At 39.2% G+C, this 144179-nt stretch overlaps 2 protein-coding genes across 4 annotated transcripts; both read right to left on the bottom strand.

Moving 5' to 3' along the window:
* Positions 1-42151: 42151 nt before the first annotated feature.
* TMEM245 (transmembrane protein 245) lies at positions 42152-120632 on the bottom strand. Of its 3 annotated transcripts, XM_031052826.2 has the most exons (19): positions 119540-120632; positions 109865-109982; positions 108514-108615; positions 107529-107636; positions 103410-103631; positions 98564-98733; positions 93665-93688; positions 86915-87019; positions 85465-85547; positions 84239-84329; positions 83372-83470; positions 79974-80105; positions 78813-78896; positions 73758-73880; positions 68326-68471; positions 54270-54370; positions 52718-52892; positions 49980-50174; positions 42152-49023 (listed from the first exon to the last, which is right to left on the bottom strand). In XM_031052826.2, the coding sequence occupies exons 1-19, from the start codon at positions 120161-120163 to the stop codon at positions 48978-48980; spliced, it is 2748 nt and encodes a 915-aa protein (XP_030908686.2). In that variant the 5' UTR covers positions 120164-120632; the 3' UTR covers positions 42152-48977. The 3 variants fall into 3 exon arrangements, with proteins under 3 accessions (XP_030908686.2, XP_033916851.1, XP_030908687.2); XM_034060960.1 differs by lacking the exon at positions 78813-78896; XM_031052827.2 differs by lacking the exon at positions 93665-93688.
* Positions 120633-132631: 11999 nt separating this feature from the next.
* FRRS1L (ferric chelate reductase 1 like) lies at positions 132632-138893 on the bottom strand. Its single transcript, XM_034065284.1, has 5 exons — positions 138686-138893; positions 136756-136840; positions 135929-136067; positions 133260-133506; positions 132632-132804 (listed from the first exon to the last, which is right to left on the bottom strand). The coding sequence occupies exons 1-5, from the start codon at positions 138891-138893 to the stop codon at positions 132632-132634; spliced, it is 852 nt and encodes a 283-aa protein (XP_033921175.1).
* Between the last annotated feature and the right edge of the window lie 5286 nt (positions 138894-144179).

Raw genomic sequence — 144179 nt, 5'->3', positions numbered from 1 at the left:
AAGAACCAAAAATAAGAATGCTCAGCTGGAAGCATTCAAGCAATAACTGGTACTTTTAAATAGAAACATCAACCATTAGGGAAACTAATCTCTAACTCTTATTACTAAATTATTTACTCCTATCCACTAAAGCTATTCACTAGTCCAAGCACTGTTTAGTCTCAAAGGGAAGACTCATAGGAACCTGACCTACTCCTATGATAAGGTGACCCATCTGGTTGATGAGGGAAAGACTGTGGACATTGTCTATTTGGAGTTTCATAAAGCATTTGACATTGTCTCCCACAGCATTCTGCTGGAGAAACTGGCTGCTCATGGCCTGGATAGGAGGATTCTTTGCTGGTTGGAAACCAGCTGTATGGCAGAGTCCAAAGAGTGGTGGTAAATGGCATCATATCTACTTGGTGACAAGTCGCTAGTGATGTTCTTCAAGGCTTGGTGTTAGGGCCAGTGTTGTCTAACATCTTCAGTGATGGTCTGAATGAGGAAATCAAGTGCACCCTCAGTAAATTTGCAGATGACACCAAGTTGGGCAGGAGTGCTGATCTGCTGAAGGATAGGAAGGCTCTGCAGAGGGATCTGGACAGGCTGGGTCAATGGACTGTGGCCAATGGTATGCATGTTCAGAAACCCTATAGAAGAGGCTCTCAGTGACACAATTTAGTGGTGGTCTTGGCAGTCCTGAGGTAATGGTAGGACTTGACGACCTTAAAGGACTTTTCCAACCTAGCCGATTCTACCATTCTAGGTCTTTGCTATTAAGATGATTTCTCTTTACTCACAGTATCTTTTAATGAGTTTCAAAATATTTCAAAACCAGTAACAGAGGTAGAAATGTGCTACACCAGTACTGTCCATAATTCCTTTGAAGTATTTTTCTCATTGTCCCTCCATAGCACATTCACAGGTTACACAAAGTACATGCGCTTTGTCCTTTGCACTGTCCTTCCTCTGCCAACTCCAACACAACCGAGATTGAAGGGGAAAAAAATAAATCCCAAACTAAACAACTTTGATTTCAGAGAAACAAAACTGGGCATCTGATGCTAACAGAGAATCTTGAGATCAGTACCATTCTAATTTTACCACCATATTTTAATGGGACTAAGCAGGCCCCCAGCAATGTCCACAAAATTCTCTACCTAGAAAATTTTAGCTCGTATGTGTACCATTCCCATTCTTCAGCTAGAGAACTGAAGTAACAAGGCAGATTAAATAGCATTGATAGCTCTCATGATCTTTTTCAGGTATTTTTAAAACACCCTCCCTACCAGCTTCAATACCCTGGCAATTATATAAGAACCACATCTCGCTTCATAGCTACTGAGGCCTGGAAAATGTGGATGTAAAGCTTGTACATGTTTGTGAATATTAAAATGTTTCATAACCCCAGAGAAACCAGTTAGAGGATTTGACTGCAGCAAAAAGTGATTTGCCTAAAGTTATACCACAGATCCATGCAAGGTCCCAAGGGCATCTAGCTAGTGCTTTGTCTAGTGGTTCTCCTGATCTGCTCAAAAAGGAAAGCCACTCCAAGACTGGGAACTCAACCTGACTAGTAGTGAGAGCTCAAAATCCCAGTCAAAGGATCAACAGAAAGAGTAGACTAAATTGGATGTGATTTAGGAGGAACCCCTTGAATAATAAGAAAAAAAAAAAACAAACAATAGCTCTAGGGGTTTTTATCACTCCATCACCTACAGGCTATGTTAAAAATGTATAACACTCCCTTTAAAGGTGCTATGCCACACACTGAAGTAGTTTTATAACACAATGAACGCCACAGTTTTCCTCCCAGGCACCTAGTTGAATTTATAATTGCTACTTCAAAGAGCAGACAGCAAGACACCTTAACTACTACAGCCATATTCATGCAAGACAAAAAACATCCTAAAAAGCTGAAGAAAATTAAGCATAATGTTGTGAAACTGTCACAGTAATAGCAAATGCTCTCACAAGGATCAGTAAGAACTGTCTGATTGTTTGTCATGAAAAGTTCCCCTCTCCTCCCACTCTTCTTTATCCACTGGTTGTAATAAAAACTTAACACCCCCTTCCCCCCCCAACCAACAGATAAATGGATGTTATTCAACAACTGAATATTATCTATGCATTTTTACAGTGATGCAAAAACACTTTATCCTAGGTGTGCAATGTCTGAAGTGCTAACCATAGACATGTGAAAACAGAGCTTCATGATCCCAGATCTTCCTTTTCCTTCCATTATGACAGTGACCAGCAAGTACTGCCTGTACCCAATATGGAACATCAGTATTACCCTTCCATAGACTTAAAAAAGCCCAGGCTTATAGACTAGGAAATGAAATTCAATCTCCTACCATCACTTTCTTAAATGGTTTCTGAAGTGATCAATGGGACAAGGCTAATAAAAATGAGTTAACCAAACCACTGTTCCTGAAAAAGCAGCTGGCAGAACTGGAGACAGTGCTCTCAGCACTTACAGATTTTTACTTCACACAAGCACTGGTGTCAAGTAAGGCTGTCAAGGCAGATTCCCCCAAGCTACTGCACATAACTTGAAAGGTTTCCCAGAAATTATGTTGGGTATTTCAGTCTAGATGTCAGAGGGATCAAGTTGCTAGAAAAAGTCACTCCAAATGCGGCTGCTTCTAATACATAATGAATACTTTGGTTTTTAAATCAATCCAAACCAAGGGAAGCTCTTTTTAATACCCTGGTTGACCATACATAAACTCTAAGCTGTAAAACTGATCCAAGAACACACAGCAGCCTCAGAAGCAGCAGCCCTGTTCTACCCCAGATCAATGCACAGCACCCCTCACCCCAACAGTCTAACGCCAGCACTTCAGTTTTCAGGGTCAGCGGCTAGAAGCTGACTTGACTTAAAATTATCACTTCAGGTTTGGTTCGCTTATTTTCGGGTAGGGCTATTTTTTGTTTTCAGCATTGTTACCTTGTATCTATGAGAGAAACAATTCTCTTCAGCAGGCACTGTTGCTGCTAGCTAAATTTCACTGACAGCTAGACAGGAAACTCCACTGGGTTCCAGAGCAACCACATGAGAAGGATATTACCCATACCTATTAAAACTTCATGACTACTAAGAAAGAGAGTAGGAATAGGTGCATACCTTTGACTGGGATGAATTTCACTCTGGAAATTGCCTTTTATTTCCATTTGCTGTAAAAAGAGGAGAGAGCGAGCAGCTCAAACATGCATGTTTAACTTTGAAAACCCACTTTCCCTAGGCTGGCAAATGAACAGACAGTGGGGTTGGTATGTCTCTTCTCTCATAGTATTCTGCTTTGTTCTGCTTCCCAGTTATACTTCAAATATTTTTGGGTTGGATCTATCTGTCCCCATCTTTTTTAGGTGCCCACACTGAGCAAAAGTTAAACATGTGACCAATTAAAAGTTAGATATGCAAGTTAAGTTGCTCACCCTCACCTCCTTTTACAGCAAAGTCTTCACAAAGATGAAAAAAACAACTCAAAATGTATTCAAGCAACATGTTTCTTAAAACAAAGGTTGTTGTAATGCAAAAATGCCTAAGAAACAAAGAAAGATCACAGTGTCAGGTAGGACTTTCAGTTCTTACTTATTGGAACAAAGTAGTATCTAGCTAGGCTGGGAAGTGAAGTCTGTGGATGTTGATGTAGGCATTTGGTTTTTCTGTGGAATTAATGTAAGATGTTTACTAGATTGATGGACAAATTAACACAAAAATAACAACAATTTGCAATAGAAATACTCCCCCCTCTAGCTATGGAAAGTAAAATAAAACTAAATTTGGCTCAGTAGCCAACTGAGGACTGTGTGAGGCCAGATAAAAACAAACTGGGTCGAACGGAGTGGTGGATTTACACAACTCAAACACAGGCCAGGCAGACAGAACAACTGGAAATTATCAGTAACATTTTCAAAAGCACTTTTGGAGCAGACACACACTCTTCAGTTATTTGCATGCTCCTGTGGCCTGAATATAAAGCAGCAACTTCAGCTAGAGACAGAAACAGTGCAAGCCAAGGATTCTGGCACATCATGTATAATAAAGGCAATACACAAGCCAGTCTACTTTTTCTTTAGAGCAGGCAGATATTTATGCAATGTGCTGAAAGAAATGCTGTAGGACCTGAATTAACCAGGTACAAGAGAGTTTTCAATCAATGTGCTCTCTCTGAATCTTCCAAAGGAAACTGCAGGGACACTTTTTAATGTGTTCTTCCAATATGCCAAAGGAAAGAAAAACCCCAGAAGACTTCAACTGAGTAAATCTGAGGCTACACAAATGAAGGAAATAAATCAGAGAACCTCTTCCTACAACATGTGAAATCTCTATAAAACCAAATTGCTGATGACTAGAAATAAGACCAAGACAGTAACTGTAAGTCTGTAGAGTGTTGCATTGCCTAGCAAACACACAGGAACACCGTAAAACAGAAGGATTCTTGGGGGCCTGAAGAACACTGCAGCATTTACAGCATTCAAGCAGCAAGGCAGACCTTTGGAGACTCAGGTACAGTGGCATCTCCAAACAAATTCACCCTCAGCTGGCCATAGTTAGCTCCTCAGTCAAAGAGCTGACTAAGGACAGAAAACCTTGACAAAGAGGAAAACAGTTTGGAACTTAAGACAGAAAAGCTGTACACATCAATAATCTGAAAGCTGGATCTGGCAACAGGTTTGGGGGTGCATGTACTATAAGTTACAATCTCTAACTTCTAGCACCTGGTTCTCAAACTGGGAATGAGAGCTAGATTGAGATTTGACAATGCATTTACAGACCACAGTGCTGCAAAATGGCCTGCCCCTCTATCACCCTTCCAGAGCTTTTCCTCTATACAATCACATGTTCACTATTCCTACCTGATCTCACAATAGAATTAATAAACCTGTGAACACAGTGCAATAAAAATGTATTCCTACTACCATCTCCCATTTGATTTCCAATCAAAACAAGGAGACAACACTAATCCTCACACATTAATATCACTAACTATACTAATAGAAGGAAACAAAAACCTACCTAAACAGAAGTATCAGGCAGGCAGCATCCTCACCAACCAGGGCCACATTCCCACAGCATCTGAACACATCAAGCAGAGAGCCAGGTTCTGAACAGATTCCCCTGACAGCCCCAGACACACTGAGGAAGCAAACCAGGTGTAAAGTCTGTATAGGGATCCAGACAAAACCCAAAAGGTAAGGCACAACCAGTCAGGTACACCAACAACATAGCTTAAAACAAGAGTAAAAGCCCAGGCCTGAGCTTAAATAGAGTCTTGGGTGGAGGTCCCAGCTGAGGCAGGTGAGGCTAATTAATGCCTGGTGATGCCCTGAAGGCCCTGATAAGGGCTTGTACAGCAAAGTCTAAACACCTGTACTGTATCTAGGTGGCAAGACATTGATAGAGGGAATGCTGCAGAGGTGGCCTCTATCAAAAGATGTCAGGGGCTGCCCTTGTGCTGAACACAGCCAGATCTGTCATAGCCTCACTCCTGGACAAAGCTGAACCTACCAGCTGCATGTGTGGTGCTGGGAAAACATATTTAACTAAAGGAAGAAAACATCAGGCAGGCAGGACAGCAAAAACAAACCAACAAAATAAAAGTGAGAAAGGAGAGAGGGAACACCAAGGTCAGAAAAGAAGGGGGAATAGGTGCTCCATGGTGCTGGAGCAAGTACCATGGCATCTGTGGAGGAGAGCCCACCAGCACAGGCATCCACACTGCAGACCACGGAGGGCCCCACATCAGAGCAGGTGGATACTTCCTGAAGGGAATTTACACCTGGAGATAGCCCATGCTGGAGCAGGTTTTTCTGGAAGGACTTCAGCCCATGGAAAGACCAGTGTTTGAACAGGTGAACAGTGTGAGGAGGAAGGAATATTAGAGATAAAGTGTTATGCATTGAATGCAACGTCCACACACATACACCCTGCACTGATCAGGGTGGAGGGAACAGGAGCTGGAAATGAAAGATTGAAGTCGAGCCTGTGAAAAGGAGGGGGAAGGTGTTGTTTTAATGCTTGTTTCTTGTTTTTCACTACCCAAATCTGTTTTAACTGGAATGAATTAATGTTCCCCAAGTTCAACCTGATTTGCCTGCAACTGTAACTAGTAGGTAGTCTACCTGTCTTTAACTCTACCCATTAGCTTTCTCATCTTATTTTCTCCTACAACCTGCTGAGGAGGAGCAGTGAGTGAGCAGCTGGCAGAAATTTGGCTAAGCCACCACAACACCAGAAATCAATTGTCTCCTCATCCCCAAATGCTTTCCAAATTTACCAGCCCCCTTCCCCAAATCCTACAAAGATTTGTGCAAAGAGCTAAAAAGAACGAGTTTACACGTAATAGTGAGCAAAACAGTTACTCTCCTGGGAAATGGAAATAAAATGTAATTAATTGAAATAATTAGCTAATGTCATTTAATGTGTTAAAGAGAATAAAATAAGGCAACAGGATAAAGAGCTCTGAGCAACCATCTCTCTCCTCAATCAAGAGTCCCAAATCCTCTCCTACAAATGACATATAGATACAATTTGAGAAAAGAAAAAAGAACACTGAGCAAGGTTCGCTGGTTTCTTTGGAGAAACAAGAGAGAAAGATGTCACAGTGGGCTTTAATTGCCTCCTTCTGAAAACAGTAAGCCAGCAAGTAGGAGACCTGAGGTCAATGCTTCACTGAGCCCAATGGGATTCAAATTGAAGTGTTCTGCCTCCTCAAGGCAAATCTTACCCATTTGATGACTATAGCTAAATGGGGGAAACTGTCCAGGAACTCTAGGCCACAGTGCAGAGGAGAAAGAAATAATCAGCCTCTTAAGTCCTGCTGGTGATCATGAGCTCTGCTTTTTCCTCCTGCTGCAAAGTCACTGAAGCAAACAGAAGCATAGTCCAAAGCACAGAGTTTAGGATTTTTCTCTCAGCTGTATGCCCCAGTCACTACAGAAATGCTCCCCTTGTGTTCTCCCTCTTCTCGTCTAAGACTTTACATTCTCATTTATATACTAGTCTTGTTTATGGGAAGGCAGCCTGATTCAGGCTGGGAAACAGCTTCAACTCAGGACTTCCTCTACTCTGGTAGGAGAGTAACAAAAGTTAAAGCTTCCCCAGACTGAGGAAGGAATTTATCCTGGTCATGCACTCTCTCAGTATGTGTTCTAGCCTGTTAGGCTATAACAAAAGAGATGTGTAGCTGGACAGTCACAGCACTCTTGCAGCTTTGGAAAGGATGTGCTCAAATCTGCTTCTTCTGAAAGATTCTCTGTAAGCCGGCATTAACTGAAATCTGTTTGATTTCATTAGGCTCCTGCAAGTTGGAAGAATGACTGCCCATCTTCTGAATCTTATTACACATAAGGGACCTTGGTTCTAGCAGATTCAGGTTGCCGACAGCAAAGCTCAAAAACAACTCTATGTCCCTAAAAGTGGCGCATCAATGGGGAGCTACCTGTAGGGAAAGATGCTTAAACACTTAGCTCTGGTGGGTTGTGCTTTTGAAAAGGAACTGGCCCTTATGATCCATGCTTCTCTACCACTGATCTGGATGATCCTGTTCAGTTTTCTAGCTGAAAAACACAAACTAAACTCTTTGACTGGTTTATTAACCAATTTGCTTGCAGCTTTATCCAAGTATGGAGATAGTTTATCAGCTTTCTTGTATGTCGTGTATTAACCTTTCTGCCAGGCAGTTTGACTTTCAAAGCTCTTTAAAAAATGCATAGTCCTAATTCAGAAATTAAATTGTACAATGTGAGCATTCATGATAAGCAGTATACCCACCTGCATGCAAAAAACATCCCAGGGTTAAATAAACAGCTCTCTAAATCAAAGAAAAGAGCAAACAGTGGAAACTCAGAATGTCCAAATAATGGATTAGATACTTCAGCAGCAGGCCTGACCCTAGCCATTCCCTCAACATCTGTTGAGGGAAGTTGCTGCTAGGTCAGAATTAGTAGTTCATTAAAAGTTTTCTTCTTATAATATCCCATTGACCAGGTTTGAAAGAGTTTAATTGCAGGCAGCCCTTTCCTTTGATGCAGGGGAAGCCCACACTTTTTAAGTATTCTACTACTTATCCCAGCAGAAGCAATCACAGCTCTGACACTGACCGAGAAGGCCCTGGTCTGCAGAATGGTCTTAATGATGACGGTGTAGGCAGCAGGCTCAAGGTCTTCATGGTAATACCAGTGTCTTCATGCTATCCTCCACTTGAATCAGAGTCCTTTTACTTCAGCATATGCCTGTGACTTTCAAGTGATTGTCCCTGAACTGTGGGAGAGGTGCATTCCTTTGGTATTTCCAGCAGTTTTAACCTTCCACAGCTGCCTTCTCTGCCCATATCCCCATAGTACATCAGGATGAGACGAGGATGCAGATCCTTTCCTCTAGTTCCCTGGTATCCCTCAAAGAAATTCAGGGGCATAAACCAGGAAGGAGCCATGTGTACTCAAAGAACTCTCACTTGATCCCCCGTGGGGTGTTTAGGGATCTGTGTTCAACCATAATTGCAGTGCAGAAGACAGTCCAGGACAGTGTATTTAACATGCCTACTGGCTCTCAAAGCATCTTCATCCCACCATCTCAGCCTGTAGCACAATGAAAGAGCTCTCCTCTTGGGTATGTAAGGAAATCCCAGACTTGGACCAACCTTACCTTCTAAACCAATGTTTGAACAAGACTGTCCCAACTATTTAGATCTACCAGAATCCTAAAGGGCATTTGATACACTCCCTCTGCTCCCCAAGCTGCTTCTTCATCTGTGTTCATCTGGAAATGTCACTACTTCTTGTCCATACTCATTATCAAATCTCAACATTGGATTCCCCATTTTTTTTAACCAAGTCAAAGTTTGCTGAGGGTCTGTTGCCCATGTATTTGTCATCATTTTACTTGGAATAGCTGCTGTTCTCTGCATAAGTGTTTAGTTTAAACTAGCCAGTAGGTTCACATGTGTCCAAAGTCTAACAACCAAAGGCCAAGCTGCTTGTGAGCTAAACTGCCAATTCATTATTAAAACTGGGATGAATGATGATGCTTGCCTCACTTCAGGTTATCTTTTCATGCAATTGCAGTCTACCATGCATCAATTCGGAAACTAGTATATGGATATCAAAGATAGCGGTAATACCTGCAGAGCATGGGTACTGTGAAACACAGAAGAGAACATGGTGCAGGCACCTTGGTGGCTGTACACAAAGCCAGTTTGGGGTCAGCAGAGTTTGTCAGTCTAAGCTCTGCATTGACCCTCTCAGACCTGGTTTATCTCTGCAAGCCAAAGTGTTGCCTCTGCCCCGGACTACTGAACTTCTCCATGTTCTAGCAAGATCCATTAGCTTATGCATGGCACTGGGTGAGCCCCTTAGCTAACAGGCAAACCAGATAGTATATGCAGAAAGAACGAAGACTTTCAAAAGCTTCAATAGGGAGCTACCTGTAGGGAAAGATGCTTGAACACTTTTGTGTTAGCTAGCTTTTATGCTAGTAGGCAAGCAATTATGGTAACCAAAGAGTTAACCTGGACAGTAACTTGCTGAAACTTTAGGCTGCTTGCAGACAGCTAAAGAGCAATATGCTGGCTTATTTCTGTTTTCTCGAGCTTCCTCTTTTTAATATATAATTCACTGCTTGGACAGTGTTCAGCAGAAATTAGTCTTTAATTAGGATTTAACAAAATACATTCCTTATGCTGGCTGGCCTTCGCTAAACAGTCTCATTATCCTTCCTTGATGGAGTAAACAGCACAGTACAATTTGCAGGACCAATTTCATATTTTTGCTTTTACTACTAAAGGTGCCTTCATGTTCATTTCCTAGCATGGAATCAATGCCTGCACCACGAAGACAATGCAACTTTCCTGTAATAAGGTTAGTTGTCCCTGTGATGAATTACTTTTGGCTCTTAATGATTCTCAGCATGGTGTTTCTTTTCCTCCTGCTTCACCACTTGGAATATTTGAATAGGGCTTTTTTTCCCCTTTCAACTGATGTCAAATATCACTGCTTTGGATCTTAATTAAAGCACTTAATTGTTGAGCTGATTTTGTTCCCTTCTAAGGTGGGACAAGGCAATGTTGGTCTGTTATTATTTCTGTCTTTCTTTTTCTTTTCTTTTTTTTTTTTTCTCTCTATCTTTTCCCTTTTAAGAAAGAACTTTCTTATTGCAGATATTTAAGTGATGCTTTTTCCTACTGGGGGTGGTTTTTATCACATACTCTTTTCAATCATTCCAAATATTTTGTCTCTAATCTGCCATTTGGCATGTCTCAATCCTCTGTCTGAATCACTTCAAAAAGGATTCCAAGCAGAATATTCAATTAGAATGACATGACTGAAAAATAAAAATGAAACGATCTAGTTATAGCCCATGGCTAGCTCAGCTAGGTTATCTTCAGTCCTCCTTTTATGAGCCCAACTGTATTCAGTCATCTGGGACACCAACTGCTCCTGGTATCATCAGTTCATTAGTTTAAAAATAGAAATAAAAAAGACAGAATAAAGAAAATAAGAAGCAAGATGTCTGATCAATGATCTAGAAAAAGCTGTCCTGTTGAAGCAGCACATCCAGTCATAAGAAATAACAACAACATGGGAAAGGGATTTTACATTGATCAGTGTTTACGAGACCATATTGGCTCTTTTAAATCGGCACAAATTAATCGCTCAATAATCCCCGTCCTAGCACATGACACAAGTCACTGCATGGATTCCAGTTATGCTTAAGAAAGCAGAGGACTGAAACACTGCTCACCAAAATTAAAACAGATGGACCCCTTCATGCAGATTATTTCTTTTTTGTAACTTGCAACCTCAAATGATGCAGTACACAGACACCCTGACCTGCTTATCACACAGACAGTTGACTTTCATCTTGCAAGGTGGTTATGATTATCTACCAGATTACACTCTGACAAGAAACTAGGATTCTCCATCCCTGGAAGTGTTCAAGGCCAGGTTTAGAACAACCTGATTCAGTGGAAGGTGTCCCTGCCCACAGCAGGGTAATTTAAAATAGATGATGTTTAAGGTCCCTGCCAACCCAAACCGTTCTATGATTCTATGACAATGCAGAGCTGCTCACTTACAAGGCTTCTGGCAACAGTTTGCAATGCGATCACCAGAAAGAACAGAAGCACACAGAAATAGAACAAGAGGACTTTCTCCCATGACTAACAGCATATCTTACAAATACCCAGCCATCATTAAAAGTTATAAACATGACTACTCAAAACAAAAGCGGAAAGGTTCAGTGTAAACCAGAAAAAAAAACCTATCTATCTGTTCAATGTGTTGATAGAAAATAGACCAAATCACAAAAAATCAAATACTGGGTAAGAGAAAATTCATTAAGTGTTTAAGACAACCGAATCATCAAGTCTGTGCTGTGATCCTGAGCTTTCCTGAATAAGGTGGAAAAATCTCAGCTGAAATAAAAGTACCACCAGTGTTTCCTGCCAAATATAACAAACAGTGAAGGCAACAGTGGGAAAATCACTCTTCAACAACAGGATACGTGCAAAATGTCCAGGGCATGATACCAAAAAAGCTGTACGCAACCAGGAAAACCACAGGAAAAACAATCTACCTTGCTAGAAAATGTTAAAATGTCAGAATTTCTGTCAATTAAATTGACAGAAACTGAAGGATAACAATTATTATTAAGGACACAAGAAATAGCCTGACACCATCTTTCCCACTGTACAAGAAAAATACCGAGCCTAGCTTGCTTCTGACTTTTATGCACACTGGTTATTCACAGAAAACTGGTTAAAGTGATAACTGGGGCATTGCACAGATAAGAGTTCAAGTGATGGGACATGGGTATGTATGCCAAGTCAAAGCAATGATGTTGCCAGAAGGGGTTTGGGACCACAGTGAGGATCACTGAAGACGTAGTAGGTAAGGAGAAAGTACAAGTGTATGTCATAGGCATTAGCAGCTCTCACTACAACTCTGTTTGATGTAAGCTCACATGGGCTCCCAAAGAATTTACATCAAGGAGGTGAAACTCAGGACAGAAGGAAGAATTGGATGATAAGGCTATGGTAAGCAAGAACTTCCTGGAAATCTTTCATTTTAGCACTACAGTGGCAGAACACATCATACATGCTATGGCAGAATCAGTTTATAAGCTCAGGAACTTAATGGGATGAAAGTAAGAAGAACCTGCAACAAAATAAATCCCAAAACATTATTTTGCTGAGTGGCAGTGAAGTGATGGACTTTTATTACAGACGCTTGTGTAGATGAACATAGGACAGCAACATCACTAAAGTGGGGGAGAGGAAATAAGAAACAACTTGAAGGCCCTGGCATTCAGTCATTAGGGTTCAACTACATGTTTCTGCCAGAATATAATCCATGTTGCAGTCAATATAGAAACTTATACCATCTGATTCAACAGCCAGACACTGACCGGGGCAATTCACCAGCAGTTTCAGGCTGCACTATGCAACAGTATGTAGTATGCATTTGTCTTTTTTTGCTATACAGATTTTGTCCATTTGGGGTTTTTTAACCAGAAAAGTGCAGTTTAGAAGAGGAGAGCAAAATAATTTTAAAGAACTCCTATTGAATATGGGAACAGTTTTGGCAGGGAGAGGGGCAGAAGTACATTCTGAGCTCAGTTTCCCATGGGAGATTTAAGAAATCACAGCACAGACAGACTTGTTCAGAATGGTTCCAGTTTTGCCTCCCAGCAAGGTTTTGTGCTTTCCCCTTTACTGACACTCTGAAATCAGTCGTGCCTTCAGAGATGAGCCTTTGTCATGTTAAGACCTAGGCTATTTCTATTTCTTTTAAAATACGGGATTTGAAATACACGTTTGACTTCTCTGGCTGTAAATTCTGTTCTTGGCATCTTCTTTCACATTGCTGCAGAGCATAAGAAGCTCTCAGCCTGAGTGGCAAAATATCTATATTTTCCCTAATCCTTGTGTTTAGAGGGGATAGGTCACACTATAATGATGCAAACGTGCTGATATGTAGGAAGCCAGCTATGCTGGAACTAAATTAGAATTCATGCTCATCCTCTCTGGAACAACCTGACAGCTCCTCTTCTCCTTCATTAGCAGAAAGACACTGAAAAAGGAATGTAAGTATGTAACAGTAGAATTTCAATAGCAAAGTTGAAGAGGAAGGAAAGTGATAAACAAAAGTAACCATGATAAAAGGTGACCATACTGAAAATGCCAGCACACAGCTGTTTCATACAACAGCAGAAGTATTCCGACATTAGCTTTCAAATTTCACGTTGTCTGCACAGAGGGGAAACCTGAAAAAATAATAGTAGACTTCTTCCTGTCTAAACCACCTACTTAGAAACCAAGATATACAGCAAGGGATGTCTAGGGAACACAACCACACACAATATTTATACATGATCTGTTAATGAGAACTTATCCTTAGGGAAAAGGGCACATTTCTACATCATATTTTATTGTGAACTTTTGGCATCTCTGATCCCTTACAATGTATGAGAGGTTGTTTGCTGGGAATACAGAAGTTTGCCTTCAAACAGAGAAAAATGATTTTGCACACAGATCTGAAAATAAAATGGTGAAGCCCAACATGGAACATACCCTGAAGAAATTTTTGGGAGTCTATTAAGAAGCCAACACACCTGACCCCTTCAAAACCCTCTTCTTCTTGATCTCTATAGGAAACCCAGAAGTCTGCCGGTAAGTACCTCTGAAGGCCTTACTACCATGTGTCACAGTTGGCAGCTGTGGGCTTCCTACAGGTCCATTAGAATTTGAGCCCAAGCTTGCTAAATGCTGCTTAAAGGGCCGTTATCAGCTGTCTGACCAGCACATGGGTCACAGGGCTTCTCATCTGGGAACCAAAGAATTAAATTACATTTTAAAATGTGATCTGCCACAGGCTTTTGAGGAAACAGCTTCTCTGATGTGCAAAGCAGAACTAACAGGTTAGTCCTCATATGTTCTTTTCCTGTTGTATTTGTTCAGTGAGAGGACAGATCTGTGTCTTGTGAAAGGAAGTGGGAGAGCTTTGTAAAGTATCAGTGTATTCCTGTCTGTCACTAGTTTTCAATACCAGTGCCCTGGGTTAACCAAGGGAAAGAACTACTTAATAAGGGATATTTACATACAGTTTTCAGGTATGAGTATGCATCATTTCCCGCTGGAAGGATGACCACTTCCTTCAGAAACGTCATCAATGCAGCAAATTGAAACCTCTTACGAGCTGAATAGTCCTGTTGTGTGCTTTCCCTTTTCACACATACATATATATACATATATATCATAGAATGGTTCTGGTTGTAAGTGACCTTAAAGCTCATCCAGTTCCAACCCTCCTGCCATGGTCAGGGACACCTTCCACTAGACCAGGTTGCTCCAAGCCCCATCTGATATGGCCTTAAACACTTCCAGGGATGGGCAGACACAGCTTTTCTGGGCAACCTGTGCTAGAGCCTCACCACTTTCACAGGAGGGATTTTTTTTTTTTTGCTAATATCTAACGTAAAATCTATCCTTTTTCCATTGAAAGACATTCCCCCTTGTCCTGTCACTCCATGTCCTTGTAAAAAGTCCCTCTCCAGATTTCTTGTAGACCCCCTTTAGGTATTGAAAGACTGTATACATGCACTATGTATGTGCTATATGTGTTTTTAAAACATATATATATATGTGTATATATATATATGTTGCTTTGTTGTTGAACTGCTACAGTTGATTTAGCTCAATAGTACTACTTGGACAGCAGACAGGATCATTATCTGTATTTCACAGTCAAGCTAAGCATCTGCTCAAGGTCATGCACAAAGTCAGGGCTAAGAACTCAACCTGGGCATAAAAATACCCTTTGCCTATTGAGGGAAACCCCAAAACGTTCATTTTCTACCTGTTAGTGAAGAACAGGTGTTTCACTAATGTAGATTTGATAGAGCAATCTATGCCAGGAATTACAATAAGATTCAGATCTGGGCCAGGACAAATCATGTCCTGCTTACAGTTGTCAAGGTAACAGTAGCCTTAGGCATTCTAGCTACAGAGGAGCATTAGTAACTCCAAATTCTTCCCTTCAGGAAGTACTTCTTGGCTGGTTTACTGTCACTGTCCCAAGTGAGTGGCTGTGTGGTATTTAGTTGCCAGCTGGGCTTAAATCACAACAGTCACCCTGGGATGAGCTCAGTGATCCTGCTCTGAAGACACTAAGTATGTTCAATATGCCAAAGAAAAGCAGCCCTGCTGTAAAACAGATCACAGAACCTATAGCATAACTCAAACGTCTGAACATGCTGAAGTGAAGAGTTGCACGTATATTTGAGAAGCAACACAAATGAGTGCTGAAACTTCAGAGCAGAGAAACCTCTCTTAGTCTTAGTGCTGCCCTGTGCTTCATTCCTCATCCCGTGACACAGACTCAGCAGGGCACAGATCAAACAGCAGCTAGGACAGAGCTGGGCTACAGCACTGCTATCAACCCTGCAGCAAGATAAAACAAGGCCAGGGCTGACTGTGAGATGATGGTGCTCATGTATAACATCTTGCTCATTCAAACCACATGGAGTATGGGAGAGGTCTACATCACAGATAGGGCAGTTCATAAGAAACAGGTTTTATTCAGAAACTGCCATATCCCACATTCCCTGACACCCATACAGTGAGACAGGACAGTGATGCTACTGCAGAAGAGCAGTGGGTTTCTAGGTCTGTTACTCCCCAGTGGGTAGTGTTTTCTTATTTTTATATTTCTTTTTTTTAATTATTATTATTTTTTATTTTCAAGCTAACTGCATTCATCAGACACAGAAAATTAATTTTGCTTCTGTTTCCATCTACAGTCAACATGCAGTCAGCCCCCTTTGTGCTTTGTGCTTTGGGTTTTCACACAGTCCAGGGACATGCCTGCATACTTTGTTTATTTTAAAATGAGAAGATCATTTTTTCCCCCATCAGGCTCAATATTTTTTACAGCTTATTTATACAAGATGTTAACGATGGGTGAGATCTAAGCTGACAATGTCTCCTTAAGTTAAGGCTAGTTAATTCTACAGTCTAATAAACTTCAGCATTCCTATAAATATATGAAATTCTCCTTCATGCCAAGACTAGCTTGACTTTGACAGTCTTTGAGAGAAGGTCATTGAGTCCCTTCACAAAGATGATACAGGAATGAAGAGCCATACAAAAGCTGGACCAGACTTTGAGGGGGATCTCACTAATATGATGAAAAGGAGCTACTTTCCAACTCACACCAGTATGAATGTCTCCTCCTCTCTCGAAAATACAATGGCAGTAATACTAGTAACATAATTCTTTAAATGGAGATAGCTCAGCAGACCAACAGGGAAACAATGCTGAAACAAAACTGGCTTAAGATCTAGCAAGATGATGACTGATTAGGCATACAGTTACTAAGATAGAGCTGCTGTTTAAATATGCCTAAAGACAAACTTTCTGGGAAATACCTTTATGCTTCTTTCTGTTAACAGACTCCTCGTTTACTGCCATCATCACTAGCAATGGCATTATTGCATTCATCCTTCATCCTCGCACCTTTGACAGAGGAAGCAACTGAAACAGATGAGTCATGCAAAGCCAGCATTAGCAACATAAACAGCCTCAGTACCTTGTGTCTTCACTCTATTCTCCATCTGCCTGGTACACTCTATGCCTCAGGTAAGAGCAAATAGGAGCCTGATTAAGGTGGAGGGTGCATTGTCTTTCTTTGCATCCAGTCACAAAGAGCAGAAAAGCTACCATTGCCTGCTACTTCTTGCCAGGCAACTATCAAGATGCTCTCCTTGGTTATTTGGGCATAAACTGTTCAGGTGACAGTGCTCTTTGGCTGAGACCTAATGTTTTTGCATTCATACCTGTCATTCCATTCTAAATCTTATGTGCAGCTGCCTACTTCAGAATGAATAGTGTATTTTAACTTTCCAAAAATAAGTATTCACATCCTTTAAAAACATCTAAGCTTTTTGCTCTGTCAAGGACTTTCCCTGTCTCCTTGACATGTCTTCCTGCATTGGGATGTAAGATGAAATTCTCTGCTCCTTAGAAAGGACTGGAAAGAACTAAACTGCAAGGAGAGGAAGGGGAGTTTCATCTTGTTGCTTTAAAGGAGTGCCCCCCAAGTGTCTGTAATTTGTCCTCTGGTCTGTCCTTGCTCGTTGCTTCCAGTCCCCTCTGGCTTTAGCAGAGCTCTGCTGGAGAGCTTCCAATCATTTACAGGAATGAAAAGTTTAAAAATAAAATAGGAGCTTTGATCAAGAAAGAAGTTCAGCTAGGGAGGAAAAAGGGAAATACAAGCATTGACAGCTCAGGCAGAAAGCAAAGCAAAAGCAGGTTCATTATGAGCTGACAGACATTTCTATGCCGGCTTGCAAAGCCAAAACCTTCCCTGCTGCTCATTCTTCTTCAAAATGTTCTGCATTAACAGTGAAAAAATAAGTTTTCCTTTCACCTCTGGCTTTTCTCTATGCACCAGCATTCTTTGCTTCTTTCCTATTGCAAAAACTGTACCAAACTCTGTGTATGTGTGTGCACATGTATGCGTATACACATGTGCACTACAAGCATCAGCTCTTCAATTTCTGTTTATTCATTGCCAGTTCTCCCTCCCTCTCTTTCATATATTTATGTCTTGGTTTGCAATAACCATACAAGCTGCCCCTAATGGAGATATCTCTTTGCTACTTTTCTGCTATAAAGGAGGTAACAAAGCCAACATGAGAAGATAGAGTACAAGCCTCCTCCCAAGCTTTTCAAGATACACGCAACCTAGCACATTTTGGATGGCAAATTCTAAACACCAAAAGCAACCCCCCTCCAAGCATCTTGTCTGTGTTTTAGAAAAGGACTGAAAAAGGTTGCTCAATACATGCAGTCTGCATCATTCAAGACCTGCAGAAAAAAACAGTGCTCAGGGTATAAAGTCACTGCCACATCAATTAAAAGCACAAGTGAATCAGAGGAATATTTTCCACAAAGTCATAAAACTACAGGGCTCATGTCACTAATTCTTTTTCTTTTTTTGTAACACTAGAAATTGTGTTTTGATATTGAAAGGCAAAAAGCACACACAAACCAAAATGAACACACCGCCTTTCAGAGTCCTGGTCTTGAGACCCTGGAAGGGTGCCCTTTCTTCAACTTCAAACACATGATTTGAACTGTGAATAATTTTATGCTTAGCTTTGTTTTTTTTACATCACAATGAGAAATTTAAGTTACAAGAAAGCAAAACTATGGCAAAAATATCAAAGAAAGCAACTACAAATGCTGGAAGCAGGTGCTTTTGAGCAAAACCACACTTTGATTTTGACAATTACCTTTATACCCCAAAGCAAACTTTTTACTCCATATGTAAATTAAGTAAAAAATTACATGTGCCTGCTCTGTACTGTGTACTGGGGGAAAAAAAATTAATTATTGTGGAAGTATAATCTATTTACATAGTTCAATATTTGCTATTTTAAAATTACTGCATGCATACATATGGATGAAGGGACCTCATGGGCATAGAGCTCTGTGTTTTAAAAGCAGAAATGGCCACTAGATCATTCACTTCTATCTGCTCTACAATAAAAGCCCATCAAGCCTGCTTCAACACAACCACTTACATTCTGCTTTGGTACATCTTGCAACAAGGCATCACATTCTTTCCTGAAAACTTCAAGAGCCTGTCAGTTTATCCCAGCAGTTAATCACTCTCCTTGTTAAAAACATGTGCATTGTTTCCCAAACTCAACCAGCTCTCTCTTGAACAGAGTTTATTTGGCTTTAACTTCCAGCTTGTTGTTATGCTTCTCTCTGCAAGATTAAAGGGCCTTTTAAGGATCCAGCATTTTCTTCTCATAAAAGTGCTTGTGAAATTCACTCATCTGGTCAGCTCCCTGTGCAATAAAGCTAAGTGAATGGAGCTCTGGAAGTCCTTCACCAGAAGATGTATCTTATAGTTTTCCCTTAGTGCTTTCTCCACTTTCTTAATGTCATTCTTGAAGCGTACACAGAAGAACCAAGCATGCCATAACAATCATCTGAGTATTAAGCCTTTATAACTGTTCATATGTCAATAAATCCCACCTATTTTAAAAGTGAAAAAACAAAGTCACTGAACAGAATTGGCTCAACTGTTCAGAGAAAGCATTAGAATCAGGATACAAGTACAAGAATAATCTGCTCACAGACCTAATTTTCATGTTTTTTATATACCTAAAACTCGTGTCTCTTCTACAGCAGCTACCAGGTAACCAGGTACAGTAGTGCTTTCCAGCATTTCATGGCTCTGTATTGTAGATGGTAACAAAGCACTCACAGAAATAGAGAGTGAATGACTTTCTCTCCTTACTAAGCTGCTCAACAGAAAAATGAGAGCCCAGCTACATTGAGATGGAGTTCAGGAGCAGTTAAAACAGGCAGCTAAAACCAGCACTTTATTCCATCCTCCAGCAGGTGCCAATCTCCAGCCTTCCCCTTCTTGTGCACTGCTGATGAGATTCTCAGCACCTCCAACTTCCTGCTCCCCGAAGCAGGATGAGACACACCACCCTGTCACATTCATCTTTGTGCCTAGACCCCACCAGATTTAGTCACCTATGTCTAATCAAGAGACAACCTCAGAACACAATGAAAGCAAGCCACTTTCAAGGAGATTTAAATGGCAGTCATTCAAATCTCACCCTTATCTCGATTTTTCACACAGTACAGAGGAAGTTTTCCTAATAAAAACACAACTAAATGACTTATAATTCAAATATCAGAAAAATACCAAGTAGGAGGGAGGAAATTGTGAATGGGAAAACTCCAGCCTAAGCATCCATTATAGATAAAAGTGAGGGAGTCACAAAACACATCACAGACTGTCATTAGGCTCAACTCTATCATGTCTAATTAAGACTAAAGTAACAAGGAAACTCCATATGTGTAGACAGTTGCAGGCAATCCTGCTTACTGCCTGTTAAGGCCTGGTTACATTCACATGCTGTTTCTGTTTGGATCTGGTCGCTTCCACAGGAGACTGGAGGTCTGCTAGAGCAAGCTCTCCCAGCGAAGGACACTACCCCGTTCCTGCACAGTGTTACAGAGGGTCACTAATGCAGCGCGTCAGATTCCTAGGGCCATAACGCTTGATTTTCATGTCTTTCTTTCAGCAGAAAATGATATTCAAAGGTAACAGTGCCCTGGTGCAGGAATAGCCAGTACATCCATCCACTACATTGGTGCTCTCATTTTCCAACAGAAGTGATCACATGGAACAGAAATTAATTGCCAACCAACTATGTGTTTGCTGGCTACAATGTATTCATTCCTCAAGCTGAGCAGCTCTAACACTGAGGGGTTTGTTTGCTGTTTGGGTTTAAAAACAAGCAAACAAACAAATGAAAAACCCCACACTTGGCCAAGTTTTCATTCCATAACCAATAACACAAGAACGTACATAATATTCTCACTACCTTTTTCCTACAGGCACTAACAGCCTGCATTGGTATTTGTGGCTGTAGTCCAGAAATTGCTCCTACAGCCTAACCATCCAGCTCCACAGAGAGCTGATATTCAATTTACTTTCAGCTCACCCTGGAGGATGCTTTACTTACAGCTATAGTAATTGCTGTGCAAAAGTTAGAATGGATCTTTGCCTCCCCAGATGTCTACCCCACCCTTAACCCCCCCCCCCCCCCCATCTCTCTGGCACATAGAGAACATGGTTGAATCCTGCATTTTAGAAAATGTTATGACATGGGCTGTAGATTTTGGGGTGGTTTTTGTGGAATTGCATCTGAGTGGTGAATATAAAGGCATTTAGAAGACCATTAGCTTCCTCTTCCTTTTAGAAGTCACAGAGTCATAGGAAAGAGTCTTGGGAGTTGACTACTTGAAATCCTATGATGGGACCAGCACTCCAGGATAATAATAAGGCAGTACAAGCCATGAAAATTCAACCTTCTGTCAAACGATGCATGAGAACTATTTTCTTATGGGTCTTCAGAGAAGAAAATAAAACAGGAAGCAGAATGTGCCACTGCAACATGCTGTTCAGCCTCTGAGAAGCAAAAGATGACCCATTAAAAAGAATGTCATGACCATAATGATGTTTCAGTTGAAAGTTCACCATTTGAGACCTCTCCCTGGATGTTCTGGCCTCATTGGTACTTGTTCACAGAGTTCAGTAGTCGTAATACTCAGTGGAAGAAAACAAAATCCTTCAGATGTGTTTGAAACTTCCTCCCCATATAACCGCCTCTAGCCTAGGGAGGAAGCCATGTATTCTTTCCCAATGCACACTACAGACCTGTATAAAAGCCTCTGCACAGCTCATGGTACTTATACAAATAAAGGCTTGTATCTGTAGGCCAAGCCTCCAGACCTGCATATGCTACTAGTCTGTGTGAGTGCACTGCTCCAGCCACCACGCTACACCTTGCCAGGAACTGAAGCTATTGTTTATGTTACAGTGTTCAAAAACACGCTGGTGACCAGAATCCCTAAACTTAGAACCAAAGTTTAGAGATACATCCCCCATGGGCACCCCAAACATGAGAGAGAAACTCTGATCTGCTACCATAGTTATGTTAGCTCAGGCGACAGAAACCTAGGACAGCTATACTGTGGAAAAACATGGCATGTTCTCCTAAAACAAGGGCTGTGACTATGCAAGTTGATCCATGTTGGAATAAAGATTATACAAGTAACCTTTCCTCTTGCATTTACAGCATTCAACTATAAAATTTCAATGTTCTTTGAAAAGTTACGGTGTGGTCCCAAGGACACAGGTAATCACCTCAGAGCCAAGTGCCTATGCTTCACCTATTGGATTAAATTGTATTTCCATTTAGGCCAGGTAGTGACATGTGAATGCAGTATATCTTCTCTGTCTCAAAACTAGCTTATGCTTGCACTTTGCAGTAATTAGCACACTCAGCAGAAGAGACCAGACCTACATGGACCATGAAGATTAAACTAATTAGTGCTCCTAAGAAAATTCTGTAATCTTTCTCTTCCCAAAAGGCATGCTTACACATCTGTGGATGAGAGAAACTCTTCTAGTTATTTTTTTTCCACAGTGCTATGAACATGACAGCTCTTACCAGCATTACATCCATACTGTTAAATAAAAAGGGACAAGTGGTGGCGTGTGTGAGAATTGTCATCAGTGCAAAAAGGATATTATCTTTTAATTTTTAACCATATAACACACAGAGCTGCACAGTAGCTGGCAGCTAAATTACACAAGGAATATTATTCTGGGGCTTGAAATTATATAAAGAAGTTCCCAGAAGTTCTGGAGGTGCCCTAGAGCAGCTTCGGAGACATTCACAGAATCATAAAACAGTTACGGTTGGAAAGGACCTTAAGATCATCTAGTTCCAACCCCCCTGCTATGGGCAGGGACACCTCATACTAAACCATCTCACCCAAGGCTTCATCCAATCTGGCCTTGAACACCTTCAGGGATGGAGCATTCACAATGTCTCTGGGCAACCCATTCCAGTGCCTCACCACCCTTACAGGAAATAATTTCTTCCTTATATCAAATCTAAACTTCCCCTGTTTTAACCCGTTACCCCTTGTCCTATCACTACAGTCCCTAATGAAGAGTTCCTCTCCAGCACCCTTATAGGCCCCCTCCAGAGCCTTGAAGGCTGCTATGAGGTCTCCACGCAGCCTTCTCTTCTCCAGGCTGAACAGCCCCAACTTTCTCAGCCTGTCTTCATATGGGAGGTGCAAGGCCCTCGTCTGGACTTGTTCCAAGAGTTCCATATCCTTTTTATGTTGAGGGCACCAGAACTGCACACAATACTCCAAGTGAGGTCTCATGAGAGCAGAGTAGAGGGGCAGGATTACCTCCTTGGACCTGCAGGTCACGCTCCTTTTGATGCAGCCCAGAATACGGTTGGCTTTCTGGGCTGTGAGCACACACTGAAGCTGGCTCATGTTCATTTTCTCATTGACCAACACCCCCAAGTCCTTCTCTGCAGGGCTGCTCTGAATCTGTTCTCTGCCCAACCTGTAGCTGTGCCTGGGATTGCTCCGACCCAGGTGTAGAACCTTGCACTTGGCATGGTTAAACTTCATGAGGTTGGCATCAGCCCACTTCACAAGTGTGTCAAGGTCCCTCTGAATGGCATTCCTTCCCTCCAGCGTATCAACCAAGACACATAGGTTGGTGTCATGGGCAAACTTGCTGAGGGCACACTCAATCCCACTGTCCATGTCACCGACAAAGATGTTGAACAAGACCGGTCCCAACACCGATCCCTGAGGGACACCACTCATTACTGGTCTCCAGCCAGACATTGAACCGTTGACCACAACTCTTTGAGTGCGACCATCCAGCCAGTTCTTTATCCACTGAGTGGTCCACCTATCAAATTGATGTCTCTCCAGTTTAGAGACAAGGATGTCATTTGGGACAATGTCGAACACTTTGCACAAGTCCAGGTAGATTACGTCAACTGCTCTACCCCTGTCCATCGGTTTCGTAGCTGCATCACCGAAGGACACCAAATTGGTCAGGCAGGATATCCCCCCAGTAAAACCATGCTGGCTGTCACCAAGCACCTTGTTGTTTTTCATGTGCCTTAGCATGCCTTCCAGGAGAATCTGCTCCCAGATTTTGCCAGGCACAGAGGTGAGACTGACTGGTCTGTAATTCCCTGGGTCATCCATTTTCCCCTTCTTGAAAATGGGGGTTTATTTCCCTTTTTCCTGTCGTTGGGAACTTCACCTGACTGCCATGAGTCTTCAAATATGATAGCCAGTGGCTTTGCAACTTCATTTGCCAGCTAAATATATTAGATAAATAAATATATTCAGCTTTCTTTCCAGAAAGTTAGCTGTAATTAAAAAAACCCAAACAAATTCCACCACTGTAGATGAATTGCCATGTTTTAACCTAATTTATTTCTATGGTCCCTAATCGTAAGTTAGACTATCTTCCATCCCACCATTGATCTTTTTCAGCCTGAAGTACTCCAAAGCTTTCAGGAATATGTGGCTGTTGTTTTGTATTTAATTTTAAATCTATTACTGAAGTTGCAAGTTGGCAGTGAAGACAGAGAAGTTACATTTCTGCTTACAGGTACAAATTCCTTAATGATGTCGCAACAGGTCCAGTACATTCATAACTGCTCTGAGGTAGACATGATTTAGACATGAAGTTCATTATCTCACTTCCATTCAACTAAAAGTAAGTATGTGAGAAAAATCAGCATCCTTCAATGGCTGAGTGGTGAGTGATTCACTAATGGTTGTTGCAGTTAAATTACAAAAGTGCCAACTTAGATTTACACACGACAATTCAGAAAGTAAACAATATTGATTTTAGCTCAGTATCTTCTTTCCATCAAAGGACAGAGAGAAGTGAGACTTGAAAGATTCTGACCAAATCAATTCAATGCAATTAGCTTTGAAACATCTCTTTGCCATCACAATTGTGTCATGATCGTGGGAAAATAAGACTGTAAACCAAAAGGGTATTAGAGGAAAAGATGGTCATGCAATACAGATACTTCCATCACAAATAGATACAGCACTCGAGTATGCACTTTTAAACAGCCACATAGTTATCTACCTGTCAGTCCTCTCCAGAACAATGTCACAAAAACCTTTGGAGACAGTACAAAAATATCCTCAGAGTGTTTGCAAAATTTGATGCTTCACCCATCAGATTTGCCAAATGCTGGAAATAAATACTCTTGCACACCTCTTTAAAAATGTATGATAATAATCTATGACCCTCATTCTGACCTTGCCATATGAATAATGCTCTAGACTGCAATAGAAAGTGAGGGGGGACAAAAAAGGATTTATTTTTATTTAGTTCTAATTTAAGTATGTTAAGACTAAACTAATACACAAGTTCAAATACACATGCATGATAAACTGAGAATTCATTTATGTTTATTAGAAAAATCTGTCACTGATCACTTGTCTTCCCCTCCACTTGCTAATATTGCTCTCCTTAGCATGTGTTTGAATCATGTGTATCATCCCTATATCCAAGTGTAAATGCTGCATGCAAAGAACCTAATCCTAATGGTCAGTGTGGCAGAAGCTGGGCTGCTGAAGGAGGTAACTTAAGGCCAAGTCTGTTCGTAACGATTCCTAACTTTTGCCACATATCTTCAGAGCAGCAGCAGGCTCGACATTGAGATGTGAAGGTCTGGGGCTGCTGGAAGAACCTGGCACACAGCTCCTGCTGTCGAGCATGTTACTGTCTGCAGAGCTGCACTCTGACTCAGTGCCCTCACTGCCCCACTCACAGAGGCAGATCCCTTCTGAACAGACAGACATTACAGCCATGTGTTCACACAGGGTAAACATGCCCATTTCTCTCAGCTGAGCTTCTGAAGCTGAATTTGCAGTCACACAGGGACAGCAGCAGCCTTTTTCCTGTCAAGGGCAGAATCACCCTGATGACAGCACTGCTTGCAGACTCCACGGCTGATACCCAAAGACACAACTGATGACAGAGGTTGCTGTTTGGTTAAATATTCTCTTTCTTCACATTCACTGCAGTGCAAAATCACTTCCCATTGCCTTAAGCTCTTTTATCAAGTGTTTCCCTAAGGAAATATTTCTAATTTCCCAAATCAATATCTACTGAAGTGGATTTAAGAACTATTAACATCAACTTCTATAGCTACTCTGTTAAACACATATGCTTTCAGCAATGATGCATTTGCAATAGTCTGTGTGGCCTGGCTAGCAAATTTGTTTTTCATCAGAATATTCTGTACCAGCTTCTAGAAGATGTCACTGAATTGTCACTGTTTGTGGCAGAGAATTGCTTTATTAGTATCGAAAGTGTTTGCCTGAAAGCATTAGGCTTATTTCACCTACCCTCTACCATCACCCTGAGACTCCTATCAACTTTTGAGATAGTGGCATAAGCAAGTCATCCACACTGCCTCCTGGATCATCATGAAGCACTGAGAATAAAGAAGAAAGTCACAAACATTTTACATAAGGTAAATATCACATCTTTCTACATTTCAAATGAAGAAATACCGCAGAGACCTCTGAAAATGTACACTTTTTTTCTTTGTAAGCTTCTGTTTACCTGACAAACTGGATTTGTGCCTACATTTTCTCAAAACCAAAATGAACATTTTGAAGAATGTACACCCAAAACCACTATGCCTATTAACTCTGCAAACTTACGTTAATACACAACACGACTAATACCTAACTCTAAAGTCATTTCCCATCAGTTGCATGCTGTGTTCACACATTCGTGCATCTTTCTTCATCAATGAAAAGACCTAGCTACAGAGGGCTTGACCTAAAATCTGAACACTCCTGTCTGCTACTGAAGTCCCATGATTGCAGTGCTCAATATTTCACAGAACTGAGATCTACATCTCTATCAATGGTTTTAACAAAACAAATGCATCTGCGACAAGGCATCAAGGACTAGCCATATACAGGCAAGCACATACTGAAGCCATTCTATAGCTAGGTAAACTGTATTAAGCTATATACATGAATAAATACTACTTAAAGTATGTATTAAGAGATTTTCTGTTTTCTCCTACCATCAAAGGTAAGAAAGCAGGCTGGATGACAAGGCACCCTCTTAGTTACAAAAGGACTACCATGCTCATTTACCTCTGCATCACGGATCCCAGGCAAAGGTGTCTCTGCAGAAAGTAGCTCATGACTGAACCAAGGCATTTTTCCTTTTTTACCAGTTTCATAATATCTCTAGTGAAGGGATATTTATAACTTACACATAAAACACTCTCAAAGCTAAAAACTTTAAATAGAAAAACCTCAACACAAATGTCATTATCTAGATGGAACTTTAATAACTTAAAATCAGGAACAAAACATTCTTCAAATGCATTGATCTGCTCCTTCACTTCAAAACCTGTTCTAAATGAAGAGTCAGGCTACCTAGTAAACAGGTTAAGAGAAAATAGCAAAGATCCTGACTGCAAAAACACAATTTCTTATATCAACTGTGAGCCCCCAAGAGAAAGAAAAATCAGGAGTGATTGTGGGATGATTCACACTCCACCCCCTGGAGAAGCAGCTAAGATTGAAGTACCTTTCGGTTGACATTTTGTCAAAGGCAGCATGTAACTTGGTTAGTCCTACAACTGCAAACTGCATTCTTATACTCCAAAAACCTAAGTTCTTCAATATAACGATTCAGAGGGATGATTACAAATAAGAAGTTATAGGCAGCAGCTGCATTCACTGAAATGGAAAAATTTGCAGATGTTTGACAAACACACAGATGTAGTTATCACTTCAGATTTTTCAGTTAAACCTGAAGAAATTCTTTACTCTCTCTGCAATGCAGGCACAGATACACAATAGCTCTGATATTCCTTGGATGCTGTCCTCTGTTTGCTCATCTAATACAAAAAATTACTTTATTATTTTGGATAAACATACTTGATACTTAAAAAAATGTCTTCTCATTTATTTCACTGCAAATAATGCAAAAAAGAATAATCTAATCCGTGTTGTTCTTAGATTTCTTGAAGTACCATAACAAGGCAAGTGGAAAACAAAACAAATTAACATATATTTCCATTGGGTTCACCTTTGTTCTGTGCCTCAGAACACCCCTTTGCTGAAGTACAGGCTGAATTCTATCCTTTCTGAAAGCATTACTGAGGCCTCAAGATTACTGTACACAAAGGATATATATTAGCAGCAAAAAGCCAACTCACACATACAGTTATACACTTACAGCATACCACACAGCTCTTAAATAACAGCACTAGGACTTCATGGGGAATGTTGCAAGCAGTATTTAGAAAAGTCAGAAATTTTAAACTTTCACACTGTTAAAATCTAACTATTACAAAGCAAATCCAGTGGTTTCTTAACTTTTTCTCTTTATTCTTGTTGAAACAGAAATTATAATGCAAAGTTACAGCATGAAACATCTATATTTCTGTGCTTTGCTATCCCTGCAAAATATACTTTTCCTCTGTCTTTTCCAAATCTAAAACCTTAGGGCTCAGACATGCAACCAAATTACCATTGGTCCTATAAGCACTAAAAATAGTTGATGGGCATGCTCTAATACAAGGGAATATGCAAGGTAAAGGAACTCCGCTGAAACACCTTTTATTAAATCAACTTCCCTTGCATTTGCCCAGGGCTAAAAGCACACATGGAGACATACAGAAATGTCATAAATTGGTCCTAACCCTGAATGTGTGGCCTTGACAGTGTGACTATCAAACAGCACCATGTTAACTGGAGTCAGAGACTGAGAAAAAAGGCATATATATCTCTATTCCTGCCCTCCACCTACACCCCCATCAGCAAACAGGTTGTGATCTCTGTAGGTACGGCATTTCTTTACTGCTTAAATTAACTGTTGGAGATAAAAGCCAAAACCTGTAGCCTGTGTCTAAAGCAGAGAAAGACCACAATACCTACCAGCACAAAAACGTCTCCCATACTCTTAGGCTCAAGCACAGAGTAGGACTCTGTTAGGGTTAGGAAAAGCAATGGTTGAAGAGCTCTTCCATTTTCTCTAGTGGATCTTTCCTTAAGGATACATCTAAACATGCAGACAATGTTATCTTCCATATTTCCTTGCTATAAATCCAATTAAATCACGTTTAGAAATGTACAATCTTGCTCTGACTTACTTTCCTGAGAGGGCCATCTATAGCCTCTGGAATCCTAACTTGTCTTCCTCAGGACACAGCTAAGCTCTCCAAAGGTAATCCCAGATAGTATGCTATTCAAAAGAAATTTCTCTGTATCATTTCAAACCCACCCACCAAGCAGTTAATGTCTTCTCTCCTTTGCATCTCTGCCTTTCTTCTGGCCAAAGACAAGACAGACAGTATAAAACAGAGCAGTAAAAAGTTGCAGCAACACCCAAAAATCCAATGAGGACTTCAACAGTTAAGCAACCTTTCTTTGACAGACTTAATGAAACTGGCAACAGTGTCACATTTTCTATGAAAAATGTACAACTTGGGGCAAAAATGTTCCGTTGCCAAGGGAATATATGTGCCTATATGAAAGCTGTAGAAGAGTAGGCTGAACAGCTGCCAGCTCCATTATGTACGTGAAAGCCATAGGTTAGATTTTTAAAACACTTTTATTAAGACAAGAAATAAAAAATTACTCAAATGCACGCCAGCATTATCTGTTAAATGCTAAAGCTTTCCAGTGACCTTTACTTTCAGATGTTAATTATGCACCAGAAAACACAGTCTCCCAGGTTCCTGCTAAGACAAAGCAAATCAATACACATACTTTCCCCAAGAATAACAGCCTTACTTTACAACAGTGTAAGTTTGCTGACAGCACTGCGTACTAAATTCTGAAGTAATCCACTGGAAGTAGCAGTTTCTCCAACACTGTTGGCTTAAGAGTTAGCCAGTAATTGAACCTGATGAGGGTAGCATACTCTGCTGCTCCCAGGAGGAAACTACTTGCTGACATTGAGGATCATGAGATTATTAGTAGTATTTATCAAGTGGCAGTAAGATAAAACTATAATACATGCAAATACAACACATCTCTCCCAGGGTATTTACAGTACACACTAGAAAGATAATACCACAGTGAGTAATGAGATAAACTCACTTCAAATCAAGATCTTTTCCTGGGGAGTCACTGTTTGTTCTAGCAATGCAGACACCAGTGTTGCAAACCACACTTCTCCTGAAGCAAAGGACCTACCTTTATTTTCTAAGGTCACTGCTGAGTCCCTGTTTAACAAAAGCCTTTGGGTTAAAGAAGTATACTAAATATATAGTAGCCTTGGAAACTCCTAGCTTGGCAAACTACTACAACAAAGAGTATATTCAAATTGCTTTTTGCTTTTTCCAAATAATCTATTTGTCAGCTAAGGATAAGATCAATAACAATACCTTTATGCAAAAATAAACCTCTGTTTACAAAGTTTAAAGCCTATTTGTTGCTTTGCTGATCCATCATCTTTTTGCTTCTAAGATTATGTTGGTTTCCCCTGCAGCACAGCTCTGTTAAGGAAAAAAATATACCACAACTGCAAACTAAGGTAGCGTTTGATTAATGTTATCAGAAAGGGATAATATTGACTGGAAATAAGGACTGTGCATGCGAAACACAAGCCTTGAGAGGATTCTTACAACATCACTTCTATCTGGTTTTATTTACTGAAGTCTGTGCATATTTCTCAATATACATTTCTATAATCAATCACATTACGCTATATCAAACATTCAGTTCTTAAAAGGGGCCTATAAAAGAGATGGGGAAAGTCTTTTTAGCAGGATCTGTTGAAACAGGACAAGGGGTCGTGGCTTTAAACTAAAAGAGGGGAGATTCAGGCTGGATGCAAGGAAGAGATTTTTTGCAATGAGGGTGGTAAAATCCTGGCACAGGTTGCCCAGAGAGGTGGTGGAGGCACCATCTGTGGGCCAGGCTGGATGTGGTTATGGGCAACCTGATCTAGTTCAAGATGTCCCTGCTCATTGCAGGAGGGTTGGACTAGATGATCTTTGAATGTCCCTTCCAATCCATTCCATTCTATTCCTTGCACTAATCATATGCTGTGCTTACAACCTTTGTTTACTCCACCTAACACACATGACTATTCATATTTAATTTGTAATTAATTTATTTTAACAGTTCACCTAAATACTTCTTTTAGCTACTGTTCCAGGCAGGTCTGGAAAGGAAGGCAGTCTTGAATGAATTTGCTGATTTATAAGCGTATTTTAACTCTTTCTTTACTTGACCACACAGTATTAGCCTAGGTCAAAATTATCAAGGTGGAATAAACCAAGAACAGAGTCTTGACATTTCCTTCTTTCTTCAGAGTCTGCTTTGGATTGTCATGTAAGTATGAAGCTGTACACAGAGCATATCTCACATGGTCAACAGCCACTATAGAAATACACAGTACCTCTGCCTAGTGTTGGCACGGGTACTGTTCCTCTGGTTTAGAGGAATACTCCTCTAATGGAGTCATCATAAGGACACTCAAAGTAGTCTGAAGACAAACAGACCCAGAATAATCCCTAGGATCTTCCTTACCAAAAAAGGACTGTCCACAGTAGAATCAATTAGAGGTTTGACTTTCTGTTTCATGAAAGAAGCAGCATACCAAGAAACATTCTTTCACATCTGAAGATGGCCTACAAGGTTGCTGGTGAGGGATTCTTCATTAGGGACTGTAGTGACAGGACAAGAGGTAATGGGTTAAAACTTAAACAGGGGAAGTTCAGGGTAGCTATAATGAAGAAATTCTTTACTGTGAGGGTGGTGAGGCACTGGAATGGGTTGCCGAGGGAGGTTGTGAATGCTCCATCCCTGGCAGTGTTCAAGGCCTGGTTGGACAGAGCCTTGGGTGACATGGTTTAGTGTGAGTTGGAACTAGATGATCCTAAGGACCTTTCTAACCCTACACATTCTATGATCTTTTGTCTGTTGTTGAAGATAAGACAATATGTATATTTTAATCTGCTGTGCCCCACAGCATAGCAGCAGTATATTTTTCTTTGCTGGACTTCTTTGGTTATTCTCCAATGTCTTCTGAACTTGGAATACCCAAAAATTAATCCTCTATGAAACTTCTTATCTGTTGTAACTGTTTGGATTCTGCCCCAGCAGGAACATGAGAATTCCCGGTAAACATTTCAGATAACTGGTGAGGAATATTCAAGTGATAATTATGAGTTCAACACAAATATAATTTCAATATTCAGCTTGAAGAAGAAAAAAATACTGAAAATCAACAAAAGATGAAAGCAACTTTAAATTTAGCTTTCGGGAAAAAAACATTTTTGTTTTGCCATTTCTGGTGGAAAATGTTTGCATTTTCACTTTGTGCTGTTTTCCGTTGGTTTCACTTCCTGTTTCAAATAAAACTTTGTCTTGAAACATCTAAATTCTTTGCAGAAGCATCATTTCTGACAAAGAACTGCAGTTCCTAGAAAGAACACAGTCGTCAGCACAGCTGCAAACAGCACCATTAGAACCTGCTAAACATGAAGGTCTCGACAAGTTTTTATTACAGAAGTTGCCAAGCAGATCTTCATTAGGAATTTAATGTTTAGCTGTGCAGCCTCACCCCACTATAAGATGGTTTAGATGTTTAAATAGGGTATGCTGCACAGCCACAGCTACCACGCCATTGCTTTTTTTGAGAAATGGCTATTATTTGAAGTGCAGCATCTGCTTTTCATGAAGTTTTACCCCATTCAGGAACCTACTAAGCAGATGTTCTGGAAATGGCAAGTTAAATGGACAACTGCACATTTCAGAATCACACCCTTAAGGGCTTTTTCTTCCATTCTCCTCCAACACAGACAGACATACCCTGAGCACTACCTACTGGACGTTCATGGCAAAGGTGTGTTTTACATCTATTTTCACTGATGCTTAAGTACCCTTGCTTGGCACCACTGGGGCAACAATATTTGGTTTAGGATTAAAAGCCTGTGACCTTCACCTAAAACCTAATTTCTGATGGAGACCAGTAGGGAATAGCTCTTTTCTTCTCAAGCGGCCAGAATGAAGAGGGTTTTATCCAGCCCCCTTTTACCCAACTGCCAAGGTTTTGAAGACCTACCTGAGAGGGTTCAGTACTCTTCTGCCTGAGGCTAAAATGTTACTTTCCTCCTCACTGCCTTCTCCATCTAGAACTGTGAAGGCTGAAGCTGTTCTGTTGCAAACTGAATATTTAAATAGCAATTAAATCACAGCAAGCAGCAGCCTCTAACCTAGGTATAAAAATAAGTTCACTTACTTCATGTGAAGTTGCTACCAGAGCAGCAGCAAGCAATTAGGATCCTCTTCCGCACAGGCTGCTCTCAGGAAGATGTGTAAGCTGAACTTGCATTCCCAATGAATATTTAGGCCACCGGGCTAATTTACAAGCAGAAAAAATCCTGTATCTAATGCTGATATGGGCTGAACTTTGCAATACTATGGTAGTCACTTCTCTGCTGGACCAGGAGCCCAAATCCAGACATGTAGAGTAGGTTTACTGAGCATACATGCACTTAACAGATGCAGAGGAACACCACCTAGCTGCAGGTTCAGGAGAACCCAAATACACCTCTGTTTCTGAGATGAGGGGTTTCTAGGCTCACCCAAGAACACTGTAATAAAACCAGTAATCCTACAAACTTCAGCTACCCGGAGGATTAAAATGAACAGTTCAGCATCGCAATTATGATATTTGGCATATAAATCCCAGTTCCCTTTCCAGAGCTGACCTTTAGCCTGTGCCTCCATTCTGTATCTCTGTGTGAGCTGTGTGTATCAACACACAAACAACAGCTTCCAACACACAGACCACAGCTTCCCTCGCTAGTCAGTGTTTTATACTTGTTGGCACTCAAACACGAAGGGCTGCCTGGAAAGAGGAATGAAACTGAAAATATAATTAACACCATCACTGGTCAGAACGAGTGCCCAAAACTTCCAGCAGCTGAAGAAACCCTGATGCAGCAACAGGACTGCCAGCACTGTCAGCAGAGCCACCATTACATTTTAGCCTTTCAGTGGGGAAAAGGCAGCTGCAAATGCAATCTGCAGTGGGCAGCAAAGGATATTCAGTAGTTTACAACCAATGTAGACTTTTAACAAGCCCACAAAAGTTACAAGGCCACCCACTGAGCCAAGAGACGAATCCAGACCAAACCCAGGAGGGGGATATCTGCTTCCTGCAGGCAGCTCCTGCTCCACAGAGCAGAACACCGCATGGAGGCAAGCAGACAGGGAACAGGAGGCAGCCTGGTAGCCTTCATCACCCACTGGGACCCCTCTTCCCTCACCTACACACCCCACACAATGATAACACGTCAGGCCCCAGTGCCCTCACCAAACCTGAAAAGGCTTTAGTCCAAATAATCCAACTGAAAACTAATTGGAAAGCTAACTAGCCATTAGTTGAGGCAGTGCAAGCGGCCAGGAGGGCAAGGCAGGCCCCCAGGGCAGAGGGGGAAACACCTTCAGCCACACACACCTCAGGGGAACAGCAAACATTGCTCAGGGGCATGGAGGTGATTGAGCATGAGACAGGGGTTTCATCCTGTTACAGCTGGTGGGCTCCTACACCTCCAGTAACACCAACATCACTCAACTTCTTCACCTTCCCGCAAAGCCACGTTACCTGCTGTTTGAGACGTAACGTCCCAAAGGATGTTTCAGATAGGGCAGCTGTGGTGGTAGCAGGTACACACAAATGTAGCAGACACATGATGGACCCTATTTACAGGTAGAGCACATGGGGAAACAGAATTCTTGATTCCTTTTACTGGCTTTCTCGTTCTTCAGTGCAAACCATGCAGGGTGAGGGGTTTCAGAATCACTTGGCTTGACTCAGCTGCCACTGAAGTATCCAGTTAAACTCCCACTGTAATGAACACACAGTTAGATCAGCACTGTTTACCCCACCCAGAATTTCCCACCAGGCCGCTTTATCTGTGAGTAATAAATAAGCAATTAGCAACAGTCTCCCATTTCTCAGTAGGCTGAGATCTGTTAACAAGTTACCCAAACAACCTCCTTCGGAAAGAAGTAAAACAACTGCCTGACAGTAGGAACAGTTATCATTTTTCATTAACAACTCTATCCATCAGCAAAAATATTCATTTTTATATATATATAATATATATATAATATTGGGATTATGATGGGAAAATGTTTTTAAATATTAATAATGACTCATGAAGATGAAAAGAGTCAATCTCCTTACAAACATAGCACAAACGCCTTGGTATCACTTAACTGTGGTAAAGAGGCTGCAGCCAGCAACAGTTTACCTGGTTCCTCTTCTGAACTGGATTTCATAGGGATAGAAACACCAAAGCCAAGAAATTAAAAGCAGTCAGTGCCAGTGGGACTTTCCTGTACTTTCATCAACTCAGCAAAGCTGCAAGGTCATTCTTGAGCACCCTAGGGCATTATGGATTAACTTGCTCCTCCACTAAAGAGCAATTAATACTCAGAGGATAAGTGGACACTACATGCCATTCCAGAAAATGTACTGCCTCTGGAACAAAATGAAGAAGCACTAAGCAAGAAAACCTGTCAGCGTTTTCCAGCACCAAACGTTACTGTTAAGAGAGATCAAGGACAGGCATCGTTTTGTTAAAAGCAAGGCAAAAAAGCAGGATGTTTTTTCACTCAGCTTCACAGATACTTATTTGGAAAACGTCAGTCAACAAACTAACATCAAAGTAAAAGCACACAGGGTGGAAAAAATTCATCTGGCTTCAGCGGCTCGTGAACCCATTTCCACTCTTAAATCCCCAGTAAAATGCCTTTTTGCAACCACCATTTTTGTGTTATAATAAAAAGATACATTAAAGGACAAACATCAGTAGAATGCAAGGAACACGAAGTGTCAGGTGCTGGTCTCACAGCTGCCAAGACAGCAGAATTTGCTTATCTTTGCAGACAACTACAGATGCTTTAACTACACGAAGGGGTTTAACAGAATGAAACATTCCCTATTTCAAGTATTCACAGAATTTTGTGACAAAGGGATTGTCCTACTCTGTATTTTCTGTCCTACACAAGAGAGGCCATTGGATTTTTCTCATTCAGAAACTCAGCTGCCCTAGACAGTGCAATGACTTATTTTAAATCCTCAAGGACGATTAATACCTTCATCAGTGAGATTCTTCCATTGGTTAATTAGTGTTAAAACATGTGCCTTAGCTATAGAGCAAATTTGTTTAGAATCGGCTTCCAGCCATCCGATTCTGACAGTTTTTCCTACTTGAAAGGAGATGCCTTTGATTTTTAAATTTGCTTTCATTAGTTTGATCAATCCACCATCAATAACCCCTTTCTTGGCTAAAATCCAAAGATGGAGTTTCTTTAATCTCTCATTAGATGGAAGATTCGTCAGGCCTGAACCACCCTTTTTTCTCTTTTCAGACCTTTTTCTACTATCCAAAATCCTTTTCCTGAGCCTCAGGACTAGCCTGATTATTTTATTAGTTCTTGTATTAATGTCACAGACATACACCTGGTGTTATCTTTTTACACGTCCCACGATCATATGTGTTTTAAACCCTCATCCAACAGCAGCAGTTTTCATCCTGTCAGGTATCTAAGCTAAACCATAAATGCTTTAAGGAACATTATAATCCTCATAGCAGATGTATAATTTTGAATGCATCACCTTGCATTTGGCTGTATTAACATATACATTGTTATAATGAGACCAGTTTGACAAGTAACCAAGATTTCTGAGGATTTCCTACTTGTCATTGCAAATGCTGAGATTTATTACATTTAACCTTCAAATAATTACAATTTTTCTTCCTATCTTGATATACATCAACGATACCGTGACAGACCAAGAACAGTTTTTCACAGGAACATACTGCAATGCTGTCTAGAACAAGTATTCTCATTTATGCTTTCTGCAGGCACTTGGCTAGTTTATAATCTAAGTTTTCTCTTGTGTGCGTTACCAATTTCTCAATCTTGATGTTATTTTGACACGGTATTTGTCAGCTCTCACAGGAGTCTACCAGATCAACAAAATTCTTCACGGTTCCTATAAATGGAAGTATTTCCCTTGCTGAGACCCACCGTGTGCATGACTGCCCAGAACCCAGGAATCTCCTTTATCAAGGGAATGTTTCTGTTCAGCTGGGAATGATTTTTCATGTTTTATTTAATTCTTAAGAACATTCAGAACTCTTCTAATTCTAAGGATAGGACATAACTGTAGAAATAAGCTTCTGTATCTAGGAAGAAGTGTGTGTCTTTGCTCTGTGGCTATAGATATGAAGGATTTTTTCCCAGCTGGGAGAACTTAACCTTCAAACCATTTTCTTCAAGTGTTTATTCCTGAGAGATAAAGAGAGTAACATTTGAAAGTGCACTGAGAAGTCTCAGTTTAGCTGCTTAAATAACTATCAGTGCAAGGTAGCTCACTCTGACCAGAAAATTAGATATATTGAAAGACTGTCACCACAGGACATTCATTTGCTCTCAAAAGAGAGCAGGAGTGATTTGAAGGCAAGCTTTCTAATGCTTGTAAACCAGTGGTGACGGCAGGCAGAGGTCAGATTAATTGCCATCTCCACAGTTTTATTAGGAACCTATACGGTTCACGCTTTCTCAGATAAATTTGGCTAGGAGAACTTACAGGACTTCCATCCATTTGCAGTAATTGGCAATAGTCAAAAAGGGAAAAACCAAGCGTATTTCATCCTTGAGACAAAAAAAAAGAATTTTTAGTTTCAATCTCCACAAAGAAATTGGCTTTACAGCATAGAGGCATCTTATAATTTGTCAGGATGTATCAAAAAATGGGAGTAGAATAACCACCACTAAAACGATTGCAATAGTACAGCAATGACAGTCTAGCTACAACTATCTGCTAACTGTATCTCATAAAGCAAAGAAATAACTTCTTACACATCAGTTACAGATCACCGAGAAGCAATACAAGAAAATACTTGACATTCCTAGTGTGTAAGCATCTGAATTCCCCTGCCACTGTCTCAGGTCTTAAAAGGCTACAGCAAAACCAGCATCTGATGAAAGCCAGCAGCCTTGCTCTTCACCGAACAGAATTTCTTTGGAAATTTCTGTAGATTATTAAGCTGAATGGAAAAAATATATATCTATCTAAAGTCTGACATTGCTGCCTCCTAATGGGGATGGATTCCACTTATAGGCTTTTACTCAGACATTTGAGCAAGAAACTGCGATTTTTACCTGGTTGAATTGAAATGAGTAGAACTGAATGTCTTGACTAAGAAAAAGTTCCAGAACACCTCAGGGAAAGATGACTTTTTATAGACACCTTTGACGGGGATCTAAGCAACTATTTCCTTTGATAAAAATCAGATCTAGATTCCCCTTCTGAATTGTACAAGCTGTTTTCTTGAAATGTACCACATTTAAGCAAAATCTGGTAACAGTAATACAGTTCTCTTGGAACAACATACTGTTCTCACTGCAAGACCAATACACCTCTTGTCTCAAAGTACTGCAGCAAACTCCCAAACAGCTAACATAAAGTTACCCTTCAACTATCAGTCAGCATGACTTAAATCTTTTGTCCTATTTTTGGAAATCCACTGACTCATAACCTGTATGTGGACACTATTTGGGAAATGTTATGCCTTGGACACATGTTATCTTGACATTTAGCCTATGAAGCCTTCCTGTCATCAGTCCTATACCAACATCCCTGGGATTATTCTGACTGCCAGGGCTGCCATCTTCTGGCTTTGCCACCAGTAGTTTGAACTCTAAAGCTACTAAGGGTAGGTCAGTTCTTGAAAATAGTCCTAGTTTGATAAACCTACCTGGATGAAGTCTCCCTTAAATAGTAATTATACACATAAACATCATTACAACTCATTGACTATGGTATCTTAGAAAAGATTTATGATTTTAACTACAACAAGCCAGTTACCTGTGGCAGTAGAGAACTATATGGAAATAGTTCTTTGCTACGGTGCTTCTTGTTAATCAGGTGATTGTGCCATTCGGTACTCATTCATTTCTACATCAAATTGAAGATTCAATTCTAAATCTTCATATCAAATGCTCTTAGTCTTTCAGTCTGTAATCCAAGACTGGGGGCAGCAAGTTTAATTCACCAGCATAAGGGTGAATGCCCTAAGAAACTGCTAAAGTTCAAGCAAGTTCAAATTACCCATGTATGTCTTTTCTAAAGAAGCCAAACTACATTCACAGCCATTACAATGAATCTTCTTCTTCTTGAAAACTAGAAACACAGATTAAGACACAAAACTTGCAACCAAACCTCTTTCCAGTTCTTAGAGTAATCAGTTTGCGGTCAGCAACAGCAGTACTTTAAAAAGGATGTGCTCCGGAAGGTCATGCAGAGATTTTACATTAAACATTTTTCTCCCATTAACAAAAAAAGAAAAAAGGCTTTAATTCCAGCCAGCCAAGATTATGTGTGAGTTTCCCTAAACCCTGTCAGACAACTTCATGTGAAAGATACTGACAAATAGATTATGAAAGCATCAAAGGTTAAGTTTTATCACAAGGGTCTTTTCTCTGCTGTTCATCTTCTGAAGTAAACAAAAGCAGGTGTTTGCCCAAGATAATTTTGGTTTTAGTTTTAATTATTAAAAAAAAATTAGCATCTGGTAAGAAAGACAAAATGAAAGCAAACAGCCTGTTTTAGTTACCTAAGTCATACAAATTGGATTCCTTATGCCAGGATGCAAGTGTATGCACCGTTCGAGGTCTACAAGAAAGAAAACCCCACAAACCCTACCCCACACAGCTGGGGCTTTGCCTGCTTAAGGCAGCTGCCTGTTTAAGACAGACAGTTTCAGCCCTAATGAGGCTGTGCAGCCAGTAAATCAGTAACCCTTGTGGCTGGGTGTAACGTTCAGAAATACACCCCTCTTGTGTTGAGCAGAGCCATGAATTCACTGTTTCCTACCACTGGGCATCTGTTAGATGCATTTCTTGTGTCTTACTTAAGTAATCTTGCACCCACCAACCTGACCAAAATGCTTCCCAGTGAGCATGCTCAGATCATCAGGAGAGTGGAATGAGTTCCTCAAAGAAGCTGTTAGGATCTATCACAGCACAAATGGCAGCATTAATACAGTAATTTCAAAGATTACCTCATATAAAGGAAAAAAAAAAGGGAACTACATGCTATGATGGGAAATGTGAACTTCCTTGTGAAAAGTGATTCGCTTGGAGCAGTTCTGATATAGGATGGTAGAAGAAAGCTATTAATTATTTCATACAGAGCCATGCCAAAGGATTTCAATACCCTATAGTCAAAGGTAAGAATAAACTTAATGTTTCATTTGGAAGCTCAATTCATTTTACATTTGATATGTTAGGATTACATTATGTATTTCAGTCACAGCATGAAATTCTATACTGCAGCATGAGATACCATCTCAGCATTCTTCTGAACTGCTTTCATTCGTCATACTATTTTCTTTGATATCATTCACTGTGTGTTCGGATTTCTGTCAACTAGATACACTTGAATGTCTAGGGTATTTTTTTTCCTCAAAAAGCCAATTGCTATTTTTGTGAGTGGCAAAGCCAAAAGACTGCAATTGCCTTGTGGACAAGGGACCTTACTGATCATGAGATCAAAAAAATTAAATGATCTTACCAAATATTACTTTTCAGAGCTCTTTAATTACAAAGGAAAACTGAATTGTATCACTGCAGTCTTCTGAAGCAGTAAGAATAAAGACAATTGAAAGGAATCTTTGGGAAATGTACCAGTTTCAGGGAAAATGTCTGTTTTTTTCAGACAGAAGGTATTGGCTGTATGTAGTCACTATCTAGGAAGACACTCCAGCCTTACAAAGCAGACATTTCCACAGCTAACTGTCCAGGCCTGGAGCTTCATAGAACTGTCTCTTACCATCATCAATCTACTCAAAATAAATGCACCTGAACTATATACTTTTGACTGTACATACACATAAACATCCATAAGCATACAAGAGAGTGCATTTTGATATAGGCAGACTATATGGCATTTACTACAGCAGTTGTTGGCTTTGGCCTCACTCAACAGGGAGAGGGAAGTCAGGCGCTACTGCTCATCTGGAGAGTTTTAAAAAGATTACAAACCAAACTAAAATAAAACTTTGTTCCAATTTAAAACACATACAACAATAGTTATTTCAGAATAGGTGAAGACTACTCTGCCAGTTTTAGTTTCTACCACTTCCAAAAACCTGACAGATTTATCTTGCAAGTAGAAACCAGCTACTTGCCACAGATTGCTCTTCACATTTTAAATGCTAACAGCTGAAACCATCTGATGGAGGGGCTTTCACCACCCTTTCCCCAGCAGGATTTTTTAACACGCTAAGCAAATCACAACAAGCAGAACTGAGGAGGGAATGGAGGTGTAAGGCCTTCAGAGTCTTACATATATTCAGTGACAAAGTGACTCCTCAAAAGTGACAAAGGAGTTTAACAAACACGGCAGCCCCGAGTAGTCAAAGCTGACTCTGCTCTGAGGCTAAAGGAGAGTTGTAAAGTTTCTTTCTTTTTAAAAGAAGGCCATCAGGAAGATAAAGAAATTAATCTTCAAAAATTCTACTACAGAATAAATATCTGTACCAGAAACACCTTTGCTTAGATTAACAAGTCAAATGAATTCCCCAAAGAATAAATTTGTAGTCTGGAAGTGATGATATCTTACAATGAAACAATTATCTTTTAAATTAGATCTCGTCATGCTCAAAATACATAGGTAGTGTAATTCTTTCAGTACATTTTTTGCCTATGTATCTCCCAGTAACTCTTTTGTACTCTCTACCCTTCCACCCCCTAAATATTAATGATCTACATTGTACATGCAACCTCCTGAACTGCTCTGAAGGAATAGCTGAGACTGAGCAAATAGGCTTCACTGGTGCTACATCCTTATAAAGCTTTATCTGCTGTGGGTGTTGAACAACTACTCATTTCCTATTAATAAAAACACTGTACCTGCACATTAAAACCTCTAAACCACCCAAATGAGAGCAAAGGAGTCCTCACAGCAGCATGTGTGCTTTGAACTGTCTCATTACAAATGCATTTACTTTGGTTCCAACTTTAGAGGAATTCTGAGCATCTTGGAAGACCAAGACTGCCCAAATTTAAAAATTAAAAAAAAAAATATGTTATTGGAATTAATTGCTGAACCTCCCCCAGCATGGATGCACTAAGCAAGGTTTGATCCCTTTGGAGAATGAAAGGGACGTTAGCTAAAATTGACTGTGCTGTATGAATCACTTCAAGGCGATGAGCCTGGTCACAGAACAGTGAGAGGGAGGAAAAGTTGAACATCAGCCATTTCTCTCTCAAAAGGTGTGAGCACTCATGCAGGGAGGATCTGATCACTTTTGCTTTATAGTCAATGGAATTACCTAAATTATGCTCACACTAAACAAGCATTTCCATTTCAGAGAGTAAGCCGTAATGGAAGTAACTTGAATTACCTACAGCTGCCTCATGTAAGCTTTTGCAGGGTATGGATGCATGGCTGTGGTACTGCAGGCAGTAGGCAGATGTCAGCTGAACCACAATTACTGTTGAGGCCCGTGCCCTTCCTTACCCAGTGGAAAATAGCTTCTCTCAGTGAAGTAAGTTACACACATGGTCTGCAGATCCACTGCCATGTTTGTATTTTGTCTGCAGCAAACCTGTTATTTCACCAGATTAGCTGCAGCCTTTGTGGTTCATTCCGAAGATCCCATCATTCAAATTAAAGCCAGTTTTCTTTACATTAACAGCATTTTATTTCAAAATATATTAACCATTCTGTGCTTACAAAGGACTGCCGTGAGAATACAATATTAAGTTAAAAGCTTCTCAAACCTGTTACAAAAAAAAAGTTTTTATTAGGAAGAGGACTGTGCATACAACCAAAATTATTTAGTTTCAATACCTGTGCAGTCCACACAAGCACTTCTCAATTTCAACTCACACTTTTTGTCCTGCCACAGATGGACACAGGGGTTATATTTTTCAATATCATACATGCAAAACCAGGTACCATACCAAAACCAATTATGATAACACCAATTTTGAACATAGCTCCACTCTGAAGATATATCACACGTACAATTGAAAACAAAATTTGTGTCAACAAACAGTGGAAGTTATTGCTCCAGATTCCCACAGGTCCTGGGTTGGAATGCATGCTTTAGAACAACCCGCGCTTCATAATGCAAAAGATCTACTGCTGAGTTTGAGTAGGGTTTAGCCAGCCTTAGGTCATGGTGTCAAAGCTTTCTTTGGATTTGGTGAGATTTACCAAAGGGAAAAAAAACCCTTCCTTAGTATTATGAACAAAACATCAAACATCAGTTAACACACATATATATATATATATATATATATATATATGCATCTGTATAGGTAAACACCTAACTATTAGTATAAAAAGTTGGTTTCCAACAATCATTGAAGCATAGAAAATTCATTTTAAAGGTAACAAATCTGAACAAATTGTATGTTTGCAGTACATACCAGTGATGACAGATGCTTGAAACTGCAAACATTGATCTACACAGCCAGGAAGTTATAAACAACACAAAAATACTTTTTACTGATCCTTTTTCAAAATGCTTCAGTTTTCAGCAGAGACTGGCAGAAAGGGGCCCAAAATGTGGATTTTGATTCCCCCCAACCCCTACCTTTATGGCCTGGATGTCAGTTTTTAAGCTTTGTGAACTTTTGTTCTGTGGCTACTTTTTGGCTTTGGCTTTAAATGCTTTTTGCATTTAATCTACCCCAATATCATCAAATATTACTTTGACTTTAGGTCCTCATTGGATCATTGTAACAGTCAAGTGACAAAAAGTGAGTCTAGGAAAAGAAATTAACATTTTTGCTTCACACCATCACGAAAATTCTTCTGATATATGTGGATTTTAGAGCACTCACTCTGTCTTTATGAGCTTACAAATACTTTCTGCTGCAAGCAGACATACCTTGCTTCTAACCCAACTCTAGCTTTGGTATCATCAGTGCTATATTCAAAGAAGAACATCTAATTCAGTGCAGCATGAATTATGTTTATCCAAGTCCATCCATATGCAGAGTCTATCAAGGATGCATTTACTTGCCAATTAGGAGTTCCTTCCTGAATTGGACATACCATTTCAGTAAGGACATTCAAAGAATGCTTTTCAGGTCCTGGAATCCATCCCAACAGAGGATGAAGCAATTCTCTCATGTACTTGTATTAAAACAGATTTGAAACAGAATACTAGACGAGGTGTGGAAGAGCTTAAAAGAATAATGAAGACATTATTTCATGACCCATAAATTTTGGCAGCTCTTTAGTAGATGTGTGCAAATACTTTCAGGAGGAGTAATCACTTAGCAATGTACTACTACATGTAACAGTTTTTCCCAACTTTATATTAACTACAACTAAACAGTTCAAGTCACCCTACCAATATTTGTGTGGCTTTCCCCCAACCTTTATCACGTATCCGTTTAAGAAAAATGTTGCTTGTTTTCACTATATACAGGCACTATTTTGTTCTCAGATATCTTAAAAAAAGCTAAGACAAAATTTCAGTTGTCCGAATAGGCTAGACATTGCTTGTATTTATGTAATACTGTATATCAATATATACACTTACAAACCCAATGTAGAATCCCTGAATATGCTCACCACTTCTGTTTGTTAACAGCCAATTCTAGTTTTGTATAAACAGAAATGAGGATTGCCTAAGTACACTTTATAAAAAGTGTAAGAAATAATGGTAAGGGGAAACCCTTTGAAATATAAGCCAAGACAGTTTAGAAAAATGATGCACCCACAGATTTACAAGATGTCAGCTGTCACTCAATAAACGTTATTCAACTGGGAAATCAATTTCCTCTTGTAAAATTGAAAACTTCAAGGCAAACAACTGCATCTCTAGAAGAAGAATGCCACCTCCACTATTGGACATAATGAATACTAACTCCAATTCTAACACCTTTCAGCACCTTCTAAAGGAAGTTGGGGCTGTTTTCAGATGTAGTGTCTACAAAGGTGGTGCTCTCTGCAGTGACAAACTTAAGCCACGATAACATGAACACAATGTGTGAATAAAGGCAGCTGTGGGATCATCTTCTACCACTGATACGAAGCTACAAAGTCAGTAGAATAATGGTATTTTCCCACCCTTAATGTATCAGGTCCATAAAAGAAGGCAGCACTCTGCAATATTCTGTCACCAATATAGGGATAAGCAGCACAACAATTCTGCTGCTGCTTTCACTGGGGACAATTTTAACCACTTTTGTATTTTTAGGCTCTCTGAAAACAAACATTTAACGTTGTGGCCATACACCTATTTCATAAGTTACACTGATACCCACGAAATACAATACTGGAGACAGCATCCAATTTTCCTATACAATGTTATTATTTTAATTAAACAGATTAAGGATTTCCTAATCTAGTAATAACTGACAAATTACACACATCTTCTTCCCCAAAGTCTTCAAGAGAAGCCACATAGTCCATGTGGCTATCAAGTAGTCCATCAAGCCTACATGTACCCTAGATGGGCTGCAAATACATACCATTTGCACATGAAAGTATCTGACTGCTGTCTCTGTTATCAGACATGTGGGTATCAATTTATGAAAAATGTGTATTGTATGCATAACGTTAAAATTTATTTTTTTAAAAAAGCAGTCTTCAAAATAAGCCATTACTGCTCCCAGCTGGTCATGGAGCATCTATGCTGAAAGTTACCATACTGCAGTTAGGCTGACAAAAACAATGTGTGCCAGATTCTCATCCATTATAGTTTGCTGCTTCATGTATTCAATTAAGCCAGTATTTACAGTGACCCCAAGTTAACATGCTGGCCTGTAAACTGGCACACATGCACTTCTGCTAGCTCTGCTATAACACAGGAACATTCAGCTAAGGTACAGGAAGGGGGGGAAGGGTGAAGTTTGACTCAGCACAAGAAGCAGTTACCACTAGCCCTTTGGCACTCCACTACTTGCAAAAAGCCAGATTTGCTAAAAGAGAATGATGAAAACCATCACAGTTGTATTTCACAGTACTGTAAGACCACATCGTCTTGGTTTACTACAAGCATTCCCTTCTGAATTCTAATTGGTTTTGTTCAAATTAGTTTTGTTCAACTGGAATACTAAATACACTAAATACAAGTAAATACCTGCTCCTGGAATGATTCTTTACAGTAAAGCTGAAGGCCACCAACTTCTTGCCTTTAAGCATTATGATAAGATGGTCTCTCCTAAGAAAATTGTACTTTAATGCCACTACAGAAAAGGGGGTATGAGGAGTTTCCCATCCTTTTTGATTTTTTAAACCCACAAGCCATCTAAAAGCTTATGCCACAGAGCTGCTGGTTGCTTTTGCAGATGAATCAATATAACCAGGAGCTGGCATGTTACAATGACCGCAAGTCAAAACAATCAGTTTGAGTATTTTCACATTAATCTGAGACTGATCTAAACTAAACTGCTCTTAAAGAGGCTAAGTCTTTTCAGAAAAGAATACAGACTGTTAAATACGCAAGGACAAGTTCTTCCATTTCTACTGGTAATTACACATTTAAACCCTTAAATAATCAAGGTATGCTTTTTCATAAGGTAGGATTTTGTGGGGTTTGGTCTTTTTGTTGCTGTTTTGCTGGTTTTTTTTAAGCATGGCAAAATCCAATGAATATTCATATTCTAAGAAGGTATTATTGGTGGTTTTGTTTCTTCTTTATGACAGTATAAAGTTACTGTACCACCACTGAACCATACAATCGTTTCCTTCACCAGGCATGGCACATAGCATGAGCTCCTTAAGCTACATTTACTGAGAAAGACTGTACTATGGATGGCTCTTCATGGCAACTCTTGGAAGAATTTGAAACTGGAAGTGTCAATATGAAGCCTCATGGCAAAGGAGGGAAAACTAACAAGACTACATCAGATATGAGTTCTCTATACAAAATGGTTTCTCTTTATGTTGGGAAAGGCACATTTTATAACAAGAACATATCTTCTCAGCTGATTTTACTGATATGCCATTACTGACGCTGTGTCTGAAATGCCATTTTAAGTTTTCGCAGCAGAGACCCTTCTTTGATTTAAGGAGGTCAGGTGAAGTGGGAGGGGCAAGAAGAAAATTTACAAACAAACAAAAGAATGCTTTAAGATGACATTCTTAAATTACTATATTGAGTACTATAGCAATCTGAAAGATTGTCTCAGAAATAACTAGGATAGCAAATGTGGACGATACAAATATCTTGACCAGTGAGCAAAGCAGAGCAATGGAAAACTGGAAATACATTAAAGATGCATATTTCTTGCTAGTAATCTTTAAATGCTGTCTACAAAAAGGTACAGTGAGAATACAACATTTCAGTGCAAAACTGTGAACAACAAAGAAGTAATATAACAAAGAAGTTTCCCAGGTATCACAGTATTCAATCTGGTTAGAATGTTGCAGAAATACTTAGGGACACCCTCAGGTTCTTTGTCATCTTCCATCCTAGCTAGCAGCAATCATAAGAATGCGTTTCATTGGAGAGTCTATGTAAGCCACAAAACCAAGGAAATAAATAAGCACCGGACAGTTACTTAGTTTAAGCAATATATCCTTCCTATTCAGTTAGTTGGAATTGATATGTAGGTCTTTCAGAATTTAAAATATTAAATGCTATGTTTCCATATTTCAATGACTTGAGCCAAACCACTAAATTAAGCCTGTCATCCAAACACATACCTGCAAGTCTGCAGGTGTAAAATCACCATACTCAAACCCCTTCATTTAAGCATACAATTTCATCAGTGAAACTGCAGCAGCTAATTTTGAGAACTGTAGGAGTTGGCTATTTGTGTCTTAATAGGCAGCCCGTTTATTGCAAACCTACAGCAGCCCTTCCTTGCTTAGGAAGTATCAGAGTACTGTCCAACTCCTTTCTATGGCAATGTATTTTCAGAAACGATGAAAAATACATGCAATATCATTAAAATAAGAGCCTTCCAAATCTACCAGAACTTCTGCAACTCAATTAAAACAAACACCCACATTAACAAGAGCTGTTTGTACAAAGATGTTAGATATCCTTATCCTTAGATAAGAACAGATTTTTGCTCCAATGGTTGCATTACCATCAACAATAAATATAAGACTTGCCTGGATCTTGTATAACTCTTTATCAGTCAAACTCTGACATAAATTGAAGAGACATTACTAAAACTGGAAGGTGGTTCTTTGGTTAAGCATGTGTGTCTGCTACTTTGTACCCGCGGCCCTCACTATACTTGTGGAAAAGCTGTTCAAGTATAAAATTTCCACCAAACCCCCTACTTCCTATTTATAGGAAGGATACATTTATAAAGATTCATTGTGTCAAAGTGTTTCAACAATCAATACAACAGGCCTTAAATGTCACCAACACTGCAATTTAAGCAAAATTACATATGAAAGAAAAGCACTAGGAGTCTGATGTTGTGACCTAGGTAACACACCATTTCAGGAAATTAAGAACTCCATTTATTTTTGAGATTTGTCATAATATATATCTTATAAAGTTATTTGGCCAGGAGGCTACAGCAGAAAAAAAACCCCAACTCAAACTAAACTAAACCAAAATTCATGTTCTTTCCCCTTCCTCTTTGGAAATAAATTTGCTTGAAAAGTTTGAACTCTGCCACAGCACTTAAAAAACAACATTCAACAATCCTCACTCAACTTCTTCCTACTATTGGAAGCAGATGTGACTTCCAGATGAACAGATGAGGTACATTACCCCTGCCTGAAACATTTAAGGTCTTTGATTAAGTTTAGTTGACCAGATGACTCCACTGGGATGGTGAGTAAACAGCAAAATACTAACAGATTTCACTGCAAGTAAGAAAAAGGTTCAAACTATTTAAATAAGTCTTCCTATTGCAATACGAGGAAAACTCACATTTAACAATTTGCATGTCTACTAATTTCAGGAAAACATAAGAAGTATCAGCCTCTAACAACATTAAATTTCAGTGCATATAGTGTTATTAGAAGTTACAGATAATGGTCAAAGCCTCTAAAGAGAGGAGCAGCAAATAATTATATTCTACTTTCATTTATCAATAAGTGGTTTACACCTTTTTTTGCCACCAGATTAACTGAAAATAAATTATTTTGAAATTAGCTTTCTTTAAAGATACTACAATTTAATAACACAAGTATCCCAATAAATAAAAGCCAAGTTAGTAATTTTTGCAGACAAGATTACTGCTCCAGTGGATATACCTGGCCTCTTAACTATTCTTTTTATGAAGACAGAAGCCTTCAAGGCGTTCAACAAGGCAGCTGAACTGTGTGTTGGTATGCAAAGCCATGGGAATTAGACATTCTCTCCTGAGGAGGCAAAGTGCACAATAACATAAGGCCAGCTCAAGAAGTTTAAGAAGTACTTTCTGTTAAAACCCAAGCTATGCTGCTGTGCTTCCCTGTGAGCTGCCCCTAGGCACAGCTGGAAAGGGACAGAAGGCCATGACTGTTGGGAACTCCAGACAGAAGACAGTGATTCTCTCATGCTCAATAGATGCAGCACAGCACCTTCATCACTCTGCAGCCATTTTAATCTCTTCAGGACTCTCTCTAGATGACCTGGAGGGAGGGAAGATAAATTAAAAAGTAAAATTTAAGTTTGTTCAGTGATCTGATCTAGTTTCCTACAAATTAAACAGGAATCAAATACACATGCAATTTTTTCTGTGTACTTTGGGAAGCTCTATCTACACAATCCTGGAATGTAACTCTACAAGTCAGAGACTACAGACAGGTCTAATTAGTGTTTTTCCTCTTAAGTTACCCATATGAAAGATGACAACATTATTCATGTGAATAAAACAAAGGATCACTTCTGACAAGCACAGAAACCTCTTTAAGCTGTATGTATGAGCCAACCTATGTAATTGAACAAGACAGTAGAGACATTAAAATGGCTACTGTCGTTACTAACTTCACAATATGAATTCCAACTATAATTATTCAACCAGGAGTTTATTCAGCTCATTCGTTAACTGTAGTTTAAAGATATACTTCCGTATTCCACATTTAGTAATTTCAATAAAGAGATTAATCAAGACCATACTTTTAATAGAATAATGCAACATAATATTATCTCATTTGTTAAATTCAAGTATTCTTATTTAGATTTTACAGTACTGTACAGTAACACAAAAATGCAGTATTTATAGGCAGACCTCTTAATAATAACAATGAGTACTGACTACTAGATAGCCATTCAGAGCAGTTTTACACAGAAAAAAAGATGTTCCGTTATCTCCTAAACTTTCTGAAAGAGTCTTCCATAAGAAGCTGAGCAACATTAAGCAAACATTTCAGGTTTACAAGTTCCAGTGAGTATTTTACTTTACCGTAATTTTTATTTCTAGAATATGGGATAGTTGAATCCTCTCCAAATACTTCAACAGGCATGTACATGTATATGCACACTCACATATAAAACTCAGGCACACGCTCTCTTTACCTATGTGTACATATGCTGATCCATGTAAAAACGTAACACATACATGTATTTATACACATTTATAACTTACCGGTAAATCTGTAATGGCCATGCTGATTGTGATGGAGTGGGCACTGAATTTGTTGGACTCACCAACATGGCACTATATATATTGGAAGCAACCACAAGTATACAAAGTAGAATTGGTCCTATGATGGCTCCTTCCAGCCCCAGGTAGTATGCTCCACCAGCTACCGCGAGACCTGTCAGGTAAGGATGGCCACCTCTGGAATGACGGTGCAAAAAGAACAGAATTAAATTAAGAACAACAAATAATACTCTCAATTATGAAATGTGAATTAATCACAGTTTTATTAAGCTTCGAAAACTGCGCAGTTAGCTATAGATACTGCTGTTTCACTTATCTATTGTTTGACTGACAGCACAAATATTCTGAGCTGTATTCTGTGTCTTATTTGCACAACAGATCAAAAAGTGTATTGTAGCACATAATGCTGGTAAATATTCACAATGGAGCAGCTAATTTATAGACATCTGCTGTATCTGAAGGAGTTAATGGCAAAAACATTTCCACTTTGAAAATGGAAAGATGATGATTACAAAGACTGTTCATGCTTCATGGTCAAGAATTGTTAAATTTTAAGACAACTACAAACATGTACTATGAACACCCCTGAGCAAACACATTAATTTACATTATGACAGCAACTTGCATTGCACCTTTCAAAGAACAGTTAGCATACATTCTTTAAATACGTTGTCATGTCTTCTCATTTTGTTATAAAACACCCTCTCAGACTGAGTGTTTGTTAGCATTAGGCCTTTAATGTTTTCAGATGAAAAACAAACCCAAATTTTTATGAACATATTTACTGGAAAGCTGGGGCCAGTGGAGCTTTTGGTATGAACTCTTATGGCAGCAAGTAAGCCATGCACTGCTCTTTCCCATATTATCAGTTTGGGTGCGCCACATGAATCCTATCGAGAGCAGTTACACAAAACCTGCTCACCATGCTTAATCTTTATAGTTAAAATAATTATGCTAATAGTTATATAAGAAAAGCTACAGTTGAAACTTAGCACCCAATTTTCAGAAACTTGCTCTAAATGCTGAGTGTAATGGACTGAAAATACCAGCTAGTATAGAGCTCCAGCAGTCTCAGCCAGATTTCTACTATGGTCCTGACTTCTATTCAACTCCCACACTGGCAGTCTTTGCCTTCATTGCAGTTGTGTGCAGGATGAGACCTGTAACATCATATACACCCCAATCATATCTTACCTAGATCCAATTTAACCTACTGGTAATGTCAGATTGTTTTTCTGAGGGGACTGATTTCTCCAGCAGTGGACATATGATTAATTTCTAAACTTTATCCAGCCTTTGCATCAGTTTAAACATTCTTCTGGCTAGTTTGCTAAATTAAACAACAGATCACTCAATGAAATAGGACTACAGCATAAGTTTCATGCATTTGGAAAACCCTGCATAACCTAATTATAGCTATTTAAAATATATTTAATCTAATCCACAAGACAGCATGATGCTTACTGTTCTGTTTAATGAGAAAAATACAATTTTGCTCCACTGTCAGAAAATCTATTCCTGTCACATGTATTTTCTGGACAGTAAACAGAGCCTGCATCCCCTACAGTCAAAAAATGTATTCTAATAATAAGAAGAATTATTGTCTGGTTAAATAGCTACTAGCCTTAAATGTATCTACAATTTACTGTTGGAAAAAAGGTCCTAATTTGATTATACTTCACCCGTTAGCTTTAATTCATGCAAAAGAACTAGTGCCATAGTCAATGAAAATTAGTATTAATATTGTACATATTATCATTAGGTCTCTGTTCAATGTAATCACATCTCGTGAACAAAAATACTAGTTTCTAACAACACAGAACTGAAGCACTTAATGTCCTTATTCTACATTAACTCTACAGTAATAAAAATCAGCATAAATGAAGTACTAGTACTGGCATATAACTAAATCTGGACCACAGAATCCTTCATTCAGTTTACCAGAATTGTTTCTGATTATCAAGACTGAAGCAGTAACTAGAGGAGTACCACTTTCTATCTATTCTGTACACGGCTGTGAACATGTCTTGCTCCCCATAGTTTGGAGTTTGTTTTTCTGTGTACAATCTCAAAGCTGAGACTAGGACACACTTCATGTCAATAGATGCAGCCAACACCTAGCAAGATTTTTCAAGCAATCCATGCCTACATCCCACAACAGGAAAACAGCACTAGCTTCTGTCTCTGCAGAAGCCTGTCTCCAGTTTTGCAATTTTATCTGCCTCAACACATTTAAAGATCAATCCATAATCAATAGCCTCTTACGCTGGGGGTGCGGTGACTCAACACAAATGCTGGTTTCAAACAAATCCTCACATTTCTCACAATCCAGTCTGAAAAATTGAAGCGTTTTTTCTCAGGTCCCTAACTAGCTCATGGGTTTCTTGTTTGCTCTGCAGCATCATCTGGCAATAGGTGAGGTAAAGGAAATACTGCACACCTTTAGCCAATGACTAGATAAATTTTGAAGACATTCTTAGAATTACTTTGCCAACCAAAGCAGTTGATTTTACTGACTCTGAGAACAAGTTCACAACTTCAAGTGACAAAGGCCACAGAAAAGAGGCCTGGCAAAGTAAAGGCACTTAGGAAGAAACACTTCTTACTATAAGGTGATTCCTATGCTTGGAGACACTGTCTGCATGCTTCAGAAATTAAAGTGTCAATAATCATTAGTCATTTTTACAATACTAACTTTAAAAAGCCTCCAATGTACTTACCCTGATATATCTGAATAAATTGCTGTATCTACAAAGTAGGTTGGCAAGAGGTGAAAAACCAAGAGCAAAATGGCTTTGCATCCCTGTCCTTGCACAAGCCACAAATCTAGGACTGCAGGGACGGCTGCCCAGTATGTCCCCAGAAACGGCACTGCACCAAGGATTGCTGCTAATGCTAGATAGAGCACACAGAAGCAAGGGTGAGAAAAGAAACAGAGAAACGTATTTCACAAATAGATTTACAGTTAAATTCCGATGCTTCTGCCACACTGGCAGTCCAACTTCTATCAACTATTGTAAACAAGATACTGAAGAAGTGTTGCATAAAGCTCTTGGTATTTTATAGCTATTGTTTAAGGAAAAAAAGAAAATTATCCTATTCCCCATACCAAAAAGCTTCACCAACTGCCAGTCATAAGGAGTTACTTCCAAAGGAGGCACCAATTCAGAAAAAATGACAGCTATACCAGTCATACACATTTCAAACTTTTATAAGCTACAAATTATCAACTGTGTGCAAGAAAACATACAAGAAGAGGTCTCCTTGTACTTACCACATCTCCTGCATTCAACCATAATAATGCAGGTAGGACTGCAAAAAACCACACAAATATAAAATCTATGACACGTACTTCTGCATGCACATGTGTACACACAGGAATATGCCCTTCTAAACATACAAATTATACAAATACCTGTTGAAATCTAAAGTGATGCAGTACTGCTGTAATTCTAATTTAATGCAACAGGAATGAATGTAACATGAATTATTAAAGAGATTTTTTATCTTTTTTGGTCTCAGTAATCAGGAAAGCAAAAACTTCTGAGATTTCATATGTAGCTGAAAGAAAAAGAACAGTTGCCTTCTAAGTAGGTGTAACAGCAACCAATACCTTTAATTAGTTGCATTTTCTAACAGAGCCATTTCTTATTATCCTGGGGCTTGCTGCTTTATGACTTTCCTTCTTGTTCCCTTGTACATGAAGTTACAGCATTTCAAATTTACTATTATTAGATTATTTTTAGTGGAAGAGAAGTAAAAGAGGAACAGAGGAGATTTTTCAGTGAAAACTCTTCAGCCATTTCTAAACCTAAGATTAAAGAACAAAAGAAAACCAGAGGCTGGTAATACAGTCAGGCAACAGTACTGAGAATAAGCAGCACGCCTCCATCATGCATTTTCATGATACTACGTCTTCATGAATTTAGGCATCTTGAAAAATCAGCACCTGTCAACTACAGAAGAAACAAAAAACACGGCATGCAGAATGAAGTTAAAACCTGGAAAGACTTGTACTGAACAGAAGGGAGAATTACATCCTGCAAAAGGAACAGACAGGAGAAGTAAAATAGCTGGTAGGGGACGTGCTGTGAAAACAGAAAAAGGCAAGGCACAGGGGTAGGACAGCAATCAGGGACTTCACTCTGCACATGGCCATTCCTAAAAATAACTTCAAGACTAATCTTATCAGCAATATTTAATCACACTTATCTTGTACAATATGTATGTAATCATATTATCTAAAAATAATTAAATTGTTTAAATTCTTACCAGATGGTATGAAGACTATGTTAATCCCAAATATAGTGTGAGTCAGCCAAGTGTAGAGTCCATAGAACCCAGCCATTTTGAGGGAAGCATCAAATACACCTCTAAAACAATCAAAGAAACTCTGTTAAATTTTACTGGCAATAAGATTCTAGGAACTATAAAGATACAAACAAGCTGTTTTTGAAAACTGCAAAGCCATTAATGCCACAAATAACACAGCTGAAAACATAACTTCTACTGCACTAAAGACACACTTGTTCCCACTAAACCCTTACGCTTCTGTCAAGCCAACTTCCACTGCCTTGTTGGTCTCTTAAATCTTAGACCTCTCCCATAGAAATCCCTTTGCACTATAAAGAAGGTATGTCAATTTCTGAAACTCTTCATTGGTGACACCAAGTTTTCAAGTTTTTAATGCAACTTGTCAGGTCCTTTCAAAATAAAACCAAAAAGAGAAAAAACCCTGAGCATCTATATCCAGAACAATGTGTTAGAAAGAAGCATTAAATCTACATTTTTGAGTAAAACTTTTTCCTATCAAAAAACCAGGAACTGTGGCACAAATGCATCTCAGTTGTCAAAAATATATAAACATATCTTTATATGTTATATCCTTAAAATATATAAACCTGTCCTTAAGTATCTCCTTGTATTTCCCATAAAGGTGTTTCCTGTAGTAAAATTAACAGGGTCTTAACTTCTATGAGAATGCCCCAAAACTACACATCAGCGTACAGGAGGCGAGACAGGCCTGAGGCAGGTAAATGAAGCATCAGTTTCACCTGAAATTAAATATGTATCTACAACTACAGGAAAGACTTTTTTTAATCAATTATTTTAGATTTTCCCCCAAAGACTATAAAAGAAGGGAAGACAGTCTCATTATGGTAATCAAAAGAAAGACAACAACCCCAAAAAAAGATACCAACAGTCAGAGAAAATTGTTATGAATTTAACTATGTTAGGGTATAACTGCAAAACTGTTTCTCATTCATAAGAAAACATCCAAAATTGTCTAATTTACAGTTTTCACATTTCATTTCTGCAAGCATCATTTTTTTTTATCCTCAGCTGAATTTTAGTCAAATTTAAATTCAAGTTCTGCCATGTCTTTTGCTGCTGTAGTCATGCAGCTTGTAAGAAAATTTTACACTGTTAAGACCATTACTCATTACAGATGCACTGAGTAACAAAAAAATTCATCACGGACCATGAGGGACGGCCTGATTTGATGTCATTCTGCAAGATGATACATAAAGCATTTCGACAGCAAAAAAAGCATCTACCTCTGAAAGACGCAGAACAGTACAGCATCTCTCTAGCTCCTTGCATCTAGCACAAACAACTAGTAAGCTGGAAGGAGAAGGCATTACACAGCGCTGAGCAGCTGTGAAGTTCCAGTGGTCAAGCAGAAGTGAGGAGGCTACACCTAATTTCATTTTCCTCCTCTCTTCACCTTTCTCTGCCTGTCCCAACTAGCCAGAAAAAAAAAAGCATAGGGGATCCTAATTTGTGGTGAGTGTGGCCCAAGAGAACTCCCTTAAGTCTCTGAAGATTCATGTTTGTTACTTCTGCAGGAAAAAAAAATTAAGAATCATCCCTTAAAGTCTCTAGACTGAAAACACTAACCAGAACTTTCATCAACAGCATGCTTCCTCTACTCTGCATCTTCAAGATGATGTAGTGCGCTAGTGTAAATGCTAAATGAATTTATTACCCTTTGTAAAATGGAGACCTTCCTGGGGCAATTATGACAGTAAATTCACTCTATCTAATACATTATTGGCATATATGCAGCTTCCTTTTATATACAAGAGTAATTGTATGTTCCAGAAATCAGAAAATCTGACTGCTGCTCACGTCTCACTTTGGCACTGTATCTGGATGAACCACTTTACCTGCAGGAACCGTCATCTGCAAATGTGTAATTTATGAGCACTTTGGTGTAAGGCATACTTACACATACATATTCTATTTTACTAAGCTTTAAAAAGCATGTAAAATAAAATAATAAAACAACAAAAGAAGATAAGGGTCATACTTCACACTATTCAGATTAAAAATTAAGAATCTTCTGTAAAATTGCCAAATGTTTCTGCATAGCTGGCCTAAGTATTTTTTGTTGTTAAATTTCTTTCTACTTCACTGAGGAGCTAGGGAATTTTGTTGTGGATTTCAAAAGGGAAAGCACCACCTCTTCATTTTATGGGTTTTGTGAGTTTTAGTGGATCTTTTCCCCCCTGTTTTACTGATTTCCCCGTTTTACTGATCTCCCACAAAAAGTCTACAGCTTCCCCTCTGCTTCTACTGAAGTTTACATTCATCAATGTCCACCTGAATTCAGGTTCACTTCACAGAGCCTGCAGGCAAGGTCTGTTCACCATCAGCAACACAGTGAAATTCAAAAGTTTCAAACTAATGCTGCAAGAAGCCCAGGTGAAAGGAGCTCTTCAACTCTCAGCATTCATGTTTTGACCTCAGAGTTAATCTGATTTTCTGCATCTCTGTTCTCTAGAGCACTGCAGAAAAGCAAAGCATATGGGCTTAAATGATGAGAATTGGAGTTTCCAGAAAGATTAGAGTAAGCATATGATAAGTCCAGAAGAGAGTTACTGGTTACTATGCTAAATTTATAATGAAGGCATATTGACCCCTGGCTGCGGAATGGGCACTAGAGTAAAAACTAGTCAAAAGTGGTAGTTGTCTTTGGAAATGTTTGCAAGAATTAACATTTCCCTAAATACCCTACAAAACACTTGACAAGCCACACAGCAGTTTACAATCCAATTAAAAGACAAGTCTGGTAACAGGAACACTGTAGGCCAAAAATACTATTAGATAAAGACAATTTCACTTTTTTGTCACCTTCTTTACACAAATCGTGTTTGTTATTCTCCTATCTTTTCAAAGTAGAGATTGCAAGGATTGTGCCGTATCTTTGTTGCAAAGTCTTCCTGTATACAGAGCTAACTAATTCAAATTGATGCTGTAAGCAACTCCATTCAACTTCTTTTGAAAATCATAGAATCACAGAATCATGTAATAGGGAATCATCATAGTTAGGGTTGGAAAGGACCCTAATATCATCTAGAATAAAACCCTTACATCTTAAAAGTAGAGGGTTCAAGGTATAAGGGCAAATGCAATGTGTTCCAAACTTCACAGCACAGTTTCACTATTTACTTCAAATCAGGTTAATTCAAAACTGCCACAAGAAAAGAGCCTTCCCATTCCCCAGTTCTTGAGCATTCATTTCTGCCTCAGATCACTCTTCCTTTGCAACCTGACAGCACGATCTCTTTTATGTGCCATGATGTTATTTACAATGAATTCACCTAATAATTGTTTTTTGCTGGGTTAGTTTTAACTCTCTACTACCCATCCAACTCCTAGAGCAGTGCTCCCACCAGGAAAGAAGCCGGTACACCTGTGGCTGGAGGGCAGGGACTCATCTTTGGACAACTGCATTGCCTTATTCTAATTGAAACTAACAGCCTCTGCCACCATAACTTCAAAACCAAGTAACATTTTCTTCCTTCAGACACCACCAAAATCCACTGCAAAGATGAGCTACCAGTGACAATCAAAGCACAGCTATTACCTCAAAAAGGACTGAAGTATTCCTCTACAATGATCCCCCAAATTTCAAGCAATCACTGGGAGAACACTGACAAATTAAATGACTCAAAGGAGTCCTTTTGCAAAAAAAAAACCTTAAGCTGTTGACTCTCTTTAAGGGTTCTGTTTTTTCAGGAATAAAAAAGACCCTCATTATTTTTCAAGTTGAAACAACACAAGAAAATAAAGAGCTCTACCACATATTCCAGCTATGAATAAAGCAGAAGTAACAGTAAGTGTTTCTTGACAGAGTAAGATCATCTCAGGAGCAATATAAATATGCAAATAATTCTCAGAGATACACCATGACAAGATTTCAACAGTTTTGCTGTTGAAATTAGTTTCTCCTTAGGAATGATACAACTGAACAAAGAGAGGTAACAGCTCCAACATACAGAGGCCAGCAATGACACTAATCAGATCAAGTGATACCGTCTTGAACAGAGCACAGGTCCTTGAGATACTGTAAATGATGCAAATATTGCACTTCTCAAGGAGAGACAAGGCTCCAGTGAATGTACAAAAACTTCAGACCTTTATCCTTTGGCTAGTCCAAAGGACACAGCAGCAAACAGACTTGCTTCTCTAACAGAGAAACATCTACATTCTCTGAAAAAGAACAATTAACATTTAGTCCAAATTGTAAGAAATTTTGCAATTAAATTGATTTTTTTATTCATAATATCTGTAATTATTTTTAATGATTATTTTTGCCTGTTGCAGTCACACAGACCACATAACCACATAAACTTACAATTATTCTTCTGAGGAGCATGTTTGAAAGCATTAGTTATTTCTGAATCAACTGTTTCTAATATTTCCAGTTTGTTACCATGAGCAGACCATAAGGCTTACTAAGTGCAATACCTAACTATTCTTAAAATGGTTCTTGGAACATAACGTATGAAAAACCAAACTAGTTCAGACCAACAGTCTGTCTAGCCAGCATTCCATCTCTAGTAGAGATCAGAACCAGACATTAAGGCAACAGAAAAAATAGGACAAACATATTGAACAATCCCCCTGAACATTTTTCCAAACTCTTATTTCCACCTCAGGGGATATCATAAACCCTATGCAGGCTGTCTGAATCATAGAATCATAGAATAGTTACGGCTGGAAAGGACCTTGAGATCCATCTAGTTCCAACACTCCTGCCATAGGCAAGGACAACTCACGCTAAACTACGTCACCCACAGCTCTGTCCAACCTGGCCTTGAACACTGCCAGGGATGGAGCATTATTCTTAGCCCTGTCCAGTTCTGCAAGCTGCTGCAACTTCAACATTCTTTGCAGGACCCTCCCCATGTCAAGTGCCGGCTGCATGAACGAACACACTTTTCTGATTTCTTAAACCTTGCTTTTAATGATCCCAAGATTTTATGCTGGAAGAGACCATGAGGAGTCCTCCGTTTCATCCTTTCATCCTTTAGTGGATCCTTTTCACACTGGTTCTGATCTTGCAAACTTCATTTATGTAACATCCTTTTTCCAGGCTGAAGGTCCTAATCATTCCTCATACTGAAACTGATGCTTAACTTCATTCTTCTAATCAGTTATATTATACTCTTAACTTTCTGAGATGCAAGAATCAGAATAGCATACAGTAATTCAGGGGACAGGCAAACTACAGATTCACACAATGAAAGTAATATTGTATATTTCTGTTGTCTGAGTCTGTTGTAACAAATCTTTATGATTAATATACCTGCAGAGGTCTTTTAAGTATAACCAAGCATTGAGCCAGCATGCCTACCTGAAAATACAGTTCCCAACTGGTAACAAGATGGCACAGAGGCCATCCGTTTATGTGTGAAGATAGGCTTGGTTTTCACCCTCATGCATCACTTTCATCTACATGATATTTCATAAGTCATTTTATCCCCCAGCAGAAGACACTGCTGTCTTCTAACTGAATTTATCTATAATCCTGCTGCAATTCCACAATCAGTCCTTATCTTTACTAGCTCAAAACTAGTTTACCAGCATCAGTGAGGCATCCCTTGCTACTTCTTTCCCAAGGCAATTATGAATAGATGCAATAGCAGAGGTCCTTATCTCAAAACCATCATTTACTCCTGCCCTCTGTTTCTTATATTTTAAATGATTATTTATCCATGAAGAAACCTTCTCTGTTATCAAGTCTTTGGAAAGAGATGCTGTAAAATGCCTTTATGAAACTTCCGTAGAACATAGTAGACAAATCAACTTATTAGTGGCCTTGCTTGCTGACCTATTAAAAAACCCATGAAGAGTAAGGCAGACTTCTCTCTGTGGAAACTCCAACTAAATAATATTCACCAGGTGCTGGTATGTCCTTAACTTTAGTGCTTACTAAGTTGCACTGTACTGATGTTCCGCTGACATGTCTGTACTTCCCGGGCAGAAAAAGAACACTGCTTTTTTTAGTTTGGGCCCTGAGTTTAGTTGGGTGAGTCAGTCTCATCCACTCTCAGTAATTTCCTATTGCTCATTTTCTGTCTGTTTCTTCTACAACCTCTTATACAGCCACTTCAATTTCTGATTCTGCTGCAGCTGGCCATAAGAAAGCTTTTACAATGTGACTCCCTTCACTCACCTTCACAGCAACAAACAACACAGCACCCATTTACCTCCCCCCTGCAACAGGCTGCAACAGCCCTGTGGTTGCTGAGTATTCTTGTCATCCCTCAGTCCCCCTGAGTGCTTATGTCTCCGACTGCATATGGAAAAAGGTGTTTTGGCTTAACAGCATTTTGTGGAGCTTTCAGCAACTGAATCACCTCCCCCCTGCCCTCAGCCTATTTTTATTTGCTGAAGTTGATGATCCTTTTATTTTCTTCATTTAGCTAAAATGGCAGCTTTTTATAGGGTAGTTTCTCACTTCCTTGGCCTTTGTTACACTGCTGTTCAGATATACAGTCAGGCTTCCTTCTTGCCTTGCTCAAGCCTTTCTTAGCTTTCAGCATGCACTGGGTAAAGTACATTGAACATTTATTATTCTCCACACCACTTGTAAGGATGCAATTCTTTTAGATCCCCATTTTAGCGTGAAAAGTGCATGAATGAGAGAACCAGCTACCTGGACTCAATAAAGCGAGATCCATTTCAGTCTCATCTTAAGAAACTCCCAGTCTGTTCAAATTTTTGCTATTACAAGATTATGAATCACAGGCATAGAGAAGAGGGCATTCTGATTGCTTACGCTGGTGGAGTGAATAAATAATGGATTGACCTTATAATTTGTCATACTATGACAAAAAAGTAAAAAGCTAAAGCTGTGATGTTAAGTCTTTAAAATGTCAGGAAATATTGCAGTTTTATATTGGCCTCCATGCTGCTTTTCTACATTACAATAAATCTGTATTTTAAATAGCAGAAATCTTACCAAGGTTATAATAATATATACTCCAATCTTACATACACACAAAAGGAGTTATTTGAAATGTGAGCACAGAATCCTGCAATGTTATAGAAGACCTCTTCCCTATACATCTAACAATTCTTTCAACAACCTTTGTCTTTCCATCTCTCCCAGTTACCTTCTAGGCCTGCCTTAGAAGCAAAGAGAGGAACTAACTAGCTGAGATGCAAATTAAGTGTCACTGGTTTTACTGATACAGTCTATGTCACACCAACTAAACTTTAAACATGGATTGTAAGTTCTGACATACAAATAGCTGTTTTAAAAAGTTGGTGTTGTAGAAGCAGAAGCATACATATGTAATTCATATGTGCAATATGTAATTAAAGGACTCCTATCTAAGACACTATGTAGTTACATTATTCGTACAGAGTGTGGGCAAATGTGCACATACACAGCCAACCCACATCCTCTATGTGTTTACAGACACCTTCAGTCTTAAACAAACTGGACAGTCACAGAATTACAAACTACAAAAATGCACTGACAGAAACTGCTGTTAGAATATACAGAATGTGCCATCTGGAATATGAAAGAAACAAACAGCAGAATATTGGCACTGCCTCATATAAAACAAGGAAGCCCTCAATATCCTGTTAATGTGTTTGAAAATACACTTGCTATATAAAATGTGCATGGAACAGAGACCAGACTGTTTGTTACAGCATCTGATTATGCACTTACATAATCTCATGAATTAACAGTAATAAACTGTAAAATTCCTACAGACTTTGAGATATCCTTGACCCAAATTATGTGTGTACAATAATGAAAATTCTTTCGGTTTCAGATAAATTTGGAAAAATAAAGTGAAGATTAAACAGAGAAAATCCATTATTTTCTGAAGTATTCTTTGAATTATTCTTTTAACTTTTTAAAATCATTTGTATGTAAAGCAATACACATACAGATGTGTTTATTAAGAACAATTCAGTATAAAAGAAAAAGGAAATACCAGTAAATGCAAATCCTTTTTTTGCATAGGACATTATTTAAGACTAATACAGTGCTACGAGTGAGTCATACGGTTATTGCTACTAAAACATTCAGGTGATAAATGCTACTATCTGTCCCACTAGGATAATCAGGTTACAGTTACTCTCTCAGTTTGGTTCTGCAAATGTACCGAAACATTGCAGCATTTCTTCTAGATTTACAGACGCACACTCTACCTTTTTTGTTTTCTCTCCAGTAGCTCAACTGAAGCTTTCCTTTCCTCCACGTAATTAAAAAGTATATGTTATTCCCAGTTTAACACTAGAAAATTATTTCATTAAAGCAGAATAATTTTAATTTCTATTCCCATCCCATAACATATGCAGTAAGTAGAGCTTATAAGATTTCAGGAAGGTCCTGTTAAATGCATTCCTGTGACAAAGGACATTTCTGCAAGAGATACTCTTGCTGCTAGAGAACATACACTGCATGCAAAAGTTCAGTCAAAAAAACCCAGTCAAGTTAACAGTTGTCTTGGAAAAATTAAGCTGAAAGACATTAATACTCTTGCAGTAAAACAAACAAAAATCACACATTTTGCTTTTTCTAAGCATTAGCTTAACATGCTGGAAGATTATTGTTTTCTGTGGGAATTGTATCACCATCTCATTTTCTCCACCAGTACTGCTGGGGTGCCAGAGCAAACCAGCCAGATGCTTCAACAGCTTTTTTGTTTGTTTGCTTGTTTGGATGGTAGTTCATTTTAGATCTCTTTAAATGTTAATAAATAAAAGTTGGAAATGCATTAAGAACCTATTTCAGCCATCAAGGCACCATAGGTTTTCTTCATACTGAATCTCTCTTTGACTTTCTGGAAAATTTCAGTTAAGGATATGATTACTGTGTCCTCTTTAGAAACACACAGTAATTTGACAAAACAAAGTAATTTGAAATTACTTTTATGTAACCAATTAAGAATCTAATCCAATTTGAGGTGCATGTGGCAAATGAAGAAAATGAAGCAAATAATGATAACCCTTCTCAAATGGAAAACAAACAGTACTCATCTTCCTGGCATTACAGAACAAACTTCCACTAACACGTGTTTCAAGACATCACTCAAAATACTGATCTTGATTTAAGACCATTGCACAATGTTAACTAGGCCCCACCAAAATTGAAAGCTGCAGTAATTTTAAGCCACAGCCATACCCGTGTGCATGCACTCATGTGAAAGTATCGCACACACTAAATTGCACTGAAGCCGTGAGAACATGCAACTTAGTAATGTGCAATATCTCCACCAGAGCAAGCAGAATGGGAGCTTCAGGGAAGAAGGGTATGGTGCATTCAGGAAGAGAACGACATGCTGCTCGGGGAAAGGAAAATGGTTCAGGCAAAGGTGTGCATGCCACTACTTTGGAGACCTGTGAATTGGAGGTTTATAGTGGTTCATACATTCGGGGAGAGAGGGAGGAATCCAGACAAAGGCACCACCTCCCTATTCCAGGGGAAAAGGACAATTTCCCTTCTTATTAAGTGAGGTAGGTGATTTATGAACTAACTTGATTTTACAGAACCTTTCTGAACAAAGCAAATCTCACATTGATATGCCCAGGTAACAGCTCTCCCCGACCCTCAAAATACTCATTATTCATGCAATAATGAATATTTTATACCCTCAAACACATACTCAAAATACTTTATTATTCATGCAATTATAATTACCATGAAAATTTTCACTAACTAGCACTGAGAACTAAAATCATCTAAATAAAGTAAAAAGGTCCAAGTGCTTCTCACATTTCTAAAGGAAGTCATCTTCCTCACTCTAACTGAGAGTGCTGCTGAAAGAATTCCTGCAACCTACTCTAGGATAACCTTTCTGCAACAGTCACCAGTCCCCCTCCTAACAAAGGGATTTCTTTCCAAATTACCAGTCTCCCTTCAGTGCCAGGTAAAATTAGGGAGGTCATTCTGGGAGTTATTATAAAATGCCTGAGAGACAATGCAGTCATTCATTGTTGCCAGCACAGGTTCACAAGGGGAAAGTCCCATTTAATTGAAAACAACTCTATGGACATCCCACAGTGCTGGGTGTTCCCTAAAGTCACCTTGTCCTTGAAGGGCATCCAAGTGATCTGTCTGTCATCCAGTGCTCTGTCCTTGTACTATTAGGCTACCCAAGCAAGCCCTCAGGTCAGGCATGGCATGACTTGCCCTTGCCAAACACCTGTTGGTTTGTACCACCTAACATGTGCTGCTGGTATTTTGCCTTCCTCTATCCTGGATGAACAGATTTCCTATCAAAGATATTTCATAGGAGGGCATTTCATCCCATGGCTTGGAGCAGGTAATTCTCCTATCCCTGAACTTCTTTAAAACTCATGCAGTATCACCATGCAGTATCACCTTTTTTGATCCCTCTGCTCAAGCACAAATTAACAAATTAACAAAAAGTCAGATTCAACACCTGGCCCAAAACAGGCTGGAAAGCTGTTCTTACCCCAGTACAGGTTATAAATCAATACACATGCACAGATAACTGTCACTGTTTTTGAAAACTCATCATCAAGGGAATTAGAAAAATATTTATAAGATTTAGAGCTCCTTATAGTCCAACACAACAAAAATCATAACACAGGTCCAATGACAGAAACTGCAAAGAGAAAAAGTCTTGGCTTGATTAGGTACTTGCTAGATAATAGCTTCAACTTCAGGAATTTCTTGAGTTACAGAAACTGTTTGCTGATTGCCCTTCGCTTCCTCCCCATCTCTATTCTCCTCACAAGTAGAATCATAGAATAGTTAGGGTTGGAAAGGACTTTACCATCATCTAGTTCCAACCCCCCTGCCACGGGCAGGGACACCTCACACTAAACCGTTCAAGGCTCTGTCCAACCCGACCTTGAACACTGCCAGGGATGGAGCATTCACAACTTCCCTGGGCAACCCATTCCAGTGCCTCACCACCCTTACAGGAAAGAATTTCCTCCTTATATCTAATCTAAACCTCCCCTGTGTAAGTTTTAACTCGTTACCCCTTGTCCTATCACTACAGTCCCTAATGAATAGTCCCTCCCCAGCATCCCTGTAGGCCCCCTTCAGATACTGGAAGGCTGTTATGAGGTCTCCACGCAGCCTTCTCTTCTCCAGGCTGAACAGCACCAACTTTCTCAGCCTGTCTTCATATGGGAGGTGCTCCAGTCCCCTGATCATCCTCGTGGCCCTCCTCTGGGCTTGTTCTAACAGATCCATGTCCTTTTTATGTTGAGGACACCAGAACTGAACACAATACTCCAAGTGAGGTCTCACAAGAGCAGAGTAGAGGGGCAGGATCACCTCCTTCGACCTGCTGGTCACACTCCTTTTGATTCAGCCCAGGATGCGGTTGGCTTTCTGGGCTGTGAGTGCACACTGAAGCTGGCTCATGTTCATTTTCTCATTGATCAACACCCCCAAGTCCTTCTCCTCAGGGCTGCTCTGAATCTCTTCTCTGCCCAACCTGTAGCTGTGCCTGGGACTGCTCCAACCCAGGTGTAGGACCTTGCATTTGGCATGGTTAAACTTCATGAGGTTGGCATCAGCCCACCTCACAAGCATGTCAAGGTCCCTCTGAATGGCATTCCTTCCCTCCAGCATAACAACTGAACCACACAGCTTGGTGTCATCGGCAAACTTGCTGAGGGCGCACTCAATCCCACTCTCCATGTCACAAAGTAGCAAAAGAACAGACTTCCTTAACTGTATCCAAGTTTCCCAGTGCTTTTCATGAACCCATTTTAAGTAAAAGAGCAACAGAAGTAATTGACAACATGGAAGAAGAACGTTTTAATGTCATGCGGTCCATAAGAAATAGAGATGCAACTCCATCTCTTGCCAGAAGGATCCCTGTCCTCTGGAGAGGACTAGTTGTCCTAGAATTAGGACTAATAGTCTTAGCCTTGTGCACATGCTACGTCCTGCTGAAGAGTGATGGGAGCTGGAACACAGCTGGTGACTTTCAATATTTATAACCTGGTCTTTCTATACTTTTGGTCAATTTGAATGCATCAGTGTTTTGAGGCTGGATTCAGGTTGTATAATTATGAAACAGTCTAATGATGAAATTGACTACAGAAGGCTCATTATTTGATAATACATGAAGAAACAGATGGAGCCTCTTCCTCCCATCACACCACCAAACATTAATATCCATTTTGCATACCTTTCATAGATGAGGTAAACAAGACATTTTTAAGTTCCTGCTCCTCTAGCAACAACTCATATTCAAAAACAAGGGATAGCTGCTGCTTTGTGACAAACACAACGGCTTGCAGTGGCAACTGGTTTTCATATGGCACCAAATTCCAATTAGGTACCAAATGCAGGCTAATATCAAACAAATAAGAATGAGTGATTCAGACTGCTTTAGTAAACACAGACTGAGTTCTCTTGTACACAACAAGTAGCTTCACATTCCACATTCTCCAGACACTTGCATTTTCTTATAGTGCCTGCAGTTACTGATGCCTGCTGGCTCTTTCCTACTCATTTTCCTGTGGCTTCTCTCACATCTTGTTTTTTTCTTTCCATCATTCAAAAGTCTAACAAATATCTTGGGTCACCTGTGTCCCCGACCTATAAACTTAAAACTGCATTTAATACAATCGTCCTTGCAGAGTTCCTGCACCCACAGAAGCCACGTCCTATTTTTGCCACTGTTTCCCTCTACCAAGGCTAAAAAGAACAATTTTTCAGACAGTTTTCAGTTTCTAGATCTGTTTGCGTTCTTCAGAAGAGACGGAACTGGGATATTAACCATGTGATCAACAAAAACTCAATAGCAGTCACTCACGTAAAGGGCTATTAATGTTTTGGCAGATTTCCAAATCTGTTGCTTTCTATCTCAACTGCCCCTTCAATTCAACTGACTACAGCAGTTACCATTGTTATTCAAGATCTTTCACAGCATGATATAACCTTCTCATTGTCAAAACATATCCAGAAACAGCTGAATTCCAGTAACAGATAACACTTTCTTGTAAAGCGTACCCAAGAACAATGGCGAACATTTGGCAATGAGTTTGGGAAGCAATACATTGTTGGTTTAAAGTCTATTCTTGTTGTGTATGTAGTATGTGCAAGAAGGCACAGAAAGCAGCAGTGTGAGACAATGGCTGCATAGAATTTAGCACAGAGTCTGCTGTCTTTGTCCAGTCCATCAACTTTATCAAAAAAGTGACTGATGACTTAAACAGCGTATTTAAAATCCATTTATCACGTTACCAACATGTTAGTCTCAAGCTGCTAACAGGTGAAAGCTGACAGGTTCATTCAGCTTTGATGAATGAAATACATTACTGTACCACCCCAAAAATTGCTTTATTGTGAAATCTCAGTGAACCATACTTAAACACACACACACAAAAGTCCTCCTTCAATTACTGTAGTAGTTTAGAGGTGAAACATAAGAATGGCAACTAAGCATGAAACATTGTGGATGCACTCTGGAGGTGTAGGACAGCCCTACTGTAAGGGGGATAAGGAGAGCCCTCCCTTATTGTTCCCTTTGGTGTAATCTGGTTCATGGAGATCACCAACTAGATTTCTTTCAGATGAAAGAAAACTGGAAAATGCACTCCAGGACAGTATTTAATATACTTCAGCTGCAAACGGGTACTTAGTCCCCAAGATTAGACTAAAATTTGCCCAAACTAAGTAATTCTGAAATGCGTACAGCACAGACGTCAGGTCTCCATTTAAACCGTTTTGCTGTATGAATTTGCTCCTACTGAATCATGTTACTTGTTAATGCCACACAGCTGCAAACACATTGTGGTTAGGGATATCATGAAATACTAGCATTCACTAGTACTAGTTTTATTAAATACTAGTATTCACTACAGCACAGACCTCTGAATTTTTTTTAAGCAAGTCTAATCAAATTGCTCTTTTAACAACCAAGGGATAAAATAACCAACACTACCTTCTTGAAAATCTGTCAAGATTTGCAACTCATCTTTGAAACACGAGCTGTTGCAATTGCTAAGTATATATTGGTAAACTTCAAACTTAAAAAAGCAATTTTCTGGAAAGGGCAAGAAATCAACAACATACCTTATTGCTTCCTCCACAGACTGACCCACTATATTTGAGGAGGGACCTGGCTGAGACAAAGGTGTCAGGCTAATCACCCACTTTACTGGCTTGTAGTACTCATCACTGGAACTCAACAGGTAGAACAGTGTGGTCAGAAAAATCACCTGCAAAACAAATTGGAGTTTTAAATTAAAAGGCAATAAACACTTTCCAGAACTACAGTATGCAGTTATGCTTCAGATACTGGACATCATTTGAAAGCCACAAAATACTATACCACAAAGTTGGATTTAGAAAAACACACAAGAGCTAGAAGAATAATTTTCTCCCCTGCTCCACAAAGGACTTAACAGTTATAACTAAACCTTATAAAACTTTCAGCCCTCTTCAGGCTCTTCCCAAAGTCACATGGAGATCAAACAAGTGGAATGCTGGATTTTTTATTTTTTTTCTCCAGCATGTTTAGCAGATTGAAGAATTGCTGAACAACAAAAAGAAATAACAACCCCAAAACCCAAACTAACACAATTAACACCATTGCTATCACTACACAGCCAAATAAATCAGAGTTGTCTCAAGAATCATTATGCAGCTGGGTATCAGATATGAATTAAACACAAACTCACAAACAGAAAATCTGTTAATAATTATTAGGCTGTCAATCCTGAATGTACTCCTGTGAGTTTGAAGATGAGTCTCAGCAGAAGTGATGGCAGTTCCAGTGTTTCAGTTTAAAGACAAAAAAAAACACAATCAGATTTTATTAGCTTCCTGTATGTTGCAGTCCACTATGTTTTCCTCATTTTTCTCTTAGTGGGCTCAGCAACTTCTGGGGCTAAGCCGACATCAATGTGTCCATCTTGAAACAGAATACCTCAAACAAAGAAAATCCATTCCATATGCTCCAGTAGTAAACTATGGCTTATATTTGGTTTATCTGCAAGCCTTGTATTTTCCTTCTTCCCAAGATTAAAAAAAATTCTTTCACCTGCCTTATTTCCAATCTACTCATATGCTAGGATAAATCACATCTTAATCTTTTGATAAGCCAAACAACCTGGCCTCCATAAATCTTACCTTCAAGCTTTTTATCCAGTCTACAGACATTTCACGCCCTTTTTCTCTCTGAACACACTCAGAAAAAAAAACCCATGCAAACACCACAACATGCAGTATTCCATCACCAGTCTCAAGAATGCCATCCATTTTGTGTCTGTTCCCAATTCCTTTCTATTCAGTAAAACCTTACTACTACTTCCCACCATGCTTCCAGCCTTTAACTTGGAAGTCTCACACTGCTGTTCACCTACTGCGACCTCTTCCCAAAACGTCATATATGGGATGAGACTGTATTCCATCTTCCCAGGTGTGTAACTTCTGCCTTGGGTGATGAACCAATCTATGCACTAAAACAAGCCACAAGCTAGAAATATTACTTCCTACTGAATGTTTGGATGGAAGATGTATTTTTCAAAATGGAGACTCTGAACAAAGTGTCCATTATTTCTATGCTTTAAAGCACATATTTTTAAACCACTTATCAATTCAAAATTCACCATTTTAATTTTTATTCAATATGACTAGAACTGGACTGAAATGCAATCAGCTGAAAAGCTAACCACTTCAAAAATTATCTTGTTGGCAAATTTAAATTCGCTTGTGACACTTTTAGCTAGCGAAAACCTCTTCTGAAGCAACTTAATCCTACAGAACAAAAAAATGTAAGAGTACAATTAAAGCTAGAGTAGTGCTTTCTTTCAAACACAGCTCTAACTAGACAGAATTTAAACAAGTTCCTTCTGTTTCACATTTAGAAAAAAAAATCCTTCCCGAGGTAGCCCATTATCTTTTGTAAGAAGAAAGATGTGACATTTTCAAGAGAGTCAGCTTTTTCAGTTGACACTGCTGGCTGGACCACAGCAACACACAGAATGTGCTCAAACGCTGCCTACCTAGCTTTAGGGCTCAGTCTATTCAAAAATGTAAAAATTCCATTCCAAACCTCCATTAAAAGACAGGGAGATGGGTAAGGGTATTAGGCCAGGCAGCATTCAAAGACACAGCAATTAAACTAGATCAAAAACTCTGAAACTATTTGCTTTCACAGTCCGAAGGAACTCTATACAAAAGCTCTTTCTCCTTACAGCAGAATAGTAAGAGTTCTCCCAGGAAACTGTAAACTTCTTAAATTAAGACTTTCCAAAAAGAGAACTTGAAGAAAAAAAATGGATTGTTAAGGATACCTGTCTTTGGAAATCAAATTATTGAAAAAACATCTCACTACAGCAGAAGACCTAAGTATGCTTTGAGACCCCACAAGAACAAGAACTGTTAAGGTGACTTCTGGCCTTCTCCTCCTGACTTGAAGGATGATTTTCTTTAGCTCTGAAGGAAGAAACGTGAATAGCAGGTAAATCTAACAATAATATAATACCAAATGGGATTCGGTAACAACGCACATCACAATTTAAAGAAAACTGCAGTGATTTATCCTAGGGTCTCATCTGGATTTTCTTGGCTTATTGCATTAAGCTGTTGCAGCAGGTGAAGAGGAAAAAAAGCCCAAGGAAAAATTAAGAAGCAGTTATATTATTTCTACATGGACTCCATGATAGTTCAGTTAAGCTAACCTAAAAAGTACTTTTAAGATTCAACCAACCAAATTCTCACAGCAACTAGCATTTTCATTTACTTATTGCCCCAAATAACAGACTGCATTACCTTAATTTAGTGCAGGATATTTACTGAATGCCCTAAATTTACATCCTTTCTCTTTCAGACGTAAGCTGTTAACAAACCTATGCTAAACACTACTGAAACAAGTTCCACCAATTTACCTTTTCACGTTTTAAGAAAATCTGTTTAGATTTTGTAGCAAGATACTTCGAGAAAGACTTTTATAAAGATAAGAAACCATGCCTCTAAATGGACACAACAGCCTATGAAATACATAGTGCAAACAAGAATAAGTTATAGTGCTCTCCTACAACATTTAGCAGTATTAATAACTACTACTTCAATGCAAATTTTAAATGCCTTCAAAAGAGGCACCTTACAAAAACACCAGTGCTTAGAGATGACATTTTCTGTGCACAGAAATGGGAGGCAAGCATATCCCATTAGCTTGGTGCATTTGAAGTATAGTACAATACAGGACAAACACGTTCAGTATTTCTAATTTATTAGCTCTGCTGTTTGCATTTCAAAGGCTACCACTATGAAGAATCTACAGAAAGAACCTGAAAATGTATTAAAACAAATATTTCCTATATATATAAGGTCACTTTCATACTCTGCCCAAAAGGAGTGAAAAATGGAAGTCATGGTCAAATCTAACAGACCAAAAGTGCAGGACTGGCATGTTTTGGTGGAGAAAGCTTTACATGATAATTTTAAATAACATGTTCAACCTACAACAGGAGAGGAAACAGGTTAGCCTTTAAGGCATCTGATCTTTAAAAGGATTCCAACACAGCGATACCCCAACCAGCTCTGCTAAACCAGCTGGCTGCATAGTGCCCCAGCAAGTAGCAGAACCCTGCTGACAGACAAAAAGGCAGGATCATGCATCGCAAACAGCATGTATTGAACTTGGTGTAAATCATTAGGCATCTAGGGCTAAATTTTGTGTCTGAACAATTAAATGCATGCAAATCATCTACATTTATTATCCAAACATATTTAAGTATACTGACTTCTCAGACACTGTCTTCAATATGTCATGGGTGAAGCTGTGAACTAAGGAAGAAATTAAATATTCCCATGCAATCTTTATTAACTGAAAGATAACCAGAGAACTCCCATATTAAGTGGCAGTGATTCTCTTCAGCTCAAGACAGCTGTTCCATCAAGTCTTATTGTGAACTGCTTTTTCTTAAGTATTGAAGACAATCCACACAGCTGCCTTGAAATGTTGTTAAGCATGATTTCAATTTTGCAGTTTGGTCTAAGAAGACCTCCCTCCTGAGCAGGCATCAATGAAGGCAATGAAGTTAAGCTGGCAAAACACTTTGTTCTCTAACAAATGTTTTTGGATCCTGAATTAAAAACCAGGATGTAGATTTCAGTCAAGCTTCCAAGATTAGTATTTGTTTAGTTAAAACAGGAAGAAGTCGCAGGCCAATGTTTTAGATTTTAAGTAGTAGCTGCCACAGTGAATAAGATGAAAGAAGCTACCTCTACCATTATAAATTATTCCAGACAGCTGTGGCATTTAGAAACAAAAGAAACTATAAACTATCTAGCTCCCATAATACACTAAAAATTAGACTCATAGAATGGTTAGTGTTGGAAAAGGACCTCAAGATCATCAAGTTCCAAGCGCCCTGTCATGGGAGGGCCACCTCACACTAGACCATGATGCCCAAGGTCCTGTCCAACCTAGCCTTGAACACTGCCAGGGATGGAGCATTTACTGTTTCTTCGGGCAACCTGTTCCAGTGCTTCAACACTCTCACAGTAAAAAATTTCTTCCTTGTATCCAACCGAAGTCCCCCCTGTTTAAATTTGAACGCATTACCCATTGTCCTATCGCTACAGTCCATGATGAAGAGTCCCTCAGCATCCTTGTAGGCTCCCATCAGCTGTTGGAAGGCTGCGATGAGGTCTCCATGCAGCTTCTCTTTCTCCAGGCTGAACAACCCCAACTTTCTCAGCCTGTCTTCATACAGGAGGTGCTCCAGCCCCCTGATCATCCTCGTGGCCCTCCTCTGGACTTGCTCCAACAGCTCCATGTCCTTTTTATATTGAGGACACCAGAAAAGTGTCTGAACCCCAAGTGTGGTCTCAGTAATAACACCCTTTGAAGAAAACACCTTTAACAAACAGGTTTCAGAGCTACTCTGTGGGCAATGTTGTAACTGTAGCAAACAATAACATGAATAAGAACTTTGTGTATGAAGCATTCTGCTATTAAGAGCTCACAGCGGTTAAATGAAAACATCCCAAAAACCCTTTTATACAGATTTGCTGAAGACACTTCACTAAAAATGGGAATATAAGGAAATCATTGTAAAATAAATGCATTTTTTGACATTTCCCAGTAACAATTTTTTCCATCTTCTGAGAGTATTGGCTTGTTTATGAAGACATGTCATAAGGATTTCAGTGGCTGTGTAGACTATTGTTGCAGTTTAAACTCCCAGCAACTGAGTGCCACACAGCTACTCAGTTACAGCTCAGTATCTTCAAGGACAGAAATAAGAGGTTTCCATGAACAGAATGATAGGAAGACGGCAGCTTCTTAATGTGGAAGTTAAGGAAACAAGTCTTGTCCTTTGCCTAGAAAGCCCCTCTAAGCACAGATTTGAAAGTTGCAAAATATTAGAAGAATTTTGGTGTTAGATAAGATTAGAAGATCTTTTCAATGTTTAAGGTTTGATTTGTTACAACACGCACAATTAGGTTCCTTCAGTAAAAGGGACCATGTAAACCGATTACATACTACTTACCACTGAAAGCACAAAATTGAGAAGTGCTGTCCCACTATAGAAGAGGATTGTCACTAATGTTGTAACTGTAGTAAACAAGAGGCTCACGTTGCGACTCATCACTATCCACAAAGACTCCAGGATCTGGAAAAAGAAAGGAAGACAAAGTCAGATATCAATGGTCTTATGAGGAATGGCTGAGGGAGCTGGGATTGTTGTCTGGAGAAGACAAGGCTCAGGGGGCACCTTATCACTCTCTACAGCTACCTGAAAGGAGGTTGTATTGAGGAGGGGGTCAGTCTTTATTCCCAAGTAGTAAGTTACAGGACCTGAGCTAATGGCTTCAAGCTGCACTAGGGGAGGTTTAGATTGGACATTAGGAAAAATTTCTTCACCAAGAGGGTGATCAGGCATTGGAACAGGGTGCCCAGGGAAGTGGTGGAATCACCATCTCTAGATGTGTTCAAAACCCACGTAGATGAGGCCCTCAGTGACATGGTTTAGTGGTGATCTCGGCAGCTCTGGGGTAATGAATGACTGGACTTGACGACCTTAAAGATCTTTTCCAACCAACTGATTCTATGAGTTTATGGTACTAACTAGGACAGAAAACTGCTTACAGAGTGATTCATCTTCATCAAGCCATATAAAGATGATATTTAAAAAAAAAAATCATCTTCCCTCATTCCTAAATCACAGCAGGTAATACCAAATGAAAACGTCCACTTTACCAGAGACAAGTTTCTAGGCAGGCAGTTACAAGGGTTTAGAGTTTTTCTCCCAATGCTCAAATCACTTCGTTATGCAAAAATCACAAAAAAATCTAGATGTGGTGACACTTGCTTATTGTGATTAACATTGACATCAAGTGAAAGCAGATCTTGGGAGAGAAAGCTCATCTTTTCAAATCAGAAATGCTAAAACACAAAGAACAAGGAGTAACATCACAAGGTAGAAATAAATCTGAAAACAGCATCAAATCAAATAATAGAATTACTACTTCAATAAATGTTTTTAAAACATTTTATGGTAATGGGATATACAATTTTTATGATGCCTACAGACAACTATACAAGTGGTGATTTGGAGTAGGGATGCATCAGTTGGAGAATTAATTATGGAAGATGAACAGTGCTAGACAATCCATTAAATTTTGTACTGGCTTAGGAAACTGATTGCTTATTAGTTACAGACAGTAAAGAGCAATTCTGAGACATGCCTTTAAATACAGAATACCCACTACAGCCAAATTAGTTTGTGTATGGATGCAGGCACATCAATCTGAATAGGGCAGCAACTTCACAAAACATTAAGGACATAAAGTGATTTTCTGGGGGAACAATCTGCAGTTAAAGCACAGCCCTTTCAGTCAGTACTCAGTAAAAACAGTGCATAGTGACAGGCCATGAGCTGTAGGCTAACTGTGCAAGGCTCCAGTCCTAGATGTTTAAGCCTGTTACTAGAACTTAGCATGTGAGCAGGAGCTTGGTGCCACAGGTCTCCTGATATGATGTGGAGTTTCATCAGAGAACAGCAGGAAAAGACTTGAAAATATGGACACAGATCAAAAACAAAGGCCCCTGAAACACAAGCAGTTCCTTGAGGAAAAAAAGCATTGAAGATGTGCAATCTTAAAAGCTAGGAAAAAACTGCTTTCATTTAAGAAAATGCAGTAGCAACTAAGGAAGGTGGGAAGGGAGTAGCAACAAAACCAGGCAAGCAACAGGACTAGGCACCTGCCATGACCCATAAAAGTAGTGGCTCTCCAAGTGTCACACAGCATGTATACCACGGTAGAGGTCAAGGGGTGGGAGCTGTCCAGAAACGAACAAAAAACATAAAAGGACAAGCTCCTTCATTGGAGCAAAGATGTCCATTCCCCTTCCAGCTCTCCAGATATAAAAGCTCATGAACCTGCTCACTTTGACTTCCATGACTCAGACAATCAAGGATGGCAGCTACTACTGGTGCCAACTATTCAGAATCAGCATGACTATAGTCTATCCTCACAGCCTATGTAGGATATGATTGTTAAGGACTGACCACTTTGATAATAATAATAATTACTGGACTGTAAAACAAACAACTAGCATGAAGTGTACTGTTAATGAAAGTTGGTCTAGTAAGGTGTTTTTTTAAAGATTAAAACTAGGCTGATTTATCAGTCTTCTGAATACTAACCACAGCAATCATTAATTCCCTCCCTTCCACGCCATCACTTGCAAGGCATCAGCTGAGCAGATAACACTGGTGACAAGGAGACGGGCTTGTTCTATCTGTTACAAGAGATTATACATTGACTTGGGGGTGCTGGTTGATGTGAAACTGAACATGAGCCGGCAGTGTGTGCTCACAGCCCAGAAAGCCAACCGTATCCTGGGCTGTATCAAAAGAAGTGTGACCAGCAGGTCGAAGGAGGTGATCCTGCCCCTCTACTCTGCTCTCGTGAGACCTCACCTGGAGTATTGTGTGCAGTTCTGGTGTCCTCAACATAAAAAGGACATGGAACTGTTGGAACAAGTCCAGATGAAGGCCACAAGGACGATCAGGGGACTGGAGCACCTCCCGTACGAAGACAGGCTGAGAAAGTTGGGGCTGTTCAGCCTGGAGAAGGCTGCATGGAGACCTCACAGCAGCCTTCCAGTAATGGGTTTAAACAGGGGAAGGTCAGGTTAGATATGAGGAAGAAATTCTTCACCATAAGGGTGGTGAGGCAATGGAACGGGTTGCCGAAGGAAGTGATAAATGGTCCATCCCTGGCAGTGTTTAAGCCCAGGCTGAACAGAGCCTTACGTGGCATGGCCTGGTGTGAGGCACCCCTGCCCACGGCAGGGGGGCTGAAATTAGATGGTCTTAAGGCCCTTTCCAACCCAAACCATTCTATGATTCAGGCTGGGAAAGTTTCCTTCAAAACAGCATGTTCCTCCAGTGCAGGTTGTACTTGTTTAACATTTTCCCTAGAAGTTTTAGTCTCAGGAGCTGATAAACCAAGAATATACAACTGCAGTTAGTTTGAATGCAGTTACCAAGTGGCTCCATCAGTATCAGGTTCTCCTAGAAGAACATCCTTGTTAGGTCGAGTCATAGTTCTGTTGAACTAGTTATCACTAGCATTTGCTTTCAAGTACATCTCTGAATGATTACCTTACTATGGAAAGAAAACAAAAGGAAAATAAAAACGGATGGGAGTTGAATTGTTAGTAAAGAACAGACTGTAACAGCCATAAACTTAGGAGATTACTTGAAAAAATCCTCAGGCCAGAGAAAACATTAGAAGATGTGGTAACTCTGTTAAATATTTGAGAAATTGACTTGATTTGGAACACATACATCAATCCTGCTAAAGGCATGGACAGAGAAGCCAAACTGAGCTGAAGGTCTCTGTATATGTCTTAATGGAAAGTCTTCTGTCTTCGTGTCTGGGACGTCTGTCTCTGAATGAGATCTAGCTGCTGGTGCAATGATGAATATTCTTGTGCAAGCAATGAAAAAATCAATTTAAGGAGACATTAACAGAGGAGTTCTGAGTCATCATTCACAGATTTAGCCAGCAGTAATTTACTTTTCAAGGTTTCAAGCCTTCAAGAAATGGTGTAAAGTGTATGAATGGAAAAACATGTGAGTGGGGAAGGAATGAGGCTTTACTTTTCAGAAATTAAATCCCAGTAGTCCAGCTATGTATTGCGTATTTCAGTCACCAGAAAAACTATCTTGGAGTAGAGCATGGGGTGCAAAATTTGAGGCATGAGTGAGCATCAACTCTAGTCCTCTCTCCAAAGTAAGAACAGGATGAAATGAATCCCACTTCAGAAATACATAACAGAATAACCTGTTTCATAACACCACTGCTTCTAAAGAATATCAGAAAACTCTTAAGCTGAAAGGCAGCAGTATTACCAACACCAAAGCTTTTAGGAAAAGAAAAAAAAAGAAAAAAAAAAAGCAAACTGATGATTTAGAAAAGCTCCCCCATACAGAATACATTCAACAAAAAAAAAAAATCCCCAAGTCCCACAAAACATAAAAAAGCAAACAAAACCCAGAACAAGGCCCTTAAAAGCACCCACATAATTTAAATTTTCATTTTTAATTTCTATATTTATACTTTAAATTTTTTAATTTAATTTTTATTGACCTTTTCCAATTCAGTATGTTATTCTAATAACCCATTGTTCTTCTTCTAAATACTAAGATAAAGACTTTCATGCTCTAATAAAGCATAAATCCCAAATAAAGTAAGGTTCTGTTGTATCCTAGGGTACGCAAGCAGTTCTGAAACACCAGACTTAAGTAAAAATTATTCTTATATTAGAACCATAGAATAGTTAGGGTTGGAAAGGACCTCAAGATCATCCAGCTCCAACACCCCTGCCAGGGGCAGGGACATCACACTAAACCATGTAACCCAAGGCTCTGTCCAATCTGGCCTTGCACACCACCACCACACAACTTCACTGGGCAACCCATTCCAGTGCCTCAAAACCCTTACAGGAAAGAACTTCTTCCTTATATCCAATCTAAACTTCTTCTGTTTAAGTTTTAATCTGTTACCCCTTGTCCTATCACTATAGTCCCTAATGAAGAGTCCCTCCCCAGCATCCTTACAGGCTCCCTTCAGATACAGATGATTTTCATCATCTCCAAGTTTTATTGACCTAAACAGGCACAGAAATCAGATTTTCATCAATTTTAATTTGACATATCAGTGTAAGCTTTATGCAAAGCATTGTGGATGAGCAAGCCAGCAAAGAAAATGCAACCTGATAAGGATGTGAAATCAGGATTCAGAGGCATGCTGACTGGTTTACAGTCTGTCACTAAGGACATGAGGGTATGGAGAAACAGAACAGGTGTTTCCCCACAGCTGATGAGTAATGAGTTCATGGAAATAAACAGGAAAGCAAGTCAACTGCTGGCACTTTTCTTCCTGAACTTCTAAACTAGATTTCAGCAGTAAAGCAAAGCATGCTAGCTAGATGGAAATTTTAATATTAATGCATTTGTCTTAAATATTTATTCTCTTTACACTATTTCCTGCATTATTCTAGCCTATTTAGATTACTGAAGCACACTTACCACAGTTTCTAAGCACTGTGCGGCAATGCTGTAAATTACACGGCTAGCACCTATCGTGTAGTTTCTCCTCCTTCTCTCTCTTGCCTAGAAGAAAACTCTGTGTATTTTAACTGATGATGTGCTGTGTATTGTTATACCTCTGCCTCAAGCACACACAGTCAACTTCTAGAAAGTATTAAGCAAATTTCACTATTAACTGAAAAAAGGTTCAACACAATAAGAAGTTTTAACTTTTTCTTGACTCACATCTTCTATGATAGAGACTATAAGCATTTAAGCAGCAGTTAAGGGAGGACAGCAAAAGCACACATGCCCATCAGCCTAAACAAAGAACTACCTTGAGACAAACAGTAGCTTTAACTGCATCCACAGAAATGTTATGTTGTGAATTAGGTGTAAATAATATTCTTCCAAAATAGATAAATAGTAACCTGAAGATACTTCTAGTTTATGCTAACAGCTCAGGTCAAGAAATGAACTGTAACAGGGACTGACTCTGTGTATATTAAGCAATTCAGGCTTAACATCATTTTTTTTAGGGAAATGTAGTTGCTTCAGTTTGGATTGCTTTCAATACTTTTTCTCCTCATGAGCTGAAAGGTCCAGTGTATTAATTCAGGAGCTCATACAGTGTAAAATATTAATTTGATTCTCCACAGAACTTTAATAAAAGAAGAAGGAAATAGGCTGCTTTCAATGCAATGAATAATAATTTGAAGGAAAAAAATGCAAGACTACCATCAAAAAAAATTTTGTTTTCACAAGCTCTTGGTCAATAGTTTCTTCAATTATAACCCACACAAATTGGTCCCTATTTAAAAAAATAAAAGGCTACATGATATAAAGCACTTAAAACCAGCTTGCTGGAAAACCTACAGGTAATCCTACAGGAACAGCCTCTCTCAGGAAGTAGTGGGGGAAGCTAGTATTAATGAAGAAGCTGAAATCTGGGGTTTTTCTTCATCACAACCAGTTCTGTTTGTATCCAAAGCAGGACACAAACATCCTATGCAGGTTTACAATAATTGCTAAGGAAATTCTAAGTAACACTATTTCCATAATTTTCCATGTACTTGAATCCATAACCTTAGTGGCACTGCAAAGAAGAATTGCTATCGGTTAAAAATGAGACAGATTCCGTAATAAGGGCAAAAAATATACCGAAAGAAATGTTTCGATGTTCTCATGAACAAATGATGCAACATCTTGCCAGTCCAGGATATCACCAAGCCAGCTGTTTTGACGGTTTATGTGCCATTTGTGTCCTTTGTGTCTTCCAGAATGTGTTACATTCTTCAAAAGAGAAAAAAAGATGTAAAGAAAGCAGACATTTGAATAACTTACAGATGTGAGAAAGCCAAAGACTAATGTTTTCTTAATGAGGAACAGATCTAACATGCATCTGAATACTTAGAGCTGTTTTAATTGGCATCCTCAAAAATACCTCGATGTACTCTGTACACTGGAAAAATCGAAATCTGACAGAAAACCATAGTTAATTACCCCATATAATTACAGTTCTGTATATTGTACTGATTCACCTCAGTTAAACATTAGCTTTCCTGCTTGACTGATACAATGGTAGCTATCTTTCTTTTTATGAAAGCACACAAGAAAGAGGTAATTATTTGAGTTACTGCCTACATAATTTACTGTTTGCAACATACAACTTTTCCTAGTACAACCCACAAAGGAAAATGCAAGCAGAAGCCAAAACAAGTAGTTCTCTCACAATTAGTGTCTACTGCTTCACTGGCAATGTTCAGTCATGCAAAAGCTAAAAGCTAACCTGGAAGTATGGAGGGTTTCTTCTGACTAAATAGCTTTGCAACTGCAGCACAGCAAGACAGCAGGAAATGGACATTATTGCAACAGCCAAGTCCTTGAGTGGCTTCCCCTTTATGAAGTTAACCATTGTCCAACTGAATCCCACTTGATTACTGTCTAGCACGAGACTATTTAACTCAGCCTGGGACTGTGACAAGTGTTTCAGAGGATGACAAAATTCTATTGTAAACAAATCTAAGCAAACCCACTGACTACAACAGATCTCACCTTAACCTTTGACAGTAACAGACCTTAAGTTCTCAACTCTGATGTTTATATAAGCATTCTACTACTTCTGTTAGAGTTTTCCAAAAGCTTTTAACTGTAACAGCCTGCATTCAAATGACAGTACCTCTTTTGTCATACATGGCAAGTAGTATTCCAAGTGAAGTCCCTGCACTGGTTTATCTAAGAGCATTACATTTTCGGCTTATTACCAATTTTCCCTAGATGCACTGTTATACTTTGTCATACGCAATTAGCAGTGCTCTTTAACAATCCACAACAACACAGGGATATTGCTTCTGAGCTGGCAATTTATTTAGAGCAGAAACATTACAAGTAGTCAAAAATGTCTCTCCAATACCCCTTTTGTAATTTGTAAACCATACCAAGAACCTCTTTTGTGTTCATCTAGTTCTATTTCCAAACACATGTCTCACGATTAAGTAACAGAATTGCAAATTTTGTTAACATTTGTTACTCATACATATTTTAAGTTCATTGATATTCAGCAACTGTACTGTTGTAGCACCTAAGGCCTCAGGTGATGATAAATAAGGGATATGAACTGGCTCCTCTTCAAAAAATTCACTAGATCTTAAAAACCAATCCCCACACCTAAATTGACTAGGAAGAGGAGATTCTTGTTCTCAAAAAAGACACCTTGATTGCAGAGTTATACCATCATCTTCCCAGCTGTTTATTATTCTGTTACTGTTTTACTTTACTGGGTACATAGATGCAATGTATGTGCATATATGTTGTTGTGCACATATCTATCGCAACATCTCTAGAACCTATTAAAATGTATACCACTTGCTACCTTCTGATCTTCTCAGAAAGAAGCAGTTAATCACTGAATCCAGATTTCACCAGCAATTCTTCCCCAATTCTACAGCTTTCATGGAAGCGAATCACCTGAGCCTGGGTTCTTCCGTCACCTACAGACTAAAGCAAAACCATACAGGCCTCAAAATGAGTGTGATTATTATGCACATGCAGCTGAAATAGTGGGGAGCATGAAAGCTGTACTGGGAGAGTTAGATATAGTGCAGACATCTTCCACAGCACACTATCATCTAGTTTATTAATTTTCAGATACACTGAAGGATCACACAAGGTATTGTAATATTACAGAAGGAAATAGCCAGGTGGAAAGCACCAAGATATTTATGCGGATATGGAGTGCAGCAGAAGGGGCAAGACTAGATATAGACTCTGGAAGCATTACCTGCAACTGGAAGGTAACTGGTTGCAGCCCAGCATGCTAATGGTAACGCAGAGTGTCTAGTATGCAAACAACAGCCAGGGAAACAGATTTGAAGATTGCAGGCTATGAGCCTCAGTGCATTCCTGGAGCAATTCCTGCCATTTTGACAGCCAAAAAAAGCTGTTTCTTGCCCTACCAGAAGAGCATCTACAAGGAATAAGACTCCAATAACAGATGCAGGAAAGAAGTCACATAATGCAATGAACACAGAGGGGAATTGTGCTTCACAGCAACAAAACTACTTCTAAAGCACATGAAGTAACACAGGGCCCTACTGAATGATACAGTGCTACCGACCATCTCACACACAGGTTATATTGGTAAAAACAACAAGTTTATCAGCAGAACTATCAAAAGCAAGTGCTTTTCTTGGTCAAATATTTAACACTGACTATTCCCAAGTCCTTAAGGCCAGCAAAATCTACTGTAGGTACAGCTTTAATTTCTTACTAGCAGTCCCATACTCCTCAACAGCACCGCGTTATCTCTCCACATCCTCTTCTACAGTACTATCTTGTCAGAAAAAGAAACTGATTCTTTCCCCTTCTATTCTGATTACTGCACTGAAACTCTTTCTTCTTTTAACAAAGATCTTCTTGGAACTTTAGAGGTACTTTAAAAATAATCGTATAAAGAAAAATGCTGAAATACATTATTTAAATACACAGAAGTATCTCAGGGGTATGACTTCTGGATTTTGGTATTCCCATTACATGATGGCTAATGAACTGCTTTTTTCTTTAAAAGGCAGCATAAAAATGATTTAACTCTTACAAACTTTTCACAATTCAGTGTGCAGAACCTGTTATAGGAAGGCTAGTACAGCTGGCAAAAATGCATGGTAAAAAACACAGTGAAAGGACAATTCCTTTCTCAAAATTTCCAATTAATCAAAGTTACACAAATCATGCAGAAAACCAGTTTCCTTTTCCTAGCCCCTTAAGATGACAAAATTTGAGTGAAAAGCTCTGAACTATGAAACACTAAATATAAGAAAGAAGGAAAGAATAAATTAAATGTCATGCATATACCCATACATAACTAAAGTGAAGAATGTAGCTCTGGCTGTACTCACACAGTGATAGCAGAACCATCTTACACACTTGAAATTATTACCAACTTATTATTATGAGCTTTGTTCAGCTATTTGCTTATCTCTTTCTAAGAAGCGCATGCTTAGCATAATTATCTCAAAGTACAAAATAACAGTTCATATAAATGTCATTTAAATGTTACTCACCTTCACAAACCAAGAGTGATAAAGCCTGTCCCAGAGCTCTAGCACTTGTTTTTCAATCACAGCGGTGTTATTCACTTTTTCTCCTAAAATCTTATGGAGCTAAAACAAACAGAAATCTTTTATTGTACAGGACAGAATGAAGCTGGTATCTACTCACCAAATCCAAGCTAGATGAATCACATAAGACTGTCAGTAAAGACATGGCTCAAACCCAAATGAAAGCTGAGTATCAGTATCAAATGCACATTTCAGACAACATGGTTCACAACATGAGCATTTTGTCCGCAGAAAAACATTCCACTGCACTAAGCTGAGGACTTCCTTCTGCACTGAAAAACAAACATTATCTCTAAAATGGTTAATCCACAACATTTGATCATCCTTAGGGTAAATATCTCAAATAATTGAGATATGCACTAGGTATCACATGAATCTTGTCAAATTCTCCTGAAGAAACTTAAATAATTATTAAAAAAAAAATCCAATCTACCACACAGCCCACACAGAAATGAGAACCCTGGTGGGGAAAAAGTTAAAAATGAAGTCTTCATTGTCTACAATTGAGAAGCTGAAGCTAGATAAAAATTAGTCTTCTTTATCTGGTGTGTTTTCACTGGCAATCTTATTAAAAGTGATGACAGATTTTTCAGTTCGTAAAAATAAATATTCCTCTGAGCAGAAAAGACGACTGAAATCACTCCCACCCTTCCTTCAACTCACAAACTAGAGAGTGGAAAGAACAGATATGTCAACAAAACAGTTAACCACACAGAGAAGAATTGCTGACAAACATATTTTTCTTTCTCCTTACTTTTATGAAACACAAGAAATGAAAACGTTAAAAAAGTTGGGGGAACTCATGCTTACCTTATGTGTAATCCATTCTCGGCCATATTGGTATACATTATTAACTGCTGAATTGAGTGCCTTCTGAATAACCTGGGCTTCTGGGAGCCAGCTGATTTTTTGTTGTCGAAGAAGGAAAACAAAGTCAAATGCTCTGTAGTTTACTCGTCTCATTACACCCAAAACACATTACAAATTAACATTCTAAAACAACAACAAAAGCATTTAAGTTACACATAAGCTTACTACAACTAGAATATTTTTCTCTTACATATGAGAAAAGCTGTTCCTTGATAAGCAAATCACAGTTAAATCTAAGCCATGTCACTGCATTTGGAATTCTCCAAAGTTCCTGAAACCTTAAATTGGTATCTCAACCTTTTCAAAGGGATCTGCTCTTTCATCTGTATGCATGCTATTCACACCACACTCTTAGAATTTTTCCTAGTGTTCTAGTTCTGAAAACACTATATGAAACAGTTCCATTTTAGCTGCAAACACAACCTTCTGAATTAGAAGCTGTTAACATAGTTTCCCTGAAAAAGCAACCAGATGAAGCAATGTGTTTTAAGTCATTTTAAGTTGATTTTCTCTATATGCACTTCTCAAAATCTTCTCAACCCCTTAATAGCTGCCTTGGTTTTTGCTTTAATCATTACAGAGACTGCAGCTTAAAAATTTCCCACACTATATAGATAAGATTCCCTTAACAGGAACAGCCCTCCCCAGCTGATTAATACCAAACTCTCCCCATCCACCATTCTTCTTTCCACTCGTGAACTGTTCTTCAGTTCACTCCAAAAAAACATTTTCTTCAGCTCCTATTCCCTCAAAGGAATTCTACAGCCAGCTCTCCTCATTAACGAAATATCTCAGCTCTCATCTTGCAACCTCCTACATATGGCTAATTTGCCATTACTTTCACAGGTAAAAGGGAAAATAATGTTGACCCCTCTACTCTCTGCACTATGTAAGTTTTCCCTCCAAAACTGAAACTAGATAAGTTTATACAGTTGTACTCTGTCACCAAAGTCCAACTAGCCCTCAAATGAGATACCACACTGACAGTCCTCCATAGTAATCCATAAACACTACTGCTGCCTGAGAGCTTAGCTTTTACATCTGCCTGTAACCGTCACTCCCATTTTTGCTCACTTAAGGGATCTTTATATTAAAAATTATGCATAAGAGCACCTGGAAACTTGTTCACCCACCCTATACTATTCACTTAACTTCAGCATTCTTACTTTGCCCATTCTGGGTGACTGGCTACAGTCTCATTGATCAAGCTGCTTGTGACTTGAATCATGTGAACACTCTCTTGATGTACCTAAATTAAATATAGAAAGGATAAATGTTACATAATGCAAACAGGAACTCTTCCTACATTCAGAGAGGCTTCTTTCTCTCCCCCCCCCCCCCTTTTTTTTTTCCCTGGAAGGGGGTAGGGTGGGAAGGCGGAACACCCCCAGTTTGTACATTTGAAAAAGAAATCTTCCAATGCAGAACTGGAAGTTGGGAGTTTGCTTAATCCGGTGAAAGATTAGGTGCCATTAACCCCAATAAAGCAGCCAATACCATAATCATCAGTCTGTTCTGACAATTTTGGTCACACACTGTGTGACTAGCAATAGCAAATGGAAATTTAAATTTTATCAGTGGAAAAAAAAATAACAATGCAGCAGTACAGTTAAGGGAAGCACTAAAAAATACAAAGCACAGTTTCAGATATAGCTTTTTAAGCCATGGATCAAAGAAATGTGTAAGTTAATAAATGCTCAGGTCTCACATGACCAGCCATGCTATGAAGTGCTTCACCAAATTAATTCTTCAATAAGAATGATGAAAGACACCTTTTATAAATACATTAATGTTCCTTTTATGAATATAAGGAAGCTTTAAGCAGGAATGTTTGCACAACTTTTAAAGCTTTCAATTTTAAGTACTCAACATTATATAAGCCTACATTTTGGAAAAAGGAGGCTGCATCAGAACCCATTGATTTTTTGTTCTGTAACTGTATTCAAGTCAAACATTCAATCTCCACTCTTCATTGACTGCTTCAAGTATGAAACAGCCCCATTAAAAAAAAGAAACCAAACACAAGGAGGAAAAAAAAGAAGTACATGAGTGACCTCTTCTGGTGAGCAAAAAAAAAAAAAAAAAAACCCACAGCCAAAAACCCAAAACCCAACCACAAACCAAAAATCAACTTAGAGAATATGTGATCACGAACCCCAGCACATTTAAACTCAGATCAGGATACCATGAGGTTATTACAGGCAAGTACACAAACAAATTGATAAATAAACCTGAAGCATTTTGCAAATATGTTTCTGATCAAGGTAAATTAAAAAGAAAAACATCTAAGTAACTCTGCTGTTGACACATAAAGTATAACAGGATGCAAACCAAATCTGTTCCTATAACATATAAGCTAGCGTTTCTGTTACTATAATAAATTTCATAATTCCAAATGCCTATATACTTGTTTTGTCATATATGTAAATAAACATAAATACAATATATAGATTTTTATATGTAAGAGATCTTGGAATGGTAACGCCTTCAACTACAAAGCATTTAGTTGCTAAATCACAAAAAAGTCCTCAAGCTACAAAATTTTGCATAAATATCAGTAACCTTCATTCGGCATTTAAAATTAACTTTATGATTATGTTACTAAGCACACAGTACCTTTGCTGTAAGGAGCAGGGCTAGTAGAAGGGTTCCTATTACTAGCAAAAATATTATGAAAATGCTGATTATTTTATCTAGCATTTTCTCCAACCACACGATCATCTGTGCAGAAAAAAGAAAAACCAAATCATAGCATATAAATCAATCTTTCATGAAAGCAATGCCATATGCTACATGACACTACTGTTATCTTTATTTACAATCACAGTGCAAAATCAGGCTCTAAACAAACCGCATTTATGCCCAAGCTTGGAGATGAACAATTAACAAGCGATGTTAGCATGATTAAGGTCATGGTGTGACATGTGATTTTGCAAACGACATTTACACGTTACCACAAGACATAGCAAGCTCTCTGCAAAGCAAGCAATAATTCAACATCTACTTACTAGACCTAAAGAAACTAGCATTCATGTCAGCTATGAACTTAGAAACTTGTCTTTGTTTCCTGTCCTTCAGCAACTCGGAAACTCAGGGACACTATCTGCACAGGACTTGAAATCTATCAAGGTATGCTGTAAAGTGCAACTCTGACTTTCAAATCTGACTAGCTTATACTTATCTAAATAAAAAATTAGGTATTTCTACAAGTAACCATTTTTTTAAGCTGCCTATTACCTTCTGAACTGAAATGGGGCTAGAGGTTTTCTACATTACTGAACATCAGGCCAATTATTCAGCACCAACTATTTCTATCCACTTTTAATCTCAAAAGGATGCTCAGCATTGAACATGCCTCAGCTAAACCTACTGATACAGAAATAGGCATGTAATGTTGTTTCATTTGTGTATGGGAAGGCCCATTCTATATCTGTCCACAAACAAATAGGTATACCACTTAAGACTGGGGAAATTCTGATAGTATCATTCAAAACAATAGACCTGCACAGCCACATGACTCTGCAGAGTGCTTTGGAATAGTGCAAGACGAGCTTCATCTTGTGCACAAACTCGCTGTCTACATAAAAAGTTGTGAAAGCCCAAATAAGTATCATCAGATACAATTTTCTAACTTCTATGGCTCAAATACCAAGGCTCTTTCTACTCCATCTGATGTTACTGCAGGAAAAAGCAGCAGGACAGTTGTAAAATATGTGCTTTAAGAGAACTGAGGTCAAAGCCAATGTGCAGTAGATGAAAGTATTTCCAGGTGACTAGAAGTCCTATATGCAGTGATTAGGCTGGTAACTTTTTAGGTAGAGATCTTACAAAACTATTAACACACTTGAAGATGGTTTACACTAGTTCTTTCTTATCTACCCTATCCCCACATGTGCAATTGGCCCAGGAACTTCTGCAGACTGGTGTGAAAGAACTGAACTAGCTAACAGTGAAGTTCTATCTCCTATCTGGAAAAAATAAAAGGCAAGGATTTGTTCTTTGCTGCTCATCCTGTAGCACTCAGCAGTTAATTTATACTAAGCAATTATTTTTAAACTTCAAGTTATTTTACAACTAGCTCCTAGTTGATCCAAATTAACATGAAGAGTATATTCAGCATTTTAGAACTACTGTTCAAACTGAAGAAAGCTGGAAGAAAACAAAATCCTTTTAAAAGAAACAAGGTGTTGAGCCAGCAAATTTCTGTAACAAAATCTGCACTGTGTTATGACCTGCAGAAAGGAATTCAGAGAACCTGAAAGAATCTGCAAAATCTTTTCTTTGATATTTGGCATTGCTGAAATACTTCAGCCATCATAAATGCCCTGCCAGTGCTAGAGGGAGCTTACTTGCCTACAGCAGTACTACAGCTTTCTGCAAAACTCTAAGTAGCCTCTACATGAAGCACTTTAGAAATCAGACTCTAAACAGGATTTGCTGTGCCCTTCCAAGCCCCACATACATCTAAGGATTATGCAAGAGAAGCAAGAAATAAAAGGTCCTGCTTTAAAGGTCAGAAATCAAAAATATCACTGAAATACACTGCATGGCCTAGGGATGGAAATTTTATAGCATGGACTTCAAAATGAAGCTATAAAAAATTAAAGCTGCCCTTGTTATTTCCTAGTTAACAGAGTTCAAACTAATTGCTATTTATCTTCTAACTTAAGAGATAAAAGAAATCCACTAGTTAGTCTCACATATAGCACCTTAATCAGACTCACTGAGTGCAAGAAATGGAAGTAGTGTCAGAGATTTCAACAATGCTAGCCTCAATGTTTGTGTGAATAGTATGTAACAGATGAAATCCCAGTACAGCTAAAGCTTTATGCCTTAGGTGTTTCACCATGGTAGCAACTACTAGAAGATCAAGCACCAAAAGACTAGGATGAGGACTCTCTCTGAACTAGAGCATGATGAAAAGGGGATCTTTCCTTGACACTTCTTATTGTGGGCTGGAGTATGCCTACGCTGCTATTGAGGTGCAGCTGCAGCACACGTGAAGCCCAAATTACCTTTAAACTAGTTAGTAAAGTAATGGCAGCTCTGATGTACCAGAACAAGCAGCAGCCTTAGCCATGCAGGTACATCTTGAGTTTATTTACTTGGGCAGGTAGCCCAAGCAAGCTAGATGAAAGCCAGCTCTGGTATGCCCACAGGTATTGCAAATACATCTCTCACCACAGTCCTAAGGAGATCCAGGTTACATGACTGGTACATACATATCACAGAAGGTTGGACTGGATTGAGTATAAGTAAAAGCAGATGCACAACATTCATTTAAGGCTGTATTTACCATTCCTTTAATGTTTGCTATTAAGCCTCATTTCTTTCCTCTACACTTACCCACAATACTTTCTTCAGAAGAACCTTTGCACACTCATGCTAAAGACTGCATAGGTGCTACGTTACTGCAGGTAAGCTAGTCTGTTAAATCCCTGTGTGCTTGTACTTACCAGTGAAGCAGGTCCAGACTTCATTCTTACCCCAAACCTGCCACCTCCCTTTACATCCTCCGTGTAAACCATGGGCATGCACACAAAGACAAACATACACTGACTATGCACCAGTCATTAGCCAGAGATCATGAAGTTTTAAAATCAGTTCCAAGCTTCTAATCTAAAGGTTAGTCAACAGCACAAAGCTGATGTTGCCGAATCATCCAAAATTACACAAAGGTAAAGGAAAGCCAGGCTCCTAAGCTACAGAAGGTCACACTTGTAAAACCAACTGTTATTTATTTGTGATGTCCACAAAAAAACTATCCTTAATGGTCACAATTTTGAAGGGAAAGGTAACAACTTTTATTTATTTTTTTTTAATTAAGCTCACTGTAAAAAGAATGTTTTTAAGTTGAGTTGCATTCCATTAAAATGCTTCTTGATAATTTGCAAATACTCCCTGCTTTCAGCTTTTGGGTGATGATACAAAATCATATGTAATACAACTGACTAGAATACAACTACAGTTGATGCTTAACAATCAAAAATCCTACTATCTAGACAGATTCTCCATGTTATGTGTATATGAATTCATGTTTTCATCTTTTGCACTGCATAGCCATCAGAACAGTAGTTTTTCTAGTATGTTTTATTTACTGCATTACCCACACGGTGAAGCATACCTAGACATCTACTTAATTTTCAATTAAATCTACATAAAATTGCCCAAATATACCATTTTCTTTCTTCAGACAGCTTCACTATCTATCAAGATATCTATCCAAGACATTTCTTAGACTTGCTGACATTTCCTTTTAGCTCAGTTAATATTTGAAGGTATCATCTTATTAAAATTATCTGATCAGAATAAGGGGAGGCCTGTAAACTGGACACATCTCAGGGTTCTATTGAAATGAATCACATTACAGGCTATGTAAGGTCTCAAGTCTACTTACACCAGTGTCCCCCCAACAGTTACAGCAGAATCTGGCAATTCTCTCCAAAGACTTGAGCCGTAGACAATGTTATAAAGAACAAATCATGCTAGCCCAAATGAATCTATTCTATGTTTTGGGCTACATATACTTTGTTAAACTATCTGAGCATATACTATTCTTGTTTGCCAGAATAATAATAATAAAAAAAAGTTTTAAGCAACTCTGACAGAAGCTCTTAGAACAGGAAGAAAACAAAGGGTTTCTCACTATCAACCATAATCAGCCATCATTCCAAGCTGCGGTCTCTACGTGGTGCATTTTTACTTTCTTGGTAGATTAACAGAAATTTATCTTGGTATTCTCACAGTAGTTCTCTTCAGAGACTGGCAAGAAGGAAAAAGGTGTAAAGGAATCAACCCTTTAACTGCATCCAGTGTTCTGTATTACAAATCTTTCTTTGCCTCTGGCAAAGTATGATTGTTTTTTTTAATTTAATCTAGGTTGTTTGGTTTTTGTTTTTTGGTGTTTTTTTTTTTAAGAGAGAAAGAACAAAACAAACCCATAAGAACCTGATACAGTTTGCTTAGCATCTTTTTGCCCTTTTTTTTGGGGGGGGGGTGGGTGGTGGTAGGATTTTTTTGGGGTTTTTTTCCCCCATCTTGATTATATTATTACTACTTGCTCATGCAACAGAAGTCAGCACTGCATGTAACACTATAGAACTTTCAGGATCTCTTCCTATGATATAACATAGAACAATAGTTTTGAAAAATAGCTCCTAGGAATCAAGAAATAACTCTGGTAAGAAACTGTATCCACAGGGGTTTTGCCCAGTAATGCAAATCTCAGCTCAAAATCCAGACATTTTACACTTCAAAGCAATTACAGTGAACTTATTTTAGAAATCTATCATTAATTGAAAAAAAATAAAATCCACATGTGTGAATTTTCAAACAGGAAAATTGCAAACTCAGAGCCAGAAAAAAGGAGTTGAGACTAAACTTTGAGCTGCGGCTCACTGAACTCAGCTCTTCACCTGAACTGTGCTAACAAACCAATACCTAATAAAAAAAATACCTAATAAAAAAAAGTTTATGAAGGGCTATGGTTGCACATATGTGTTAATCGTCAGTCATTCCCATAACACAAACACTTCCAAGTCAGGAAATAAAAATGTCATCTTAAAACAACAAAACATTAAAAAAATCCCTTCTTAATAGACAGATACAATTGTATCATGAACTGAATTCACCATTTAAATACAACTCGATGAAGTGAGCAACTCTACGTTCCTGTTCGGGAACACAAAAAGCCCTCCCCTTCCCCCCTATCATATAATGCTGAATTCACTGATCAAATTCACTGAGTTTAATGACGATCAAGACTTCTAAATTCATTATAGCTGCTCAGCCTGGACACTACAGGGCTCATTCTTGCCCATCTGCCACCCACAGCAGATAGCAGTTTTGCAGCCCAATTTCATAGCTTTCAAGAGCCTTTTAGAGAGTTGTGCCAATGGCCCCATGCTCTACTCTGTTCCTCTTCTTTTGAACACTGTTCAGAATGACAGTAGTTTTGGTATCTTCCACAACACACAAGGCAGACCTATAGTTTCTATTGTACTAGCTACTGAATGGCAAGGATGGGTTGTTGCTTACAAAACCATAGCAATTATGGTGACTTTCCCACTAATATTGAAGTGGTGAGGATAAAAGTTGGTGCTGGAACCCATTTCTAGATATTGTACTTGACTTTTTCGCTTAATTACTTTGTTTCCATATATTTTATCACATCCTAGTCTTTTCACCTTTAAAACTCTGAGGTCTTGCACATGTACCTGTTACAGGCATCACTGCCCAGCTCCGTGCTTGCCTGAAGCAATGGCACTGCCCAAGTCCCAGAGAAATATCACTGCATTGAGTTGCCCAGATTTCAACTACATGTGAGGCCAAACATGGATTGAATCAGTTTTAACTTCTCTTGATATGAGAGAGGAGGGATTTAGATTAGATATTAGAAAACAATTCTTCACTGTGAGGATGATGAGGCACTGGAACAGGTTGTCCAGACAAGTTTTGACTGCCCCATCCCCACAGTGTTCAAGGCCAGGCTGGACAGAGCTTTGAGCAACCTGGTCTAGTAGAAGGTGTCCCTGCCCATGGCAGGGGGGGTGGAACTGAATAAGCTTTAAGGTCCCTTCCAACCCAAACCATTCTATGATTCTATGTCAGTTCTCAAAAATAGTTAACCCCAGTTGGCTCAGGTGAACCATGGGAACCAAGGAGTACATTTCTTATAAAACACATCACACTTTTAAATGCCACACAAAAGAAAAATATAATATTTTACCTGTACCATCTCCTTTTAACTTTTTTTTTCTTTGCTAGCCCTCACTTCCCTTAGGACTGTCCTCAGATCTACCAGTTCTGAGACTATCTGTATTCTCATTTTGCTCCTGCTACACTGAGTACACATGGCAGTTTGACACTTCAAAAGTGAGAAATTAACAGCACTAACTGAAGCCAGCCAATGCACTACTGTGATCACTTACATTCACTGCTTTACAGCTGCACTTCACCTTCATCACTCCCACGTAAATTCGGTTAACTGACGCTTTCTCCGAGTAGCGGACAGCTCTCCAGTCCAGGAGGGAACTGGATTTGTCATGCATACAAGTGGGGGGCAGGTGGGGATCAACTGTTCTTAAATAAAAGCGCTACTAAATCAAACTGCTGCTTGAAATACTAATGCAATATTCTGCTGTACAAAACATTTAACTATGTGCATTCATTTTACAAGACAAGAGATCAGGTAGAATTATGACCTTCAGTAGCTTATATCAAGAGCTGGATGAGACACTTGGGAGAGAAAACTGAGAAGCAAGGCATGTTAAGTAGTGTTCATGCTGCAAAAACACCAAAAAGCCAAAGAACTCCCCAAAACCACAGAATCCATTAGTTGGAATCACAAGTTTTCTGTTTATTTACCTTCTTATTAAGCCAGTGCCACAGCTTGTCAGTGGCAGGGGGAGACGGAAGGAAAAGAAAAAAAAAAAAAGACAAGAACACAGTGGAAAATTATTGAAAAATGCAGTAATAGAAAAGTGGGAAAAAAGCAATGAGAGGCAGGCAAAGTCATCGACAATGAAAATGAAATTGTTCCAGACACAAAAGGTAAATTGCAATAGGAAGAAAAGATCACAACTTCTAATGCAAGAGTCTAAATTTTACTATTAACATGCACTATTTGAAACAGAGGAATAGAACAAATAACAATCCATATTTAATGGTATTAACAGAGCCATCAGCATAATCTGGGCAATTCCAGTGTAATTATACTAAAAGCTAGCGTTTCAAATTTCAGAGCAGGACCTGTAAACGTACTCTGAGAAGGGTACTTTAGCGAAACATGAAGGCTTAACATGAGATACTTGTTTATTTCATTAGTGCTCCCATTCAGGCACTTGCCTGTGTATTTCAAAACATTCCTACTATGTCAACTACGATTACACAAATTTTGGCTGGCTTTTTTAGTACCACATTTATTACAACATTCACATTCAATGACAACATCAAATACGTAATTAAATCTGATATACACAGCACATTCTAGATCAAATAAATATATGGATTTCACCTAACTTATTGGTCGTGCAGAAGGCTCTTTGCACTTCTCAACAGTCAACTTCTCTTTTTGTACTACAGTTATTTTTCTTTACTAATTCTTACCCATATTGCTCAGGTACACTCATTTTAGGAACTAGTTTATGCAGGGCTATACTGTTAATTCTAGCTATTAGTAATCAGCAGCAAAATCAAAACCGTGAAAAGCTTTAATATTGTTAATCATCTGTGTTAGAGGTTAAGATCAAGCAAGTGAAATTTGTTTCTCCCTGAAAACAAGATGATTGAATGCTCAATAAATCTAGTGCCTTCACCAGCTGCCAGAAATGACATTACCTCCCCATGAAAACAAAATGTAGGAACATTTCAAATTAAAAAAAAAAAAAAAAGCTCAGAAAGTTAATTAAGTTCAATCAGAAGCAAGAAGTGATTTACAAAGAAACGTGAACATCAGGAAACACGAGAATAAAATGTTACAAAGCACCCACTTTTATTAGCTTTTACTACTCATGGAAAGAATCAGTCATGGAAAGCAATGACAAAGCTTCAAAAGCTTTAAATTGACACACTGCAGAGTTTGTTTCTATTTTACCTCTTCACCTATGGAATAATTTATCAGTGAAAAAAAGGTGAAGTTTTTTACCAACTCAATAATCTACTTTGCCTTTAACTTTACTTCTAAGTATTAAAAGCCACTATACATTAGGTTCATTCTGAGAAAAATGTAGATCCCATAGCCATATATCTCCACTTTGAAAGTCCAATGCAACAAAAGCTAGAGCTCTATTGTTAGCCTGAGATTTTAGCAGAATATGAAGGGAACTCTGGTATTTTTCTAGAATTTCAGGCTCCTCAAATCAGATGATAAATACAGTAACTACGAAACAACATTATATGTCAAAAATATCTTTTTATGAATATTTAAGACAATATCTGGGAGGCTCTACCTGCCTGCCATCTTACCAATACTGGTGTTTAAGTAGTTCTAGGAATGTAATCAATTTACATTTTAAAATGTGCTACAGCTTAATTATGATCTTCAAGTCACCCAAAATTAATAAGGCTACAGCCACTTTTCCAGTGTTCTGTTGGAAAGCCTCTTATGTAAGTTCTTACATGCTTATGGGAGTATTTCCTAAACTAATGTAAGAACCGGTAGAGATTGTGCCTGTTTTCTGTGCTTGGTTTACCATTGTGCTGAATTTGGTATCAGAAGCACCAAACCTTGACTTTACCCAAAGTCTAAACAGTCTACTCCAGTTCTTCATATGTAAAATTCCAGTACACTATACCTAGAAAAAGCATATAATAATTACTAGATTCACTGAAATCTACCAGAAAGAATGCATGCAAAATACTAGCACATTCTAATTAATAGAATGTCTAGTGCTTGCACTTGAGCAACTGCCTATGCTGCCAAACTCCCTCACAAACCCTAATCAAAATAAAGCTACTGTCACCGTATGAAAATTCTTTAAAAAAAAGTAAATATTAGTGAAGCAAATTATTTGTTCCTGACTGTTGTAAAAACATACATGATGCCATATCTATTAAGTTTTAAGATGAGTGATGGATGACAAGAAATCTCTCTGCTCTTTCCCCAGGAAGTCTCTCATATCTGAACTGCTCTGTCTGCTGGCTCCATGGTGCTAATGCATCACTAGGGACTAAAGAACATCCTATTTCCATAATCTATATTTAAAGCAGGCCTGCACATATAGGCAGGCACAGCTTGACCCACTGTCTATACAGAAAATTAAAAGGAATGCCCTACTTTCTTTCCTCTTGATCAGAACTTCTCTTCAGTTCAAATTTTTCTGCATTTCCAAGATAACCATAGATTGGTAAGTAGTGGGAAAGAAGAGCATTCTTTTCTTCATGCTTTTATTTAAGAAACATAACCAGTGAAACTCAAAGATGGGAAAGTACTGCTCATGCATGCCACTTTCTCACAATTGATCATTTTCCAGACCATCTACACTAGCTTCCTAAGCTTTGAGGAAGACATGCTACTCTAAGAGGTCTTCTTCATTCTCACTACCTTTTACTCAAAACTGGAGCTATTTCTTAATCAGGCATACCATTTTAGAAAGACCAAGTAGTACCGCCAAATATGTGTGTGACACAGACCTTGTCAATGCCTTGTACTTAGCTAAAAGACTGAATACCTTCTGATGCTGAGATTCAACCTCCAGTTAACCCAGTATACAAAGACCAAAACCAAAAGCAGATTCAGCTCAGGAAAAAAAAAAACCCACAAAAAAACCCATAAAAAATAAATATCCAATTGCAAAGGAAATAATCTTTCAATCTTGGTTTCTCTCACGCACAAGCACAAAATGTAAGCTGTAACAATTTACTCCATGGATTTCTACTTTGTGTTTGTATATTTTCACTGCTTCTTTAACGGTGCCTATTGAAGACAAAATGTTTGGTAATCCAACTTCAGTACAGCTCATCCTAAAAAAACTTCCTACGGCTTCCTAAAAAAACTTGCAAGGATGTTACTTTCTTTCCCCTCCTTTCCCTGTCCCTGCAAAAATCACAACTGACAATATCCCATGGCATTGCTTCCCATATTCTCACAAGGTAAGATTCATCCATGATCCTACAATGCACAGAGTAAGCATATCCAATAGAACTTTAAAGATATGAAAGCATTAGTGTGATAAGCATTGGAAGACCATATATAGTTCCAGCCACCCATGATAAAGCCAGGTGAACTGTAATTAGAATAGGCACAAGAAAGTAGAATCATGCAGACTATCAAATGTCTTTATAATGGCTGGAAGAGCTTGAGTTGCTTTAATACACACAGCACAGACTCAGAAGGCTGTCATCTGAAAAATGGGGAGGGGGTATATGGGGAAGTGAGTTGTGCCAACACTGTTCTTTTGCTTAGACAGGAACAACATGAATATAAACTGACCTTAAATACATTTAAGCTGAAGAGTGGGAAGTTCTGTTGCACATTATGACAAAAGCCCTACCTTCTTTAAGGAGAAAAGACTTAGTGGTATTAGGAAGGATATGGCATTGCTTAATTATGCAATACAAGGATAATAAGCAACTAATGAAATGCATACAATATTGTGTCTAGAAAGTCTTATTACTTACAAAACATTTTCATTAAAAGCTTTGTATAATGTAAGCCTTTATCCCCACGTTAATACTTTCCACTACCTTTGGAAACCCCCTTTTATCTTGTTCATAGTCATATTCTGAAAGGCTTTTCCTTTTTCAAATTCTTCAATGAAGGCTGTGAGATCGTTACTTATTTCCTACAGCCATTTTAACGCTTTTGTTGACCTTTTGACATCCATTTATCCATTAGATTTGGGTTTAAACTCTTTCTTTTCTTGTAGGAATTCAAAGCTATAATCTGCTGATGGATCTGCCCAGATACAGATGCTCTGACAAATACACTTCCAGGGTTCAGCTCTTCAGTTACAGAAACTCTGAGGTAATAGCTTTTTCTAAAGCAGAGAATACTTCAACACACAGTTACAGAAAGCACATTCTTGCACAATGACACAGCTATTACAAACAAAATAATCTATCAGGTTAAGGCAAAGCTCACAATCCTAAATGAAGGAGTCTTCTTAAATTTTATGGAGCCTTCCAGCTCTGCAATTTGCAGTGCATGTGTGGGTGCATTTTGAGTGGAGGAGAGGGGAGGAGAGCACACAAGCTTTATTCTATGGTACTTCCCAAATACATTATACAAGATATTTCTTCTTTTACAGAGGAAAGCCTTCCTTCTGTATCAACATGACACTGTGCTCAACAACTATAATTCTACACAGTATAAACAAGTGTTTGATCTAGCTCAGGCCCTACTTACAAAATAAAATAGCTTGGTTTTTAAATTACATTTTCACAACAGAAGTAGGAACATCTCATCCTCCAGATTAAACCTCAAACTTCAGTATTTTTATAATCAGGCAAGATGCCTGAACCACAAGAAGTTTGCCTTGCTCAAATATAAAATCTCCTAAAGCTAGCTCAGTCTTTAAAAAGTGACTTCTGTCAAGCTTTGCGTGTAGTCATTTAACAGATTTTAAATGTGTACTTTAAGAGTGAATAGTGACAGAAGAGACGCAGTTTAAAACACACCATAAAACAGATACAGTTTTACATGAGAGATGTGTCCATTAGTGACAGACATTTATTTTTAGAATTAAAATATCTCAGCATTGACTGAACAGAGAATAAATAAAAAAGAAAAAAAATCAAGTTGCTTAAGGAAGTAAGTGGAAATACCTTACTGTCAAGCTTTAACATGACTCTTCCAAGCCCTCTGATGGGCCGTGGAGCAAGAGCTTCCTGACGTTCCTTCATAAATTTTTCAACAAGTTGCCACCAACTTTTGCAATGGTTTGCCATGAAGTTCAAAACTCCAAAATGAATCACAAGCTTTTTAAGTGCCCAAACTGTAAGAGGAAAAAAATAAGTATTAGAGATATCAGAGGAGCACATCACAAGACCTATAGAAAGAAAAAAGGATTCTTAAGTTTTAGCTCCCATTAGGAACCACTTTAAAAATTTTGAAGTCGTTTTAGTACTACTCTATTCATTCACTTTACAACCATGCCTGTCCATATGGAATCTGGATGCCAGCAGAAGAAAGGTGCCTGCACACTACCTATTACACAGTTAACAGATTTGAGCAAGGCCTGGGATAAGCAGGTACCATGTCATGATTCCAGTATAGTGGGTTTATTGCATCTTCACACAAAGAACACCCCAAATGACTACATATAAAATACCACATTCAGAACTTAATGGTTTCTTATACATATAATAAATTTTTCAGCCTCAATTCTCACATTCTAGGCCTTCTATACTGTGTATATATATATACGGTATATAGACACTATATATAAAGCTGTATCTTTCCTTTAAGAACTGACAGCAGATTTCATTTCACAGTAGTATTCATTTAAACCTTCAACTACTGAAATACAACTACTGATTAATTTTGCTTTTAAACATCAAAAACATTATTTTGAGATCAGCCTTTTATCTTGGCTTGAAGATGATCACACAAAACTTCAGAAAAAAAAAAATCACACTGATCCTCAAAAACAGACAACACAACAAATATTTACAACTTCTCCCCCAAAAGAAGAATTTTGCTACCAGAGTTTTTCTCCAACACATCCACTCAAAAATAGCTTCTCAACAACACTAGAAATGTTTAGCCTTATGTTTACAGAAATATACAGATCATGTCTGCTTAGCTGTCATGAAATAAAGTCCAGAGACTTTCGCATAAGGCATGTGATTCCAATTCTGCTGTGGCTTGCTTACTGAGTGTACGTGCAAAACTTGTGAATCATCACAATCAGGAATGTAAAAGCAGAAAAGCATGACACATATGAAACTTCCTTTGGAAGCTAACAGACTTTTAACAGTCATATTTTCCATATTCTATTTTTATTCAACAAAATGTTATACCTCTCAAATTATCTACCTTCTCATCACTGAGAAGAAAATAGTCATGTTCCAAAGCTATTTAACATCATAACACAGGAATTAATTCTCATGATAAACAAAGATTTGTATTACAGCTGATTTCACTGAAGTATTGATACAAACATACCAGTCACAAAAAAATTACAAGATACATATAGGATCATAATTATTTTATGTAGCAGTAACAGACCAGAAAGTCTCACAACTCAGTCCTGCCACTAACTGATACACAAATCTATAAACAAAATTATGCCACATCCCCAAATACTGAAAATTATGATTCTAAAGGAAAACAAAGTGAAATTACTAGCAACAGAATCATGTAATTCTCCAAGTTTCTCCCCATTGTTTCCTAAACCAGAATTTAGTAACAGTGCATTTATTAAAGTTCCACATGAGACTATTATCTGTAAGCCACTTGTGCAGTATTTCACCTTCTTGTTCATAGAGAGCTCATGCAACAATTTGTGAACGCTTGGTTTACTTACCCTCTGGCACCACCATGTGGCAAATATGGGATTTATTCTTCTGAAGAAATACTATATTATAATAAGCTTTCTACTAAAGAACATGTTGCAAATGTACAAAATAGAAGAAAATAATAAAGTGTGCCAGCACCTAACTTACAGGTTGAAGTTTTATATGATGAAATGCAACTCATGGTAAATACACAAACTCCTTCTCACCAAAACAGGGCAAGTTTGCATTTTACAAGGTGAACAACATGCCTTAACATGCCTTAACAGGCATTCTAACATTCTGCTATTGTTTAAAAGAGTTTAAATAATATCTTCTAAAATAACAGTGTACACTCATTGCAAAGGTGATGTCAGGAGGCATACCAATCAATCACACAGTCATAATTACATTAGGTTAAAAAGGGGAAGAGTGAAAAAGCTAAAGCAGGACTGTTATTACAAAGTTGTGAGCAAAAGAGGAAGGCTGCATAAGACATTCCAAACATCTCCAGAAAGCAGAAAATTACCTGAAGACAAACATAGAATTAACACTGTGATGCAACAGAACAAGCAAAGTAGTAAATGAAAGCTCTTAAAAAGAGACAGTACCCAGGATTCCCAACCTCACATCACTGAATAAAATAACTACAAATGTTCCACAACCTAGTTTGTTGCTTAACTTTTGAATTCAAAAGCCATTGTTTCACCATTTCATTTTATGATATAATTATGGTATACTTTTTCCACCCTCTACATAAAGCAATTTTGAAAGAGTTTCTATTTCTATCAAAGTACAAATGCATTCAAGGAAAATTGTTAACAGTACCAAATTATTTTTAATAATCTAAATCCTACTTCATGTAAGTCCTATCTACAGACATAAGGAATTCTGGTGAAATTAACACCTTTTTATTTAAGGTTTTAGGGAGTTATTTTATTTACATTCTAGAAGCATTATCCTTACTGTCACAGAAGTGCTTAAAGTTACTGTCCTTAAAACTTGAACATCTGCAAGGAAACTTGCTTTATAAGCTTTCCTATTTTCTGCTACTAAGTATTTTTAATGCCACCTCTCTTTTAATAATCCAGCTTATCACTTCATTCACCTTCTGACACTTAATGAGTTCCCTCTTCTAAATCTGTATTCATCATTATACTGCCTTTTAATACTATTTTGGTGATGATCTAGCTATATTCAGTTATATGCCAAGAAAAAGCACTTAATGGTCCTGTGTCACTGCTAAGGCAACAAGTCATAAGTATTGTCATAATCAATTTCTATATTGGTTCAACTTTATTGTTTGGGTAGCTACTTTAGACCTAATGAATGGCACAGCAGTATTCATCCATTTCAGTTACAGATGTGCAGTTTCATCTATATTCGTCTGACTCAAGCTTAAAATCATTCACTGTTGTCTGCTTAACTGCAAAACTATTGCATCAATTTTTTTCTTCCACCCAAGCAGATGTTTCCAAACAGTGGCAGGTCACTCCTCGGCTTTTCAATAAATTAAGTCATGTAAGCTCTGCTTCTAGAAAGCCTAAAATTTATTTTCTAATCCTTTATCATTTTATGATTTATTTATGAGCTACATCCAACCTGCCATCACAATTTCCCATAATGCTCAGATAGCAAAACCAGGCAGATTCTTCTGCAGCAACTACACTGGAATGAAACAAAGCTCAAACCGCTCTTTCCTCTTACCTGTATTCAGCCATTTATATGCCTAACCATCATACTACCCTTTAGGTGCTACTACAGTGAGACAGACAAACATGCAGTTGCTCTTTTCACCATGCCTCATGAGTTCATAGCCCCTCAAATCTGTAAGCATGGCCCCACAGAAATTATTTCCATATGCACAACTAAACAGTAATGTCTTTGTGTATTGAGTGTAAATCACAAGGTTTTGGTAGCAGGGTGGCCTCTATGGGGAAAGACGAGGGGCTGTCTTGTTCCAGACACAACTAGTTTCAGATGGCTCCACAATGGACCCACCACAGGCCAAAGCAGAGTCCATCAGGCACAGAAGTGGTGCCTCTGTGAAAATACATTTAAGAAAGGGCAGAAAATAGAGCAAGAAAAGAAGACAGAACACAGAAAGAACAAGTGAGTAAAGAACAAAAAGGAACAGAAGGCATAAAAAGGCCAAGGGAGTACAAATGCTCCATGGCGGATCAGGTACACCCCTCAGAGGAACTGTGTCCTATGGGAGACCCATGCTGGAGGAGGTAACACCTCTCAAAGTGACTGTGGCTTAGGGATGAGGAGGCATCTGAGCTGGTACCTCCTCAAAGGAGGTGCAGTCATGAATAAGTTCACACCAGAAGACAGGAAAAGAGTGGCTGGGTCTGCAGGTACTTGGCTGCTAGCTGGAGACAGCCCTTGGTAAAAGGGAAAATATCTACATCTAATGTTAAATACATTTAAAATGCTGAAAATTAGCATTTTAACTGAAGCGTAGAGATAATCCAAGCAAATTAGGAAACTAAATTTGTTTACAGGAGTGGGAAAGGAGGAAATGCCTTCAGATTCTTATTAGCTCATGCATATTTCCAGAGTTCCCATCTTCTCTACTCATCCTTCAAAACAGTACTGGAAAAAGTGGCACTCAGTTTTAAAATAACCTCTTTAGATACCTACCATAACTAATTACATTCTTGCTTGATATATAAAAGAACAGATGCATGTAGATGTGAAGCAAATAAGCTAATTAACCTCAGAGCTAGAATTAGAATCAAATTTATCTTGTGACTTGTCCGCAGAGCCTAGCAACCCATTTTTAATGGAAATTAAAAGTTAGCATGAGCTGTACTTCACTACTAAATAACAGCCAAAATATTCTCTGTCTATAGGTGCAAAGCCATGAAAGACATGATGTCAAGTACAAGAAAACCAAAGCACTCTAAACCAAATTACTCTTACAATGTATGTCACTAAGTTATTCCAGGTAATTACACCAGTCAACACACAAAGCAATTTTACAGCCTTGTCTTCCAGATGGTAGCAGACAGTGCACATCCATCTTTTGGCTTGAAGCTACAACTCATCTTAACAAAAAGTTGTGGAAAAGTTTTAAATTAAAACTGATAAGCTTATAAGCCTTTCCTTCTACCTTATTTAACACAATGCCTAAGGCTATCCAAAGTCATCATTAAACATGAATTATTACCTGCAAAAGGCACCGGCAATAGCTGCACAATCCAGAAGTTTAGCCAGATCTGGACAATGACAATGGCCCACACAAGTGTAACAAAGTAAATATCACTAGTTTTCTTTTTTCTAAGAAAAGATCCAATCTCAGCTCTTTGTCTGCTCCCAGAAGAGGATGAAGAGGATGAAGAGGAGGAGACAGATGATGAAGCTTGTGGAGGCTGATCACCTTCTGTTGCTCCTAAAACAAACAAATGCAAACAAAGAAGTGGAAATGATCACATTAATGTTCACCACAGAACAGAATATGCTCCCTAGGGGTAAATCAATCTTTTTTTTTTTTTTTGGTTGGGCTTTGGGGTTTCTTTTGGCGATTTATTTAAAAGGTAGAGACAACCTGGGCACTGATCTCAATTTTGAAAAGCTAGCATTGGGCTAAGTTCTCCCATATCATTCAGCACCATACAAAGCAATGCTGGAAGGAGACGAAAAGATGCTACAGCCTCTAAGAGGCCTCCTGTCACTGCAAGTAAATTACAACCCAAATATTTTATCAAAGATACATAAAACCCTGAAAAACACTACTAAATGAAATCTAAAGTCTTGAAAGAAATCCTTGATTTCTCTTTACTTCAAATACTCAAAAAGGAATCTTCGATTTGCTCAAAGTTCATTTAAACAAAACATACAGCATACATTGACAAATTTCTTAGTATGTTTTTCAGTTTCCTGAACACTCGCATTACAAACATAACACACTGTGATTATATTTTAGTAACAAGAGGAAGCATAAATTAGTGGGTAACAAATCTCATTCTGTGATTCATAAGTTATTAAACATAAAATCCAATTCAAGAATTTGAACTGATGTGTTAGTCATTTTGAAATAAATAGTTAATAGTCATTTCAGGCAAAAACATTATGTCCAAATTGAAGTTCTTGTATGATAACATACTGTTTATTTACTTAATTTTTTAGTTGGTAAATCCATCTAGCATGGATCCATTTTCAATTGCTTTATGCAGAATCTCTTCCTAAGAACACTAGTGTTAATGTTACTGAGGCCCCATGCTGCTGGCAAAATGCACACACTTCCCACACACCATTACTTGAGAAAAATTTGCAGCCATGGTGGAAGAACGCATACACAAGAAAATCTGAAAAGTTTTCAGGTTGCTGAAAGAATATGCTGAAGAATAAAAGGCAATTTGTCATGTTGGTACATACTGAAGCAATGGAAACAACTCTTTTTCTGGACTTGAGTCACATCAACACCAACCACCTTCCTCCCACAAAGGAAAACTGCTGTAAAAACTGTATTACAATATACTACATGCATATCACTCATGTTCCACACTTGCAATTTTAGCTGCCATGTGTCACTAAAGCCATTCCTACCCTAAAGCAAGACAGCTAGAATGTACAGAAGGACAAGACAGATTTGTCATACGTGTACAATCGTGGTAAGTGACAAAGTCTGCAGCTTCAGACACTGGATGAACACTCTTCTTCTGTTGTAGAAGTCTGCACTGGTGTTCTACAAGTAAGTAGAACTATTTTTAGAGCTTACAATCTCTTCTGCACCACACTAATACAATAATGCAGATCTATTGATTCACCCAACTGATACACACTGGGATGATAACAGAAACATCAGCTTGTTGCTGGTAAGGTATCTGGTGGAACTTCAGAATTCTCCCAAAGGAATTAGAGCATGCATCCTAAAAGAAGATCTCTGCAAGCAGCCAAACACAACAGAAGCTTCAGGTGGAACGCTTCTTGGCAGATCAGTTCATGTCTCAAAGGGATGAATAGCCAGCCCTATCACACAAACTAAACTTTGAAGAGAAAGATATGAGCTATTTTTTCATAAGGGGAGATAAAGTTACCTGTAAACAGAAGTTTTCCTAAAGAATATAAAGTAGTTTTGTCATAATAGAGGTTCTATAATTCCCCTGTACTGCTCAGTCTATTTTTAAACAAACTAGAAGAGAACTAATAGAAACAAATGGATCCAGCTTACAGTGTGCTAAAGGAACACAAATTTGAAAGCAGTACATAGTGACTTCAGGGTCTGTAAAACCCCATGTAGTGGGGTTATGTGCTTACGATATTTTTAGAAATGAAATCTAAAAAAAAAAAACTGTCTTTCAAAAATTGAAAGTACGACAGTCTTTCCCGAATGGCTAACACAGTAACTTGTAAGGAGTTCTAGCAAAATCAGTATGTATGGTATTTATTTAAGCATTGTAACAACAACAAAAAAAAATTATTTTCCAGGCCATCTTAAGACACCTTTTTTTCTTTATATAGCATGCTATCAAGTCAACTCCTTGCTGGCATAGCATTCTGAATTATTCTCCTCCTCTTTTATAATTAAAAGGAGAAGGAACAACAGCATAAAGAGGGAGGCAAGTGTCTGCATCCCTGTGGAGAAAGTATAAGAATAAAAATCTTCAGAGTTAGATGAAACAATGATTTTATCATTATTAATTAAAAATTCCTTCAGAACACCAGGATGAAAGTACACCCTTCACAAATAACCACATCTTTCTCTAATTTCAAGATTAAAAGTGGGTTTTTTTAAAGAAAGAAAAAAAAACATCCAAAAATCACTGCAAAGGAAAACCAAGAGCTGTAGTTTCTTAACCCAGCAGGTAAAATCTTTTCTGTACAAGAATGATGTTTCATTACCATTCACACCATTCCAAACCAAAGATGACCAAAAGGATACTTTACACATATCACAGAATAGAATGCTAACTTCTAACAGACTGTTGGAAAATCACTTGAACTATTGGTTGGAGTAAGCAGGAAACTCCATATTTGTTCTTTTCCTGCTGTGAAAGAGAACAACAGAATTTGCAAGACAAAAAAGCCATCTAGTTGATAGCCTCAAGAAAGTAAGTCAAAACCACATTCACTACAAAAGACACCTTTGTAAAACCACTGCAGCTTTCTTTTGGCCAATAAAAGTTCGAAAATGAAAACAGGAAAAATAAAATGTTTGAAGAAAAGATTAACTGACAAGTAAAAAAGACAAAAAAGGGGGGCAACAAACAAGAGCACAACCACTAACAGCACATTTGTGGAAGAGTGCTACTTGACTGAATGTTCAGAAATCCAGCTAAAAGAATAATCTCATTTCCAAAATTAGAGACAGTGAGGTAATCATGATGCTCCGTTCTCACATTCCAGGACATATATCCACAGGGTTTTATATTTGATTTGATGATAGTCAGAATTTTTATATTGCTACGTTAAAATGTAGCAACAAAGATAAGAAAATAATAAGTTGTCTAAAGCTGCCTTTTTTATATTTAAAAATTAACTTTTGTAAGTGCACATCCTGTCAAGTTTTATGACCTGTTTTGTCTATTTGCGGGAAATGGATGAAATCTTTCAATTTCCAGAGATCTCCATAATAGCTTATTTTTCTAGCACAGAATTCCATCACAGGCCTACCCAGAAAAATGATGGTAGCATACAAATCCAGTGATGGCCACCAAAACAACTTTTTTTCCAGCTCTTTCCAGCCATTTCTTACAGACTTCTAGTTGTGCTACTGAAAGTGAAAAGTACTGTGATTCAAGCTACAGTGTCAAGTAAACTCACTACAGGAAAGACTTTGAGCATGCCATAGCTGAGCAAAGAGGGGCTTTGTCACTGTGGTGTTCACAAAAATCATTCCAGTCTGTCTGTACCCAGGCCAAAAGTCAAGTTATATCTTTTAACTACCAGCAAATAAAAAAAAAGACTAGGAAAAAATAAAAACTTTAATAAAAAAAGATACTCTCATTCTAACAAAAAGAAAAAACAAAACAAAAAACCCAAACCACCACAAACGAACCAATGAACAGCAGATCTCAAACTAAAACAACGAAACATAAAAAAACATTCTAATCAGGCCTTCTAAATATAAAGGAAGCCATGTAAACTATCATTTGCAAGACAACTTTTCTATTATTGTCATCTTAACATTTTAAAAATAGATAAAACTGTTTCACAAGGTAAGTATACGTGTGCTGTTTTAGACAGGATAAAGAGGATAGGGACTAGTTTGAAATTTGTTCTTAATTCCCTCCAATTTCATGCCTTTAGAGCAAATTCAAATGTTTCTTACACAGTATTCAGTCACCTGAGGGTTTTGAGGAATGTTCACTATCGGACGCATCTTCTGTCATTGAAATAGCCATGGCAATTGTTGAAGCAGCAATGGAAATCATCTGACCAGGAAGCTCTGCCCCTGTAAAATACATACATGTACACAAAAAAATGAAAAAATTAAGTCTCAAAATGAATCCACTGAAACTGTCAAGCAACAGAATTATATGGATAAACATTGTCAGTTTTTAACATATATGATAGTCAATATAATAAAACAGGAAAGAGTGTTACTTAGTATTACGATACACCAGGAGCCAAAACCAACAAAACGCATTATTTACTTAGCACTTTCCTTGATAATGGACTACTACTAGCCAAATCATTCACAGTTGCTGGCAGTCTGATTAATCTAAAAATCTCTGTACTAGATAATCACTTTTACTAAACAAGATTATGATGATTTTCAAGAAAACTAAAACAGCAAGACAGGAAGCTTCCCAAAATAATCATACAAGTAGTACTCAAAAGGAACACCTGATATTTGTTTTTATGTAAAACTGACTCACAATAGGCACAACATGTTTTTTCTCAAAGTCTAAACACAAATCATAATTTAAAGAAAGTGGTATTTTAAAAACAAATGACTGGATACAAGAAACTTGTTGGATACAGTTGTCTCAGTTTCTCTCATACTCAATCTTATGGGAACTACTAAACCCATATTGCTCATTCCTTATTTCAAATTCCCTGGGCTTGCTTTATGCTTGAAACTACATACAGGATTCTGTAAAGCTATTGGGCTTGACAATGAGAGTCACTTCTTTGTTACGGAAAAGAAACATCATTACAACAAATTTCTGTAGAGTCAAAAGATTCACTTCAGCACGAGAAACATACTACAGCACTTATCAATTCTTGCAACCAGTATGATATTGAATTTATGGCCCAGAATTTTTTATTTGACTTTACAAAACTTTTCCCTCCAACAATAAAAGAAATAGTGACTCATTTCTTACCAGAAGACTCCTTTCCATTCTGTTGTTCATACAACATGCCTACAGTCATCAGAAAAACTATAACCAGAAACACAGGAATTCTCCAGGAACCTGCCACAGAAGCTGAAAGACACAGGGTTGGGTTTTGTTTAGGTTTTTGGTTGGTTTTTTTAAAGAAAAATTATGCTGTTAATAAACTCTGCATTTAGCAAAACCAAGAAAGGCACCACATCAACCATATCAAGAACAATCTGGACAGAAACTGTCACAAAGCAAGCAAGTTTTTTACATTCACAGAAAGGAAGACTAGAAAACACAGGTGAACCAGTTTCCCAGTGAATACACCAAGCTGTTACCATTCCTAATTTCAGTGACTTTAAACCATGCTGATCTAGAGAACGATTTTAAAATCCACATCCAAAATTACATGAAAATACACAGAAAATAAAAGCATTTAAACATGTCAGATACCAGAGGCAAATCAAGTTCCACCTCCAACAATCTACATTTATGTTAAATCTCCACAGACTGGCATCAAGCAGTGACTTCTTGAGTTTTGGCTTTCCATTTAGTACTTCCAGCAAATACAAGATTGGCAAAATGTAAGCAAATGCAAAACCAGTATGTGTAGCTTAAAACCTAAGGAAAGCGTTGCCACATGGTCAGAACAACCCTTGAAACCTGCTGCTAAAGCGAAGTTAATCATGAAGTATACTGTGAAACCTTTTATCATGATGTTCTTCTATTATTTGCATCATACTTCCACCATAAACTGATATGATAATATAATCTGACAATTCCATATTAAATACTTAATATTACTAACTATAACCTTCTATTTGTATTAACAGATCACATAGGTAACTGGCAAATTTATATGATTGTTGATATCACACTGTATGCTTGTTAACTACTGATAGAAACTTTTTTTTCTTCTGTTGCTACTATTGAATATATTTTACAGCTTCAGCCTCAATTAATAGAAGGCTCTTAAAAAATAATACTACTAAAAATCACCACAAGTGAAAGTCTAAATCCACCCATACGTGACCCTAGCCCTTCTTTACTGCTCATAAGTATGAGGTCTATGAGCCAAATAAGGGAAAGCCTTGGCAAGTACAAAACGGGCAGGAGCAGAGGAAGACAGATGTTGCTTTCTTAATGCTTTCCTATTGCCAGCTCCAACACTCCCTGCTGGACACATGCAGCCAGAATTAGTGAGCAGAGAAACAGCCTGCAGATCCCAGCTGCAGAAAACAGCTCAGCTAAGAGCTCATTATGAAGATTTAGCAGAAGACCAAGGGAGTAGTTTTGTCTGCAAGGTAAAAGAATCCCAGTGGACATATTAGGGTAATAACTTCTTGTTACTCACCTAAGTGAAAGAGCAGCATAATCCAGACAGGGACAGAGACTGCTTTTAAGTAACGTTCAGTGCTTATATTCCACTTGAATGAAACCATCAGCAGGTAACCAACCACCAAGGTCCATATCTTTAAGAAAACGATACACACAGGTAAGGATACATTCATGAGTACAACAGAATTATATTTTGGTCCGTGTGTATATGCATGCACCCCAAGCTGCCATATCAGAAAAACTGAAGTCAGGTTCTAATTCTTTAAGAAGCCCTCATTTCACAACTGTCAATTCTGAAACAGGAGGTTTTGCTCCATGTAAGAGAAACATGAAGTCTGCCCCAAAGTCTAAGAACAGGCTACATATACCTTCGGTATGGTTCTCATGTGAAACAGGACTATACATGCTTTGCTGGACACAAACCCTAAAGGAAGATGGTTTTGCACCTGAGACCAAGCAAGTACTCTGGAACTGTTACCAAAGGTGAGAACCTAAACAAAATAGAGCCACGACTGGGGCCACAGGGACACAGCGCCAGCAAGGCACCACTTATTCAACACGGAGCAGCTTGTCAGCTCCTGTGTTCCAGCCCAAAGAAACAGAAAGGGCATTGGGGGGAGGGGGGTGTAAATCAAGGTTTGCCATTAGGATGCACAACAAAAATTGTGTTCCTCAGCAGTGTTGGACCACAAAACAGTCATGCCTTTAAATGTCTTGCGACATACAATTTTATCAAATATTTACCTAAAACCATTAAAGAGACAGAAAAATGTCTGTGACAACATACCAAGAGGCAGATGTGGTCATTCTGGTTTTGCTGCTTCTAACTGCTTTCTACAACCCTGCTTGTCAGATAAATCACAACACAGAATTCTAATTAAGAATATCGAGATGAAGAATTTGAGCTTGAAAATGCTGAAAAGAAAGCAGAAACCAGAAGAGGCAACAGGAGGTCAAAAGCTGCTACTCAGTAGAAGATGTGAAATAAGAGATATTAAGACCTGTTAACTGTGCTGCGTCTTTAAAGTAAAAATATTAATAAATCAATAAATATATTTCTGGCCAAATTCAACAAACATTCCCTATCCATAACCAGTTACAGGCAGCTTCAAATTTACACTTACAAACCCATAAATCCCAACAAAGTTTAAACATAACTTCTATTACAAACATTTACTGAATCAGATGTCACTGTAAGAAGAAAGAGTGCACTGGCAGAGACACAGAAGGAGCGACTGGACAGGACACACCAAAAGGGCTTTCACCTCTTTACTCTGCACTATATGACCCAGGCTGAAGAAGCAACTGTCCCTGTGAAACACCGGTTTGTGTGTCGATTCCTATGTACCTCTTTGGTGTAGAAAAAAAATATTCATTGTACCGAATTCAGCAAACAAGCACTGATGGACCCTGTCAGCTTCAGAGGGAATGCTCATACACACAAGGCAATTTAAAAAATGCCTGAGAAATGGTAACAAATGCATATATAATCCCTTTTCATACCAATCTTTCTTATCAAAGCTGATCAGTCCAATTTTTCACTGCTACTTACCTCAAGTTTTGCATCAACAGGGCTTGTTTATGGCCAAATGTGGACTCAAGACAAATCTCTAACACAACCCTTAGATATTAAGACCCTTAGATATTAAGTCATCAATGAATAAACAAAAAACTATCTAAAAGGCACGGCAGCACTTCTTGAATAGCACAGGTTTGTAACTAATTCGCTCACAATGCATATTACAACACAACTGTAACTGCAAGAGATAACTCAGCATGAAGATGATATCCTACTTGCTAACATCAGCCACACACATCATCTTTATGATAAATGTCCCAGCATCAAGCCAATTTCACTCTTTCACTTTTGAGTTTAATGATAAATTACAAACTCAATAAATTAAACTTTCTGATTTGAAATATGTCAAAAGTAGGAGGCTAACAGGGCATAAACCTATGTTTGCCAGCCAACAAAGCAAAACTTGTTACACTGCTTTCAACCATGCATGTAACCAAACTAATAGCTAGCATTTCAGGGTTTAGGTGTTCAGTATTTTTTTTGTGTTGTAAGTTGCAACAACTCATCAATTCCCATTTCTAAAAGCTTAGCAAATTACCCAAGTATTTCTTATTTCTACTGAATGGAGAGAAATAACTAATTTTAAAATAAACAAGCTAATCACAGTTAATATTTACAGACATGCACAAATACCGTATAGTGCAATTTTAGGATGGTTTAATCCTGTACTTTCCCCCTTCTTCCTCGCCTCACTTATCTTGTCTGAACAGACAGCAAAGAGCTCATTTCTCACATCTCCTTTGCATTTTGTAGCAACCCTCACAAATTGAAAATGTTGGTTTCCCTTTAGACATGTAACTTAAAACTGCCCTTAAAAAATAGCTGTAAGAGTGCATTGCAACTTCATGGATTTCAGTATCCTCTTTTGGGTTACAGTGGCCAGATTTAGAGGTATCTAGACTTCAGTTTTCTTTAACTTACCAATTAGAGGCAAAATTAGAGCATAGAAAGATGCAGCTTTTATGTTAAGCTCAAAAGCATCTGCTTCAATGTTTTTTCTTTCACATTTCAATGTTGGAAATTCCAGGATATATAAGCATGACAATATCACCAATGTTACTGAAAGTCTGTTTCCAGTTGCAGTTAAAAGTTGAGAGAAACTGAAAATCTGAAACACTCTTTTGGCTTTGGCATGATTTTTTTTTTTTTTGAGACTGAAGTCTTAATGACATTTATATTGACTTCTACTGAAGAGCAGAATTCCTTATTTGCACAGTTCACACCCTTTATTTCCTATCAGCAAGTTGATCTCTAAGGGAGAGGTTTTATAAATGAACTCATTTAACAGGTCACTGCTTCTAAGAGTTGTAGTTCATTCTCTCCCACTGGCAGTCAGGCAGTCCCACCTTTTCTGCACACCAGCTTCAAGGTTCACCCAGCAAGGAGAAGCCCCCTGAACTGACAAAAATCTATCCAGAAAAAAAATCCCACAATAGTTTACTTATAATCTAATACAGTTATAGCTGAACAGGGTCACAGAGGTAAGATAGGCACCAACAACAGGGCAACTGAAACATGTCTGGAGTGGAGTAAGAGCTCGTCATCAAGAGTAGAGCTCTAAGAACAACTCAGCCTTCCTTGGAATGTTGCTCCTATAACTCCACATCCAGCAATAAACACATTTCCTACCATGTAAACCACCACATTTTATGCACAACAGTGAAGAGTGAGAAGAATAACCAACAGCTATTTCTTTTGATATATGCCCTGTCAGCCTTCCAAAAGTTCACAGTTTTTAACAAGTCAGGATGTACCAAATGGTGCATTTTAACTCTTTCATTTTCTAGTTGTCGATCTACCCCTCCCTTAACTATTGTAAAGTGTTGGGTTTTTTCCCAGGCTGCTGTCTTCAACTTGGAAATCACACAGAAAAGGTGGTTTGGGTTTTTTTTGGTTGGTTGGTTGGTTGGTTTTGTTTTGTTTGTCTGGAGCTTTTTAGTTTTGCTTGAAAAATGAAGGGACACAAGGCATCAAAGGTATCACTTAAAAGCCAAACTGTTTGCCATCATGAACACCACAGTATTTTCTTCATGCATTTGTTAATTTGAAAGTGGTTTTCTAAGCAGTAAAAGAAGATAATAAGGAAGCAGGTGAGGAATTATGAAAATGTCAATCTGATTCCAGTTTTCCAAACTGAGATTAATTCCACATGGTTTTACTGTATATTCCTAAGTGCACAAGAGGAAAAAAAGTCCCACTATATGCAGAGTTTGGCACAACAATGAAAGCGTAACTGCCCTTCAGTTAGCATGGAGACAGTCTTGGTCAACCAAGATGCAAAAAATAAATCAAAAATACACACCAAAAAAGAAAACAAACCCAAAACCAAATCAAACCAAACAAAAAAAAAAACCACAAAAAAAAACAACAAACCAACTGAGCACACATGTAATACTACTATTCATCTCAGAGCAAATTCAACCCCCTCTTCCCTTCATTAAGGAAGCCATCATTTACCCAGGCAGGCAAATGCCATCCTGATTTCTTTCCTAAGTGAACACAAGTAAGCATAAACCTGACAGACTGGGTTATTCCTTGTACTAAGTCCAAAACGCTAGAACAGTACCTAGCTGCTTCTAGAATCCCCAGCAGTGACACATATCAATATGCTTGGCATTAACATAGACTGCTAAATAACGTGAAACAGAAACCTAGTGTTTAGTAAGCCTCCCTTTTTTTGAAGGGACAATAGTACAAACTTACAAGTAGAATCCTGGGGCAGGGGAGAACTGACCATCAAAATTAACACTGTCACACACAGGTTAAAAGTGTTTTCAGTGTGTCCTGCTCAATCCCTGATGGTGTTCAAGGCCAGGTTGGATGAAGCCTTGGGTGATATGGTTTAGTGTGAGGTGTCCCTGCCCATGGCAGGGGGTTGGAATTAGATGATCTTAAGGTCTTTTGAGACCTAACTATTCTATGATTCTAACATTTCCTTTCCTGTGAAGTTAAGGGAATCCCTTAAACCTCAGATATCCAGACTGCAGCTATGGATGTTGAAGATTCCTCTCCTCTAGTTCACTCTTCCTGTCTTAAAACAAGTTATTTATGAGAAACACAGTTAATAAAAATGCTATTCAGAAATCAAACTTTTCAAGATTCACTTGTGAAAAAAGGTTTTTTCAGAGAACATCAAGTTTTCTCCCTGCATACAGAGTACCACTCCACTGACATGCTCCATGGTGACTTTCAGAAGAAAAGGCTCCTCAACATACACAGCTTCTTCACCTTCTTGCTTTATTATACAGACCACAGCTAAAATTTTGCTGGACAATTCCATAACAGCCGCTCATTTCAGAGGTGGTAGGAAAAGAAATATCACTGCATTCAAATAATACATATAAATACAAAAAGTAAGTAACATTACGTAGTGTCCTATTCATTCACCTCAAGGCTAGCTGTCAGCCTAGTGCCCGGGGCTGCAGTTCTTGCATGTGAATCTAAACAAGCTCCTAAGCCTTTTCAAGAAAGGTACCTCACAGGAGGATCTGCCAAAAATGAGGGTGGGTGTGGAAGGGAAAAACAAAGGTGGAAAACACTACCAGCATCTCAGACTTGTCCCTGCCCCTCCCATCCCATCATGTTTTTAAATAGCACTCATGCAGTGCCTACAGAGTTGATCTCTACCAAGTTGTGAAAACAAACCAAAGCCTGTGGTTTTGGCAAGATGTGTTTACAGTCAGTATCTATCTGTAAGATTTATAAGCCATGATACCAAATAATGAAAGGATTATTATAAACAGCAGAGAGAATACTTAAGGGCTTATTTAGGTGGTAGGGGTTGGGGTGTTGTTTTAGTTTGGTTTTGTTTGGCTCTTAGGGGTTATGCTGGGCAAGTTTTAGAAACCTGCAAGCCTACTCTAAGAAGGGGAAAAAACAAAGAAATCTCAAAAAAAGAGAAATTATATGAACCTCAAAAATCATAACTGTGTTTTGCTCATTTATAGTTATTCCTACTGTATAATCAAACTTAACCTTTTCCCTTGCTAGGTGAACCCTGTATAGTGAATAGCACTGTGGAATCCAAGCTTCTTGGAGCCTGTGACCCAAAATATTTGCCAAGAAGCCTGTTTCAGAATTTCAGTCTGCAAGAGTTACTTCAGAGACTGCTGACATGTAGTGCCACCACAAATGGAAGTTTACCTCCTGGATGTCTTTGAGAGCTTCCATGGCAGGGAGCAGACAGCTGAATGGCTAAAACAGGAAATACTTACTTTGACAATATTCCTATGTAGTGGTCACAGCAAATGGTGTTTCCAGATTTGCCCAACACTGCTGTGAGGAAAGGACCAATATGGTCTTCTAACTACATGCTAACCAGTAGAACAACATGAGTTGTACCTACTACAGAGATATAAATACACACTGGTGCATACAGAGTTCTGAACCTGACCAGTAAGTTGTGGCAAACCAAGGAAGAAAGACTGGCCATCTGAGAATGACGGACAATCCTGTAAGCAAGTTAAGTCTAGAGAATTCTGCCAATTATATCAGATTTAATTTACTAACATGAACCTCAGAGTCAATGTAGAGCAGCTGTATAATCAATTTCATCTGTCAGGATCTACAAACTAACCATTTTCTAAATAAATATGACCATGTGAACCCTGCTGAACAAAAAAAATAAAACCCACAACCAACAGCTGGCGTTTCCTGTATATTGCTGCAAGTGTAAAATGTCAGGCTAAAGTAGTCTGAACTCATGTCAAAAAGAAAGAATTTCCCACACTTTTGATACAAGCATATTTCTCTATGTCTAAAATTAGGACAACAAGGCAAGATTAACCTTCAGCACGTATGCTAACCATGCTAAAACTGATGACACATATAAGGGTATATTGAATCTGCTAGAGGACAAACTCCTCTCCAAAAGTACAGAAGAACATTCCCCTTCCCTATTATACACCATTGAAGTTCATGTAGAGTGTGTGCCCCCTGTGATACACTTCTGCAAACAACCCATAGAGAAGTCTGGAGTCAGAGCAAAGAACTCATTTGGACTATATAACCAGCTCCTACGTCTGTTGAGCAAGTTTCTTCAAAGATGATGCAGGAACTGTAAAGCACGAAGGAAAAGGAGACCATGGCAACAAGATGCTTGTAGACTAGCCTAAGGTCTTGGACTTACCGCTCAAATGCAATGTTTTGCAATCACCTATCACAAGGTCCTAACATGGAGGTATCTAGGATTCCTAACTCCTAAATTGCAGGTGTGACTTAAGAACCGCTGACAGGAACGTAACTATTTCCAAATCTTCACTCATCAACTCCAGGAATGGCTTTCCCAGATTTGAGGACAGGAAAGGTCTCTAACATACTGGTGCCAAGATACGGCTTCCGATGTCATCATCATATGCAATTTCTGCATTTGGAGAACATTTCTGGATCAGAAGAGAATTTCTGTCTCTTTATCATGGCTAAGTAGATACCAAAAAATACCTTTAGTTACCTCTAGAGAACACCAAATTGATGTCCCAAAAAGCCATCATTGTTCTTGCTCAAATTCCTCACTTCTCTAGTGCAGCAGAGGGAATCAAAAACAGAGAAGACAACCGTGCATGTTCTTCCTCTCTGTAAGCAGCAGCACCATCTAGGTGAGGTAAAGTTCCAAATAAAAATAAATGCACCATACACCTTTGTAGCCCAAGGGAGGTTCAGTGGCTGAGGCACAGATATTCATCATTCACAAGATGAAAATTACCATAAACAAATGTACTATGCTAGTCAGACACTAGTCTCACACTTGAAACACACCATGCTTGTTCATCTCTTTTATGCTTTTAATGAATTATTTACATACCTGCCATGTTCTTGGCAAGAAAGTATTCCTTGCTGTCTAATGGGAAAATTTACTTATGTTAATTAAATTTTTCTGTACCAAAATATTTCAAAACACAAAAATCTAGACTTGCTTAGTGGGCTGCTAAAAGAAACTGTGCAAGAAATGTAATCACCATTCCTGTTGCTTATCAAATAGAATATCTATAAACAAAACAACAGTTGTAATCTTCATGCAAGATAACATACAGAAAGAACCTGTAAGAGTCAGGTCCCAGAGAAGAACAATACAATGGAGCAAGCTGACTAGTAATAAGCACAACTCCTGTGCAGCTAGCAGGCAGAATTTACACATGCAAACAGAGTTTTGCAATATAACGTGGCAATTAAACAGCTTTAAAATGCATAACTGAAGTTAGATACTATTGACTGATCTAGCTCAAGGCTCCTCAAAAACATGAATAAAACTAAGTTATCCTGCTACATATCCGAGAGAACACAAACCAAGTTAACAGCAAAATTTGGAAAACTGGAATGGGAAAACACTGTAAAACATTATAGATGATGCCATGCTGAGTTGAGCTTATCTACAAAGAAATGCCTACCATTTATTTCTCGTATTTCTCATACAGGGCCCCAGAAAGAGGCACAGGCAGTTCGCTTAGAAAGCTACAGCAACTGGTTTGCTTATGGAAGCCCACGGTCAGTTATTCTGACACAAACCCAAACGTCTTGCCAAAGAACACAAGCCAGAAGAGTTCTGGGAGCTCAATGGCTTTTGCCCAGTTAAAAAGCTACAGAACTTCAGTGAACACAAGTGCTGTATCAGAAACACTGGTGCAAAACAAGCGTCAGACACTGCTAAACAAAACTGCACTGAGCATGCACAGACATCCAGCAGTGCATTACAACCATAGTTACGAGGTCAAATCAGTGCAGCTTCCTTTAGCACCCTTCTACTTACACAGTGTAACGAATTCTGAATACAGGACCAGACTTAGCCAAGTCAGCTAGCGTAGCAGAATTGCCGACTTGTGAAAAAGAAAACTGGTAAGCCAATGCAAGAAGTCTTAAGCTGATCAAATAAATTGTGTGGCAAGAAATCTCGACTTCCCATCAGTACTAAGCCAATGCTTAGATTCTTTGCCCACTCAGCTGAAGGGAAAGATGGTTGTATCATGCCCCTCTTTATAAAAATACAGCGTGTCTCTATCTACTCAGTCTTAATTATACTTCTGAGACAGAACAGACCAGAAACAGGTCTGCCCTGACATTTTTCAGTATATAACAACACTTTAGAATAGAAAGCCAATAAAATCTCATCTTCCAATGTTTATTTTCAAGAGACAAACATATTCTTCAGTCCACCCTATTCAAGCTAGAAATAGCTCACAACATCTTTGGTGAGTATATTCAGGAGAACTATTACTTTTTTGTTTCTGGTATACACCTCCAAAGTTGTGTTTGAGATATCAGCATTCACTGGCTCCACCAAAGGAATAAAAACTAGTATACAAAATCAGAAGCCTGGACAAGCTTATTAGAGTTTTGGTGATGGTGGTTTTGGTTTCTTGCCCATGTACGATCAGTTTTAAGTGGTTCTTCAGTTTTACCTCCACATACACACCAACTGTGTATGCAATTTTCCCACTAAGAGGGAAGCGATGCTGTTTTGTTTAAAAAACTAGAACAGCTTAAAAAAACAAGTCTTTGGCACCAAGCAATCTACGAATGCCAACTGCACATCAGAGTTAATGAAAGTATAACTTACTGATCGTCTGTGTTTTCATACATGCATTAACTTCAGATCTCTAGCACCTTTTTGCATTTTCAATTACCACTAACAAAATTAAAATGAGTTATGCCAGAAGTTTTACCTAGTCTCTACACACTGAAGACAACACAAGGAAAATCAGCCTCCCAGTCTCTTTATCACCGTCAGTAACATTTGTAAGCTTTCCCCCTAAGTCACCTGGGGAACTCAGCCGCTACTTTACAGCACTTCATGCACACTTTACAGCTCCACAAGAGCCGACGTTTGCGCAAGACCTCGCTTGAGACGCTGCTAAGCCAGAGGTCATTCAAACCTGGAGCATGGCTAAGCTACCGATAGCAAACATCAACAGAGGAAAAGTATCCGCTCCTCCTTCCCCGCCCCGCCAGCCCCCTGCCGCCGCGCAACAAGTGTGATGGCGGCCGCCCATGGGGTAGCACACAGCCACATTTCCCCCTCTCCGGTGGAACGCCGAGGGAAGCTGGCGCCCGCCGCCCCGCTTACCCACCAGGGGGGCCCGGCCACCCGCGGAGCCCGCTCCCGCCGAGGCGGACACTCACCCACTGGCTGCTGAAGTAGTCCAGCCCCTGGCAGATGAGGCAGCCGGCCTGGGCCAGCAGCACCTGCACGCCCAGGGAGCTGCCCAGGCAGTAGAGTCCGTAGAGCAGCGGCCCCCCTGCGCCCAGGAGCAGCAGGAGGCGCCGCCGCCGCAGCACCTGCTCACCCAGCGCCTCCACGCCGTAGTTGGCGAAGCAGATGGGGAGGAGGAGTGTAGCCAGCAGGACAGGAGTGCGGGAGCGCTGCAGGCGGCCGAGCCAGCGGCGGCCCAGCGCCGTCAGCGAGCTCTTGAACGGGTGCAGGAAGGTGCCGCAGAGCACAGCCCAGAGCAGCGGCCGCAGGAAGGCCTCCAGGATAAAGTAGACCAGGACGGCGGCGCCGCAGCACAGCCCGGCGAACAGCAGCGCCCCGGTGTTGTAGAAGGCCTGCTTGATCGGCTTCTCCAGCCGCGGCAGCGACATCCCAGCCGCACCGCCCGGGCTGCCCAACGGCAGCCGTGGCATGGCCGCCGCGCCCTCCGCCCCGGCGGTACCCGCGCTGGCAGAGCCACTCGGCCGCCGCTCCTGCGCCGGCGAGCCCGGAGGTGCCACGGCCGGAGCCTCCGAGGGCTTTCCGCTGTCAGCCATGGCGTCCCCCCAGCCGCGCAGCGCCGGGCTCGGCCGCCGCTGACAGCGGCCGAAGCGCAACTACCGCCGCCGCCGCCACAGGCGAGGGCGCGGAGGGCTAGCCGGGGCTGCCGGGCGCTGTAGTGCCGCCCCGCGGCTCCGGGTGAGGGCGTAGGCCCAGCCCGGCGTGGAAGGGGCGGTGCTGGTGGGGAAGGGTGCTGGGAAATGTAGTTCCGCTCTGCGGGAGCAGGCGGCCGCCACCCGCACCCGCGGTACGTGGTGTCCCGTGGGTCCTTTATCCAACCGTTCCGGCCTCGGTGGCTGCCGAGCGCGGGCTGAGGCTCCCCACCGCTGTCCCTGCTTCTCCTCAAGAAGGCTGCCAAGGGCTGGAGGTTGAGAGCTCAGCAGCTTGCTTCATGTTTTTGCCCCCATCCCAGCAGCGCAGCCCTGTCGCTGCTCTCCCGTCTCTCCTGTCGTCTCTGGGGACAAAAAACACTCTGAAATTGCAGTGTCATTGTAAGGAGGAGAGCAGCACTGGTTAAACCGGCTGCAGAATTTTGTCTTGTCTGAACGTGTTCGGGCATCGAGTTATTTAACAAGGAAGGAAGGAACAAGGAAGCATCCGCATTTTTACTGGGAATTAGGCTTACAGAGGAAGTAATTTTCTCTGGGTTTTTAGACCTGACACATCTAACACTATGTTGCATAAAATGTTTTCCACAAACAAGCTAGGGAGGAACTAATTTCTTGCATCTGCCATCCATGCCTGAGGGTGACAGCTAACATTTTACAGACGATCCAGATGCCTCTATAATAAATAGGCTTGGACTGAGCAAGTTTAGAGAGCTGGACACAACACTTGAACTAGCTCAGCGCTGGCAGTACGCTGCTGAAACTGTTTTCTTTCCACCGCACAACCCTTCACTGAGTACTAAAGCTATTGTAATGCCACCATAAAACCACAAGAGGGTTCTTACTCTCCGAAAGAGGCACAGCATAGCCTCTACAACTTACTACAAAGGTTGCACACCGATAAACATGTAAAAAGTGCAGAGGTAGGGGATTTTTTCTTTATTTTCCGTTTTAGGATGTACATGCAAGTTTGAAATTTAGCGTTATGTGACCTCATGGTAGATTTCTGACCAGCAGGACTTTGGTGGAGCATTTCTTGCACAATGCGGATGTCTAAAAGTGGGGATTCCCCTGAAGGGAATAGTTTTTAACTTGTAAAGTGGGAACACAACTGTTCATAAACCAGATTTTAAAGGCAGAACAATACAAAGACAACAGACTATAGCAGGACCTATCCCTATCATCATCCCAAGGAGGAAAGGTAGAGATTTCTCTACATGCTTCCTGTAACCCACACTGCATCCTACCCATCAAGTTTCTAGAGTTTTGTGCACAGTCCCAACTTGTCGGTGCTGCAAAACCTTTCCTGCCTTTTACACACACGTTCATGCTTATAAAGGTCGCTATTGGCTCCTGCAACTCCTTATTTTCCTCTGACGAACAGGTCCTGTGTAGGTTTGGCAGAGTACTTTCCTTTCTTGCAGTGAAGGCATTTATAGACCTATGGGTACCCTATGGGTACCTCGTTTGATCCTGGTGGTGATGAGACATTACAAGCAGTTGTCTGTATGAGAAGCTTTTATTGCACCTTAAAATGATGCTGCCACTCAGTGCTCTTTGATCAGGTAGCTATGTCTCCCGGCAGGGTGCTGAAATAGGTAACAAGGGCACATCACTATCTGAACCTTTTCAGTTTCTGCAGAGTGGAGGAAGCATTCCAAAGAGACTCTAATGGCTCATTATAATACATTTACTGCATTAAAGTTCAATTAGTAAGTGTCAATTAAGACTTACATAAGGGGGAGTTAAATAAACAGATGCCAGCAAATCAAACCTTCAAAGCAAACCCTTATTCCTTGCATTTTTCTTAACAGACTCTGGCAGTCATGTTCTTCAGGAATAGAAATTAATAGCACCTCTTTGACTTGAGTGATATTGATTTACATAAGCTAAGGGTTAGGTCCCTGCTGTAGAAAACCTTTCCAATTCCGTGTTTTACTCTTCATTATAAATAACTAAGCATATCAGAAATAAAATAATAAAACAAACGAACAAATAAAACCAAAGCCACAATGCAATGAAATAAAGACTTCTATCTCATGTACGACCACAACATGAACACTTAAGAATGGGGACATGACCATAATCAGAAAACAAGCTCTGAGGTGACTGTTGAGGGACAATGCATGGTCTTCACAAGTCACACCTCAAGCTCTGAAAACTTATTTCCACAACAGATTTCAAACAACTGTATCCTTAACAGCTGGTTTTATTCAAGATTTGAAGCATTATGTGATTGTAGATTACATGCCCATCTAGGGGTAAATTGCCCTGATAAATCATGGTTTAGATGTTTTTATGGCCATACATAAGAAGTACACCCCAGGGTCCTATACTGCCAGTCCTTTTGAATGTATTTTTGCTACTGGTAATGCTTCAATAGTGTAGAGGGCAGCAAAGGAATGCTTTTGTGTCACTGCAGAAAACATGTATGTGCCTAAAAGTACACATATGGTAAGAAATTGTAATCTTCAGTGTTCTTCTATGTAAAGGAAAATATAAAATGAGGTATTAGCTATTAAGAGAGAAGCTTGTAACTTCTGTCTGCTGCTGCTGCATTAGGACCCATGATTTCGTGCACTGAACTGAGTATTTCCAAGTCCCCTTCAAGAAAAAAACAGACGCTCCTAGTTCTTATTCTTGTTATGTGCAGTTAACACAGCCTGAATTTACAAGCTGTCTTACATATGATAGTAAAATACTGGGTACTGAGGTAGCTGTGAAGCGAAGGAGACAACACTGGCAACACAAAGTTAATCATGATTTATACCCGAAATAACCACATGAAACTATGAAATAACTCAATAACAAAGCCACAAGGTGTCAGCACTGGTCTGTGTAGTTAGAAAACAACTCAATCCTTTGTTACAACCTCTGTTACTGAACATTTGTGAATGTTCAGTTGAGGTGAATTAATGAAATGAAATTAACCTCAGTTTAATGACAAAATAATATCGTCTTCAGAAAATGTCTTAACAATCTGTCAAATGTTACATAGTGCAAGACAACATAATTTCAGACCCTTTTTTGAGTATATTTAAGGCATCTATTGATCATGGTCACTCCGATAGTGCACAAGTAGCTGACACACGAGAGCCATCTTTTCTTGCAGCCTGCAGCTACAGGATAGCAATACTACAAACACAATAAATGGAGCACATAGTGTAAAAACAATACATTTTTTGATCCCTTGAGCTAACTCTTCTGCTCAGCCCACCAGCAAATAGTTAAAATACCCACTCAAACCTGTGAGATCTCCTAAATTGAAGCATCTCTGAGACTTCTGTAGGTGCTTTTGCTTGCTGAGTGTCACAGGACTTCCTTCTCTGTTGCCAATCTCTAACCATTTGACTTCTTTTCTGCAGAAGCCTGTTCTCACTGCTTCAGGAGCTGCTCCATCTGGCCAACCAATAGGGCAGTGATGACAGTAAATAAAGAACACCTAAATTTCTAATATTGGCAACTTTATAGTTGCATCAAGTACATTACAAAAACACAGCATAGAGATCACCACAGAAACCTCTACATTCCTCTTACTTATAGCAAGTGACAATAGGGTTAATTCTTTGTTAAAATGCAGGTGACTACATTTATTTGCAGCTTCATTGTGATTCTGATGGTAAAAGAAAAATGTAGTCCCCCACATCTGTTAATTTGCTACTGTGATCAGCATCACTGACTTAAATGCAGTTACTGAGAGTAATAAATCCAAGCCCACAGCACAGAAAAGAATTTTTAACACAAGGCAGCAGCAAAGACTTCTTCAGCCTCACACAGACTTTTCCCTCCCTTTTTATAAATGCCATACCACACATTTTCTTAGACTAAAAAGGCATTTATTATAACAGGTTTATAAATGTTTTTGTCTGTCACCATCAAATAGCTAACAAGGCTCACTTGAACACGAACATTTAGTATAAAACAGATATTACAAAGCAGTATTTTAGGGCATGCACTGATTATAAAGTAATCCCATAGGTCACCATAATTTCATTATGTATTCATTATTATTTTTCTGAAAAGACTAGTGCTTAAATACAAAGAAGTTTGATGGTTACTTCTGGACTGGAAAACCCCAGTTCTGCACTCCTACCCAATCAGATGCTCCTTGACTTCACATGGGTGCTAGGTACCGACATACAGAACTGAGCCTAGCATAAAGAATGGAGATCACCACTTAACACTGTAGTTACAAGTTGCCTATGTGTATGTTTTATCTATGGATTAGTCTTGAGAATGCTAACAGATAGATAAAGATAGACATGACATTTCAGGTTCAACCATGAAACTTCTTGTAATACAAAACAAGTGGCAAGAGTTAACATAGTTATGACAGTCTGCTTACTTGCAAAGAAGGTAAAGCAAACTCAGAATATATTAATCAGAAATACCAAGGCATACCAGGCAACTGTTTTAACCTAAACAGAACTCATGATGCTTCAAATATGCTAACAAAAATGTATTTGCCTACGTAAAACATAGGGACATCACACAAGTATCAGGGTCCCACCATTTCATTTTTCTAATGAGTTAATCAGTTTAGAATTTCATCTTTGACTCTCTGTGTCAAGACTTGAATGATAGATACCTCCAGCTTCAGAGAAGGTCTATTGTTGCAGTTTTTTTCTATTTCAGTGTTTATCACTGGTTTCAGATCACTGAAAAACAACTAAAAAGAAATCACTGCTTATACATGAGTAGTCCAATATTTCAGTTACCATATTTTGGGTTTCAATACTAAAATATTTTTCCACCTACATTTAAATATGACATTTGTGCTTCCTTTCCTAATATACTAATGCTCTACATGGCGATATTTTCTTGACTTATCAAATTTATCCTTTTTTATCTTGTTTGGGGAAAAAAAATAAAAATAATACTGTAAAAAGACTAATGTGAGGCTACTTTTTGTACCCAAGAAGGTGGCAGATTAGCATATAAAACCCACAAACATAATAGTGTAGCAGGTAACTTCTCAGGTTTCTATATATTCATTCTGCCTCCCCAAAATCAGCTAGGAGTCAGGGAACATGTAGGTTTGTGTTTTGTCTTCTTTTGTTTCCAAAGCAGAGTCTACCCTTTTGGGTTTAAACTCTCTTGTATAATTCTCAGATTTACACACACATAAATACCTTCAGCAAAACTGCATTACCCACATATTAATTCTGGGAAGTATATTTTTTATTAAACTTTGCATATTACTGTTTTGAGAAATCAGCAAGAATATTTTTATTCCTTGGCATACAACTCAAGTTCCTCTATTTAGTCTTCTACTAATACCATCTTATGAAATTGAGCTGAATGATGTCAAGCTTAAAGGGAAGATGTGAAGCTAAATCAGGCAAAACGTTGCAATCACTAGTTGGCATAAAATATTCACTGCCCTGTGCAGGCATTGGAGCCATGAAAGATTTGCACCTGCCTGGCACTTTTGAAAATCCAATTACTTATTTTAAAGTGTAAACACAGATTTGAGTAAATATTATTTAGGAACAGCTCAGAGAAGAGCTGCTATCAAGTAATTCTGCAACTCTCTAAAGAGCACAACTTTGCAGAAAGTTTAAGAGCACCACATGAAAGTTCACCTTGTAAGGACATTCCTAAACAGCCTTTAACTGCAGAACAAAACAAGCCTTCACAGAGCAGCAGCTGTTCTAAAATACAGGCTGTGAAGTCCTGCACGTATCCCAACCTCACATCGGTTTAGAAGAACATTCCTATTTAGATAAGAACCACAAAAGTAGGGTAAAAGCAACAGTTGTGAATGACTGTGCAGCTGGTCAGGGAAAGTTCCAATTCGCCATTAGGAAAAGATTCTTCACTGAAAGGCTGGTTGGTCACTGGAACAGGCTCCCCAGGAAAGTGGTCACACCACCAAGCCTGTCAGAGTTCAAGGAGTGTCAATGATGCTCTTAATCATATGGGTTAGTTTCAGGCAGTCCTGCATGGATCAGGGAGTGGGACTCAATGATCCTTATGGGTACCTTCAAGCTTGAGATAATCTGTAAGTGCAATTCAAACTATTTGGCAATCAAGAGGAAAAAAATCTGCCCCTTTCCTTACAGCAGATTCATTGCTATTGCCAAGTCAAGTCACAGATTTTCAAAGTAAGTAATGTCTTTTAAATCTGCTTTTTCACACCTATCAACTCCACAAGCTGCACACATCCTCCCTGACATTTCAAAATTGCACTGGTTTTGCCTCACTATCTGAGCCCAAATTAGATAAGTTAAATAACCAAGTTCAAGCATACATAATTTTACCAAATCTATTGTAAAAATCAAAGAAATAAAATTAAAAATACCAAATTAATTATTTCATACTAATAAGATAGGTTTAAAAAAGGAAGGTTTACCTAGAACTTGCTCTCTCTCTGCAAAAAATCAGATACCTTGACATATAAATTCCACAGAAATAGCTACAGAAAAAAGTAAAATTAAAAAAAAAAGTGAAAAGTTGACATATGGTTAAAAAAATGTATTTTTTATTAATTTTTGTACTCAGGAAATTGAGATCTTCTTTAAAACCTTCCAGTTTGATCCATGTCTGTGCTGGGCAGGTTGTGGGAGTGCTGTACTAGGTCCTAACGCACTGCTACAGAAATAGCAATAATGAAAATTTAACTAGAGAAGATAGATACTGCACAACAACAGCTGTTAAGAAAAAGATTTATAGCTCCCATCTTTTGACACTCAGTCTGCTGTGAGAAGTGTGTAAAATAGCCAGTGAGCAGCTATTTCCCACAGCACCTGACTACCATTACTGTCTATGGGTTCTGGGCAGGCTTTTTTACCTCTGGAGGCAAGATCAAGCCTCTAGCTCTTACCTTGGAGATTGATAGGAGAAGCCATCTTGCAGCATAGTTTTACCTCGAGCCTACAGCAGCCCTGACACAGCTAGGACCTGCGTAACAGCTTAATTCTCATTAAAGACAGACTCTGTTCCTTCTATTGACATCAAGTAATATTTGCTTGTGATTACGAGTGCCAGATGTGCTCTGCCACATGTAAACTTATGCAAAAATATGAGGTGTGCCCAAACCATTAGCCCTTCCTTGTCATTCAGCCTAATTATCAGTCTCTCCACTCTCCCGTCTCGTATTATTTGAGGTTACCAAATAATGCTACCTCTCTGTGTAGCACTCAGACTGCTTTGCCCATTCTTTACACACTGCGGAGCTAGGGTTGAAACAGGATATCAATTCATGCAAAGTCATGCACAGCTTCATGAAGCACTGAAACAACTCTAGTATTTAAATGTGGTTCCACTTCTATCATAAATCTAAGGCTCTATACAAAGTTATGCTTTCTATAAAATACTGGTACTTTCACAGTAGAGATCTCTGAAAATAAGTGTTATTAGAACTTTTGTAATTCTGTAAAATGCACATTTCCTTTTCCTAAAGGTATTACCCAATACTTTTCTTTGGGGAAACTATTTGGAAATGTTAAAAAAAGTTGCTACACATCAGTAGGGTGAAACAGCAAAAGCAGAATTACAAAGTGCAATTTAAATGCTAATAAAAGTTATGAAGTTGGCACATACATTTTAATTCTTCCTCTAGAGTATGGCACATGCAAACTTCCAGTGAACACAGAAGAGATCAGAAAGACAAGACAGAGGGTCTATTGTCTAAAAGGAGAGTAACTTGCATCTTTGTAAATGTCTGATGCATTGGAGGGATTACAAAGTAAGGAGAAAGTGGCAAAAAAAAGTAGTGAGGCCTCTGTCTTCCCTTAGATTTATACCAGTCATTTACTTACATCAACACAAATTTCTAACTGTGACCTGGATAATCATCAAGACAGCTGTGTGTCAGTCCTCTTTACCCACTAAATCCTCTTCACAGCTGGGCCATGACTTCTCACTATTACCTCACTAAATAACAGAAGGCATATGCAGAAACAGGGACAGGACACAAGTTACTGACAAGGAGCATGGTACTCACTCACAATAAGAACACCATCCACGGTTTGGCAAAAGAATCATAGAATGGGTTGAGTTGGAAGAGGCCTTAAATATCATCTAGTTCCAATTAGTTCTTCTTGGTTCAGACCAATATAGTGGCCCAAGCAAGCTTCAAGTCCACTGTTTGGAGGGCTTGCTGATGTAGACCATGCTCCAGTTATTCTCTAATTGCTGTGCTGAAGACTGGAAGACTCAATGCCAAACACAGCTTTGACAACTTTTAACCCAATCTGCATGATTTCTCAGATTAGGGAGGCCACAAGTGTTTATTTTCTTTCTGTCCAAGTCCTGCAAAGCTAATCAGAAAGGACAAGAAGGCCACACAGAGATTTCAAACTTTTCTTATCTCAGTATGTTCCCTTTCAAAACCAGAGCACTTTCTTTACAGCAATGAATGGAATTTTGAAGCAAGCATCACCCTGTATCCAATGACATTATCAAATCAGCTATAAAATCAAAACAAACTGTCATGGGTTCAGCAGTAGCAGTCATTCAGCAGTCCCCATGAGTTGGGGGAGCAAGAGGGGGAGTGAGTGAACGAACTGTGCGGATTTGGTTTTAAACCACGACACAAACCATTATCAGGCTTTTATTTGGGGGGAGGGCAAACAGGGGGGAAAAAGAGGGAGATCAAATAGTGCCTATGAGTATCTCATCTATACGTAAAATTGCAGTTATTTAATTGCAGCAAAGAAAAAAAATTACTTTCTGAAAGCCTGACCTCTCCACTTATTATTCTTTCTTTCCTTTCCTTTCCTCCTTACCAGTGAAATTTCAGGCCTCGCTAAGTATTTGTAGCAGGGTACCAGTTAGACACTACAGTCAAAATACAAGGTCCCTTTGCAATAGGCACTGTCACAAATATAAGCACCTGATTTCACCTCCAAGTAATGTACAGACTTTAAAGCATTCTAGACAAGATGGACAGAGTGAGCAGAGGATGATAATACAGTTAATGTAACAAGTGATGGTCACAACTGAATTTAGTTCTGCATGGAAAGAACCTACTAGAGGATGTTAATTAACATCTTGTGGTCTTCGCCAGTCCTGTCTTTCTTATTAATAATCAAAGTTGAGTTTCAAAAGTACGCCATACTTTAAATATGCCCTTTCAAAATTCTATGCTTCAGTATTAGGTCACCCTGCAGCAAGTAGTTCTCAAAATAAAAAGAGCATATTGCTAAAGTGCTTAACAGCTGCTTGCTAGTAGTCACCATAAAAACCCTAAAACCCTAATGCCTGCCTCCTTCTCCAGAAGTGGTCTTTCCCTCTACTTTATGCTGGCAACTGTTAATTAGAAAAATAAAAAAAATATTTGAAATGTAATAATCACTTCAAAATTACTTTTAGGGAAGTTACTTTGTAGTAACCTTCTGTAACAGAGACAAATACTGGGATTCAATATTGAAAAGAAAAAAAATCCACCCAAACATGAAAACCAAAATACCTTACATGACATTACTATGCTCACTCAAGACTTGACAAATATCATACAAAATTAAATACTACTGAGTTAAAACCTTTTCATTTCTTGTATGTCTTTTTCTTTTCATACTTTTCTGAACTAGAAATTTCTAAACACTTGTACCTCCTTCATTTATCAACTTGAATATCATATTCTTGCTTTTCCTACTCAGAAGATCAACTCTCAGAAATTCAGTGCTAAACTCAACCAGCAGCTGAAATGCCAAACAGAGTGTTTTGCTGCTTGTTGTGGCCTTTTATTTCTACCCATTTGATTATAAATACTTAATTGGTGCTAATTAAGTACTTCAAAGCTTGGGTGAAAGTTTTTACAGAAATGCACATTTTTCATAATACTTCAACAGAAAAATATAATGACAAAACCACCAGACAGACACTGACAAGTAAACTGAAAAAGGAAAAAAACCCAAACAAGCAAATATATTTTCTGCTCTACTTTAGAACACTGGTACAGCTGAAGACAGTATAGTTTTTACATTGCAGCAGACATATCCTTAAACAGCTCTGCCTGTGCTCTGAATTCAGTGTTGATTTAGAGCCCGAACTTTAACCATGTCTGACTCCATGCAAGCGGAAAGCAGTTCTATGGGTGTTGCACATGTAGCTTGCTGTTAGCATTGTCATTATTAATGTACCTCTGCACCCAGGTCCAATCAGGTTACCCTAAATCAATCACTGTATTAAAGAAAAGAGGAGCCAAAATGAGTTTCTATCCTATTTCAGTACTGTACAATTATTAGATTAGCCCTTTAGTGGGTAATCAGGTAAATGCCTGACACTAAAATAGTAAATACAAGGCCATAAACTAAAGCAACCCTGAAGCTACTTTAAGTAGTTCAGTTCCTTCTCAGAGCTCACAGTTATCTCAGCTGTCTACAAATTAGCACAAAGGAGAAAGAATTTGTCCTAGTGATTTCTTCACTTCATCTAGTTGCTGAATATAAAACTCTTTATCCAGGCTTCAGCTATCTGCTTCGGCCAGTCTTAAGGCTAAAGTTTACAGCCATCATGGACCAAAGTAGACCTTCCTTATTAAGTTGTCTCTGCTACGGATTTCATCAGATGATAAGCATGTTATCCTACTTGTGAGAAGTAATTTGTACTAAAAAAGCTATTATATGTACTTGCAAAATTCACTTGATTCTGAATTTTTCTTCCCTGTCATGAACTCTAGTCCAGTAATTTTAAATGAACAACTCCTTAAAGACATCAATGTAAGTAGGTATTGCTAGGCAATCTTTCTTTTGAAAGTGAAATAAAGTGTTTGTGATGGAGATAAATTAATTTTGAGTTGAATTCATATACTTTAAGCATAGGTTTGAAGAATGCTGAGTCTAAAAAAATGTTAGTCTACAAACTTCATTCTGTGAATAATGATATAAAACCAGCAAAGCTAGTTAATCTTTTTACACTGTATGCAGCAAAGATAATAAAAAGGAGGTCTATCACATACTGCACCAGATCCTATGTTGCAGAGTCCTCAAGAGTACCACATTCATTAGAACTTTGGCACAATTTAAATTTTAATTCTATTTAAATACAATTTAATGCAAGTTGGGAAGTGAATGAACAACTTTATCTAAACATATTTGACTGCTACATGTAGATGTGTCATACACTTCCTATTAGGTGAAAAACAGAAACTCTCCACAAGAACTCAAAGTTTTTCATAATATTCTGAGGCTCATAATTACATTTTGACACTTTTCTGTAATATTTAGCATTCATCTTTGTAATACTTATTAGTGGTAAAAAAATCTAATGCATTTCCTCTTTACCTCATCTTTTTCCATAGTAACTACATCTTATCAATGGTTTGGTGAAACTAAAGCTACTGCTCTTCTCATTAATCCCTATATTTCCTTGCAAATAATCACAACTATATTTTCATTTCTATGTAAGTTAACACCAGCTGCTCATGTTCATCCTTAACATGAACAGGATATGCAGGCATACAACACAGAAAAACAGATTTCTTCATACTACTACATGACTGCTTAAAAATATATTTACATGTCAGCAAAATCACTGTTTGGTTTTGTTTGGGTTTTTTCATAAAAAGAGAAAAATTGATTTAATCTATTGGGATTTAGTCTATGGCTTGTTGGGAACTTCTATATTCTGTATGTTTTACATGTGGTTTACCTATGTATGGAAAATTTTCATTACTGTATTCTCCCTTCCCCTTGTTGAAATAACTTTATATCACTCAGAAAAGAAGTAGCAATTTCTTTCAAGAAGCTGTTTAAACACTATTATAATAAAGAAAGACATTAGTCACCTTTTTTCCATTGAAAAAAATCCTGTTAATGCTTGATTATGCAAGTTTAGTTTTGTAAAGTACCAGGTCAGGTGGACCTTGATAGATATAAAAAACACCTGGGAGAACTGTGCATTACTGAAGGGCAAGTTTCATGCTGCTGTGTCAGTATCCAGATCTCAAGTTAAGAAAATGCATTTGGAGTTGTGCTGTCTGCTCCTGAAGTACCAAACAGTATTATAATGTTTTCCCAAATTCACTTTTGGGAGTAATTTGGAAGGCAATTTTGTTATGTGATAAGATGTCCATCACTAAATTCTCCTAAACACGCATACAGACACCTCTCCCAAGCACACGTACACACACGCACATTGATTTTACAAGTCTCTTTTTCTTTAAGCAAGTAGTAACAACACTGAAAATACTCTCCTATGTGCTCACTGATTATTCTTAAATGATTTGTCACCACTTTGCCACTCAAAGGAGATGGTTATTTCATTCTTCTGAGAAGCTAACTATGTTCAAAAGCAGCTAGATGAGGATGGTGGTGTGATATAAATTCCAATAGAAAAATGCATTTTCCATCCGTATAGCCGTCCATCCTGAGAAACTTCCACTGACAAATTCTTGCTGTTTTCCATCAGTCATGGAGTTCCCATCAATAAATAAAAGGTCAGTGCAACAATGAGGAGCAAGCAGAATGGAGAAGAGAAGGTCTGGTAGGCAGCTGATGGCATGAAAATATCTTCATACTTGTAAATACTGACAACGTGCTCTGATACAGGTGGTGAGTCTATATCATGACGGGTTATAGAACCTTTAACAGGTAAGGGCAGAAAGAAATAACATCAGATGCATTTTTTCTATAACTCTACCAAAGAAACAGGTAGACAACCAAATAATTTTCAAACCCAAAGCATGCAATAGTACAGTGAGCAGTGTCATTTATATGTTTTCAGAAATTAAACATCTGAATAAAACAAATGAAATTCAAGTAAATGGTAAACATCCTTCAAAGGAATTCAGAATTTCTAGTTATGAAGTTCTTCTAAATTTAGCTTTGGGGAGTGGGATAATAACTTTATAGTCAAGAAAACATGACATGTAGGACCCTGTTACTTACTCTGTTTTCCTTTTTATCTATTTTCAAGCCTCATGGTGCCAGAATTTTAGTTCATTAACAAAAAGGGGATCTAGTAAGAATAATGTAACTAAAAGACATTTATCAGTTTTGGCACCTCAGTGCTGCCAGTAACATAGAAATCAACTTACCTTGAATTGCTGGACCCCAAGCAAACAGATAGTACCAACTCAAGTGCAGATCTACAATGGTTTCCTCTCGGGGAACATACACCGGACGCTTGAATCGACATGTCACACGATTGTTTTCAAAAACCCCTTCTTCATCTCTAGCAGGATTCCTCTGGATTTCTTTGGCCCACTGACCGACATTATAGAAGTGATGTATTCGGACTCTTCCATTATCATCATGAACACAAGCCATGACATCATCTCCTCCCTACATGGTACGTATTGGTAGAAGGAAAACAGAAGTGTCACAAAGCATTTCCCCATATAGGTACATAATTTTAATTATTTAAAACTCATCAAGACCTGGGCCTCTCATTCTCTCTAAGTTATATTACACAAATACTTGTTTCCTTAACCATGGATCTTTGGTCAGATTGAAAGACGCAAAGTGAATAGTAATATTTACCTACCCTTACTATCCAGGTATCAAGTGCCATATTAAATACATGCCCTACTTCTCCAATATTAATCTTTCTAATGTGTCATGCTGATGACAGACATGATGCTTACTAGTGTGATCATCTCTCAGTCTCTCAGTTCTTTTGTACCAGGAAAGGAGAGGAAAAGGGTGCATTTCATCAATTTGCAAATATTTCTATGTGGATTTGTGAAAGATGTGCCAAAAGTAAAGGAAAAAGGGGACAACTAGGTAAAACACATGCTCAAACAATTTCTGCACCTCAACCTTTCCAACTTCTGTCTGGAGCCTATCCTTACCCTCCATAACTTTCTCCGAGTTTAAGCTTTATACATCTGAGCAGAAATCCCTCACTCTTAAGTACAAAGAGGAAAAAATAAATCTGTTTTCACATAGAAAAAAAACTAAAAGGAAAGAAAAAAGTATTCTGAATCTCAGTTAACAGAATGACATTACAAAATCCTGGCTGGGCACAAAAGCCTGCAAGTGGAAAAGCATAACATTATCTGAGACAAAGAAATAGGTCACAGACCTTTAAAAAAATCTATTAAGGACACAAAATAGGGTTTTTTCCTGAATTGCTGTAGCTATCCAGGCCACACCATTTTGATTAGGGCCTCCAAAGCACAGCCCACTTCCCACAGCTCAGCTGTTTTGACCTAGTGTCATTTTACCATTAAAGCCTGCACATCCGAGGACACCAAAACATCCTGGAAGTTATGAAAAAGGATGAAGTCAGCAAAGGGAAAAGACAGGAAGATAGATGCTAGTTGTTTTAGTCCAGCTGACTGATGGGCACTAGACCACATAAGCAGCAAATTTGGAAGCAAAACCTTTTACTTTACACTTATTTTATTCTTCTTATCAGAAGCTGAGACTTAACATGCTGGTTGGTGTGTCTGGGACAAAAGGAAATACCTGCTTTCCAAGTGGCTGGTGAGATGCAGGCAGTGAGACCCTGGATCTGCTGTAGGTATATCAGTTACAAACTGGTTACATGATCTCCAATGGCATGGGGAAAAGTAAGGTTCTGAGCTGCTTTGAAAACCCTGTTGAGTGCTTGCATTTCCAGGCATCTGAAATCTTCCCAAAATTTGGCTGTAAAACTGTTCCTCACAACATTAAAAACATGAACTGCTTCTTGTGACATAAATCGTTCTTCATGACACAATAGACTTCTACCTTTATTTTGCTTATTTACAGTCTCATAATAAAACATATATTGTAAGGACTGAAAAGCACCTGCCCTCACAGTGTTTTTCTGACTACTGCTTACAACTGTGCAAGAAACAGTCTTGTCCTCTGACTTGTGATTTAGGACATAGACTCAGTATTGTTTTATATGCTCAGTAGTGTTTCTGTATATGAGCATCTACATTATGAACTGCATTTTAATCCTAAATATTTTACCAAGGATCATCGACAAAACATCTTTGCCTAAGTTGTCTATTGCTCATGTTGTTAAAGTTCACACAGTACAAGCTCCTGTTTTGCTTACTGAAACACAATGAAAAGTGATGCTTTTGAATGACAAAGTAAGTACAGGAATAAGCATAAAAACAAACCACACAAAATTCAGGAGAGACAGAAGAGATTTTAACAAGATTGTTTTCTAGAGTACATATGTTTAAATTAGCAGGAATAATTTTGTGACACATTTATAGCTTCCCTTGAACAACACACAGGTAAACAAAAGAAACAGAAAGAAACACAGAAACAACATTATTTCCAGAGCTTAACAGTGAAAGTCACATTCATACCACTGAAAGTCAGCTGATTTACTGAAGAATACAATTATTTGCTATTTAGTTTCTGATGTACCTTTTGTCCAAGTAACACTGATATAAAGCAGGACAGGTTATTTCCACATGAAATGGCTTATCCCTGGGGACTTCTCTAATAAAAAGGTAAAAATCTAGTAACATTCAGACATCCAGAGCTGAACTGAAATACTGAACAGTGCTACTGAGTGTTGTACTTCTCAAACAAGAAGGGAAAGGACATCTTAGGAAGGATGTGATCCTATGATTAATTTTCTGGGAAGCAGTAGGCCTGGCTTCTGCTCCCAGGCTGGCTACCAAACAGTGCTTTGTTTTCAGCAAGTCTATTTTTCTTTATACGCTCTGTCTCTAACAGATCAAATACAAACCATTTATATCCTAGCAAATAAAAGCATGCACAGTGTCAACAGCAAGAACTGTACATGTCTTACCATTTTCTTGTCTGAGGAAAATCCCACCGCCACCCAGCCATCAGTATCGGCACTCAACTCAAATTCAACATCAGCTCCTATTCTACGGTAACTTAGAAAGTAGTCACAAGTCTCCGCATTGCATCCAGGTTTACCGTACCTAAACAGAATTGGAAATACATGTCACTTTTCCTGACAATTTTTCGTAATGGAATTTAATTATGCTTGTGCAAGAAAATAAAAGAATGCATTTTGGTATAATAGTAGTAAAACATGTTATATTATGCTAAACACAGAGTACCATTAATTGTTTGCAATTTTTACTCCTTTAGTGTAAGACTGTATAGTATTTAAACAGCATGGCAAGCCATTAGTTGCAGGCACTATTACTCTGTTGACCTTCCTAGCCCCAGTTTTTTAAGTGCTTCATGAAAACACAAGAAACATGAAATAGCTGTAGGTTCATAAGTATGATGTATATCCTTAAATAATATAGTTTCCTCAAATAATATCACCCATTTCTACAAAATATGATCTTAAGTAATAAACATTTATTAAAATTAACATGGAACATTTACCAAAGTCTCCCATGCAATCAGTCAGCATTTGCAAACATAAAAGTATCTGCACTCTGATCATAGAATCATAGAATAGTTAGGGTTGGAAAGGACCTTAAGATCATCTAGTCCCAAACCCCCTGCCATGGACAGAGACACCTCACACTAAACCATCTCACCCAGGGCTTCATCCAACCTGACCTTGAACACTGCCAGGGATGGAGCATTCACAACATCCCTGGCCAACCCATTCCAGTGCCTCACCACCCTAACAGTAAATCTCAGACTGACCTGAAGCATCCCTTGGTTTTTCCACAGTCATCTACTCTGATCTTTGCAAATGGATCCACAGGAGGAGCAGTAGGGAAAGGGTAACCTGTATAATCAGAATAAATCACTACTAAATAAAATGAAAGGAATAAAAGCTAATAACACTAAAGAGAAAGGCTTTCTATAGCATTTACTTTGTCTGCTGACCACTGAACTGTTCAGATGAGGGATTATTTTGTCACATCACAATCCTTAGGTCATATGGTCCAGGTACCAAAGTAACACTGATAACTGAAAAAAAAAATTAATTTCTCAGATTTACTACATTCATCAAGAGGGGACAAGGATGCTAGAGCATGGCTTTGCTACACACTGAAGGCAAAAGTTAACTCAAGGCAGCAGAAACAGCGTAGTGCAGTCAACTAACAATGAGGGATCTCCACTCTGCTATCTCTTTGTGCACTCTTAGTCATTGAATCATAGAATCAACTAGGCTATAAAAGACCTTTAAGATCCCCAAGTCCAACCAAAAGCAGACCTTTAAGATCACCAAGGTCATTAAGTCCCCCTAGGAAATCCATAAGGACACGCAGTCTGAGGCCTTAGCCATAAATGACAGCATTAAATATAAATGCAAGGGACCAGATCCAGAGCTGTAGGAATGGATACTGAAAAGACCTTACAACACATCTTCCACTAGGAAGTAAAATCAAACACGCACTGCAATAAAAGGTAAAGGAGTATCAAAACTGGGAATTGCCTGCCATTGCTTGTGAAGGAAGACCCAGAAAAGCCAATCAGAGCTATGATTCCAAGCAATCCCCTGATGTATAATAGTAGACCAAAGAAAAAGCGTGAACGTTTGCAAACAGACCTCTTCTGTCTTGTCTTGTAGAAGGTTGTCTGTTGCATGAACACAGGTATTTTAACAGGATGTTCTTTTACTCAGCCTACTGAAAACCAAAATCATAGTTGTGGAACTAGATAGTTCTCTGAAAGTGTTTTACTAAATAGGACATAAATACTGTGGTTAGCTACAGCATCTGCAAACAAACATTTAAACTACAGTTTTAGGCATTTGGCAGCCTTTATTTGCTTTCCGACATTTCTGACAACGCCAATGGAAGCAGAAAGTATGCTGTAAACTGTAAATTACAGCCTGCACGAACTGCATCAGGGGCCTGGGTAAATTATGCAGCATAAATGTATTAAGTTGTCAAAATTTTGCAGCAGCCTATAGTGGAGCATCACTTTAAGAACAGCCCCAGGACATCATGCCTTCTCACTTTGTAGATGCATCAAACAATTGGTTTTCACTGCAGCCCAGACACAAAATTGGAATTCTAAGACTCTGCCATTTGCACATTCAAAAGAAAGCCACCCCAAACCCCACGACTACTGCGTTTGCTGTCACTCAGGACATCACGCAGCATTCTGAACCCACAAAACCCAGGACTCCTCTCAACTAAGCAGCCCGGAAAGCTCTTCGGGAGGGGGTTTGCACCTCGAAAGGCGAGCCCTTGCCGGCTGGCCCCGCACAGCGGAACGGGAAAAGAGCCTGGCCCCCGGTCCCCGGCCTCCAGCCCCCGGTCCCGGGCAGCCTCCCGTGCTCCTGCCACTGACCCCCAGCCCGCGGCTCTGCCGCCCGGCCTGACTGCCCAGCACCTGCCCGGGGAAACAAGATTCCCGGGCCCGGGAGTGCCGCTGCTCCGCAGCTCGGCGGGGAGCGAGCCACTAGCCCTGCGGAGGGCCCGGCCTGGTAAGGCACCCAGGTCTGCCCTCCGGTGCCGTTCTTGGACCCGGTGCCCGAGCGGCAGGGCTGACGGCGGAAGATGGCGGCGGGCGCTGGCCTTCGTGCTGAACAACGTGCCGCCAGCACTACCCGCCCCAGCCCGGCCTTCCCTCCCCTCGCCGGGCTCGCCCGCCCGCCGCCTGCCCCCGCCCGCCGCACCTTCCTCGGAGAGGTAGCGCAGGTCGTAGAACTCGCTGGCGAAGGTGCCGTACGAGGAGTCGTGATGAGACCGCGCCGCCTCCTCGCCGTGCTCCCCGCCGCCCGCCTCCCGCCGCCCGCCGCCCTCCTCCGCCGGGCTGGCGGCGGAGCCGGCCAGGAGCAGCAGCAGCAGCAGCCGCCGCCAAGCGCCGCGGCTCCGCACCGCCATGGCGGCGGCGGGGAGGCGACGGCCGAGCGGGCTGCTGCGCGGCTGCCGGCAGCGGAGCGGAGAGGAGAGGAGCGGGGGAGGCGGTGCGGGGAGCCGGCCCCGGGGGCGGGCGGTGCCGGAGGGACTGCGGGGTGCGAGAGGGGACGGAACGGGAGGGTGGTTGGGGATGCGGTAGGGGAGCTGTGCGTGGGGGCTGTGGTGAGGGTCGTCCCAAGCCGAGTCCCGGGCAGAGCCGTGGCAGCACTGAGCCCTCCCGCTGGGACCACCGCCAAAGGGCTGAGCGGTGCCCTGCCGCACTTGCGGCTGCCCGAGACCCCCGGCCCCAGCCCCACGCAGGGACCACCCCACAGCTCACAGCCCATAGCTCACAGGTCACAGCTCACACCCCACAGCTCACAGGCTGTAGCCCACAGGTACAGCCCACAGTTCACAGCCTATAGCTCACAGCCCACAGCTCACATGCCGTAGCCCACAGCTACAGCCGACAGTTCACAGCCCATAGCTCACAGGTCACAGCTCACACCCCACAGCCTGCAACACACAGTTCACAGCCCCTAACCCACAGCTCACAGTTCACAGCTCACAGTCCACGGCTGTAGCCCACAGCTACAGCCCACAGTTCACAGCCCATAGCTCACAGTCCACAGCTTACACCTCACAGTCTACAGCTCACACCCCATAGCTCACACCCCATAGACCACAGCTCACAGCCCACCTGGCAGCAAGCTGCCATTGGAATGCCTTCTCCCTCCCCCAGGCTTGTGCACATCTCCCAAGGGCTGCACAGGCCCTCCACAGCCAGCCCCGTGGCCTCAATTCACCAAAATGTCTCAACATGAGCTTCAAGAGGACGTGGTAAATCCCGCTCCATAATTGCTGGGCGAACGTCTCTCATCTCTTTATTTTTAATGACTTCTGAGATGGGACTGGAGGCACAGCACATCTTACCATTCGTTTCAGGTAAAACCCCATGCTAGTGAGCATTTGCTATCTGGTGGCGCGTTCTTGCTTTCGTATTTTATGCAATGTAACCACAGCGATGCAGATATGCTGAAAACCTGGCAGAAGTGAAGGAAACCCCTTCTTGTGCTCCTTAAGCTTGCTTGGGCTCTTGTAATTGACACTGGATTTGCAGCAGGGCATTCAGGATAGGTTTGCATTCTTGCTGTGCTGTGGTATTTATGGGATGATGGTGGAAAAGTGACCTTTCATCCCCCATCTTCACCAAAATGGCTCTTTTCTTGGATTTGGATTGCTATCTTCCGGTTATAATTTCTTTTTTCTGTTGTTCTGCATGGTTACAATCCCTCCTCTGAGGGCCCGATAGAAAATTGAGCAAAACATCAGGGAGGAGGGAGGGAGAAAGAAGACGCAGCAGTCAGCAATATTCTGAAAACTGAAAGAACCCTCAATTTAAATATTTTCTTTTTTAGCATCAATGACTGAACTGAGTTACTTTTTGATGGGGCAGTGAGCCTGCCCAAAACCTAGGCTGCTAGGGAAATTTTCATTCCCTTGGGTTGAGTGGTTACTTGCAATACCGCAGTGTGCTCAGCTCCATCAAGTGGAGTACGTTCATTCGCATCTCCACACTTCAGTCTGGCAGAGTAGCATGCTCTCTGTCCCTGCAAATAGAGGAATAGACACACAGAAGTAAAAAGTAAGCTGCAAAAGAATTTCTGATTGCATGCAAATTCAACGTCTTCCATAGAAGTGTATAGAAAAAGCTGCGGGAGAGCAACAGCAAGCTCAAGTACAAAATAATAAGCCCCTTCTTCCCACCTCGCTGAGCTTGGCAAACTTTGCCAGGCCAGTGGAAAACAAGCAAACAAATCGCAATAGAAAAAGCCTTATAAATCAGGCTAAGGGGAAAATAAGGCTGCAGCTTATTCTTTCTGGCAATAATCAACTCTGATGAAGGCCCCCTGTATCCTTTTTGAAATAGCTAGCCCAGGGTGGCAGTGCCTGTGAAGAAGCATTTGCTGAGCAAGGGAACAGCTGTCAGCTGCATGCTGGTTTTTCTCCCTGGAAAAAGGCTTTAGCACACTGTGATACAGGCAATGCTTTGCAGTCATAGTAAACACTTAGGATATTTGTCGTGAGTTGTTTGTACCTACATGACACCTATCAGTTTAAATCTGACAGCTAAGATAACTATGATTTACAGTGGAGCTGCGCTGGTTTTCTAAGGTGAAGATATAGAATCATAGAATAGTTACGGTTGGAAAGGACCTTAAGATCATCTAGTTCCAAAACCCTGCCATGGGCAGGGGGGCCTCACACTAAACCATATCACACAAGGCTCTGTCCAACCTGACCTTGAACACTGCCAGGGATGGAGCATTCACAGCTTCCCTGGGCAACCCATTTCAGTGCCTCATCACCCTTACAGTAAAGAACTTCCTCTTTATATCCAATCTAAACTTCCTCTGTTTAAGTTTGAACCCGTTACCCCTTGTCTTATCACTACAGTCTCTAGTGAACAGTCCATCCCCAGCATCCCTATAGCCCCCCTTCAGATACTGGAAGGCTGCTAGGAGGTCTCCACACAGCCTTCTTTCAACTTTCTCTTCTTTCAACCTTTTTTCTCTTCTTTCAACTTTCTCTTATTTCAACCTTTTTTCTCTTCTTTCAACTTTCTCAGCCTAAGATGAGAGACTGATATGGCTGAGAGACTGACCCCATCACCTGTGCCTCCCTCCTAATAAATCCTTAAAAATTAAAATACTCCTGACACATTTTTTTCTTAGCAGAACTTCCTGTGTTTGCCTGAAGGTTGTGCCTATCACAAAAATGGGTTGCTTACAGGAAGCAATATCAATCTCACATTGAGACTGGTGGAGCACTAACGAGTACCTTCAATTTTCAGCAGACAGAAAGGGCTACACTGCAACTAACAGCACTGCCTGTTCACAGCAGTTCTGTAGGGAAGATCCTTATCCAATCAAATAATTAAGGCTGCCATAAAAAAACCTTTAGCAGAAGGAGTTCAAATTGCAGTTGCATGAGCAGCCTTAGTCTTCAAACACCTGAACTTTCTGAAAGCCAGATTTCGTAGCTTGCACGTGCTGTTGGTGCCTTTCTTAGAACATATGCATGCCATGTGTGAACAGTGGGTTGGAAGGCGTCACCATACTCTGACAGCAGGAGTCACAGAATCACAGAATGGCCTGTCTTGGAAGTGACTTTAAAGATCATCTATTTCCAACCCCCCTGCCACAGGTAGTGACACTTTCCACTAGACCAGGTTGCTCAAAGATGCATCCAACACGGCCTTGAACACTACCAGGGATCGGACAATCACTTCTCTGGACAACCTCAGAGTGTTCAGTGCCTCACCACCCTCACAGTAAAATATTTTTTCCTAATATCTAAATCTACCCTCTTTCAGGGTCAGGGTAGATTTACTGTTACCCCTTGTCCTATCACTACTGTCTCTTATGAAAAATCCCTCTATCAAGAGTCCTCTTGATTTGGGTGAACTAGAGATGAAGTCATTTCTATTGATTCTTGCACCATCATCTCCTGCCTCAGGGGTATTCAGCAGTCAAATTCCTTGCATGATCAATTGCCCTAGTTTGGGCAATTCTCTGGTGCTAGCAGTCTGTCTAGAGGTGTCTTTCCAGAGCTGGAGACTGGGATTATCCCCAGCCATCCCTTGAGGCCTATCCTGCCTTTTGTCTTGGCTCTGTCTCTCAAAGTACACCTTTTCCCTGGAGGCTAATTCTTTTCATGGCTTTTGAACTAGAAATTATAGCTTTGGGAATAAGCCATAGTTTACATAACATTAAGGGAAAAATGATGTCTCAGAGTCTCTGGTTGCATTATTCAGGAATGACTGCAGCTCCTGTACTGGTGGGGGAGAGGGTAAAACCTCACTAGTCATATAAAAGCATGGCCTGACCAATGAAGAAAGAACTGGGGAATGGCCAGTGACACTGGCAGACCTTCAGGCTACATAAACGCCTCATGTAATGTCTTTTGTGCCCACTCTTCCTTTGGGACCACCCATGTCAAATGCCTTCCTCCCAGTTCCTTCCTGTTATGGCCAGTTAGGCTGGATCCTGCCAAATTCAATTGCTTTTCTGCTTCTGTGCATGATTTAGTGGGATTTCACCTCTTAAAAGAGGCTCAACTTCCTTGCTCAACTTTTCATAAGTTATTGCTGTTCCCAGGTCCCCCCAAAAAGCTGAAGCTGGTTAAGTTCATACAGCTCTGCCTCTTCCCAGCTACTTCTTCAGTATGTCCACACCTCAAAACCAGCACCTTAAAGTTTAATGCTCCTGGTTATTTCCATCATACCAATGAGTATTAAAAAAATCAGTTCATATCCACCAGTGCCAAGTAACAAAATGACTCCTGAGACAGCAGTTTTCTCACAATAACTCTGCAGTAACCTGAACCAGAATTTGTAATTTGTACACAGTTTTCTCAAACCCTTACCACTATCTTGTTCAATGTGGTAAGTGTATCTACCAGCAATTTATCTTGGGCTTTCATTTATTAAACAATAATAAAAATTGTAGAAATTGAGAAATCACCCTGATTTCATTAATAGTCATTCATTCAGTGCTGTAGTTAGCTACCTGTGACTCTACAGAGACATGCTTCCTGTGTTAGTTACTTAGATTAAGATATGGGAGAAAATATGCTAGGAAATTCTTGCAAGAAGAGCTTTCACACCATGTACAAAACTAATTGACAAAGGAAAAAATGTCAAATGCCAATTCATTAAGAATATCTCATGTGAGAAAAGTAAAAACTAAGAAAAAACAAAACACTACGGAGGAAAAAGATGAAAGCTACTCACAACAAAGATGAGTGAGCTTTTTGGAGGCCTGGAACTGCTTTGGGTCTTCTGGATAAAGGCAAGAAAATATAAATTCTAAATATGTTACCATCCAAATAAAAAATGTATTAAATCATTAGATCATCTCTTTCTCAGCACTAGTAAATCTTTCTGCTGCCATTGAGCTGTGTATCTGGTCTTGCTCCAAGGGCAATCGTGCCTCTGCTGCCAATACTGCTCATAACAGCACTCTTTCTACAAAATTAATCTAATGTAGGAAAAAAAGAGGTGTCTCCAAGCTCTTTTCCACAAACGTAACATACACCAATCTAAAGCCTAAGTCTAGCAGTCTTAGACAGTAAATCAGCATGACTTTTTGCTTCAGTAAGCACTATGAACACTTCCCAAAGTATACTTAAACCATGCAGCTTTTATTTTTGTATTGCTTTACATCAGGCAGCTTATTTCTTTCCTTCCAAGACTGTGGTTTTTTTACC

The sequence above is a fragment of the Melopsittacus undulatus genome, chromosome 1, assembly GCF_012275295.1.
Source record: "Melopsittacus undulatus isolate bMelUnd1 chromosome 1, bMelUnd1.mat.Z, whole genome shotgun sequence".
NCBI lineage: Eukaryota > Metazoa > Chordata > Aves > Psittaciformes > Psittaculidae > Melopsittacus > Melopsittacus undulatus.
The sequence above is the reverse complement of the archived record's forward strand: the minus strand, read 5'-3'. Positions and strand labels throughout refer to the sequence as shown.

What these genes read in the sequence shown, in the direction of transcription:
- TMEM245 (XM_031052826.2), bottom strand. Translation starts at nt 120,163, where the DNA reads ATGGCTGACAGCGGAAAGCCCTCGGAGGCTCCGGCCGTGGCACCTCCG. An exon ending in TCTGTGGAGGAAGCAATAAG is followed by an intron (nt 54,371 to 68,325) that starts GTATGTTGTTGA and finishes TGATTGTTTTAG; the next exon opens with AGGTGTATTTGATGCTTCCC. An exon ending in CATAGTCTTCATACCATCTG is followed by an intron (nt 52,893 to 54,269) that starts GTAAGAATTTAA and finishes TGCTCTATCTAG; the next exon opens with CATTAGCAGCAATCCTTGGT.
- FRRS1L (XM_034065284.1), bottom strand. Translation starts at nt 138,893, where the DNA reads ATGGCGGTGCGGAGCCGCGGCGCTTGGCGGCGGCTGCTGCTGCTGCTG. An exon ending in TTTCCTCAGACAAGAAAATG is followed by an intron (nt 133,507 to 135,928) that starts GTAAGACATGTA and finishes CGTACCATGTAG; the next exon opens with GGAGGAGATGATGTCATGGC. An exon ending in TTGGGGTCCAGCAATTCAAG is followed by an intron (nt 132,805 to 133,259) that starts GTAAGTTGATTT and finishes TACCTGTTAAAG; the next exon opens with GTTCTATAACCCGTCATGAT.